Source organism: Cupressus sempervirens, chromosome 3 (assembly GCF_028749045.1).
Source record: "Cupressus sempervirens isolate cs-2001-9-10 chromosome 3, ASM2874904v1, whole genome shotgun sequence".
Classification (NCBI taxonomy): Eukaryota; Viridiplantae; Streptophyta; class Pinopsida; order Cupressales; family Cupressaceae; genus Cupressus; species Cupressus sempervirens.
Window position 1 is genome coordinate 1,046,425,988 of NC_143120.1, and position 144,179 is coordinate 1,046,570,166.

At 34.0% G+C, this 144,179-nt stretch overlaps 1 pseudogene; it reads left to right on the forward strand.

Moving 5' to 3' along the window:
- The first annotated feature begins 3,612 nt into the window (after positions 1–3,612).
- LOC149570320 (protein XAP5 CIRCADIAN TIMEKEEPER-like) lies at positions 3,613–101,945 on the forward strand (annotated as a pseudogene).
- Positions 101,946–144,179: the final 42,234 nt, after the last annotated feature.

Below are 144,179 nucleotides of genomic sequence, written 5' to 3' on the forward strand. Positions count from 1 at the left end.
AGGTAACTAAATAGAATAAGAAAGCCATGGAAGACAAAGCCATAATTGAAGAAGACAAAAGAATTTTTAGCAACATATTGGAGGAAAAATCATTAGAGCTAACCAAGATTTCCAATGTGCAATTGGATACTTTGATTCAAATGATGAATGCTAACTATGAATTGAATGTCAAGGACATTGAGATAACAACATTGAAATTGCAAAATGAGCAATTTCAAAGTGACCTAAAAAGGGAAAAGAAATTTTCTAAAAGTTTCAATAAATCTAATGAAGCCATCAAATACTTTGAGAAATTATTGAGATCCCCTAGATCCAATAATGACATGTCTAGACTGGGATACACAAGTACTGAAGAAGGAGAGTCATCCAAAAGTGTTGAAGAAAGGAGCAACAAATGTAAGAATTCCAAACTTACTTGTCATAATTGTGGTAAGAAAGGACATATTGCTAATGTGTGTAGGAGTAGAACTACAAATTGGAATGTCAAGCATAAGAACATGGTTCACTATCTTAAGTGCAACAAACAAGGCCATCAGGCACACAAATGTAGAACTAGGACCATGCACATACAAAGATTTGAAGGATATTGTTATAACTATCAGAAGTATGGACATGGATCTTTTGAGTGCATATCCAAACCCATGTGGTCATCAAATGAGCAAACAAAGGTAAGGATCCATGGCAACTCTTATAACTAGGATTACAATGCAAGGTATAGTTGTCATAATTGTTAAGAATATGGACATGTTCCTGAGAATTATATTAGGGCACACTTCAGAGGTGACTACAAAATGTGGTTGAGTCAAAACACATGTTTTAGTTGTTTGAAGACTGGTCACATCAGTCGGTATTTTCCAACAAAGTCAAAGGCACCAAGTTGTGAGTTTGATAAAGGCAAAGGCAAGGCAGATGCTAAAAATGTTAGAAACAAAATGAACAAGATATGGAAGAAAAAGGATGATTCTAGTATATCAAATGGAGAAGAGATCATTTCACCCAATGGTTTAGGTGATCACACCTCATCAAACTAAAGCAATCAAGAGGTATGTCAAACTAATATTCATAAGTTATATCATACATTAGTTCCAAAGGATTTAGTACTAAAAAGATTACATAAGCATGAATAAAGATTCAAGATGTTATTTGGAATCCAAGAAAAATCTTTAATTTTTTCATGTTACTGTCGAGCATGAAAAGTTTCCTATATGTGTGGAGTGAAATGCTAGAGTATGCCAAGCTAATGAACTGGCTAGTTGATGGAAAGCTTGTAATGGTTGTTGAGTAAATGAAATGTTAATGGATGTCAAGTGAGCCTGAAATTGGTTAATGTCAAGATTACAACTATGTAAGCACCCAACATTAATTGTAGTACTTCAAAGAGTATTTGATCAATTTCAACTCATTTTACATCATTTCAAAATCAAGAAAGAGCAAGAGGTGATTAGGAAATTCATCCAAAGCAATTGCAAAAGATTTGAGCAATGATTCAAATCATTTTGTCAAATCTTGCAAGGTATTTATCAAGTGCTAAGCTATGCTATTTATATTTTCATAAACCTTAGTTTTTCATAATGGAATCTAGTTCAAAGGGTGTAGAGGATAAGGAGGTTTTGAATGATCAACTAGTTAGTAAGGAGGTTAAGCAACCGATATTCAAAGCCATTGCAAACATTTCTTGCAAACAAGACCCCTCCAATGCATTATCCATGATACCACCAATTGTTTTAATGGTTCAAGATGTTAGGAAATGTTAAAATTGCAAAATTGGTAGTATTGGAGATTTGGAGATTAGGAAAGCATATGATAGACTTTGTGAGAATGGTGTACTTAGGGAAGAATTTAAAATTTTAGAGAAGAAAGGGTTAACACAAGCTCTAGATTTACCGAATGTGTTCAAAGATGAATGGATAAGAATTGTATTAAGCAGAATTCATGATAGTTTACTATGGTTAGAAAATGGGCCTATCAAAATAATCAAGAGGATAATCTAGAGAGTAATAGGGTATCCAACCCTAGATCGGCCTAAGACTCTAAGGAGCAACTCAAAAGAAGTTATTGAGAAAAACACAGGAGCCATGTGGAATAAGAGAGGAATGACTATTGATACCATCACATATCCATTAATATACTTTTCTATTAGGGTAATTGCACATAATTTCTGCCAATCTAGCAGATTAAATAGTGTGCCCTATATTGTAGTAGATGTGGGTTATAAGATTTTCAAGAAAATCACATATATGATATTGTAGAACTAAAACTATAGCAACTAATTAAGAACCTTGGAGCTATAAGAAAGACTAAGAGTGCTTAATGTAAATTTGGTTCTATTTTGATATGCATTTTCTTTTATGTTCAAAAAACATTTCCCACATTTGGCATAGTTGCATGGAAAAAAAATAGGTTAGTGGCAGTATAGATTGGTGAGTTCATTGAACAATTGGGTGAGAACTTTGAGTTAGTTATGACTAGATATTTTGAAGACTTTAAGCAGTCTATGAAAAAAAGATTGAGAATTCTATTATCACTAGTAGAGAAGCATTATGATGATATTTGTTTCCTAGTGGATATTGACTATACATTTGTTCAAGAAACAACTCCAAGGGTAAGATGGTTGAGACCATTAGGATATGAAATAAATGTAGATGAGGTCTTTGTAGCTATTATATCTTTACTAATAGAATAGATAGACAAAAATGCCAAGGCATTTGGAAATTATGAGATGGATAAATCCAAAATTATCATGGAATTGTACATTGCCTCTATTATAAAGAAGAAGGATAAGTTGGTGAAGAAATTGAAAGCTAATTTGATGAAGGTACCGAGCAAGAAAAGGAAGAAGAAGAAGACACCCAAACACAAGCACCACTTGTACTTACACAAGGAATGGGAGACAATCAGCTAGATGAGGAGACAAAAGTTGTTAAAGGTGTCGAGGGAGAAGAGGTTGAGGAAGAACCTACTCCCACTGATCAAGAGAAGAGAAAGGCCAAGGCACAACCTATAACAAGGGCTAAGAAAATTGCTAAATAAAGCCAACCCAAACCTGGGGCTAGTGTACATGTTACTACACAAAAGGCCAAGTAGAAAGCCAAACCAGCAGAGAAGGAAGGAGGAGCTTAGAAAAATTTGAGGAGGAAATACATTGCACAAGCTAAATCTGATGAAGAAATAACTGAATTGGATGACAATATCCAATTCAAAGTGGTGAGTCACAATCCAGAATCAGATCTTGAAAACCTATGTGAAAATGTTAAGAATAGTGCAGATTTGTTAGGATTTACTCATGTTGATTTTGATAATCTTGGTAAATTAGAAAAGAATCAAGTGGAGGATGATATATATGCCATGATGGAAAATTTTAAGAAAGCCCCACTAGAGATTGCTAACTCTATGCCAAAAAGCTTATATGAGAGAGTTAAGCAAAAATGGCATTATTGCTTGAACTTGGAAAGATAGATAAGGGAGACTTCACTTGCACAAGTCATGCCTAAACTTAGTAAGGCACAAATTGCTAAGGCTATGAAGAAATAGGATATTAGATTTGTTCCAAAATATAGAGCCTCTAGCATACTACAAAATAATATTAAAGATGTTGTGAAGAAGTCCACACAGATGTGGAAGATAACTTATGGGCTTGCTACAGTAAAAGAAGGTGAACAAGAGCCTATTGAGGTGAAAGATGATGAGGAATATAATAACAATGAAGATACTATTGATGAAGGTATAGAAGTGAATGTGGATGACCAAGAAATAGCTAAGGCAAAGCTACAACAAGAACAAAGTGTACAAGATACACAATTGCCTAATGTCAGTCCTCAACATGTAATAAGTGAGAATAATAAAACAATCATAGTAAAGGATTTTTCTAATCTAACTACTCATAATATCAATCCCCTTATAGATGAAGATCTCAAAAAGATACTAGAACAGTCTACACTACTGGCAAAACTATGTGATGATCTTGTATTGGTGAGTGTAGATGAAATGTAGAAACAAGTGACTTACACAACAAGGGAAGAGGTGAATACACAAGAACCATCTACCATCACCCCTTAAGTCACTAATGTACAACCTTTGGATAAAGTACTAGAGGCTACATCAAAAAATATTGATACAGTTGGAAAGGATACAGTGGAAACCTGAGCCACTACTAATACATAGAGTGAAATAGGTTAGATAGAAATATCTACATCTCTAGCACAAATACAAGATGAAAGTCAAAGCATTGTGGAACACAAGGATATGCCTAAAGATAATGAGTTAACACCATAGGTGAAGAAGAAAGTAGCAATTCAAGCCCTGGTAACTTTACCAAAATCTGGCACTCCTTCAAGTCATACTCTCCAAAATTTGAGCACAAATGCAACACCATTATAGATCTTAGTGTTGAGTCCAAGCTCATCAAAGGCTAAAGAAGTGATACAATATGGAGATGTAAGCCTTGATGAAAAGATTGTTCCCAAAGTATGATTATGACATAATGACAATTGATCATATGGGCATAGTCCAAGAAGCCCTAGCTAGAAAGAAGCATCAAGAACTATTCAAGAGGGAGCATAGATAGAAGTAGGCATTGCTTGATATTAAAGACATCTTTCTAGATGCATTTAGTATTCCTACTCTAGATGAGACCAAGCTACTCATTGAACAACTGACAACTATAGTGGAAAAGGTTAGTGATGCAAGCCTTGACACAAATGTTAAATTGTTAGAATGGTCTGAAATGAAATTTTAGAATAAAGTGAATGAGAAAATATTAGGTGACATAGCACTCACACAAGTTTCATTGGAAACAAAAGTAGAAAGTGTGAAGAAGGTACTTGAGAACATTTTCTCATTGTACACTAACTTGTGCAATCCAACACTCTTCACACAAGAGACAAGAAGTCACATTTTGAGTTTGGAAAATCAAATAAATACATCAATGGAAAGATTTCCTCTAACTCCATCTCAAAGTGAGAAGCACTTCAAAAATTTGCTACAAACTCAAAGTCAATTAGTTACATTATTAGTAGAAGAAGCCAACATAAGGGAAAAACTTATTAGCATCCAAACAACATTGACTCCACACATGAAAATTTTTCACAGGGACTTAAGCTACATAGAAACTCTTATGAAGAAAGACCCCAATCTTTCAACATTAGATAGCCTAGTCCACCTTGTTGTTGAGTTGGCCATCCAAATTAAGTCTTTGGATGTAGCATGTGAAAATTGGGATGCAGCTCTCAAGATTATACTGGAGGTCCATAAATCTTTCTTGGAAAAACACACTATAAGTGTATAGCCCATTGACATCACTTCCAAAAGGGGGAAATTGAGAAAAAGGGGGAGATAGAGAGGAGATAGAGAAAAAATGGGAGAATAAGAAATGGGGGAGCAAGCAAAAAATAGGACAAACAGCATGAAGTACACCATGAAGTCAAAGAGTATCAATTGAAGCATATCTACTCAGTAGGAATATAGAATTTTGAATAAAGAATAGACTTATCAACTCAAGGAGAGTTGTAAAATTTTGAGGTATAAGTTGTTACCTAATTTGAAATTTCAAAATTTTGTACATAAGCCAAATAAGAGATATGCTATGCTTGTAAGGATAAGGATATTAATGCATGACCAAGTTTTTTTGACACTCATGTGTTATTTACTTAGTTCATGTCGAACAAGTAGTACGATGAGCACAACATGTATACAATAAAGCATGTTGAGTCCATAGTGAGTGTTGAGCCACTCATGTGTCCAATCACTCAAGTGTCAAGAAGATAATGTATGCTGAGTGATTTAGGAGCTGAGGAAGAAGAACATGTTGAGTGATATAGATGTTGAGTCATAGTATACAAAATAGTATATGTCAAGCATCAGAGACTTCAGATGCAGAGTAGGATAGTTTTGACATAGTGTTTTGTAATGACACAAACTAATATTTAAACCATTTTTAAGTTGTCTTAAATATTGGATTACAATATTTTATAGATAAGGACAAATCTTAAGTTGGATTCTCAATGCAATTACATGCAGCCAATTAGTAAAGAGAGGGTTTAAGAAGAAAAATGAATGAATTACAATTGTCAATTTGTACCTAACCCTAAGTCACCTATGTCTTCTTAAGGAGGACAAACCCTAAAGTTTCTAAGGTGTATGAAGGAGTGAAGAGAAGAGTTTGTATGCACAAATAGAGCATTCATGGTGGCTAAGGAATTATGATCTAAGATTGCATTGCATAATCAATTAAAGGAGAGTAGAGGAAGAGAAGAGCATATAGTAGTGAGACATCTGATCAAGAAGGATTGAGAATATATCATTTTAGAGGTGATATGTCATCAAGAAACCAAGTGTTAACCGCAAGATCATTGTTGAATCATTCTAGTAGGTGAGTCAGTCAAATCTCTTAACAGAGTAGTTCTAATAGGTTGTATTGAAATCCTCTAATAAGGTACTTACTTAATTGTGATTTGAAGTCCTTTAGCAAGGCACCCTTCTAATAGGGTGTTAAAATCCTTTAATAGGGTGAGACCTAAAAATCTTTGTAAGCCTTTAATAGGGTAGACCTTTCATAGGGTAGATCATGTCTCATGATCAAAACATTGTAACCTTCATTAGATACATTTTATTATTGTAGTGGTGAAGATTTTTGGGTGTCATCCCCACCCCAGTTTTACCTTCTCATTGGAGGGTTTCTGAGTAATCATATCTGGTGTCATACATGTGTGAATGTTTACTTGTTTATGTGATTTAGATGTATATGTTTTACATGGTATTTTAGTTTACTTATTGAATGTATGAGATGGATGTGTGGTGAAATTTTTTATGGGTCAAAGTTTAAACTACTCATTCACCCCCCCTTAGAAGTTTACCTTTCCTAATTGCAATTCCAACAATCTCTTGACTTGTACTTGACAAAAGCTTCTTAAAGGCCTATGATCTATCAAGAAAAGAATAGGGATAGATTTTAAATATCATCAAGTTCTCATTTGTGAGCATAAGAATTTTGGAATGAGGATGGGGATTGTTGTGTTGTTATGGAAGTTCTTGTTCCGCCTTTATGGGATACATCTTTCTTCCTTTGTTTCAACTATTTCCTGATATGCCATGTTGGTGCACTTTCAAATGCTACAAGCTTCGATCATCTTTTTTTTTCATCGTGAGAGTAGATCACTCAATGTTTCCCTAAGTTTTGAGTTTTAGCTTTGGCCAATGTTGATGCCATTAAGAAGCATAGTGATCCTTGCAAGAGGTTTATAGTTTGATCTTCAAGATGCTCATAGGAATGAAAGGGGCTATAATCTATGGCAAGCATCAAGGCTTCTTATCATTCATGATGCATACAATAGGAAGTAAGTTTTCATCCATGAAAAAAAGAAAAGGGATGACTTAATGAAGAAGGATGCCTCCCTTCACCGCGACTTTTGAGTTTCAATTAGCATCAAAAGACCTAACTAAAGAACATCCACCATAATTTCTAATATATCAAAGTCTTCTATGAATATTTAAAAGGGAAGAGTAGAAATTGATGAGGATGAATCACTTTGATAGCTTATATAGTGATCCTAATTCTTACCACAAGCACAAGATTGATTTTATGGGTGGCTTTAGAGGAGGTGTTGACATCATGGTTGAAGGCACAGAGTAGAGGGAAAAGAATGAAAGACTTTAATCCCACATTCAACATGTGAAAAGGCTTACAACTATTTTTATGTGTAATCACTTAATATTATAGTGTCTTGAGTAGTCCACTTTTAGACAAAGCGGAAACTCTCACACACACGATCCCACCTAGCCAACTAGAAGGGAAGAGTAAAGACATTTTAAACTAACTTGCAGATGTGGCACAATGACATGGATCTGAGTGAAAATGCAAAAGATGCCATGTGGCAACCAAGGACCATATAGATAATCACAAGTGGTAGCTTGGAAACCATTCATAGAGTGACACATGGTGAATAGCTCAGAACTTGACACACTTCCTAAGGTAGTGACATGGTAAAGCAGGATGCATGGCAACTTCTTTCATTCCCACATTGATGTGGTAGTCTACTAACTAGGAATGTGTGAAAGTACCTTGCCACTATGTGGAGGTCGATAGTGACATGGTAGATTCTAGAAGTAGTTCATCAGATTGTGTCATGTGTCAAATTAGATAGCTAGCACATTCCTACATTATAAAGATGCATGGAAGTTAGAGAATGTGGGAAAGCACCTTTTTACCACATGGTAATGGGCCCCAATGGTAGATGAAATGGCAAGGGTAGACTTCCAAAAAATTAGAGGATGCCATGTGGTGATGAAGTGCTAGGGTGCCCAGTAGGTGATGATGTGGTGGTGACCGAATAGCAAGAGAGCCAATGAAATAGTGACATATGGAAACATTAGATGACAAGTGGAAGAATTGATGAACCAATTAAAGGGTGCTACATGGCACCCATGTGGAAGTGATCGATCATAACCCAACCAATCACGTGGTGACACATGTCACAGGTTAGTCAATAGAAGTTCGACCCAGATGTAGAATTGGAGGGAAAACAAAAGGCTATAAAATCAAATTTTAAAAAGCTTATTTTTCTTTCCACATACAAGGTCATTTAAATCAAAGATGATTATATTGTATAGTTTTCACGTTAGGAAAAACAAAATATTTGCAAGAAGATGTAGACCTGAAAGCCAATCTAGGAGCTTGATTTTCAAACTAATATTCTAGGCATCTTTAATAATAAAATATATGACTATCATATACTATCAGAACTGAGAGAAGATGAAATTTCCAATTTTGAAAAAAAAAATTGCACAAGGGGCACTATGTTGGAGTTATTTAGGGTTTTGTCCCAGTTACTAATTTTTCAACCACATTCAAGTATAATAGTTCAGAGTTGGTTTTTGGCAAAATGATGAACTAGGTGTGTGCTAGAGGTAATAAGGATGAAATTAGTGATGTTTTTTCAATCTCTCAATTAGCTTAGTAAATTATTTATCAACATTTCATATGCTAATCTGATATTTTATTAGAACAAGGGTTTTTCATCATTAGGAAGAGATATTTCCAAGTTTATTAAACATGTAATGATGAGATTCATATCAAATTTTGGTTGTAGAGACAAGAGAGATGCTTTGCAGCAGTAGGGGATGGAGATTCAAGTGGACACATATCATTTCTACATCAAATCTAGCTTCTTCTTCCTTTCCTATATCTTTCTCTTTCTCTCTCATTATAAGGGTTCTAGTTTTGGAGAAAAAAAATCATTGATGTAATACTAGGGTTGGTTCTAGTTTGTCTGTGATGCCATAAGGTTGGATCTAGAACTATGATTCCACCATTTCTTCAGCATTTTTTCTCTGTTATGAACAACATTGTTGTAGTTTCTTGTAAGAAACTAGTTAATACAGTCATTTTTTGTGTATATTCTAACTTTTGGCATATACTATGATGTATTGATTTCAAGGAAATTAATAAGAAAGCCTCAAAGTTTTAGTCTAAAATTTGTCTCCAGCTTCATGGGTTTGTAATTCTCTATTGATATATGCATAAGGTGAATATTATCTAGTTGTAGCTTGGCTTTGAAGTTGTATGCCATTTTATGTTTTGCTAGTGGGTAAAGGACTTGAGTAAATTGCTTGATATACATTGATAGAATTGTAAGGATCGTGGGAGGATGTGATAAGCATGAATTTCATTTTGAAGATAGATGTCTATTTACAAGGTGAATGGATAGATCAGATATCTGAATATATGAGTATATCTCAGATATTCATGTATATGTTTTGACTTAGCTTGTGCCCAATGGATAGGGGACTAATCAACTTAGGGAATGCATGTTTGTATTGTTCATACTTGGTTTATGCTAATATTCAACATCATTTATCAAGTCTCTTCCCTTTCATATTGAAGAGCTAAAAAGGAGTTACCCTCACTTGTCTTATCTAGTCCATAGGTTGTGTTATTAGCTATTCTATGCCTGTGTTGTATGTATAAGCATTAGAAGAAATAAGGGTTTTATCTTCTTTGTTTAGATTTAGTTGTATGCTTTTAACATTGGTACCATATGAAGAATCGATAGGTCCACCCACTTAGGTTTTGTGAAGCCTAAAGTAGAAGAAGGGTCTAGCCTTATAGTTGGCCTAGTGTCTGAAAGGGTATGTTGTAGATGGGAAGTAGTTGCCCCTAAATGTATCTTTTTCTCATTGGGATATTTGAAATATGATGTTTTAAAAGACCAACATACATATCAATGAAAATCCAATGGATGAGAAGGTTATATACAAAGTGAACCACAAAGAATGGAACAGATCATACTAAGGGTGGCCCTAGAGCTTATACTTTATAAGTGGAATTGGATAAACTACCCACTTGACCTTAAAAAAACAACTGCATGGAGAGATATTTCAAAATAAGATCAAACTATTTCCTTAGAGCATTTCATCCAAGACATAATAGCCTTAATCATGTGCAAAGATTGTGTTAGTGTCAAAGATGACTATTTGAGGAACAAACCTGAGATGAATGACCATGGGTATGCTTATGCAAAGGAAGATTTTTTTAGGGGTCTCCTATGACCCTTTGTAATGCCTACCCCTTACTTTCTTTTCATGTTGGATTGCCAAAATCTTTTAGGCTAGTTTTATGATTATGTTTTATGATTAGTGGTACTTGGTTACCAAATTTGATTGGATATTATTTCATACTTAGTTGATATATTTGATGAGCTACTTAATACTCAGTTATCTCATGTGTTCATAATTATTTCAATGTTGATATATGTATATTCATATAGTGATTTTAGATATTTCATGATGATTAGTTAGATGCATGATTTATATGAAGTTTCTATGGATACTTACCCCATACTTGCATGTGTATGGTGTGCATGTATGTTTTACTTTATTTATGAAATTAATGATGTGGTTGATGGAGGGATTCATAGTCACCTACTAGTCAGGATCTACACAATGCACCTCTCCCTACCATTGCTTGTTTAGTTTAGATTACATGTATATGTATATGCTCAGATTTTATGCAGATTGCTAGTACTAGGCATCGACTTCGCTGAATTTTCAGGATGAGCATACCCTATCATAGTATCTCAATGGTAAAGGAGGGGAGATAATTCTTGAGTCCAAATCTTAATCTTAAGCCAATTATCCTAGAAGGTAGGACAAGTATCTGAGTTTTACCCTTTTGAATTCGTCAATTGTTATGAATTTGTGATTTTGACCCTTGAGTTTGATCTAGTACCATGTTCTTTATAATGAGTTTTTGTATTTAGTTTTGTGGGTCTATTGTGATTTTCAATTATAATTAAATCAAATTAAAAGATAATTTAATGATTTAATTTAATAAAAATTTTATTTTAAAAAATCAATATTTAATTATATTTAATTAATTGAGAAATAAATAAAATGAAAGAATTAAAATTTAAAAAATTTAATTAAGTTCTAATTTTGACATTATTATATTTATTTAATTTAATAATAATTTACTTAGGAGTTTCATTTTTATAATAAACTCTAAATATTATTATTATTAGTTAAATTAATAAATATTTTATTAAAGGCATCTTGTGATTTAATAAAAGAAAGGAAGAATAAATTTAGTAAAATTTATTTTAATTAAAATGAAAAATTGCACATGAAATTAAAATATAATAAAATAATTAAGAAAAAGGGTTCACGTGATTGCAAAACTGAAACCCTAGAGGGAGAAACTCTTTATTAAGAAAGTAAAGCTCATTTCTCCACACACAGTTTTGGAGGAACCAATTTTTGAGAAGAGGGTTTTCAAAAGAAAGGGAATTTGCTTGCGAGCTCCATGCATCTATTTGTTTAGGATCAGATCTAGGTAGGATCTTGTGGGTTGTGCACAGTAGATTCTTTTTTTGAAATCTGTCTTGTTTGTGTCTGAATAGAATTATTTTTTAGAATTTAATTGGGTTGAAACCCTTGTTTGTGAATTTATTGTTCTTCATTTTGAAAACATCTATAAATGAATTGAAGATTGGAAACCCTTGTTTTGTAAATTATAGAAATTCATATCTTGATTGATTATATTAAAAATTATATGTATGTATGTATGTATGTATGTATGTATGTATATGTATATGTATATGTATATGTATATGTATATGTATATGTATATGTATATATTAAAAAAATGAGAGGAGGAGTTGTGACCTCCCCCCTTGGCTATAATGGTAGGTCTTGTTGCCATAGCAACGGACGTTACCAAGACAACAAGTATTGTCGAGACAACGGACACTGCTAAGGCAACAGGCTGCCAAAGTAGTTAAGTGATACTTTCACCTCCTCAATTATGGGGTATGCAATATAATTGCATTTAGATTTATTTTTTAATTTGTTAATTTTTTTTTTTTAAATATGTAAATATTAATATTGTTCAAAATATTATTATTATTATTATCATTATTGTTATTTTTTATTTTATTTGATAATTATTATATTATTTAGTGTAATTATTATTAATATTAATAAATTAATATAAATATAAATATTTTATTTTATTGATATTTTGATAATTATTATTATTAATGATTTAATAATAGTTAATAAAAAATTAATAATACTATTTAATTATAAGGTTGTGGTAAATATATTTTATAAAATTAAATTGATTTAATAGATTTTTTCATAATTATATTTTAGAGAAAATTTTTCCTATTGAAATTTGTTGAGTAATGGAGCTTCTTTTGGACTTGAAGCCCTTATTTGAAACCTAAATAAACATAAAAGTGAACCCTGTTTGTCAATCAAAATCATATAATTTCAAAACCAAACAAAATCTATGAAACTACACTACTATGATATATGTTTTCTTTTGTGTTGGGGTTCGGGTTTGACTTAGTATGTTGACCAATCAGGATGTTTACCAAAGGCTTGGGAGTTTTTTTTTGTGATGATGTTATGGTTATATTTTGGTCACAATCTTTTATACTCAACTATGGTGATGTATTCACATATTTCTATGATGAGTTTTGATTAGATGTTTATTAGTTCTTTCTAATTTCTTATGTAGAATTGAGGTGAATGGTTTGATTTTCTTGGTGTAACCACTGAGTTTTGATCAGTTATCTTTTGATGATTTCTAGTTTCTTGTATAGAACTAAGGTGATTATTTTGATTTCTTGCAATAACCTTTGAGTTTTTGATCGGTTATCTTTTGGTGCTTTCCAATTTCTTGTATAGGACTGAGGTGATTATTATGATTGGTCCTGAGGTGCTTTCTAGATGATTGTAAAGGACTGAGGTGAATATTGTGTTTTATCTATAGATTCTTTCTAGTTGCTTGTAAAGGACTGAGGTAAAAATTGTGATCTTAAGAGTTGCACTTTTCATGAGCTTACCGTAGGTAATCTATGTGTATGTTGAGAAGTGACTTGCAATGGAGGTTGGAGCCCTAAAGATGCTATCTGGGTAACCCATTATAAATTGTTTTAATAAGTGATAACATTTCATTAAATGAGAGTAAAATTAATTAATAAGAGTCCTTTTTTTTCCTCACCCATGCCTTGAGTGTTAGTACAAGCTAGGATGGGAGTAGAGAGGATGTTTGGTTGTGACTAGCTAGTCAGATTGATACCTCAATAATAAAGGATTGGAAATTCTTTCACATTGACTCCATGATTAGACAAAATCATGTATTTTCCTAATAATAACATATTGACTTCATTTTATTTTGTCAACCTAGGAGTGTAAGCTTGAGAGGGTGGCTACAAAATATATACTCTAATTCCTCTTTAAGTCATTACAACTATAAAAAAAAGGAATGCTAAAGGAGACTAAAGCTAAAAACTGAAATGACATCTTATCTTAAAGCTTAGAGTAATGTTGCAAACAGTAAATCTATCTATGAACCTATGTTGCAAGAATAGTTCAATGACTCTGTTATCAATGGCTACAAGAACAAAAAAAAGTTTACCTTGCAAATAAACAAACAAGGAAATGAAATCTATTCTAATAGAACAGTTTACTCACCAAGTGGGCCCCCTTGGATGAGTGAACAGAGAAGACAATCAAGACAGAAGATGAAAACTTGAACCGTTTATTCTATTCATTCATAGTAAGAGATTACATTTGATTAAAAACAAGATCACACACTATTGTTATGAACAATCAATCTATTCTATCTTTCTCTTGGTAAAAAATTCTTCCAAAGCTACAGCAGGCATTATTTAAAGGAAAACTACAACAACTTCCTACTTCTACAATCACTCCAGCAATGAGTATCAATTATAGATTCATAAAATTTACAACAAAAATATCATTAACCATGATTTAACTCCTCCAAGAGTATAGCAGGTTGAGGGAACTATATTTGTACGCTACCATAACAGAGATCGCACAATAATCTTCTTGTTTTAGTGATTCATGAATCTGGTTAGCTTTGACTTAGCATTGAAATGTTAATTTTGAATATGCATAGCAAGTACCTACAAAAAAATTAATGCATGCAACGTCCACATATATATTTATTTCATCATCAATGTTAGAAAAGGTATAATGTTCAAACTATCACTCTTTGCAAATCCTATGGCTACAGGAAGGAATCTACCCAAACATAGCATGGATGAGGAACCATTTATCAACACATAATATTCCTTCATTATACCATAGAAGTCCATGGATTCAAGAAAACATAGCATATCTGAACTATATATACTTCAATCTTCATGTCTTAACATATAGATAATATATTCATAAAAACATAAATTCATTTGCTTAAACTATAGAATCATAAAATGTTTCTAAAAGATAATTGTCTAAAAAAAAGATAAAAGGTTCTCAAAATAATGGCCTTTTAGAGGCTCATCATTCCCCCCAACAAATCTATTGCTAGTCCCCAGTAATCATGAAGTTCATGATCCGATCCCACACTTTCCAGTCACTAGGTGTCCTTTCTCCCAGCTCATTCTTCATATAATTGAAGTAACCATTATTTATCTTGAGCCTCTTCTAGTACTGAACTTCAACACTCATGTCATGATCTTCTACATTATTGTTTGTTGCTAGTAGTGGCTATAGAGAATTAGGGGTTGATACCTTAATGGCAACCAATGTTTGCACTGATTTCTCCCCAAGTCAATATATCAAGGAATCCTAACTATAGCAAGAGTTAAGTTTTATAGAGAGTGGAGTTCTCTTATTTTTAGATCATGTGGCATTCTAATTTATCATTGGCTTGAGGCAATAATTGTTGTCTCAACATCTTGAGATAAGTTTTTTTCCTAAACTATAAAGGCTCATTCTCTAACTAAACACACCTTACCAAGTCCTACAAGATTGCCCAAAATAGAAATCCAATCTAGATATGTTCATCTAGAATGTTGAACTTCTGGTCTCATGAACAATGGTTTTGTCATTTCACTCTCCCTGTAAGGTGTAGCTTGATGTTCTCTACTTATTTCATTTTGTATCTATGATATTACTGATATTGACTACACATCCCCTACATATAGAGCTGGGTTCCACTCTATGTCATTAGATACTACCAAATTATGAAGATACAATTCACATAGTAAATTTTTCAAAGCCATGGGAATAGATTGAAATGCATCATAAAACTCATGTGGGGTAGAGATAGAGGGGTTAAGACCTTCCAAAATTCTATTCAATTTATAATTTACAAATTGTACTTTAAGAAATAAGGCATATACTGGTGATGGTGACCTATAGTCCATTAATTCAGGAATCAGTCTTATGATCTACTCAATTCTTCTCTTCAGGACTTCATTTGGATCTAAACTCTATTTCAACTAGTAACTCTACTCATTATAACATGCTTTAATTTTTATTTCTCCAATTTCCATTGAGCTCTCTCCCATAACAACTATTCAAACAAATTAATTCCTATAGACAAAGGTGTGGATAGATTGGGTGGTAGTAATGGCTCTTGATTAAAGAGGTCTATCCATTCAAGTGCCAAATGGGGATTTTTTTTGACACTCTATGGTGTGGATAATTTTCCTTTTCTTATGATAGCTATTGTCACTGCATTTTCTTCCCTATGGGATTCAATGACTACTATAGCTAATGTGTCTAACCCTTCTTGATCTAGTTTTTCTATTATTTCCTTAACAATTTTGGGTCTAAATTTTGGATAATCCTCTAAAGGTAACCCTATAGAATTTTCACCAAAATATTGCATATTAGGGTTTTCCTAAAACTCCTTAGATATTTCAAGCTCACCAAACTCCTTATCACTATCAATAAGCACATAATCAACACTACAATTAGCTTTTGATTGTAGATTCTGGGTTTTTCTCTCATTTTTACTAACTTCATTTTGCTGCAATTTTTGCTTCAGAGAGGAATCCTTTTCACATTTAGAAAGCTTAGGGTTAACTATGGGAATAGAGGCTTCATGAACCCTAATCTTGGAGAGTCTCATACTTTACCTTGTGGGTGGTGTTGACAAGCATGGAGGATTCTTTTGTTTCCTCTTGCTTACAGGTATTTCCACCGTGGGTACTTTAGGAGGTTTTTGTAGATCTTCCTCCTCTTGAGAGTGTAGGGTTTCATCAAGTTTATTCTCCTCATCTGGTTGTTGTTCTAATCTTTCTAATTTAGGTTTCCAAATTTTACCTTTGTCTTTCTCAATGGGAGACATATTCTTAGCAAATGATGGGGCCTTAGGGGCACTAGCAAGTTCTACATTTTTTCTTCTCTTTTTGCTAGCAATGATTGGATTGGCTCTGCAAATCCTCTTCTTAGTCAATTTGGAACTAGAGGGAGAGGCTTTAGGGGCATTTTCAGCTTTGGGAACAACTTTACAAAAACTAGTGGATGTTCTTTCCCTACATCCAACACCTTGGCCTCTATGGCCAAACAACCTAGGCTCTACCTCTTTTAACTACAAGAACTCCTCCCATGACCCAATTGCTTGCTTATTCAATTCCATTTCTATGATTAATTTTATCAAGCAATGGTGAGAGACACACTAATCTTTTCCTAACTACACTAAAGAAGCTTGCTTCTTATCAATGTTAAACAAGAAATTTGGAAGGTCTATCTATTTGTAATCATATCGTAGGTGAGCCAACATCTTGAAATGTAGGGCATGTAAGTATGTGTAATGTCCTCCATAGGTGAAGTACTGGATGATAAACATTTTTGGAAATATAAATGGAGTAACTGAGAGGGGAGGCGAATCAGTTACCACAAAAACAAATCCACAGATCCCTTAGATATCTTAAATAACTAGTTACTATTGTCACTCGGTAGCCACACAAAGAAATGTTGTAACTTGGTAGATTAACTTGTTACTAATCTTTAAGAATTCATGATTATTAACATGCATGCAAAAGTAAATAACATGAACACAAGAGACACTAGATTTAACATGGAAACCCAATATGGGAAAAACCACCAAGTAACTAGCTACCAATTTTCACTCTTCTAAAGTGAGCCCTGTTAAGAGCCAACCCTGTTAAAGGTTACAAAACACACTGTTAGGTGTGACCTTGTTAGAGGATTTAATCACCCTATTAGGAGTGGCCTTGTTAAAGGTCTTTAGAAAAATTCAATTGAACTATCACCTTGTTAGAGGATTTGCAAAATGGTTGCTAAACCAACTCTATTAAGAGATTTTGGAATCACTGCTACAATGGTTAGAAAGTAATAATGAAATGACCTGAATAAGATGTAACTAAATTTTTTGATTACAGATCTCTATTCTACACCATTAGATCCTCCTTGATCAAACATAGCTTTGTTGCTCGTTAATGATCTCTGATCATCCTTCAAAATTTACTTTCGCAATAATTAGTCCACCTTCACATTCATATCACATCAAATTCATCACACTTAAAATTTGCAACTTGACCTCTCATATATACCATTTATATTATTAAGTTAGCTCAATTACAAGTTACAATCACCTATAGTCATTACCATAGTCAGCTAAAAATAATACTTAAAACAATTAAGCATTAATCATAAATTAACAAATTCTTTTATTGGCTGACTCTACTCAGTAAACACTACATTAGAAATAATTTCCTAAGTTAACCATCTCAACTCGATTAACACTATAAATTCTATGAAATCCTTTGGTTGCTAAGTGAACTCAGTAAGAACTGAATTTCCTTAACTGACCATGAGAGCTCGGCAAGAACGATTTTTTGCCACATTTTCTTTTGATGATCGAGTAGGCTTGGTAGACACTGACATTCCTTTACTAACCTTGAAAGCTTGATAACAATTGTCTACAGAAGGTAAAGTCTGAGAATGCTCGGTAGACACTATAAATCTTCTTGCAAACCAACTGAGCTCGACAAGTGCTAACAAATGACTTGTATGATATTTGTGTAACATCAAAGATAACACACAATTGGATAGTTGTATCCAACAATCTCTCTCTTTGGCATTGATGGCAACATGAGATGTCATAGCATAATGAAATTTAAGAACAAGACTTTCTCTAGTGGAAGGTTTTCTCCCTCTAGAATTTTACACCTCAAACTTCAGTTATCTACAGGAAAACTCTCCCTCTTTCATAATAATCTATCCCTCTTGTATAAACTCTCTTTCTTGTAAATTTCAAAAAGATATGACAGTAAAATCTCCCTCTTTGAAAACACATGCCAAAGACAACACATACCAAATGAGTATCAATGTACCTTGAGTACTAATTATATGCAATGTTCTCTTGATTATGCTGCATCAACTAATAGATCTTCAACTTGGTTCTTGTTGATGCATCCCTAAACTTCATTTTAGTGAACTTTAGATAAGGGAATGACCCCTAATTTACCTCTTAGATACAAGAATGCATCCTTAGGTAAAGGCTTTGTGAATATGTCAGCAATTTGTTCCTTTGTATGGACATATTCTAATCTGATCTCCTTATCATGCACCAATTCTCTAACAAAGTGATACTTTATAGCAATATGCTTGGTTTTGGAATGCATCACTAGATTTTTTGAAATTTTAATTGCAAACATGACAATGGTTCTTCAATCTCTACCTTCATGCCTTCCAATAATTGTTTAAACCAAACAATGTTTGAATAGTTTACTGCTGCTGCAACATATTTTGCCTCTGCTGTGGATTGGGATGTACAATTTTTCTTTTTACTTGTCTAAGAAACCAACCTCTTTCCAAGAAAGAAAGCTCCTCCACTTGTACTCTTTTTTTCATCAATGTTTCTTGCCCAATTTGCATCAGTAAATACTTTTAAATCCAAATTTCCTCCAAGTTTATACCATAATCCATAATCTTTAGTGCCTTTCAAATATCTCATGATCCTTTTGATTGCCATCATGTGATTTTCTCTTGGTTTTGCTGAAAATCTTGCTACAATACCCACTACAAGGGAAATATCAGGTCTTGTATGCACTACATTCTGCAACTTTCCAATCATAAATCTATATAATGTTTGATCCACTTCCTTTGATTCATCATCCTTGGTAAGTTTCAATCTAGTACACATAGGAGTCCCAACTGGTTTTTAGTCTTCCATACCAAACTTTTTTAGTATCTCCTTGATGTATTTTGATTGAGTGATGTAGATACCATTCTTATTCTGCTAAATTTGAAGACCAACAAAGAAGTTGATCTCACCAAACATTGACATTTCAAATTCCTTGTTCATTTTCTCTGAGAATTCTTTACATTGATTATCATTTCCTGTAAACAAAGTATCATCCACAAATATTTTTGCCAAAACAATCTTATTATCTGGTCCTTCCTTGATATACAAGCTACTATTATCATTAGTTCTTTGAAAACCAATCTAAATAAGATACTTATGCAATCTCTCATACCATGCTCTAGGGGCTTGCTTCAAACCATATAATGTTTTATGTAATTTGTAGACCATGTCCTTCTTGTCTAGATCAACAAAACCTGTAGGATGTTCAATGTAAACCTCTTCATCCAGTATACCATTGAAAAATTTTGACTTGACATCCATCCGATAAACTTTGAATCCTTTGTATGCATCATATGCAAGTAAGGTCCTGACACCTTCCAATCTTGCAATAGGAGCAAAAGTTTCTCCATAGTATATTCCTTCTTCTTGAGAGTATCCTTTTCATACTAGTCTAGCTTTGTTTATTAACATCTTACCATCTTCATTTAACTTGTTTCTAAATACCCACTTAGTTCCAATCACATTTTTGTCTTTAGGCCTAGGTACAAGAGTCCATATTTTGTTTTTCTCTATCAACTCTATCTCTTCATTCATAGCCTCAATCCAACTTTCATTTTCTAATTCATGTTTGACACTTCTAGGTTTAAAACTAGCAAGTAAACAAGTACCTTTCAACTTACTTATTGTCATAGTTCCTTCAGATTTATCTCCAATGATCTAATCTAGTGCATGATGTCTCCTAACATACTTAGCTAATACAGGTTCCTTTCCTTTTGAATGCTTTTCATTTTCAGCCTCTTGTACTTCAAATTTTGGCTATTATGTCTGTTACTCAGGTCCTTCAAACTAGATAGGCATTAGCTCAGTAGCTTTAGAATGTGACTCAGGTTTTTGTAGCTTAGTTTGAACTTCCTGCAACTCGGTTACTGAGGACTCAAGAGTAGAAGATTCTTGATTGATAGGTGTATCTGGAACTGTATCAACTTCAACAAAAACAAATCTCTTGTAGTCTTCTAGTTCCCTTTTGCTTTCTTCTTTAGTTCTTTCTACAAACTCATCAACTTTCACATGTGCGCTTTCTATGAGTTTGTGAGTAGACAAATTCAAATATCTATATGCTTTACTCTTGCATGAATATCCCAAAAATATTCCTTCATCACCCTTCACATCAAACTTACCTTTTCTAGATTCTTTCAAAATGTAACATTTACTTCCAAATACTTTAAAGCAGCTTACATTAGGTTTATATCCATACCATAACTTATAGGGGGTTTTGAATGAGTCCTTCTTCAGTTGTACTTAGTTCAAGGTATGAATTGCAGTGTCGATAGCTTCCTTTTAGTCTTTGATAACAATGCTCTTTTCAATCATCAAAGTCCTTGCACATTCCATGATTGATCTATTCCTCCTTTCAGCTATTCCATTCTGCTCAGGAGTTCCAAGTGCTAAAACCTCCCTTTTGATTCCTCTTTTAATAAAAAAGTTATTGAACTCATGTGAAATGAATTCACCACCTATGTCTAACCTCAAGCATTTCAATCTTTTGCCTGTTTCCTTCTCTACTCTGGCCAAATACCATTTGAACTTCTCAAATGCTTTTGATTTCTCTCTTAGGTAAATGATAGCAATCATTCTTGAGTAATCATCAACAAAAAGAATGAATAATTTTTCACTAGTATAGCTTTCAATTCCAATAGGTCCACACAAATTAGTATGCACAATTTCTAAAACTTCTCCGGACTGATAGTTCTTACTTTTAAAACTAGTCTTTTCATCTTGCCAATTTGACAATTCTTACATAGACCAACCTTAGGTTTTTTAATGTTAGGAATGCCTCTTACTTTTCCAAATTTACTTATTTTCACCAAGTTATCAAAGTTTACATGACATAACCTCCTATTCCATAACCAACTTTCTTCAACTTGAGCAATAAAGCATGAATATTCACCAAGTTCAAGTTAAAACAAGTTACCTTTTGTTTTAGTGCCTGATCCAATCAGTTTTCCTTTGCTATCTAGTAGTCTTTCTTTTCCATGCATGAATTTCACTTTGAATCCATTATTGAGTAGTTATGCCACACTCAATAGATTGTGTTTTAGTCCTTCTACCCAATATGCATTATCACATACAAGTTCTTTGGTTAGTAAAATTCTTCCTCTTTCTTTTATGTAACAAGGTTCATTATTACCAAACCTCACACTGCCACCATCATAGTCTTCAAAATGTTCAAACTTAGTTTTATCACCAGTCATGTGATGAGAACAACCACTATCTATAATCCATGTATCATTTTTTCTCACATGAAAAATAAGTGCCATTTCCTCATCATTATTAGACTCATCCTTCACAACAATTTAAACAATTTCATCTTCTTCTTTATTATCAGAATCATTAAAATCCTTAGACATGAAGCATATTTTCTTACCTTTGTCCTTGAATGATTTGAAGTCTTTCTTGCCATTGCACTTGTGACCTTTCATCTCATCCTTGTTCTGCTTTTTTGGGCACCTAGCAGCAATATGTCCAATTTCTTCACATGAAAAAATATATTAGAGGAACCTTACCTTTGTATTTTCCTTTGCCCCTTGAGTATTTCCTTGCTAGTAGAGCCTCAACCACCTCAAGATCACTGTCAGAACTTTGTCCTAATTCTTCTTCACTTTTTGACTAAGAATCTTTTGTCTTCTTGTTTTTCTCCTTGATTGAAAGCTTGACTTCAAATGTAGATTTAATGTTTTTGGTAGCTGGAACATAGTTATCATAGTTATCTACCTCAAATTTAGTCAATCTTCCAACTATGGCCTCTAGATTTATTTTATGATTTGCTTCACATCTTCTTTCTTGAATTGCAGAAAGTCTGATTGCATAAATGGGAAGTAACATTCTAAGAACTTTACTTATAAATGTTTCCTCCTTGATATCTCCTCTAGAAGCTTTGATTGCACTAACACTTGCTTTGACTTTTTCAACATATTTTGCAATGTTTTCATCTTCTCTCATCCTCATCTGATCAAATTGACCTCTTAAACTTTTTGTTTTGGCTCTTCTCACATTATCATCTCCTCCATATATTTTCTTTAGCTTGTTCCACATTTCAAAGGTAGTTTTGCAATCCTTGATATCATCAAATTCTTCATAGCTTAGGGTAGATGCAATGTCTATCATCATGATGTTATGAGTCTTCTTTTCAGCAATGTCATTTGTAGATAATGTACTAGAAGGAGTTACATATGCTTCACCCACATATTTCAGTCTTGTATCTTTAATGGAAGCTAGATGGAGTCTCATGAGACCTTGCCATACTAAAAAGTTATCCCTATTAAGCCTTGGAATTTCCCTCTTGTAAGGCATCCTAATCTTTAACTTAGACCCTTGAAATCCTTCTTGCAAGCACCAAAAGCTCTGATACCAATTGTTGGAAATATAAATGGAGTAACTGAGAGGGGGGGGTGAATCACTTACCACAAAAACAAATCCATAGATCCCTTAGATATCTTAAATAACTAGTTACTGTTATCACTCGGTAACCACATAGAGAAATGTTGTAACTCGGTAGATTAACTTGTTACTAATCTTTAAGAATTCACAATTATTAACATGCATGCAAAAGTAAATAACATGAACACAAGAGACACTAGATTTAACATGGAAACCCAATATGGGAAAAACCACTAAGTAACTAGCTACCAATTTTCACTCTTCTGAAGTGAGCCCTATTAATAGCCAACCCTATTAAAGGTTTAACAATTATTAACATGCATGCAAAAGTAAATAACATGAACACAAGAGACACTAGATTTAACATGGAAACCCAATATGGGAAAAACCACTAAGTAACTAGCTACCAATTTTCACTCTTCTGAAGTGAGCCCTATTAATAGCCAACCCTATTTAAGAATTCACAATTATTAACATGCATGCAAAAGTAAATAACATGAACACAAGAGACACTAGATTTAACATGGAAACCCAATATGGGAAAAACCACTAAGTAACTAGCTACCAATTTTCACTCTTCTGAAGTGAGCCCTATTAATAGCCAACCCTATTAAAACACACTATTAGGTTTGACCTTGTTAAAGGATTTAATCACCTTGTTAGGAGTGGCCTTGTTAGAGGTCTTTAGAAAAATTCAACTGAACTATCACCTTATTAGAGGATTTGCAAAATGGTTGTTAAACCAACTCTGTTAATAGATTTTGGAATCATTGCTACAATGGTTAGAAAGTAATAATGAAATGACCTAAATAAGATGCAACTAAATTTTTTGATTACAGATCTCTATTCTGCACCGTTAGATCCTCCTTGATCAAATATAGCTTTGCTTCTCCTTAATAATCTCTGATCATCTTTCAAAATTTACTTTCACAATAATCAATCCACCTTCACATTCATATCACATCAAATTCATCACACTTAAAATTTGCAACTTGACCTCTCATATATACCATTTAGATTATCAAGTCAGCTCAATTACAAGTTACAATCACCTATAGTCATTACCATGGTTGGTTGGAAATAATACTTAAAAAAATTAAGCATTAAATCATAAATTAACAAATTCCTTTACTAGCCGACTCTACTCGGTAAACACTACTTCAGAAATAATTTCCTAAGTTAACCATCTCAACTCAATTAACACCGCAAATTCTATGAAATCCTTTGGCTACCAAGTGAACTCGATAAGAACTGAATTTCCTTCACTGACCATGAGAGCTCGGTAAGAACTATTTTTTGCCACATTTTTTTTTTTATGATTGAGTATGGTCGGTAGACACTGAATTTCCTTTGCTAACCTTGAAAGCTTAGTAACAACTATTTGCACAAGGTAAAGTCTAAGAATGCTCAGTAGACACTGTAAATCTTCTTGCAAACCAACTAAGCTCAGTAAGTGCTAACAGATGACTTGTATGACATTTGTGCAACATCAAAGACAACACATAATTGGATAATTGTATCCAACAAAACATTGCTAGCTAAATAAATTTTATTGGCAGGAATAGTCTAGAAGTGCCTTATTTCTTATCAATGTTCAGTGGGGGATCCTAGTGTATACTAAATTGTGCCCTAGATGTCCTTAGGTCAAACTCTTTCTCCCAATTTTCATCTTCCTAGGGGAACCCAATGACCTTGGCTACCACCTTCGTTGTGAACTCAATTCTCAAGCCTCTAACTACTACAACTCCATCATTTAAGGTGCTCATGAATTGAAGAGTGACCTCTTCATTAAATCATTTTAAACTAAGACAATAATCCAACCATCCACTTCTTCTAAACATTTCATAGCTGACTACATCACCCAAAAGAACCTGATGAGCAACTGGCTCATTCCTCTACAGACCTCCACCCATGGTTAATTCTAGCTAAATGGTGGGAAAATTGTGATGATTCAAAGCTTGGTGAATCAAAGTTTGCAATATTACAACACTAGCCCTAGTTAATTCAAAAAAATAGTGTGTACTTAGATAATTTAATTTACAATATCTCATGATATCCTTCTTGCATGAAATTTCATAATTTCCACTTGTACAAATCATCATTAAAAGTTAAGTAGCTACTTTTAATGTCCTTCATTTCATAATGATGCAATCACACAAGGACAAATCATCAAAATGTGACATTAAGCATGTAATTATTTCTTGTCATCTCAATGAGCTATTGAAGTTACATGTGATTTGAAATTGATTTGAAAGCAAATATTAATTATTTCCCTCCACTCAACTAGAAAAAGGCATGGGTCCCACTAGGCTAGGATATGAAAGAGTGAATAATTATAAACAATACCAAATCCTAACAAAGCATGAACAAAATTTAAAAAATGCATGCAAAGTTATGCAATAGGTACCTAGCAACTATTGCAAGAAAGATGTTCTAGAAAAGGTCATCAGAATTGATAGAGTGATGGGATGGAATGGTAAGATGGGATAGAGAGAGAGAGAGAAGCTGAAGTGGAGTGGGTGTGAAAAAAGTGTTTATTATGAATACCTTGAATAAAGTCAAGAAGTATTAGGAGTCAAAGTAGGAGACCTAGACTCCTTGGCTATAGGAAAGAAAATATCCTCATTGTGCTAGAATTGATGTAGGAATTCTTCACAGCTAACTGGTTTATTGTAAATCTTGAGATGATGCCCATTGACAAGTAACTTGAATTGAACATAATCAATGGTAGATAGCTAAACTACACCATTTAGAAATATGACAATAATATCATATAGTCCTCACTAGTGTGTTTGGAACTTCCCTAGATTATGCTAGTACTTTGAGTCATAAAGGAGTGCCCAATCTCCTACAAAAAACATTTTTTATTTGATAAACCTGTCATGCCACTATTTTCTCTGGTGTTGAATGAGCTTATTATTGTTCAATGCAAATTTCTTCCATTCATCAAGACCATTTAAACTTAGGATTTGGTCCTATTGGGAAATATTGAGCTCTATCCTAAGCTTTAAGGTGGTCCTTGGTGTTTTATTTTTGAATTCTATAGGCATTACTACTAACTTATCATAAACAAGCTCAAAGGGAGTAAATGGTGTAGAAGCACCTAAGCTATAGGAGATTAAATGTCCAAGTGTGAGAAATTGGATTTTTTTTTCATTTATGATCTATAAGGTCATTTTATTAAGTTTTGAGCCCATTTCAATCATGATGTAAGGCCATGTGAAGCCAAATTGTAAAAGTTGTTCAAATTATCCTATTATGGTCTTGATTGAGTAAAATTCATGAAAATGTAATAATATATGGTGAATCAGATGTAAAATGTCATAGTTAGTCTATTTTAGAGTGTCTATAATGTTCATGTATTGTTTTGAGAAGTTTGGAGTTAAAATGCACAAATTGCCAAAAGTGCATAAAAAGTTGTAAAAGGGAAGTAAAATGGTTATGAGAGGTAGTTTTATGGTCTCAAATACCAATGAGTCTATAAATATTATTTCATGGTTGAGCCAAATAATATTGGAATAGATTGGAAGGAAGGAGAACATTTTGAGACATTTTTTGGTGCAATATGTTGTTGTTGTTTTGTTTTGTTTTTCAGTTTTAGTGTTGGTTCTAGGCCTTGTACAACCATGTACAGCCTGGAAACCTTGTAAATATATATTGGTTAAATATTTTGATGAATTATCTTCTTTTTTCTTTTATTTCGGAATCATTTCAATCTATTTTGAGAAAGTTATGCATATTTTGGTGAAAGTTATCATTTGCAGATTTGGAGATTCCACGGAATAGTAATATTGAAGCATATGGTACGGAAACATATGGATGTTTTAGAATTCCTAAATAGATTAAATGGAAATATATATGAAGTAGATTTCATTTTCCTTTGGTTTTTATTAATTTTCATGAAGAATTGTGCAAGTTATAAACCTTTTAGTGAAAACTAGTTTTCAACAATCTTCAATGGAATGGCAGTCAATGATTTCTTTTTATCTCATAAATTAATCAATGGAAAAATATGTATCTTATGATTTTGTAAAATATATTAATTTAGGTTAATATGGTTTTAGTTTCATTTCAGATGGATATGTACTTAGAAAGTTATATGATGCCCAAGGCATATTGAGGAAATGGAGTTTCAGTTTTATGATAGTAAAATGGGTCTTGGTACAGAGACCATATCTTTTGATTGAGAGTTTGGATTTGGATAATTTTGGGATATGTTTTATAAAACCTAATTATGAAAAACTTCACCAAAGTATATTTAAAATTAATGTGTTTCCTGAAATTTATGGGGTACATAGTATGGGTCTATAAATCTGAAACTGTTATTTGTGATAATGGAATCAAAGCATATAACAATGTGTTCATGTTTGGTGATGGAATATGCCTCTTATACATTTTCAAAGAAATAATAAGATTATTGGATCAACATGATCTTATTTGATTGATTCTTTTTTTTGAATGATGCTCTTCATTAACTAGAACCTTAAGTCAAAGTTCTACATTTGAACCTTAAGTTGAGTCTATTTCCTTGAGTTGATTCAAGGGCATTTGTTGAATCTTCAAGTTGAAATTGATTCCTTAAGGGGATATTTTAAGGATTTGCATCAAGTGGTATCAGATCTTGAAGATCTTGAGTGTGTGGGTAGACTTTCGAATGAGGCAATCCACACCAGGACCTTGGAGATTTGGTCATTGATTTTTGTTAATGAGTTTTGGTTGTAGGTGCTTATCTACTAACTGAAAAATGGAGATGGTTTTGTGTATGTATAGACACTGGAAGTCTATAAAGGAAAAAGATAAGATCCATGGCTAAGGAGAGGCCTATTTGGTTTCCAAGAGACTAGAGAAAGAGGAAGGATGGGACTCCTAGGTGAGGCAAGAGGTGAGTGGGTTTGGGAAGAGGTGATAGTGGATTGCTGACTGATAGCACCATGGAATTTGTAGCCATTAATGCTCCACTAATAGGAGTACTAGAGGAGAAGATGGAAAGGAAAATCCTGTGTCCTTGAAAGAAAAGTTTATGAGAAGAGGAATGAAAAGGCAAAGGAAAATGAAGAAGGTTTTGGTCAATTTTGTTTCCTTGCAGGTTATTGGTTCCATGTTTCCAAGGGACTTGGAAACTTTTGAAGGCTCAAAGTATGGTGCAAAAACACCTAAAGTATAGGAGATTAAATGTCCAAGTCTGAGAAATTGGATTTTTTTTTGTTTCATTTATGATCTATAAGGTCATTTTATTAAGTTTTGAGCCCATTTGAATCATGGTGTAAGGCTATGTGAAGCCAAATTGTAAAAGTTGTTCAAGTTATCCTATTATGGTCTTGGCTGAGTAAAAGTCATGAAAATGTAATAAGATATGGTGAATCAGATGTAAAATATCATATTTAGTCTATTTTAGAGTGTCTATAATGTCCATGTAATGTTTTGAGAAGTTTGGAGTTAAAATGCACAAATTGCCAAAAGTGCATAAAAAGTTGTAAAAGGGAAGTGAAATGGTTATGAGAGGTAGTTTTATGGTCTCAACTACCAATGAGTATATAAATATCATTTTATGGTTGAACCAAATCAGATTGGAATAGATTGGAAGGAAGGAGAGCATTTTGAGACATTTTTTGGTGCAATATATTGTTGTTGTTTTGATTGGTTTTTCAATTTTAGTGTTGGTTCCAAGCCTTGTATAGCCATGTACAGTTTGGAAATCTTGTAAATAGATATTGGTTAAATATTGTGATGAATTATATTCTTCTTCTTTTTTTTTTGGAATCATTTCAATATATTTTGAGAAAGTTATGCATATTTTGGTGAAAGTTATCATTTGCAGATTTGGGGATTCCAGGGAACAGTAATATTGAAGCATGTGGTACAGAAACATATGGATGTTTTAGAATGCCTAAATAGATTAAATGGAAATATATATGAAGTAACTTTCATTTCCATTTTGTTTTATTAATTTTCATGAATAATTGTGCAAGTTATAAACCTTTTAGTGAAAACTAATTTTCAACAATCTTCAATGGAGTGACAGTCAATGATTTCTTTTTATCTAATTAATTAATAACTAGAAAAATATGTATTATATGGTATTGGAAAATAGATTAATAGAGGTTAATATTTTTTTAGTTTCAGTTTAGATGGATATGTACTCAGAAAGTTATATGATGCCCTAGGCAGATTCAGGAAATGGAGTTTCAATTTTATGATAGTAAAATGGGTGTTGGTAAAGAGACCGTATCTTTTGATTTAGAAGTTGGATTTGGATAATTTTGGGATATGTTTGAGAAAACCCAATGAAAAAAAAAAATTCACCAAAGGATATTGAAAATTAATATGTTTCCTGAAAGTTATGGGGTACATAGTACAGGTCTATAAATCTGAAACAGTTATTTGTGATAATGGAATCAAAGCATATAACAACGTGTTGATGTTTGGTGATGGAATATGCCTCTTATGCATTGTAAAAGAAATGAGAAGATGATTGGATCAACATGATCCTATTTGGTTGATTTTTTTTTTTTTTTAATGATGCTCTTCATCAATTAGAACCTTAAGTTAGAGTTCTACATTTGAACCTTAAGTTAAGTCTAGTTCCTTGAGTTGATTCCAAGGCATTTGTTGAATCTTCAAATTGAATTGGATTCCTTAAGGGGATATTAGAAGGATCTGCATCAATAAAACTAGTTCTGGACTTCCAAGTGGTTCTATAGGCCTAGAGAGCTTCAAGAAGGCATGTGGCCCAATCCTTATTCCTATGGAGTGCTACAGTCTTGGTGAGAATGGATTCTAGCTCCCTATTAGTAACTTCTACTTGACCATTAGCCTAGGGATAATAAGGTGATGATTTACCATGCCTGATACTATACTCCTTCATAAGAGTAGTTATCAAATTTGATGTAAACTAAGTCCCCTAATTAGATGTTAATTCCCTAGGAATGTCAAACTGTGTAAAAATGGATTCATACAAAAACTTTTCCATGTTAATATTCCTTAGGTGTTTCACGAGTTTAGCCTCTGCCCATTTGGTTAAGTGCACACTAGAATGTAGGATTTTCCTTGTGAAGTAGGTTCAATAGGTCCTACAAAGTCAATCCCCCATTTTTCAAAGGGTGTGACAACTACTTGAGGTTTTAGGGGCATTTCATCTAATTTAGTGGGTCTTCCCGTTCATTGACACTTGTCACATTTCTTTGTATATCTAGCTGCATCCTTGTGCAAGCTTGGCCAATAATACCTAGTTGTCAAGATTTTGAAGGCTATTCTTTTGGCTACAAAGTGACCTCCACAAGGCTCATCATGACATGCCCTCAAGACATCATATGTTTCATCCTCTCTTAGACACCTACGCATGACTTGATGAGGTCTAGTATAAAACATAGATCCAACAACTTATGAATGATTAAAGCTCTTCTTTGCTTGTAACTTTCTTGCTTGGGTAGAGAAGTGAACTAGCATTTTACCTATGGTGAGGTAGTTAGTAATATTTGCATACCATGGGTTTTTTGTGGTAAACTAAAAAAGGTATTCATCTAGAAAACTATTATCAATGGCTACAAGATCATTAGGGACATGTAATCAAGAGAGAAATTTGGCTACCACATTAGCCTTACTAGGTTTATCAACTATGGTGATGTCAAATTATTACATGAGTAACAACCAATGAGTCAATCTTCCTAAGATTGTAGGTTTTTTCACCAAATATTTTATAGTAGAATGGTTAGTGTGATTCATATCCAGTAATGTAGTGCCTAAACTTATTGTAGGCATAGATGATTGCAAGTAATTCCTTTTAAGATATTATGTAATTAAATTATGTACCTTGTAAATTTTTACTGATGAAATAAATTGCATGTTCAACTGAGTCTACTTTTTGTCCTAGTACAACACCAATAGCATAGTCTAAGGAATTTGTATGAATGTAAAAAAGTAGGCCCCAATTGGGTCCTCTCAAAATAGGCGTTGTCCTCCCAAAATAGGCATTGTAGCAAGAACTTCCTTAAGTTGTAGGAAGCATGTTGCACAATCAGAGTCCCAAGAAAAATCAAAATCCTTTTTGAGTAGGTTGTAGAGAGTTGTTGCAAGTTGACTAAAGTTTTAATAAATCTTCTATAATATCAAACATGTCCCAATAAACTACATACATCCTTCTACTTCTCTGGCATAGGCAAGGTATTAATGACTTCAATCTTTACTACATCTACTTGGATGCCCTTAGATGAAATGAAATGGCCTAGCACTATCCTTTCCTCCACCATCATAAAACATTTCTCACTATTTAGGGAAATATTATAGTTCTGACATCTTTTGAGTACGATTTCTAAATTTCCATTTTCTTCTTCAAAAGTAGCACCATAAATAGTAAAATCATCCATGTAGATCTTCATACAGTTATTATAAATATTTGAAAATATATTGATGATAGCTCATTGAAATGGTTGGGGTATTGCACAAGCCGAAAGGTAAGACTAAGTAGGAAAACATTCCTAATGGGTAGGTGAAAGTTTTTTTTTCTTGATCTTCTAGGGATATTTGTATCTAATTGTAACCACTAAAGCCATCCAAAAAATAAAAATACTTTTTGTCAACCAGGTTGTCAAGGACTTGGTCTATAAATGGCAAGGGAAAATGATCCTTTTTGGTGGCTGAATTGAGCTCCCTATAATCTACCTAAACTTGTCATTTTCCTCTATTCTTGGGTACTATAACCATGGGTGAGACCCACTAGCTATTAGAGATGTGGTATATAAAATGAGCACTTAATATTTTCTACAATTTATTCTTAACTATATTTCTTAAGACAGGATTAACTCTCCTCTAAGGTTTTCAAATAGATTTGAAGTTAGGGTTGATATAAATCTTGTGAGTGTAGAGCATAGGGTCTAATCCTTTGATGTCCATGTAATCCCATGAAAATACACTTTGATTCTCTTACAGTAACTGCAACATAACCTTTTGTTGAGAGAGTGATAAGGCATTGTTTACATTTAGTTCTTTGTCTGGACCAAGTTCCATCTTAATAACCTTATTTACCATGAATAATTGGGCAACAGGAAAAAAATCCATCTCATGAGATAATAATGAGTGAAGAAACTATGAAGCTTCTAAATGATGTAGTGAATTCAAGGATTATAAAATGGTCACTAAGATACATTCAGCTTGAGGACACACTTGAGATTCTTTTCTGCATTCATTCAAAATAATGGATGAAGTTATTGCATCTTCTTCTCAAGTAGCTATAAATTATTCTCTACCTATCATCATCAACTAATGGATGGAATTGACTTCTAGATCATCATCGCCCAAGTTTGGCTAGATTACTTGGTCATCTAGTAACAATGGTTAAGCAGGGGAGTATAAAGTCAGGTTCTTGGTATGAATACCATTGGATATTGTCATCTTTCTAGATCGGCAAGCTATATAGGCATTTGCAGTGGCCAACCATGGTCTTCCTAAAATTAAAGGATATCCTCCCATATTAGCCTTTGGGGAGAGAACAAAAAAATCAACTAGATACTCCTAGGAATTTAAGGTGACTATAACATCTTCTATCATCCCATCTAGTTTAATAGTAGAGTTATCAGCAAGTTGAAGTATGGTGGGTGTCTCTCTAAGGCAAATGATATGTAGCCGAGATAATACCTCCTTTTTCATAACATTAATAGATGCTCCTAGATCAACCAAAGCATTTTGAACTTGGATCCCATGAATAGTGACAGTAACTATAGGATTCCTAGGGTCAAAGTATTCAGGTATAGTTAATTTCTCTAGCATTAAGTTTGACAACTATCCTAGGACATGAATGATTTTTGGATCTTTCTTCTTCCTTCCTGGCTACTTAATGCATGCTTCCTTAATAGCTTTAGTATAGGTAGGGACTTCCTTAATAGCATCCAGTAATGGTATTTTTACTATCATCTACTTTAGTTGATTAAGCAAACTAATAACTGCATGGTTCTCCATGGGTTGGCTTTGTTCTATCAACCTATGGGGAAATGGAGGTTCTTTGGCTACATGAGAGGTATACTAATTTGACTCATCTGTATGCTCATTTGGAGGATCTTCAACTTCAATTACTATAGGGTTTCAAGGTGTAGGAAGAGTGGTGTATGACCTTAAGTGAATATCATTCAATGAGATGGCATAGATTTTTTGTTGAGCCTGTTGTTTAGTATTGTTCAGATTAGGATTAGGTTGAACTAGTAGTTGGGTCTGATTGGGTGGATTATTAGTGTCTATAGGAGGATGCATTAGAGCTTGTTGTTGAGGTGGTGGTAATAGTGTTTGCTAACTAGATTGGGTATTACAATTTTGAGTTTTTTGCCAACCCTACTAAGGTTGTTGCCAACCTTTCTGAGGTTGCTGCCAAACTTGTTGAGGTTGTTGCCAACTATTATTTTGAAAAATTTTCCATTGATTATTATTATTATAACTTTGAAGAGGATCTTGTGACATACCTTGCCTTTGAGCCCATGGCCTTCTTTGAGCGACATAAAGTACCTCTCCATTTTCATCAATGGCTATGAACTCAGTTGACATCGGTTGTGTCTCCATACTTGCAACAGACTTACATCTATAATTCCTTTTCTTTTCACTACAATGTGGATAGTATTCAATCAACATGGCATCAGCTTCATCTTTCTTTCTTCTAGCTTTCATGGTGTCTAACTAAGTGGCTACATCATTAATGATGTCTTGCTTGAAATCTAATAGCAAACTAGATAATTCCATCTTGGATACTCCTAAACTGCCATTGGACTTATGTGGTAGATCTTTAAGTCCCCCACCTTTCTTCATAGTAGCTCTGGAATAATTAAAGCATATACTCTATTTATTAGTCTAATTCTTTTGAGCGATGTCTCCTCCTATCATAAGTTCTAGAGCTTCAATGCTTCCATCATTAACACCTCTTAGAAAAATATGTTTCTTTGATTGCTCATTCAATTGATGTTGTGTATTACATTCATGGTTGAACATGAACCTGGAAACATAATCTTCCAAGGTTTTATCATCCTTTTGGGACATTTTGAAAATGTTATCCCCTTTCAAATCTTCACCCCTACAGTATTTGTTATACTTTGTGAGAAATAAATTTCTCATTACAAGCCAATCTACCACAACATCGACACCCAACCCCATGAACCATCTCAAATCAGCTTATTTGAGGGTAGAAGGAAACAACCTCAATTTGTGGGCATCAATTTTATATTCATAACTTCTACATAGTATCTCAAGCTCAAAGAGAAAGGTTTTAGGTTCTTCAATGATCAAGACATAAAACTTGGGAAGTGTAGGAGCAGGTATGTTCTTCAAATTTGGGTTACCTTGCTAAGGAGGGATAGGAAAAAGAAATGTTGGTTGAGGCTAAGGCTGAGCCATTCTTGGAGGGGGTACTAGCAGTGGTTCTTGATAGATGACAAGGGCAAGTGGATTATCTTGGTATTTAGGTTTAGCAAAGAGGTCATTCAAATGCAAGGATTTGTCAGAGGATGAGGGTATTCATTCTTAAGCAGTAGCGAATGGATTTTCAAAACATTCTTCTTTGTTCTTGACACAGTGCAAGTCTAGAGAATTCCCAAAGGAGATGTTCTAGCCCCCAACAAATAATCACACAATGAAAAAACAATAACAATGTAATACAAATGCAAAATCTTATACCAAATCACAAGTCTTTATTTATAAAATAACTATGCAATATGCCTAGTTGTAAGGCCTTTCGAGTTAGGGCCAAAGACAACAAAAATTACAAAAATAGTTTTACAAGATCCCTCAAGATCCAATGTAATCCTAGCTAGCCCAAATATGTAACATAATAGAAATCTATTAGAAACCTCCAAGATCTCAACTAGTGCTCGCAGGCCACTAAGAAACCTACTTGTTTCTAAACTATAGCCACTAGCTCTTCTCACAAATGTGTAACTCCACCATAATCCTACTATAAACTACCTTACATTCGGTGCTTTGTCCACAGACTTAGGAAAACTTTCCCTTTAGCTACTCCACACTGAACTCATCATCCACTCCCTCTAAATGAATGAATCACTCCATCAAATGAATCACTTAAGACTCCACAAGACCCCCAACTTATACCCAACTAAGCCACAAGTCAGCCTAGAAATTACAAAATTAAATAAACCCCTTGCATTAAATTCATATAAAAGCTATAAGCTAGCTCACTACAAACATTAAATACAAAATTTTAACCCTTATTTTAACTCGTAGTTAACATGTGATAACTACACAAAGTAATTAGGACAAGCCCCAAGTTTGCAACCAAGATTAAATGCACATAGGAGAGATAACTAAGACCACAAATAGGTCCACATAAACTCCCAAATTGATCCATGTCATGACCACATGCTACATGCATTAAATAAACCAAGGACTCTAGTCAGCACTAACACATTATTGAGTGTTAGCAAACCCCCAAGCAATTTCAAAATCCCAATACATGTCGAGCACAACAGACCATACTAAGCTCCAAGACTTTGTCAAGCTCCCAGAGCATGCCAAGATCTAAGACCATGCCGAGCTCCCAAAGCATGCCAAGCACTAGCCCTTTTTTCACCAAGTACTAGTCCAAGAACCCTTCAAAGTAACTACTGAGCCTCCTCCCATGAACTCCAAAGTAGTCACCAAGAAAACCCAAGATGCTCCTACATCAGTTCTCACTATGAGGTTCTTCAAGTTTTGGATTTAAAATGTCTTCCTAAATATTATGGGGTAGAAATCTCCCAAGGAGGTCTCTTCTTCTATGCATGCAAAATAATGTGAAACCTAAACTAACATAATGACTTTAGGGTTGAATTAGATTGACACCTTCCCTAACAATAGTGCCAAAAATGGTTGATCAACTTAATACCTCAGTAATAAAGGATTGGATGTCTTTTCACATTGACTCCATGGTTAGATATATTCATGTGTTTTTAAGAGCGTAAGCTTGAGAGGGTGGCTGCAAAGTATATGCTTTGATTCCTCTTTAAGTCATTACAACTAAAATAGAAAAGAAATGTTGAAGGAGAGTAAAGCTAGGAACTAAAACAACATCCTATCTTAAAGCTTAGAGTAATGTTGCAAATATTATATCTATCTATGCACCTATGCTGCAGGATCAGTTCAATGATTCTGTTATCAATGGCTACAGAAATAGCAAAAGTCTACCTTACAAAGAAACAAACAAGGAAATGAAAGCTATTCTAATAAAGCAGTTCACTCACCAATTGGGCCCCCTTGGATGAGTTAATAGAAAAGGCAATCAACACAAAAGATGGAAACTTGAACTTCATATTCTATTCATTCATAGTAAGAGATTACATATGATTAAAAACAAGATCACAAAGTATTGTTATGAACAATCAATCTATTCTATCTTTCTCCTACAAAAAACTTTTTTCAAAGCTATAGTGAGTGTTATTTAAAGGAAAACTACAACAACTTCCTACTTTTGTGATCACTCCATCAAGGAGGATCAATTACAAAATCATAAAATTTGCAATAGAAATATCATTAACCACGATATAACTCCTCCAAGAATATATCAGGTTGAGGGATCTATATGTGTGAGTTACCATAACAAAAAGCACACAATAATTTGCTTGTTGTGATGATTCATTAGTCTGGTTGGTTTTGACTTAGCATTGAAATTTTGACTTTGAATATGCGTAGCAAGTACCTACAAAACATTGAATGCATACACCTTCCACATACATATATATTTATTTCATCATCAATGTTAGAAAAGATATCATGTTCAAAATATCACTCTTTGCAAATCCTATGGCTACAAGAAAGAATCTAACCATGGATGAGGAAACATTTTCAACATGTAATATTCTTTCATCATACCATAGAAGTCCATAGATTCAAGCAAACATAGCATATATGAACTATCTATACTTCAATCTCCATGTCTTAACATATAGATAATATATACATAAAAACATAAGTTCCTTTGCTTAAACCATAGCATCATAAAATGTTTCTACAAGATAATTGTCTAAAAATAAGATAAAAGGTTCTCAAAATAATGGCCTTTTTGAGGCTCATCAATGACCTTGGCTTGTTAGTATGCCTTGTCTATACAAAACGATACTAATGTCACATAGAGACACTAGGGGGTCAATTTCCAAAGAGGCTACCAGGGAAACCTTAGATTTGGCTCATGTGATGACACTTTTCCACTTACATAGTAGATTTCCTATGTGTCTTTGTTGCATCTAGGTTTAGATGTTACTTGTGTCTTGATATATTTGAGATAGATTGATATTAGGATTTACTTGACCTAAATGCTGGTTATGTCTTGGGATTGATACATGTATGAAACTTGAGATTATCTCCTTAGCATGGTAGGAGTGGACCATTTAGGTTCCACGAGGTCAGGTGGTAGTTCTTTTTACTTATACCATTGAGATCCGACAATTGGATGTCGATGTTGGATGTCCTTATGCAATTATTAGAATCTTTGTGATCATGTGTTTTGATGTATGGTTATATTTTTTTGTATTGTATCTGATTTTCAGAGTTACTATGAGATGATATATTTTATCCTTGATGTATATTCTTGAATATTTTCATACCCTATGACTTGTACAGTGGATGATTATGCATATTGGTTATGCCAAGTGGTATACTATGTAATTGTATATTATTGGAATTGTACTTGTAATAATTCTTTGATGTGGATTTATTTTATTTTAGACTTAGTATTATTAATACTTATTTATATATGTGATTCAATTTCATGGGACCCTTAAGAGATTTAATATGTTTATGATTATTGTATTTATGTGAGTTATTGCTTCCACTATTTTATATCATGTTTTTGTTATCTTTAAAATAAAATAAAATGTTTGGCAAACTTAGTGAAACTTTAGGTTAATTTATTTTGAGTTCCCTAGTGGAGCATTACATTTGGTATTAGAGCCTAAGTTTCTACATTGAGAGTTCTAGGTATATTTGAATGCCACTAGTAACAAATAGTCAAACTAAAATGAAACTTGAATAGTTATGTGTATCTATTATAACTTGAACACTTTAAACATTGGACTTGTTTTCTTAAAACATAGAAAAAGGAAAAACTTGAATAACTCTTGTGTTGGATTTCAGGCGTATTTTCTTATGATTGTGCTTTATGGTGGTATGCCTTTTCTGACTTTGTGAGTGTTTTGTTGTTTTTCTTGGGTGTTATAGGAGGATGGTGTTTAAGATTAGATCTACTATTAGAGGCCAAAGTGCAGGCAGAGGTAGAGGTCATGGGAGAGGTAGACATGATAGTCCTCTTCTAACTCCTAGAGAGAGTCTTGTTGAAGAGGAGAATAGAGAGGAGATCCATAGAGAAGAGCATGCTAACTCAGAGAGATTAATATGAGATAGATGATGAGGATGATCTTAGAGTTTCTACCTCCTCCAAGGGGTGTTGATCAGGAGGGATCACATCGTATTGGGAATGAGGAGAGGTAAAAATCCAAGAGTCCTTGGGGATACCTCCATGGTGATAGACAGAGGTCAACTAAGTTTTCTTAGATGAAGGACCTATAGAGGTCTATGATCAGCCTTTCAATGGGGTTGGTACAGGTATATGGCAGAGTAGTGGCTAATTACATTAGATAGATGTTTTTTGATGTAGGACTTTGACTCTAATGTCAAAGTGAGGTATGCCATCACCCACTTAGAGCTCTTTAGGGCTACATGGTGGAATATTGAGGAGAAGAAACTGGGTGTAAACACAAACATCATTACATGGGAGTTATTCCTAGAGAACTTATGTGAATGCTTCTTACCAGAGGAATAGCACCAACAAAGGACAGATGAGTTCCATAGTCTATGGTAGTATACTATGATTGTGGTAGGATATGAATGGAAATTCTATGAGCTCATTCCTTATGCAAGAACCAGTGATATTTCACTACAAATAGTTCAGCATTTCATTCAGGGTCTAAACAATCGTCTCATTAGGGGTTTAAAGGTTTTTCAACCTAAAACCCTCAAGGATGTGGTACATCAGGCTATCCTTATAGAGAAAAATGTCACTTTGGGACATGGTGGTTTTGTGGGAGCACCTGCAACATTAGGGTCCAAAGGTAATAAGGGAACAAGTAGTAGTAGGAAGTCTTATTCTTCTAGAGGCAATCAGCAACAATAGGAGAGAGGATCTTATCCTCTAGCGCGGAGTGGTGATGGTGGTTCACACTTTAGGGATTAATAGTACTCTCAGTGCAATAAGCACAATAGTATGATCACCCATCACAAAGTACTCATTCATTTGCTAGTGGGGTTAGTTTTCAGCAACCCAGAGCACCTAGAGTGCAGAGGAGTTTTGATGGAGAATTTTTTTCATGTGGAAAATGCAGGCATAAGTCATCCCATTGTCCTCAATGGAAACCATAATTCTTGGATTAGAGACCTATAGCTTCAGAACCCAAGATTGGAGATATGGGTAGATTGCAGAGGGTGTTTCCAGTGGAGTCTTATCCTCCTACAGGGGGAAAGGGTCCAATGGGACCCGCACAGTAAGTGTTTGAGTATTATCTTTCTTTCGGGCTTCTAAGAGTAAGCCTAATCATTAGCAATACTTGGTTACCAGATTTAATTGGATGTTATTTCATACTTAGTTGATATATTTGATGAGCTACTTAATACACAATTATCTCATATGTTCATGATTATTTTGACGATGATATATGTATTTTCATATAGTGATTTCAGTTATTTCACAATGATTAGTTAGATGGATGATTTATATGAAGTTTCTATGGATACTTACCCCATACTTGCATGTGTATGGTGTACATGTGTGTTTTACTTTGTGTATGACATTTCTAATGTGGTTGAGGGAGGGAGTCATATTCACCTACTAGTCAAGATCTACACAATGCACCACTCCCCGCCATTGCCTATTTAGTTTAGATCATATATATATATATGTACATGCTCAAATTTTATGTAGATTCTAGGTATCAGGCATCAACTTTTCTGAATCATTAGGATGAGCATGCCCTATCACAGTATCTCAATGGTAAGAGAGGGGAGATCATTCTTGAGTCCAAATCCTAACCTTGAGCCAATTGTCCTAGAAAGTAGGGCAAGTATCTGAGTTTTACCCTTTTGAATTGTCAAGTGATGTGAATTCATAATTTTGACCCTTGAATTTGATCTAGTACTCTGTTCTTTATAATGAGTTTTTGTATTTAGTTTTGTGGGTCTGTTGTGATTTTCAGTTATAATTAAATCAAATTAAAAGATAATTTAATGAAAATTGTATAAAGAAAAATCAATATTTAATTATATTTAATTAATTAAGAAATTAATTAAATAAGAATTAAATTTAAAATATTTAATTAAGTTCTAATTTTGGCATAATTATATTTATTTAATTTAATAATAATTTATTTAGGATTTTCATTTTTATAATAAACTCTAAATATTATTATTAGTTAATTTAATAAATATTTTATTAAAGGCATCTTATGATTTAACAAAAGAAAGGAAGAATAAATTTAATAAAGTTTATTTTAATTAAAATGCTAAAGGTTGCACATGAAATTAAAATATAATAAAATAATTAAGAAAAAGGGTTCGTGTGATTGTAAAACTAAAACCCTAGAGCAAGAAAGTTCTTTATTAAGAAATTAGAGCTCATTTCTCCACACATAGTTTTGGAGGGGCCAATTTTTGAGAAGAGGGTTTTCAAAAGAAAGGAAATTTGCTTGCGAACTTCGTGCATATGTTTGTTTAGCATTGGATCCAAGTAGGATCTTGTGGGTTTTGCATTGCAGTTTCTTTCTTTGAAATATATGTCTTCTCTATGTTTGAATGAAAATGTTTTTCAGAATTTAATTGAGTTGAAACCCTTGTTTGTGGATTTATTGTTCTTCGTTTCAAAAATATCTATAAATGAATTAAAGATTGGAAACCCTTATTTTGTAAATTTTAGAGATTTGCATCCTAATTGATTACAGTTTAGGTAGGGTTTGGAAGAGAGATCTAAATTTGATATACAAAATTTGATTTTTTGTTTGTGTTTTTCCTATTAGATCTATTATGTAATTTATTTAAAAATATATATATATATTATATAAAATTACCATAGTAAAAATAATTACTATGATATATATATATATATATATATATATATATATATATATATAAATAGTTTTTCGAAACTATCAATTAAAAAATTGGATTCAATGATTTTAATAGAAGGGACAATTGTTTTATGTTTTAATAAAATATATTTAAAAAATGAGAGGAGGGCTTGTGACCTCCCCTCTCGACTACAATGGTAGGTCTCACTGTCATGGCAGGGGATGTTGTCAAGGCAATAAGTGTTGCTGAAGTAGCAAACACTACTAAGGCAGCAGGCTACCAAAGCAACCAAGCCATACTTTGGCCTCCCCAATTATGGGGTATACAATATAATCGGATTTAGATTTTTTTAGAAATTTTATTAATTAATGTCTTTTTTACATGTAAATATTAATATTATTAAAAATATTAATATTATTATTATTATCATTATTATTATTTGATTTAATAATTATTATATTATTTAGTGGAATGAATATTAATATTAATGTACTATTTTATTAATATTTTGATAATTATTATTATTGATTTAATAATAGTTAATAAAAACTTTAAAATAATATTTAATTATTGGTAAATATATTTTTGTAAAATTAAATAGATTTAATAGTTTTTTCATAATTATATTTTAGAGAAAATGTTTCCTATTGAAATTTGTTGAGTAATTGAGCTTCTTTTGGACTCGAGGACCTTAGTAAATCTGAGACCTAAATTTTAAAAAAAAAAGTAAAACCTGTTTGTAAATCAAAATCATATGATTTCAAAACCAAACAAAAAATATGAAACTACACTATTATGATGTATGTTTTCTGTTGTGTTGGGGTTTGGGGTTGACTTAGTACATTGACAAATTAGGATGCTTACTAGAGGCTTGGAGGTTTTGTTCTATGATGATGTTATGGATATATTTTGGTCATGATCTTTTATACCTAACCATGGTGATGTATTCTCATATTTCTATGATGAGTTTTAATAAGATGTTTATTAGTGCTTTCCAATTTCTTATGTAGAACTAAGGTGAATGGTGTGATAATCCTAGCGTAACCACTAAGTTTTGATCAGTTATCTTTTGATGCTTTCCAATTCCTTGTATAGAACTGAGTTGATTATTGTGACTACTTGCAGTAACCTTTGAGTTTTTTATCGATTATCTTTTGGTCCTTTCCAATTGCTTTATATACTAAGGTGATTATTGTGATTGGTCTTTAAGTGCTTTCTAGTTGCTTGTAAAGGACTAAGGTGAATATTATATTTTATCTATAGGTGTTTTTTAGCTACTTGTAAAGGACTTAGGTGGAAATTGTGATCTTAACAATTGGAATTTTTATGAGCTTAGGGAAGGTAATCTATATATACGTTGGGAAGTGGCTTGAAATGGAGGTCAGAGCCCTAAAGAGGTTGCCTGGGTAACCCATTGTAAGTTATTTTAATAAGTGATAACATTTCATTAAATGAGAGTAAAATGAATTAATAAGAGTCAATTTTTTTCCTTGCCCATGCCTTGAGTGCTAGTACAGGATAGGATGGGAGTAGAGAAGATGTTTGGTTGTGACCTTGCCTTGTTAGTATGACTTGTGTGTACAAAAGGATACTAATGTCTCATAAAGACACTAGGGTGCCAGAGTCCAGAGGGGCTTCCAAGGTAATTATTGACATTTTTTGTCACCATTTATTCCATTGCAAATCACCAATCTGAGATATCTTAAATGGAATAGGTTCTAAAAAAAATTGGCCACAATTTCAGGCATCCTCAGGTACACGAAAACATAGTGTAGTATTAGGTGCATGAAACTAAATAGTGTAGTTTCATGCATCATGGAAGCTATATCAAATGATTCTACTATTGAATGAACACATTTTTGCTCATTTGACATTCGCATGTCAAAATTTGTGGTGTATTTTCCTTCCCACTCAGGCTTGCCAAGCAATTTTGTAGATCAAGAAAAAAAATCATGCTATCACTATAGGCTATAGCAATCTTGGTTATCACTTTGAGTAGAAGGTAGAAACTTGATATAGCAATGCGCAATGTCAAGGCTTATTTCTATAGGGTATAGTGATCTACAATAGCATTCAAGCTTAAGTTGTGAGCATGTGATGGTAGTAAGATGAATTGTTATCATCATTTTATAGTAGTCAATGAAATGAAACAACAAATGGTCGTGATAGTGCAATTCATAGTTAAGGTTTTCTTCATGGCCTCGTGCGATCAAATTATGAGCAAGGATTTTAAGTTGCAATGGTGCAAAGGGAATTAAAACAGTAATCCATTTCAATGTTTCATGTAGTGGCAAGAAGTTAAGTTTAACCTGCGATTAGGGATGCGATGAAGCAAAAAAATTTATTTACATCTTCATAGGGTTAGAAGATGAGTTAATGAAAGAAGTTGAAAAGTTGTGATGAAGGTAGTATGGTGGTTATCGTTGGGTCGTAACAGTTAGAAAAGTAAGCATTCTATGGTTGCAAAGTTGTGAAGGGCATCAAATAGTCAAAGGAAGTGATCTTCACATTGTCACAAGTATCTAAGCTACACTAAAATATTAAGTTGTGAAGGGGCCAATAGTGACCAAGATAGTTAAAGTGAATGTAGTCACAAGTTTGCAGGTAGTTAAGGGTAACCCATGGTTAAGGTTGTGAATTTGCAAACAAAGAAATGGTAATATAGTTGGGAGCTAGGTGCAACATGGCAAGGAGGCAACACAGTTAAGATAGGGGCACTCTAGCATCGTGTGGCTAAAGAAATGTTAGGTCCTAGCAGTTGCAAGCGTGTAAAGTGGTCAGTTTGTGAATCATTTTTGGGTCGTAGCAATTAATGAACTAAAATGATTTCAAGCTATGAAGCAGTGATAAGGTATAAATGAAGGTGTCATAGTTTTGTAAGGCCAAATAGTCAATGAACAAAAAGAGTTGTAAAGCAGAGAACAAGAGAAAGATCCAATGTCATGTTGGTGTTTTAAAACTATTAAACAACAAAGGCTGAATACCAAATTGATAGTACTCACATAACCTAAGGATTAGCCAATTCCTATCAGCAATTACATGTGTAAACCATTTAGACCTAACTTCAACAAAACCAAGGGTGGTTTTCTGCTCTTTAGGCTCTGCAAAACCAGGGTGGGTATACCCAAGGATGATTCAAGATTGGGAGGTATTGTATGATAAATATTTGAGTTTCATTCTGATTTTCATCTCAAATCCTCAAATACATGCATGATTCTAGCATTTTGAACAAACACATCCCATATAACAAACTTGGCCAAATTTCTTCTATAGATTTACAAGTGTACCCAGCAACAGTGGCTAGCTAAGGCTAAAATATTCCATGCAAACAAGTGATGGCCATCATTTAAGATCTTCAAGAAATGTAATGTAAAGATGATTGTGATTTTAGAATTAATGCTCCTTAATAATGTATCTATTCTACATACTGGGTAAAATTTGATTAGTGCCTATTCCATTAGGATTTAGAGTCTACTTCAATTTGTGATCTAATCTGTTGCTTTACAAAAATAATTATTAGCAATTCTTCTTGAATTTGATTCTTACGGACACCCTTTCTATTACCATGAGAACCCCATCAAATTCATCACAAGCATTTACTTAATTCATTGAATTAATAGTAGTAATGAATTGAAATACAACCTAAATGAATTGCATTCAACTAAGCAAGCTTTACTCACACAATCTCAAAATAACTAGGTAATAGTTAAGGAGACAAGATTCAATAAAAACTAATATGGGGACAGCTCATAACTTGTATTAATTTTCTTTGAAAATTGTATACAATTGTTGTAAAATCAGAATGGTCTCAAGAAAAGACACAAAGATCAATCCATATTAACATATTCTTAGAAAACATGCAGAGAAAATGCATCATAAAGTTCTGCTCAAAGATTGGACCAAAAACATCCTAAGTTTAATACTAAAATGCATTAGAAATTGGACCCTTCTCTTGCCCTAGGATCTCACTTATATACTGTGAGATGCAACAATCTTTAGGCATAAAGAACTGACAACTATCCTTTACAAGAAATATTTATAAACACCTATCACAAAATGATAAAAATGTGAGTAACAAAAAGTTTTCTAGAGTTAACATTCCTTTTGGTGGGTCCCGTTCTGTTACATCCTCTGATATTGTTGATTTTGCTACTATTATGATTCCTCTGTGTATGCAACTACCAAGCTAGCCAATGATGAAGTTTGTTATGATGATTGCAGGTTAATCTCCACCTATGGGTTTTCACCATCTTCATCCTGTGGGTCTAGGCCTACAACTAAAATTGACTGATCATTCTTGTCTTCTTCTTCCTGTTGGCCTTGTGTAATGATAGTGCCAATGATTTGGATCTCATCATCCTACACCTCATCACTATCAGTTTCAACTTCCTCAAACTATCCATCAAGAGCTATTTCTGCCATCCACTTGTCAAATAGTATGTCATATGGCCAATGAAACTGTAGAATATCATGTTGCTTCTTGATAACAAACTCTACCTTATTATCAATATTAACAAATTATTGTTTCAAAGAATCAAAGAATAGTTGAACCTTTACCATTTCTTTAGTAGTTGTAGCCCACCATGCATGCCATTTTTCATTGATAACTTTATTCACTCTGAAACAAAATAAATCACCTAACTGCTTGGTCCATTCATCTTTACTTTTCAATTTATTTTTTCTATCTAGGGCATGAGGAAATAAGCTAAACCTTTGGCTCTTATATTTATCTAAGTAGCCAACAATTATTCTCAGTAAATAAATTATCTTTTCATCAAACTCTAGGAGATCAACAACCATGTCAAAGGTTCTCTCAATTTGATCATGTGATGACCTTATAATAGAGTAACACAAAAAGGTCACCTCTCTCTTCCTCTGTTTCTTTCCCCATTTGTTCACAATAGGCTTTAAAGCCTCATCATTTTCTTTCATTTCATTCTATATGTTTACCACCCTAGCCAATTGGTCATAGACTAGTGACCATTCAATTTTTTCCCCCAAATATGTGAAAGCCTTTCTTAATTTATCTTCATATTTTGCCTCCAACTCCACATGTAATGCCCACAGCTTTCTTTTTTCTTCTTCAAAGTCTTCTACTGTGTAGTATTCTAATCTTTGGGGTGTATCTAGTACTTCTATGAGGGGGTGGATTTGAAAGGTTCAACTAGGGGGTTGAGGGTATGTTATTCTTGGCCTTGTGAATCTCCCCAATTACTTGTTTTTAAATTCAATTCTCCTCTTTATTGTAGGCATCCACAACTACCTCATACTTGCTCTACAACTCAATCATTTCTTTTTCCTCCCTTTCTATAGTAGCCAAGGAAAATTGAGAATAATCCACATTCATATGGGCTGCTTGTACACTTGAGGTGTCAGCAACTCTCCTTACAATGATATTCCCTGTTAGTCCTTAATCATCAAGCTATGATAAAACAGACATGGATCCTCTTCTCAGTGACCACATGACAAGAGCAGCTTGGTCATTACTAAATGTAGTTCCCAAGAACTCCTTTTTATTTGGATCTTGCAATCCCAAATTATTTGACACGAAATTGAAAATTAATGCATCAGCAATGTCTCAATTGGGCAATAATAAAATATTTGCAACTTTTACCATCTGTCTTCCTCTTCAGGGGTTATACTTTGGAGCTCTTTAATCATCTATTCCTTTATTTGATTTTTAATGGAGACTTCATCCATTTTTGGATGCTTTATTTTTAAATTCTTACATCTTTCCTCAAAATTGTTCATGTTTTCCCTCCAAACAAACTAGTGGAAAGCCCTAAACTTTACAAAACTATCATTAGACAAAAATTGTTGATTGGCTTGTTCTAAAATAGGATCCAATTCCTTTCCCCTATAATCTACTATAGTCAACTCAAAACTTTGCACAAGAGGCTCTTGGGGTTCTCCTTCATTTATTTCTAATTGTGTGATGAAAACTTCCCCTTGTGATCCCAACTGCTCAATTTGCTCTTCAATGAGTTGTTCCTCTTCAATTCTCAAGGGGGTCTATAAGGGTGAGTATTCCTCAACATGAGGATCCTCTTCCCTTATTATCTTTCTCCTCTTTAGAGAGGGTTCAGAGGGCCTCTTTTCCACAATAGTGCTAGTGGATGCCATTATTTTCTTTACCTTATCTACATTGGCCCCTTTATTATGAATAAGAGTGTACCCTAGCCTTTTCTAGACAATTGATTGACCTGGCCCTATATTGGGAGTAAAACCCAATCTTCTCATTACTTCCCTGGCCTTATCCAGGTAAAATCTAATAAAGAACTTTTTCTTTTCATTCATTGTCTCTATTATTTTAAGAAAAGTATTCATAATTTTTCTTATCTTATCTACATTTGTGACTGCATCATCCAAAGGACTATAATTTGGATCAAAACAATGAATGAAATCCAAAATTTTAGAGAAGACTCTCCACTTTTCTTTCCTAGTCTCTTGTTCCTACAAGGAGTACTCATTCCTTATTATATATTTTGGGAAATAAAATTCATGCTCAATTTGTCCAAGTTTTATTCTATGCCTCAAGGCCAAATTGAAAAATCTCTTAGAATCACAAAAATGAGGGTGAGAAGTAGCCATCTTGTAGGGATCCAAAATTTTGTGCAAAGAGATCCAACCCCCTTTTGTGATTACAAAATGATGGGCTAATATGTAAGTGGGGAAAATTGACCCTGTTGATCTTTTTAGCAAAAATGTTTCCTCTACTCTTCCCAACTACCACAAAAAACTCAGCTACTCCTACCTTCAAGCGCACTTGGTAGGGTAATACATGAGGACTTCCCTTAAAACCATAGATTTTGAAAAGTAGTAGAAACAGAGTATGGGATGATATCCCCCCAATTATGTGAAACTTTCAAGTTATAGGGGTTATCCATAGGCCTAATGAGACCCATTGATGCCTCAGGGATTCTAGGATTGTCTCTCAATAAAAGGCATCTCAATTTGGAAGCGAAATAACTGTCAAATCTAACAAAACTAGCATTCCCTGCATCACAAGTCATATCTACACTCCATAATTGGATTGGAAGTGCTTCCCCATTCTCTTCTCTATTTAACTTCATTTCTTTCCCAAAATATTAAGCTCCTTTAAACAAAAACATATGCATCAACAATGAATAATGACCAAAGGTTTTTTCTACCTTGCTCTTGGCAATCCCAATTAATCCATTGTGAATTTCCTTAGCCAAATAAGACAAAAAATCAAAAATGATGTCCACACCAAAAGATGAGATCTAAAAAATCATATACATAAAATTTACAGGCATAAATTCTTCTTTGTCTCTCCCAAAAACTCTACACAGGGTCCTATATATCTCTATAGCCATGGAATTGAAAAATGCCCTTTTGAAAGGTTCCCTGGAGGCTACTGTTATTGCTGGCAAGATTCCAATTTTACCTATATGTGCCTTCAATGCACCTTGCCTGATGGTGTCTTTCTTAATTTTGTATTCCTTTTCTAATCCTTCTAAATCAATGGGCACATGGTAATCTGTGATAGGCCCTAAACCAAAAACTTCCCTAATCTCATCTTGGTTGACTATAATTAGGATCTGGCCATCAGTTCTTGTCACAACCCTAATGGCTTGGTCATAATTTTTGGCCACAGCTTCAAGAAGATCATAATCCATGAAAACACTAGGAACCACCAATTTCCCTAGCTCAAAATTCTAGATATTGGCATGTCGGGCAAAGAGGTTCCTCTCTAAAAACCATTTTTTAAACAATTCGAAACTAGTTTGAGAGGTACTAGCATCACAAACCCAATTACCCTTGTCATATAATCTATCTGCTATTTTCAACCTAGGTTTTAATGTAGTGAGCTTTTTTATTTGCACAGTTTCAATAGTGGAATTGGGAAGCAGCTCAAGTAAATCATCATGGACATTCCTATCCAAGTAGTTCTCCTGACCTAAAAATCCTTTCTTTGGAGGCATTTTGAACATTAATTTGTAGAATTAAGACACTACAGAGGTCATATTGTAAATACTTATTTGATGCTTTGCGTATTTCTCTTTGTAACTCTAAAATGTCTTTGCAAACACTAGAGATTTGCTTCACGTTCTTGTTTATCTCACAAGCTTTTCAGTAATGGCTTTTGCTCAGGGAAAAGCTTGAAATTTTTGTTCTTATGGGATGAGACTAAGAAAATCTTCTATATTATACTCTATTTTCTTTTGCATGTGAAGCTCTCAAGCTTCATAAATGCACAGAGTGGCACCACCTTCTACTTTCAAACTTACACCGTAGATTTTTGAAAAATCCTATGATCCAAGGATACGAAAAAAAATGACTCATGTTCAACTTGACATGTTCATATTCAACCCAATGAAACTTAGCCATGTGTTTAATTCCTTCCTTATTGGAATTTTAGACTGGACCCACTGATGACCAGGGACATGTGTCATCTAGTCGCTACCTTGCTATACATATCTTTCGAGCATCTTGCTATAGCAAAGTAGTGACAACCACTGATCCTTCTTGATCATGTGGGAGAAATTTGATACAACTCATAAGAAAATATGGTGGGTCCCATATTTTCTACCTTGCTATACATAAACTTCATACAACTCCTTATAGCGAGATAGCAATGGCCATAGATTTGAACTTGATCTGATGGCATGGAAACTGCATGAACTTCTTAAGATGTGGTAGGTTCCACATTTGCTATGTCACATAGAGTAAATAGTGCACATCTTTCTATAGTGAGATAGCAAGAATCATTGATGCCATCTTGATCTGACAATCAGAAAACCTCATGGGTTTTATGAATGGGGCATGGGTCCAAGATACTGATGATGTGAGAAATCCTGCACAACTGGCATAACAAAACCATACTTTTAATCCTAGTCACCTTTCTACATTGCTTGAGGTCCCACCAAATGTTCATTCCATGGCAACTCACTATGTCGCTAACAGCGAGATGCCTAAATTTTTTATAGCATAGTAGCGAACTCTAGTGTCCTAGCAAAACTCGGTGCCAAAAGAATAAAGGCAAGTCAAGTCACCATCACTCTTATTAAATGCTCCTGAAAATAACACTTATTACACACCATGCCACTTGGAAAATTTTATGGTCACTAGGAAGTTAAGAGAGCATTGTGAAATATATTTTCTAGCTATTCGCTATATCGCTAACTATGAGATCCTTACTTTTTCCAATAGTGAAGTAGCGAATCATTAGAAAAATCATTATTCTGGCAATTTCTTCTACCTGCCTTTTACTGGGTTCCTTTTCCTAATCTAACAACTCTGAAAAAATTCATGTGATTGAAACTTTGGCCACAACATATTTTTTGACTACTGCATCTCCATTTTAAGGCATCGTTCTTTAGTTTCACAGCATTCACTACCTCACTATATATAAGAAGTGCGCAACTCACCATAGTGAAGTAGCAATTATCGTAGATCTCATCAGAATTGGATGGTGAGAGACATAAGGGAACAAGACCACTCAAGGCTGTGCAAAATTTAAAATAAAAATAGAATATTCGCAAAAGTTCAAAAATATTTTGCGCCCAAGTCTTTTAAAAGGAATGAGACATAAGGTTTAACAAGATTTTTCAAAGGCAAACAAAGTTTGGAAGACTAAACAAGAAACCCTATTCACCAATGATGGATTCAATCTTTTTTTTTTGTACCTAGGCTAGGGAAATTTCAACATGCAAAAAATTAGACCAACATGTCATAGGTCAACATAGAGATAGAGGTTGGGTGAGGTGACCAAGTGCTTAAAAGATATAAGGCCACGTGGTGAGTTTGATGGTCAATTCTAGTTGACCTGATAGCATTGCTGATCTGGCATGGTTGTGAACATGAAATAAAAGCTCTTTGATGGTGAATATATCCTTTTGATTTCTTATAACCACCCCTTAGTGTTCTCCATGCCTAGTAAATGTAGATTTCCTCCTACCACCACCATGATTATCCATCTACCAGCCAAAGTAGTTATGGTTGTTATTTTTGTCTCTTCAAGGCTAGATTTGCATGTAAAGATTAGATTTTTTGCATATAGATGTGTACCTCAATCAAATCTTTCGAGGATTGGTAGTGATTTCTCTTATGTAGCTTGAACTCAGTGTTTGAGTTTAGAGTTTCAATGTAAACATTAGAGTTATGCCTGAACTCTATAAAGGCAGTTGTAAATATGTTTTAGGGGTTCTTCTTTGTTATGTTATGTTTATTTATAGTAGCCTTATGCTTTGTAACTTTATTCCTTTCCTTCAATTAATGAAATAGCTCTCTTCTTTACATCTTCTTTCTATTCATTATTTGTGCATATATCTTGCCTAGTTTTGAATGTTTCTTTCCTAGTTTCTAAAGGTTGTATGTTGTGTTCAAACTAAAGATGTCTTTCCTTTTAGCATTTGATCAATTTCAAAATTGCATGTGGTTCCTGAGAAGGTATAATAGAGTCAAGGCTTGTGTATTTGGGTGTTTCATCAATGTGTTGTACATCCCTAAGCAGAGTTGAAACCATTTCAATTACATGCATCACCCCCTTTCCCTTTTAGCAATTTACTTTCCTGCATCTCCTTCTCCCTTTTCACCCTCAAGTAGTAGTTAGGTGCATCCTAATTGTAAGGATTTCAACCTTCTCTGAAGACTCAATCTCACAATTCAAGTCCCAAAACTTGGAGATTGTTTCCATGTTACACAAGATTGCTTGAGGGTCATGCCTAGTGGGACAGTTTTAGATTAATAAGTTCATTGGTTAGCTGGTTTGAAGATCCATTCACTATGAAATTGGGTGTTTTTCTCAATTCCATCAGCCTTTGGAGGTATTTATCTAACACCATGATGAATCTATGCATCTATTAGTTTCAATAGACCAAGTACTGGTATGATTTTTAGTTTTTTATATTTCCTCAGTATCTCTATGAAGTTTTTTTCCTAAATGATTTATCATGGATCCCCTTCATAGAGATGCTTGCCACTTTCCCCCATATCATGAAGAGGCTATTCCTCATCCCTCCCATGCCCTATATCATTCATAGCTTGGTAGTGACCAGCCTAATTACCCAACCCTCAACTTGAGGCTTTTTGAGCTTCAAGATGGTTCAAATAGTTTGGGATCTGGGTTTGCTGAATTTTCCAAGTTTTTCAACTATGTTGAAAATCCATACCCAGATATAGATTATGGGAACTTTTCCTATGTTGAGCTCATTATGACTTCTTGTCTTATGGAGTTGAATGATGACAAGGAGATGTAGGAGAATGATCCTTATGTCTGCACCATGGTATTGAGGGCATTCGATATTTTGAACAAAGCTCAAAAGACTCTCCTCCATTTACGAAAGGAGGAAGAATTAAGACAAAAGAAATTTGAGGAGGAGGCAAGACTCAAGCTTGCCTAAATGTAGAGAACTAAAGTGTGTCATCCTCCAAGGAGGAAATTTACTAGCTTCAAACAGGGCACCCCTCCCCATATTTCTACTTCAAGCTTCCTTAAACCTTAACCTACAGTTCAAACATCTCTACATATCAATGATGGTGAGCCCCAATATGATTATTGTCCCTTCTTTATAGTTTCTAAAGAAGTGGATATGTCTTCATTCAGATCAAAGATAGAAAATGAGTAGTCACTAATTAAAGAACATGTGTTGCAGCAAGAGGTTGGAAAGAAAGAATATTAGGGGGAAATCCTTGTCCTCAAGGATGAACACATTAATGTGCATGTGATCACTATTTAGCCCACATGCAATGTAACAATAGAGAAGATAATCTTGGAAGAAAAGTTCTTCTCAAGCCATCATAGAGACTATTGTGACATGGGGACATCATAGTGGATGGGGGAGCTTGGTTTCTATGAACTTAAAGCCTCATGCCTATCTAATAAGTCATTCCTTTATATGAGGAAAAATTTTTGTAGTAGACTATCTTTCATGTTATGCAAGATGGAAGGGAGGATCCCAAGGATAGCTTTGTCCTTGAGGTGGAACATGCTAATATGCATGAGGTTTCCCCTCAACCTATGCATCTTATTATAGCTATAATGGAGGAGATTGATGATGAGGATGATCTTTTGGATGAGTTTGATGCTATTTTCTCTTCCATAGATATTGAGTCACTATCTCTTGTATATGAATAAGAGCATGTTCTACATTAGCAACAAGTGGAGAGCCACACCATACCAATAGCTCCCAAGGAGATGTCTTATGAACACAATGAAGACAAGGTGGAGATTTTTTCATCACAAGAAGAGGAGCCACTTCTAAATTAGTTGGTTTCTACCATTACAGAGCACATCAATGTGGTCAAGGTTGATTTCTTAGACCAAGTGTTGTCAAGAGGATGTCATATCAAACATCTAACTCTACAAAAAAATTGCATGTTGCCCATGGTCATACTTACTCTAGGGCATGAGGGAGAGTTCCATAAGGAAGAGCAAGCATGTTTTTCTCAGGATCAAGGCATCCTAGTGTTTGAGAGCAGCTTCATTTTTTTCAAATTTGGGAAGAAGGTATTCCACACAGTAGTATGCTTGTCATGTCTACTAATTTTTTTAGCTATGCATTTGCATAGAAGAAAAAATCAACTTGTAAGGAAGGGAAGCTACTTCAACAAACCAATTAATAGGTTTGTTTGATATTTTGTTTGCAATTTTTTGTAAATAGTAGATTAGGTGTTTTCTATTTTCCAAGAAGTGCATGAGCATAGGCTATTTCTCTATGAAATAGTAGGCTTTGAAATTTTTCTAGTTGTAGAGGTTACATTTTTTCTAGTTTTTTGTAGAGCGGGTCTCATTTTTAGTGACTCTATAGCCCAATGGATTTCTTAAGGCCATTGATCAATGCTTAGCAAGCAAGTATTCCCTCTAACTCACCAAGAAATGTTAACATTTTTTGTGACCGTTTATTCCATCATATATAACTAATTTGGGATATCCTAAATGGAATAGGTTCTACATTTTTTGGTCATAGTTTTGGTCATCATCGAGTATATGAAAACATAATATAATTTTAGGTGCACAAAACTAAATAGTGTACTTTCATGCATTATAGAAGCTATATTGAATGAGTCTACTATCAAAACAACACATTTTTTCTCGTTTGACATTCACAAGTCAAAAATTGTGGTGCAATTTCATTCTTGCTTAGGCTAGCCATGCAATTTTTCAAATCGAGCAAGAAAATTGCCCTATCACTATAGGCTATAGTGATCCTGGTTATCACTACATGCAGAAGGCATAATGTAGATATAGCAATGGGTGATGTCAAGGCTTATCTCCATAGGGTACAGTAATCTATAGGAATAGTCAATTTTAAGTTGCAAGGGTTAGAAGATGAGTTAATGAAAGTAGTTGCAAAGTTGTGATGAAGGCAGTCAAGTGGTTATCATCGAGTCATAGAAATTAGCAAAAAGTAAGCAGTCTGTGGTTGTGAAGCTGTGAGGGGCATCAAACTATCAAAGGAAGTAATCTTTGCATCATTGCAAGTGTCTAAGTTGCAATGATATATTAAGTTGCAAAGGTGCAAATAGTGACAAGGATTGTTAAAGAGAATGCAGTCAAATATTTGCATGCATTTAAGGTTAACCCATGGTTAAGGTTGTGAAGTTGTGAACAAAGAAATGGAAATACAATTGGCGACTAGGTGCAACATTACGAGGAGGTGATACAGTTAAGATGGGGGCATTGTAGAATCACACAACTAAAGAAATGTTAGGTCCTAGTTGTTGTGAGGGTGTGAAGCGATCAGTTTGTAGGTCATCATTGGGTTGCAGTAGTTAATGAAAAAATGATTTCAAGCTACAAAGCAGTGATAAGGCATAAATAAAGGTGTTGTAGATTTGCAAGGCCAAATAGTCAATGAATAAAAAGAGATGCAAAGCAACAAACAAGAGAAAGGTGCAACATTGCATATCAATATAGAGATAGAGGTTGAGTGAGGTGGTTGATTACTTAAAAGATATAGGACCATATGGCAAGTTTGACAGTTGATTCTAGTTGGCCTGATGACATTATTGATCTAGCATGGTTGTGAACATGAAATAGTAGCTCTTTAATGACAAATAGGTCTTTTTGATTACCTGTAACCACCCTTTAGTGTTCTCCATGCCTGGTAAATGTATGTTTCATCCTACTTCCACCATGGTTATCCATCTACCAGCCAGAGCAGTTATGACTATTGTTTTTGTCTCTTCAAGGCCAGATTTACATGTAAAAATTAGATTTTATACATATGGATGTGTACCTCAATCAAATCATCTTGGGATTGGTAATGATTGCTTTTCTATAGCTTGAACTCAATGGTTGAGTTTAGAGTTTTTATGTAAACATCAGAGTTAGGCTTGAACTCTATAAAAGGTAGTTGTAAATATGTTTTAGGGGTTCTTCTTTGCTCTATTATGTCTACTTGCAGTAGCCTTATGCTTTGTAACTATATTCCTTACCTTCCATTAATGAAATAGATCTCTTGTTTACCTCTTCTTGCCATTCATTATTTGTGCATATATCTTGCCTTGTTTTGAATGTTTATTTCCTAGTTTCTAAAGCTTGTATGTTATGTTCAAACTATTGATGATTGTTGCACTATGAAGATGTCTTTCCCCTTGGCATTTGATCAGTTCCAAACTTGCATGTGGTTCTTGAGAAGGTAGAATAGAGTCAAGACTTTTGTATTTGGGTGTTTCATCAATGTGTTTTGTATCCCTAAGTAGAGTTGAAACCATTTCAATTAGGTGCATCACCCCCTTTCCCTTTTAGCAATCTACTTTCCTGCATCTCCTTCTCCCTTTTCCTCTCAAGTAGTAGTTAGGTGCATCCTGATTGTAAGGACACCAGCCTTCTCCAAGACTCAATCTCACAATTCAAGTCTCATAGCTTCGATATTTTTTCCATGTTACACAAGGTTGCTTGAGGCTCATACCTCAAGCAAGGGTGTAGACTATTTTGTCAACAATTTTTGGCACGCCTGGTGGGATAGCTTCAAATTCATAAGTCCACTAGTTCGCCATTTTGAAGATCCATTCACTAAGAAATTGGGTGTTTTTCTCAGTGCCATTAGCCTTTGGAGGCATTCATCTAACACCATGGTGACTCTATGCATCTACTAGTTTTGACAAACAAAGTGTTGGAATGATTTTTAGTTTTTATGTTTCCTCAGTATTTTTGTAAAGTTATTTTCCTAAATGCTTTATCATGGATCCCCTTCATAGAGATGCTTCCCACTTTCCCCCATATCATAAAGAGGTTATTCCTCAACCCCCCCATCCCCTATATCATTCATAGTCTGGTATTGACCAACCTAATTACTCAGGCCTCAACTCAAGGCTCTTTGAGCTTCAAGACCATTCAAATAGTTTGGGATCCGAGTTTGCTGAATTTTCCAAGTATTTCAGCTATGTTGAAAATCCATACCCAAATACAGTTTGTGGGAACTTTTCCTATGTTAATCTCATTATGAATTCTTGGCTAATGGAGTTAAATGATGACAAGGATATGTGAAAGAATGATCCTTGTGTCCACACCATGGTATCGAGGGCATTTGATATTTTGAACAAAGCTCAGAAGACTCTCCTCCATTTGTAGTAGGAGGAAGAATTAACACAAAAGATATTTGAGGAGGAGGCAAGACTCAAGCTTTCCCAAATGTAGAGAGCTGAAGTGTAAGAGCCTCCAAGGAGGAAATTTTCTAGCTTCAAACAAAGCAACCCTACCCAGATTTCTACTTCAAGTTGCCTTGAACCTCAACCTATAGTTCAGACATCTCTACATTGCAATGATGGTGAGACCCAATATGATTATTGTCCCTTCTTTATAGTTACTAAAGACATGGATATGCCTTTTCCCACATTAGAGATAGCTAATGATCAGCCACCAATTTAAAGAACATGTGTTGCAGCAAGAGGTTGGAAAGAAAGAATGTCAGGGGGAATCCTTGTCCTCGAGGAAGAACACATTATTGTGCATAAGGCCACTCCTTAGCCCACATACAATGTCATGACAGAGAAGATGATCCCAGAACAAGAGTTCTTCTCTTCTTCAAGCCATCATAGAGACTATTGAGACATGGGGACATCACAGTGGATGGGGGAGATTGATTTCTATGAACTTGAGACCTCATGCCTATCTAACATCGAAGTTTTGCTTGAATTCTATAAAATGAAGTTGTAAATATGTTTTAGAGGTTCTTCTCTATTATGTTATGTCTACTTGTAGTAGCCTTGTGTTCTGTAACTATATTCCTTGCCTTCCATTAATGAAATAGTTATTTTCTTTACCTCTTCTTTCCATTCATTATTTGCACATATATCTTGCCATATTTCGAATGTTTCTTCCCTAGTTTCTAAAGGTTGTATGTTGTGTTCAAAATATTCATGATTACTGCACTACAAAGATGTCTTTCCTTTCAGTATTTCATCAATTCCAAACCTACATGTGGTTCCTAAGAAGGTAGAATAGGGTCAAGGCTTGTGTATTTGGGTGTTTCATCAATGTGTTGTACATCCCTAAGCGGAGTTGTAACCATTTCAATTAGGTGTATCACCCCCTTTCCCTTTTAGCAATGTACTTTCCTTCATCTCCTTCTCCCTTTTTCCCTCAAGTAGTAGTTAAGTGCATCCTAATTGTAAGGAAGTCCTCCTATCTATAGACTCAATCTCATAGTTTAAGTCCTATAGCTTGGATATTGTTTCCATGTTACACAAGGTTGCTTGAGGGCCATACCTCAAGCAAGAGTGTAGAATTTTTTATCAACAATAACCTTAGAGTTGGTTCATGCAATGATACTTTCCCACATAAATAGTAGTTTTACTATGTGCCTTTATTGCCTCCAGCTTTAGATGTTACTTGTGTCTTGGTACTTTGAGATAGATTATTATCATGATTTCCTTCACCTAGATGTTGGTTATGTCTTGGGATTGATACTTGTATGGGACTTTAGATTATCTCCTTAGTATGGTGGGAGTGGGCCATTTAGGTTCCATGAGGTTGGGTGGTAGTGATTTATACTTATTCTATTGAGATCTAACAACTGGATGTCATTGTTGGATGTCCTTAAATAGTTATTACTATCTTTGTGATCATGTGTTATGATGTATGGTTATATTTTGTTGTATTGTATCTGACTTTTAGAGTTACTATGAGATGATGTATTTTATCCTTGATGTATATTCTTTGAGCTTTTCATACCCTGTAACTTGTACAGTGGATAATTATGCATTCTGGTTATGCCAAGTCGTATATTATTGGAATTGTACTTGTAATAATTATTTGATGTGGATTTGTGGACTTAGTATTCTTAATACTTATTTACATATGTGATTCAATGTCATGGGACTCTTAAGAGATGTAATCTATTTATGATGATTATATATATGTGACTTATTGCTTCTACTATTTTATCTCTTGTTGTTGTTATCTTTAAAATAAAATAAAATGTTTGGAAAACTTAGTGAAACTTTAGGTTAATTTCTATTTGGTTCCCTAGTGAGGCATTACACCCTTCATTGAATAATGGTGGTATATTAGGTGATGAAATAGATTGGTCAGATCTGTAAAGAATTTCAATTTAGATGCATTTTCGCCATGCAAACATTGGAGACCCTTGTCTTTTGATTGAGGAACAATTTGTTTCCCTCCCCAAGATGCATATACAAAAGAACATATATGAATTTCTTAAGGAGTTACAACTTTTCTTTTAAGTACCAAATTGAATTTGATGAATGGACATTGCACACGAACAGATTCAAAATCAACTAATTTGAAATATCTCCTACTTTTAAGGCTTAGAAAACTAATGCAAACCTATTGATTCAAAGGATACCAGCATCAAACATTGAGTGTTGAGGCATTGGAAACCACTAATCAATAGATAGAAAATGCATAGCAATAGATCAATTATTGGTTAACCTTTTCTTACAATCCAAGAGTAGGTGCTTAGGGTGACAAAAGACTCAACTACTTGCAGGTACTTAGGCACAATAACAAGGCTTGGTTACTTGGATCTTGTTTGCAAGCTAATGTAGGTAGCGTTCACAATTTGAAAATTTCCTAGCTAGCAAAAGCATGAGAAGACAAAATATATTTGTTTCAGCTTTTTTATGTATTGCCTAGAGGAAATGATGCTTGAAGGAATATTGTTGGAAGAAATAAATGGATGGATTCCATTACTAGTTAAAGTATGAATTGTTGCAACATTCAGTCAACAAAAGTATGTGTTCATAGGAATAGAAATTAAGTGGTTGGTTTAGATGTCCCCCATCAAAAATGTAACTTGGTCTGGTTAATCCCCATTCCACATGATAGCATCTACTACAAATATGACTTCCTAGAGATGTGTTTTTACTCTTTATATGGAAAATAATCATTTACGAAGATATAAATAATAGGGATCCATTACCATTCAAGGAATCCAAAGACTACTCAGATACACTTAAGTATATGATGCATAGAAGGTAGAGGGGATCTATCCCACATTACTTATGTTGTAGACTCAAAAGTTCTTTTTATATTTTTGTTCACACACTAAATGTCTTAAAGGCATGTTCTTTTAGACATGAAGAATGACTACATGCATGTGGGCCCCAATTGGATGACAACTAGTGAGATGAGGTACAATTTTGTTAGGCATGTAGATTGAGAAGAAGGTTTGGTAGATCATCAACCAATCAAAAGTTGACAATTGGCATGTACTCCAAGACCGATGACTTGACCAACTAGACAATTGAATGCACACCAATTGGCATGAACTTTGAGGTCTTGATTGGGTAAATAGTAACACTTGGTAAAATATCACAAAATTTTAGATGATGTGGTGATGGGCTCACTCAGAAGTGATATGGCACAGATGATGTGGCATGCAAATCAAGTTGTTGAGGTGGATTGAGGTGCCACTTATTGCAATGTCACATTGTTGTGATGACATGGAAAGATATTGACTAGACATGCAAAAATGTGACATCATGACATGTGGTGGTGGATGCTAACATGGGAGATTCTAAATTGATGCACTAGATTTTCCATGTGGTAGTGAATCAATAGTCATTGCTTAGTCAGGATGGGAACATGCACACCAAATAAGGAATGTGACACGATGATGACAAATAATCAAAGGCCACCACATGGTGGCATGTTAGATACAATGTGGTAACCTATGGGTGAATCAAAAGATGTCACGTAGAACCTAGTTGGCAAGGTGTTTAGAGGAATGCTGACAAGATAGGTGATTGTGAAAAATCTAACCTATAAGGTATTGCTATGTATCATCAATTGGTCAACCAAAGTTTTGACCCAAATCTGGAGGGAGAGTTAATTTGAAAAGTTTTAAAATAATATTAATTTTCCTTAGTTAAAAATGAATGTACAAAATTTTTAAATAAATTTGGGTTTTATTAATAAAGTTCAAACTTGATTTAGAGAAAAACATTTGCAAAATTAAAAGGCTTCTGAATCAATTTTCAAGTTGGAGTTTCAAATAGATAGCCTAGGTATGTGTTTAAGGCAAATATAGGACTATTATATATTGTCAAAAAACTCTCAGAGTCTACTTTCCAATTTTTTTTTTTTTTTTTGCACAAGTATTAGTGTGTAGTAGATATTCTTAGTTTTTTTCCAAGGTACTCCATATTCAACTACTTTCTGGTATGGGCAGTTTAGATTGAGTTTGTGGCAAAATGATGAAAAGGGTATGCCCCAAATTTGGAGAGGGTCTTATCTCATGTTTTTGTTGTTTGAAATCTTTTGTAGTTTATAGTAAAAGAACATAGATCTAGTTGCATCTCACTTTGGGTTGTATGTCTTGATATGTTTTTCCTTTGATTCAAATAATTATGTAAATACTTCATATATCTTGGTCGGGTTGCAAATTTCATGAGAAGGATAGTATGAGTATGGGCTTTAGTTTTAAACATAGATGTTTGATTCACAAAGTGAAGAAATAGATCTAATATCTGATATATGTTGTGTTTGTGGAATACCCAATTTATAGGGCACTAATCATGCTTAGGATCTACATGTTTCTTGTTGTTGCATATGTGGGTTTTTTTGATATCAACCAATTAATCAAAATCATTTTCCATTTCATATTGTAGAGTTGAAAAGGATATGCACGAATCTCATAGATCATTTTATTAGCTATTTCATGTCTTTCCATTGTATGAGAATAGAAGGATTCAGTGTTTTCATCTGCTTAATATAGATTCAAATTTATGTTTTAGGAACTGGTACCATATAGATGAATCTGAGGTCTACACGCCTAGGTTTTGCAAAGCCTAGATTGAAGGAGTTTATCCTTATAGTTGGTATAGGTTCTAGAAAAGTTTTGTCCATCACAAGAGATAGTTTCCCTTAGATGCAATCTTGTCTTGGCTACCTGGTAGTTAAAATCAATGTTAAATCAGGAGCCAACAAGTCATTAGTTTGGTTGATAGTAGAGGAGAGGGATATCACCACTGGCTTCTTTTTAATTCCTTTAGCCTTCTTCCTAGGTGGTGTGACAACAATTAGGGCTTTATCCTTGACTCCTTCTTCTTCCTCCTCCTCATTGCCACTACCTTTGTCTTCATGTTCTCCAAGACCTTATGTAAGCTATAGTGGTTTTTTTCTCTTTCCTTGGGTGCCTAGCTTTTCCTCTAGGTCTTCAATCATTTTCTTTCTTTTATTCTCCTTAGAAGCTATTTTAATATCTATAGTGGTTCTTTCCTTAGCTTCTTCATATTTTTCAAAATATTTCACTTTAGTATCAATCTCTTCTTTTAATAATTCAGCAATATTGAATTTACAATCTCACTATCAATTTCATAGTCAAATGTTGTTAGCCATGCCTTCTTCAACTTTACTACCGAGACAAATGTGTTATCTATGTCCACTAAAAAACATACATGATTGTAATTTTTTATTACCAACTCTCCTAGTATTCTCATCCTCATCTTCATTCTTTGTTTGAATTCTTCAAAATATGTATCCATGAAATTTTCAAAATTCTCTCCTAACTGAGTTATGTATTCATTGATTTGTCTTGTCACTTATTTTCCTTGTTCCCAAACATTATTGTCAATACTAGGGAAATAATTCTAAATATAAAAGAAAATATGCGTAACGAATGATCCCAACTTATACATTGAGTTCTTTTCCTGCCTGATGGATATCATATTTTTTGCTAGTTGCAGTTTTTGTAACTCGGTGAGGTCATATTCATGATCCTTAATGATAATCTTCCATGCTTGATTCACTACCATACATAGTACATTTTTTAATCTACTTGATCAATAGAATTTGTGAGAAATTATTCTCATAACAAATTCAATCAATGTATTAGAAATGTTTAAGATAGGCAATCCTCATCCATTCCACTTAGCTCTTATGTTAGCTTCAACTTACTCATGACTCAAACATCACATACTCTTCTTCTTATCATGATTGTTTTAGGTGCAACCTTTGAGTCACCTTTCATTGTTATCTTAGGAATAGCATGAAACTTAGGTAGAGTACAATGTCACTCCTCACCAATTGAATGTTACTAAGATCTACTCCTTGACTATTTCCTATGAATGATGAAGCTGCCATTTTTCTCTATTAGGGTTCAAAACTTCTTCTTTCTGGATAACTTGACACCACTCAAATCTTCACTCAATCAAGCTTTTGATACAAATTTGTTCTTAAATTTCCTTAGGATCTCTTTTGCAAATCACTCAAATCTATCTATGATATTGTAATTTTTATGCAAGTTATGAAATAATGTCTTCAAATCTTGATATATACTCTCTTTTTCTTGATTTAGGGTCTCCATAAATGTTGTGTACTTAGGTAGGTGGAAGCCAATTGTCTTGGTCAATATTGTGCCTTATGAACAAGTTATCTACTATATAGTTCAGTCTCTTCCATCTAACTTGGCCTATACATCAACTTAGCTTCTAAGGTACTTGGTCAATATAGACATTTTACTAATGTTTGGCACTAACTGTGTAACTAATTATTTTGTACTAGTTCTTTCATGAATTTATTCTTATGCATCTTTACTTATGAAAATTTGAACTTTGGCTCATTTATGTTAGGAATTGATGTATGATATATCATTTAAATATATAGTTCTTTACATACCTTTCTTGCTTAGTTTGAAGTGATAAGATCACCTTCTCCATTTGTTTAATTGTTTCCATCTTTTTCCTTTTTCTTCCATGTTTAATTCATCTCCTTCCTTGTTTGATCAATGTCCACTCTACCTTTACCCTTGAAATGATTATGATTTTCCAATGGTACTTGAGTTTTGTAGTATTGTCTTCAATGTCCAAGTTTGTGACATTAGGAACATGCATTGTTAGGTGTATAATTCTGCCTTTTATTGTCCAATCGAGTTTTATCTTTGTTCTGTATTCATATGCTCTATGTCCATACTTTTGACAATTGTAAAAATAGCCTTCAAATCTAGGTGTAGTAGATGCATTCTTCTTTCTTGGTCTATACTCATGTATTTGATGTCCTTGCTTCTTATAGTAAAAATAATAACTAGTCAACTTAGGTTTAGGATTTTGCATGCCATTTTTGCTTCTACAAATGACTAGTACATTTGACCCCATTTTTAGACCAAAATTTTTGACCATCTATTAAAATGTTTTAGATTGGTTCGAATATGGAAGGAAAAATATCTTTTTTTTGAATCCATGCTCGTGTTGGCAAAAATTTTGACCAACATGAGCTAAACATGTTAAAATGAAAAAGGGTTTTGACCTATTTCATTGTTTTTTTTAACACAGAGCACACATGGGAGCTGCACAAGCAATCTAGGAGAAGAGGCAAGAATCGAGGAAGAGGTGAGGAATCAAGGTACTTATCACATTTTTATGACATTTTTTCTCCTCCATCTTTTTCTTGTGTTTCTTTCATCTAATTTTTGCCGGAGTTTTCAATCTCAATGAGGACAAACAAAATGAGATTGGTATTGAATAGAATAAACTTAAACTAGGAGTGGATTATGGAAAGTGTTCATCTCTCTTTGGGTTGAGCCATTTGGTAAATCCACTTTTCCTAATATAGACAATATTTTAGAGCCTATCAAAGGGTTGTTTTCTATTTTGATAGCTGATTCTATCATCGACCACTCAATCTTGGCCATGGCTCTAACTCTTGTTGGAAAATTTGTTCATTCTTAACTGAATATTGATATGGTTAGAAGCTTCATTAAGAAAAATTGATATTGAAAGGGACAGGTGGAGGTTGTGGCAATGGCCAGAGGTTTCTTCTCATTTGATTTTTAGAATGATGAGGACCAATCTAATGTTCTTTGCAGCCATCCATCAATGATGGATAAGGTCTCCATTGCCTTGCAAAAATGTTCTATGAACATGGGCCTATATGAATCTTATTTCTTCTTTATTCCTATTTGGGCTAGACTTGCTAGACTTCATCTAAAGTATTGAAATGAATATCTTTTCAAGGGCATGGAAAGATAATTTTGGGGAGCTCCTTTCTATAGACAAATCTAGGATTGTATCTATGCCAAATTATGTTAATTTTTATCTAGAAACTAATCTACCTCTGAGCATATTTCTTCACTCCAAACTTGGTAAATGGCCTCAAGTTGTTGAGTATGAATCACTTCCATTTTCTTGCTTAATCTAAAATAAAATTAGGCCTCTGGGCAAAGCATTGCCCCCATGAACAACTGAAGTATAAACTTAAGAGACGGATTAGTCAAAGAACCCAAAATTGTCAAAGAACCCAAAAATGTTTGGAAGGAGAAATATCTAGTAGAAGTTAGCAAAAACCTAAATAAGGATGAAGTAGAATGCTCTAAAACTAAGGAAATTTTAGATCCTTAAGTGAAGGAGAAGACTATACAAAGATACACAAATAGGTCTTTTAAAGAGAATAAAGCTGATACACAAATTAGTCCTTTAAAGAAATAAAGGTAACTTAAGAAGGAACTCAATAGAAAAGAAGAAGGAGCTTAGTAGAAAAAATAAATGGGGTGAGGGATTTTTCCACTAGAAAGATAAGGAATCTAATCAGGTGGAAGATGGAGAAATAACAATGATAATAGCTTTAGATAATAATCTAGAGAAACAAAAGTCAAATGATATTCTAGAACTCAACCTATGGTCAATGGGTGATTAATTAGGAGCTAGGCCAACCTATAGAGCTAGGAGATAACTTATTTGTCCAACTTCATGGATGCAAATCAAAGATGGTGATATGGACCAAGGGAGATAAGACTTATAAAGAAAAAGGATAAAATGATTGGAATATAGCCAATAATAAGAAGAATGGAGGAATGAACCCAATAGTTAAAAAGGGAGAAATATTGATGGAAACACCTCCATCATAGGGGCGAATAATGACAAGCTAGATGAAGGAAGATGTGGGATCACAAAATCTAGGACCATGGATGATCTCAGCCAAAAAGGAAAGGTATTGCATTTACTATGTGATCATCCCATATTTCCCTACCTATATCTTCCAGTTCCTAAAAGATAAAAAATGAGGAATTATAAAAGAAGTATTGACCTGCCTCACAATAGGTGTATCATAGTCATGCACTAGGCCTTACTTAGGAATAATATATTCAAACTAAGGACTATTTCTCCCACTATGAGGTGCATTTAATCTTATCAACCCAAGGACCTATACTTGAAATGGTTGATACAGTATGTGCACTAGGTCTCTTAATGAGTCACTAAGCTTATGCTACAGGAAAGTAAAAAAGCCAAGAAAAAGAACTTGCACTGTCACTGCAAGAAACTAACACACTTAACTTTATGAATACTAGAAATACAATGAAAAGAAAACAAATATTCCAACTTGGCTCATCCACTAAATTTTTTCTCACATATGTTGTAGGAACATTCACAAAGTACAATGCTATAGGAAGGAACTCACAACTTCTAATTAAGAAACTAAGAATGCTTGGAAATAAATCTATTCTATCCTAATCTAATCCACCTTCCAAGTGGGCCCCCTTGGTTGGCTTCTCTAGACTACTAACACAAGATAAAAGCTAAAAACTATTTCATTAGATTTTAGAAATTCATTACATAACACAAAACTGTAAAAACACAACTATAAAAATTAACAGTCTATTCTCTTAAACTATTTCTTCTAACTAGTTCTAAAACTTAACACACTTGGGTCGATTCCTATATATATATAGGAAATCACCATTTATTCCATAACAGAAAAGTAAATGACCTAGCTCAAAATCTACAAGAGAGAAAATAGGAAGATAACAACTGAAGGCAGGAAGAAGGAATAACAGCTTAAGGTGAGAATAATAAAGTCTGAACATTCGCTTTCCATAGAGTAAATGTAGAGAAGGTAATAAATCTTCATAGTTCCTCCTTACTCATTGTTGTGTCTTCTAGAACCATTACAACTTCCTCCACCATGGTTGCTCCTTGGCATTCTCTTCTCCTTAAATGTTGTTGATGCTTATCTTTTGAATTCATCTAATCATCTTTTAGTCTTCATTAATAGGTTAGTTATAACACAAAACATGTTTGCAAATAAAAATTTATCAAATTAAATTCAAATATAAGAATGCACATTGTGATAACTATATGAAATAATGGATACTATGTATAATATTAGCAAAAGATGGCATAGTTTCTACCCCATAGGTTTATCATAGGTTTGGTAAACATAGGTCCAAAAATGTTTAACAAATATAAATAGAGAATCAACAAAGTAACTTAAACATCATAAAATAAAGGTAAATTTTGGTCTCATCACATACTCAGGAATTTTATTACCTTGCCAAAATCATTACCTTGCATTAAATAGAAAAGAGTGCATCATTGGCTGTGTTGTTAATTTTGGGCCTTTCATTTGCTAGAATTTACCTTGTTCTATTGTTGCTAAAACAAAAATAAGATATAAATTAGTGAATTGAATGCTAATGAGTGAAAGCTAATCAACTAAGAAAAGAAGTTGACTGGCAATCAGAGAGCTCAAACCTGGAAAATAGGAATGATGTTGGGGACTTCTTTGGTTTTTTAGGGTCAGTGTGCCTTACTCATTCTACTGCTACTTTTGTAGAACAAAGGAAAGTTAGACAAATTACTGGTGTAAGGCACCTAATGAGGCAGTCTTTAGATAACAAGAAAAGTAGCCAACATATTTTGCATATTATATTTATTATACACTGAATTATGTTGTTGTTCATCACGAAGAAGCTTTTATGCTTCACTTTTGCACTTCTTTTAGACAATGAAATTCAAAGTCATTAGGAGGTTAGCTCTAGTCCTTTAAGGAACTTATGCAAAAACAAGATTACACAACCTGGAGAACTACCTGTAGGCATGCTTCCTTTGTAGCCTCATATTTATCATTGTATCATTTCTTCTCTTCTGCATTCAAAACCTTCCACTTTTCTCCCATAATTGTTCCCATGTCTTTAAATGAGATATTTTCATTCTCTAATTTCATCTGTACAAAAAATAACAAAACATTATTGGAATAGTAACATGATTAAACACTACTCATGAAACATGGTCAATAAAGATTGACTCTAAAATCACACAGTTGAATGCATATAAAATTTCATATTAATGTTAGATTGCAAACACTCCACTTCATGTAAACAAATAAGGGAATAATCCAAGGAGCTATATAACGTATAACTATAAGGCAAAACACTTGCCAAGGTTTTGAATACAATGTGGTAAGTTAAGCTTGATTGAATAGCCTTTAATTCAGTGTATTATTAAGATGGATTAACTTTCATCCTATGAGCACTATTAAGATATAATAAGTATTGAGTGAACCATTCATTCTCATGACTAATGGGTTCTTATCTACTAATGAAGAACATCATATAAATCTAATGGTCAAAATAAATATTATCCATGTTGAACAAAGTAGGTTGAGCAAGAAATAGTGCTTTGAGTTTCCATTGAGAAGGAAAATGTTGTAGGTTGGAGAGGAGGAGGATGAAAATGAAAGGGTGGTGAAGTCAACTAGTTGAGTAGAAGTAGGGGGTGATTGGTGTAGCCTCTTAATGAGGAGGAAGAAGAAAATCTATTTGCATAATGGTTGGAGGATTGATAAGCAAAGGTTGCTCACCTTGTTTCTAAGCCTAATGTCTCAAGTGATCCTATTGCAGATGGAGGTCTTTCATTGTCAATAGAATGGGATAGGTCTTATAGATAGACTTCTCCCTTCCATGAGTTGTACTATAAGATGCATTATAGCATATGCACATAGGAGATGTCTTGGCTCTATCAACCTATACAATTGTTGAGGTTGTGTTCACTTTGGTTGAGCTTCCCCTCCTTCCTCTTCTATGAAGGTAGAGATGGAGCTTATTCCTCATTGTACTTATCACATTTTTATGCCATTGTATCTCAATTTGATGCACCCTAGAAAACTTGATTAGCTTTTATGGCTTGTTCATGTAATCTAATAGAGAAACAACTTTGTACTCGGCTCTTGCTATGCCATTTTGGGCCAAAAATTTTCAAGGTTCTAAAGCTCCATGGTCATATATGTAAGCTTCCACACTGCTCATTCATTTTTCATTTTTAATAGATTCAAATGTGATTTCTCTTGATGACATTAAATTGGTATGTTTAGTTTTCGTCCTTGTCTAGGGCTTAAAGCTCTCATTTTCCCAAGGTGATTTTTTATCAGGTTTTCATTTTGCACCTACTCATGAATATTATTAGCTTTGGTTTATTCTCTCAACTAGTTGTGCATGACATTTAAAAACTAGTATAATGCCTAACCACAGCCTATGCACCTCTCATTGGGAACCATATCAAGTCAGTTGTTCACAAAGCTTGCACATTAGTAGGTCATTAAGTTGGCTTTTTTCTTCAAAGTGCCTAAGGAATTTCCAAAGGATTGATGATCTTACGTCAATGTCACCTTGAACTATACCTTTCCTCATTCAGTCATGAGAAGAATTTGACACAACCTTTCTCTCCAGGGCTTGGAATTTTTTCATTTCTGATGTTTACCTGTCAACTCTACATCATTTTACAACTATATAATCTATATGCATGTAGCTTTTTGAAAATAAATAAATTATTTTATTGCTAAGTTTAAATATTATTTTCATATATAGTTTAGATTGAATTCATCATTATTTCCTTCGAAAGTGTGCTTTCTCATTCTAGCTCATATTAACTACAAAATTATAATAAATGTGAGTTTCCTTGTAAATTTTGAAATTTAAATAATTTATACTTTTTTTAATAGTTATATGAATGATTTCAACATGTTTAAATGGTGACTACAAGGGGGAAGCCAAGGAACTACTAGGATAGAAAACAAGGAGGCTAGGAGGAAGCTAGTAAAAAGGTGTGAGTAGTAGGAGAGTTATTTTTATGTTGATTTTGTTTGTTCTCATTTTCTTGATTGTCAATAGTATCAAATTATTGCATAGGTGCACACACATACCACAGCATAATTATATTACATTTGAAATATTGGTTTCTAAATTTCTAAGTTTATGACTATAAATATTGTTTAATCTCATTATAATAACTTTGAGAAGGAACCTCACATTCTATCATAAGGCCTTGTAAGATTTATGATGTTATTGAGCTATGTGAAATTTTATGATGTTACTCAGTTGTATGGGATTTCATGAGATTACATGTATTTTAGGAATAGGGCACGACCACTCATTTACTTATGGCTTCACTCATGACTATTATAAGAATTTTGATTATGCTATTCACTAGTCTTGAATTTCCTTTCTAGTCATTGTCTTCCAAGTTTTCCAATCTCACTTTTTGCATATTGTGCATTACCCATTGTTCACACTTCCATTATGATTTCACATTATTTGTTGTTTGGTTGACTTTAGTATCAACTTTATCATCTCTAAACTCTTTTCTAGTTGTGACCTATGTTAGAAATGCTTTAGAATAACTAAGAGGGGGGTGAATCAATTATTCAAGGTCCAAATGTCTAATTAAAAATGTTTTACCAAGTAAAGTGAATCAATCAAACTATTCATTCATCCAAGCTTAAAATTTCCTACTTAGCAAGTTATTATAAATCAACATGCAATCATAACACATAAAAAAATCAACACACAACACAATGATTTACATGGAAACCCAATTTGGGGAAAACCACCAATAACATGCTACTCAATTCTTACTCTTCTGAATTGATGCCCTATGAAAGGCCTACCTTGTTAAAGGCTACAACACACTATTAAATGTGATATGGTTAAAAGATTTAACCACCCTGTTAGAAGTGGGCCCAGTTAGAGGACTTTAGAACATTCACTTGGAATGTCACCCCATAAAAGGATTTACAAATGGTTGTTAAACCAACCTAAGTCCATAGGAACTTTACCCTAACGGATACAATTGCTATAGAGTAACAATAAGGGGTTTTGACCTGATTACAATTTACAACTTATCTCACAAATTTTAGATCCCAATTTAGCTCTTCACAATTTTCCTGGCTTATAGTCTCTATAGCTCTTGATAACTTGGCCTCCTTTCAAGCTTTGTCTCCTTGAGTCTCCATGCTTGATGTACCAGTGTAATCTTCCTTCTAACCACTAATCAAATTAGATTCTATGTGCTATATTCTTTCTTCTCCTTGACACCTTTCAACCACTTCACAATTTTGGCACACCAACAACTCTTCCTTCTTGGCTTGTGACTCCTTAAATAGAAGTCTAGAATTGCTTTTCCCACTCAATTCTTCCCTCCTTTAATTTTAGTTTGAATGGATTAGGTAGGATTCATTAAATCTAACCCATATCTTGTTCCTTCTAGAAACATCATGAAGAATCCTCTTGAATTTTCTAAAAAATGGTTTACATAAAATTATGTGCTTCTAGCTCATCATCCTTATCCTCCATCTAGTTCACAAAATTTAAGGTAACCAACTTGTCAGCTCAGATTTGGTGAATCTTTGACTTTTCCAATAATGCACTAGCTTAGCACTATTGAAATTCTAGTGCTTGGCACATACTGTGTTACTCGGCATCAACTACTTTTACTAATGCTCAGCACCTACTATGGATTTACTTGGCATCCACTAAGTTTATCTAATGCTTGACACCTATTACTTTCCTCGACACTTGAACACACTCGGCTCCTTCTGTATCACTCGGCACACACTAGATTTTTCATTTTCTTGGCACTAATTGAAAATTTTCTTGGCTTGAACTAGCTTTCTCGGCACTCATTAATGAACTTAGTTAAGCTTTGCAGTCAACCTTGTTGCATCTTATTCCTCCAGTGTTTCTAAGTGTGTCCAACCTCTATATCTTCAAGTGTATTATCAATACATCATTTTACCATTGTCTTAACTGATTATTGCACTTCATTACAAAACCATAACTCAACCTTTCCCTTAGGTGCTCTTGTTACATCTTGTTGATTAAATCTCCTTCATCAATCAACTAAGTGATAGTACTTGGATCTTATAAGCAATTGTCATTCCAACAAATAGTTGGTTTGACATCAATGACAAAACAATGATTAAAAATATTCTTTAACAGCAATCTCCCTCTTTGCAAAAATCTTCTTCTTTGTAATCAATCTTCTTCTTAAAATGAACTTTTCAATCAGATTTCCAAAAATCTCCCTCTTTGGCATTGATGGCAAACCAAAATGATTGACCAAGTTATCAAAATGCTAACTAGGTTAAAACAGTAAATCAAACACCAAAAATGAAACTTTACAAAACTATTCATTTTATTAGTAGCATAAGTTAACTTATGACTCCCTCTGAATTCTTTTGTTGATAAACTGTCTTCCTCTAATTGATTCTTGTATGTACTAATTTCTCCCTCTGAGTTGCTATTTCCTTTTGCATTTGAACATTTTTTTGCTTTCTATTGTTCCTGATTCCTTCTTACATTATTTCTCCCTCTATCCATTTGATCCTGTAGATTTGATCAGTTCTTGCTACTTCTTCCTCCATCTAATTGAATGCTCTTTGATCAGTTTCTTCATTCTTCTCCCTCAACGGTTGATTTTTTTCTTCATTCTTCTCCTTCTTTGACCATAATGCCAAAGACATCCTATTTCAGCATCTTAACATGCAAGTGTAGTATTTGCAGGTACTCCAATTTCTCCCTCTATCACCTTGCTTGTGACTGATTTGGAACTTCAGCACTTTGATTACTTCAAGTGTGATCCTAAAGTAAACATCCTCTGCATCTATTTGTAATTATGCCAACAATCAACTCATTTGATGTAGGGCAGTCTCGCTTTATCTTAAGTAGCTTTGGTTAGGGGTATCACCCCTAACTTACCTCTAAGATACTCAAAAGCATCTTTAGGTAGTGCTTTTGTAAAGATATCAGCAATTTGTTCCTTTGAACTAACATATTCCATCCTTATTTTCTTGTCTTCCACTAATTCTCTTACATAATGATACTTAATTGCAATATGCTTTGTTTTGGTATGCATTATAGGATTCTTTGATATGTTGATGGCACTTGTATTATCACAATAAAGTATCACAGGTTCATTTACCTCTTCTTTCATTCCTTGCAACAGATGTTTGATCCATATAATATTAGTGCAATTGATGGCAGCAGCAACATATTCAGCTTTTGCTATGGACTGTAAGGTACAACTTTTCTTTTTACTAGTCCAATTAATCAATCTCTTACCTAAGAAAAGTGCTCCTCCATTGGTGTTTTTTCTGTCATCAATATTACCTCCCTAGTCTGCATCAATGTAGGCTCTCAACTCAAACTTTTCACTTCTCTTGTAGTATAAACCAAAGTCATCAATTCCTTTTAGGTACCTTAGTAATCTCTTTACTACCATCAGATGATTTTCTCTTGGATTTGTAGAAAATCTTGCCACTATTCCAACAACTAATGCAATGTCTAGTCTACTATGTACAACATACTAGAGTGTTCCAATCATTGATCTATACATAGTCTAATTCACTTCAGCTGACTCATCATTCTTGGATAACTTATGTCCCGTTACTATTAATGTATTGATTGGTATTGAATCTTCTAATCCAAATGTCTTGAGTATCTCCTTGATGTATTTTGATTGGGTCACAAATATGACATGCTTCAATTGATGTACTTGTAGTCCAACAAAGAATTTGATTTCTCCAAACATTGACATCTCAAACTCATGTTTCATTTGACCAAAAAAATCTTTGCATAGGGCATCTTTTCCTCAAAATATTATATCATCAACAAAGATTTCAGATATCAAAATGTCTTTACCTTTTTCTACCTTGATTTATAGGTTGTTGTTGTCATCTATTCTTTCAAATCCAATCTTCATAAGATATTTGTGTAGTCTCTCATACCATGCTCTAGGTGCTTGCTTCAAACCATAGAGTGCTTTATGCAATTTGAAAAATATATCCTTGTTGTCATCATCAACAAATCCCTCTATTTTTTCTATGTAGACTTTCTCTTCTAGTATACCATTCAGAAAAGAAGACTTCACATCCATTTGCTAGAATTTGAAGCCTTTGTAAGTAACATATGCAAGTAGTGTTCTCCTTGTTGTCATCATCAACAAATCCCTCTAGTTGTTCTATGTAGACTTCCTCTTCTAGTATACCATTCAGAAAAGAAGACTTCACATCCATTTGGTAGAATTTGAAGCCTTTGTAAGTAGCATATGCAAGTAGTGTTCTTACTCCTTCCATTCTTGCAACAAGGGAAAATTTTCCCCCATAGTCTAGTCCTTCTTGTGCATAACCTTTGCAGACTAATCTAGCCTTATTTCTTGTTATCTCACCATTCTCATCAAGTTTTTTTCTAAAGATCCATTTTGTACCAATTACATTTTTATTAGTCAATCTTGGAACTAGGGTCCAAGTATTGTTCTTCTCAATCTTATCTATCTCCTCTTCGATAGCTTTATGCCAATTATCATCTTGTAGTGCATCTTTCACTATTTTGGTTTTAATTTTTCTGAGCATGATTCATTCCTTAGTCTATTCCTTGTCATTGGTCTTGCATCCTTGTCACCAATGATTTTTTCTATAGGGTGATGTCTTCTCACATACTTTCCTAGTCTTGTTTCTATCCTTCTTTCCATATTTGTTTCTCCAGCTTCAGAGTCATTTTCTCTTCTTCTTCTGGTATTTCATTATCTCTTCCATGTGTACTAATTTCATAATCAAAATGTGCATTTTCTTCATTCTACAACTCGGCTTCTGAATGCAACTCAACATACTCAGCTAATACTGAAATTTTTTGATGATTCCCAACTTGATTGTCAACTTCATCTTCAGTTGGTATTCCTTCATAAAATTATACAAAAGATCTATAATCTTATGGTTTCTTGGATTCATCAACTTGGACTTCTGCATGCTCATCAAAAATCTACATTTGCACTCTCCACAATCTTGTTAGTGTTAGTGTTCAAACACTTATATGCCTTACTTCTAGTGGAGTATCAAAGGAATATGCCTTCATCACTCTTTGCATCAAACTTTCCATTCCCAGTATCCTTAAGAATATAGCATTTACAACCAAATACTTTGAAATGTTTTACATTAGGTGAGTGACCATATCATAGTTCAAAAGGTGTTGCATTTGTTTCTTTCTTGACTTGTACTCGATTTGGGGTGTAAAAAGTAGTACTTGCAGCTTCTCTCTAGTACTTTAGAGCAACATTTTTCTCCATCATTAATGTTCTGGCATAGTCTATTACTAATCTATTCCTTCTTTCTACAATCTCATTTTGTGGGGGAGTTCTTGGTGCTAATGTTTTCCTTTTGATAACTTTATCATTACAAAATATCTCAAATTCTTCTGATGTAAACTCTCCTCCTCTACCTGATCTTAGTCACTTCAGACTCTTTCCTATTTCCTTCTCAACCTTGGCCAAATATCACTTAAACATTTGAAATGCATCATACTTTTGCTTCAAGAACATGGCAGTCACCATCCTAGAGTAGTCATCCACAAATAGCATTATGTATATGTCTCCTTGGTAGCTTTGTACTTCTATTGGACCACATAAGTTTGTATGGACTAATTCTAGCACTTCTTTGGAAGTGTAGGCTTTGCTTTTGAAACTTGATTTGGTCATCTTTCCTAGTTGACATTGTTTGCACATTGTATTTTCAAGTTTCTTCAGCATCGGCAAACCTCTAACTTTCTTCTTTTTGTTGATGCTAATTAGATTGTCAAAGTTAACATGACACAGCCTTTTGTGCCATAACCACACATTATCAAGTTTGACAATAAGACAAGTTGCATCTTCCATATCTAGGTAAAAAAAGTTACTCCTAGTTTGTTCACCTTTTCCTATCAGATTTCCATCCATGTCATATATTTTAGCAATTTTGTTTCCAAATTCTACTTTGCAACCTACATTGCCTAACTATGATACACTCAGTAAATTGTAGTTTAGTCCTTCAACATAGTATGCATTATCACATGAAATTTTCTCTATAAGTTTGATAGAACCTTTTCCTTTGATTTGATATGGAGCATCATTACCAAATCTAACACTATTTCCATCATACTGGGTAAAGGTAATAAACTTCCTTTTGTCTCCTGTCATGTGATGTGAGCATCCACTATTTATGATCCATTTGTCATTCTTGTTCACACAGGTTACCAGTGTTGTTGCATCATCTTCATTTGATTCATCCTTTACTGCTACATAGACTACTTCATCATCATTCTCATCAAAATCTTCTTCAACAATGTAGCATCTTTTGCCTTTTTCCTTGTAATCTTTGCTATCATCTTCACTTTTGTTCTTGTACTTGTTTCCTTCTTTGTAGTTTTTCTTCCATGTACACCTTGCAACAATATGTCCTACTTCATTACAATTGAAACAAATGATAGGAAACTTACCTTTGAATTTACCTTTGCCTCTATGAAATCTTCTAGCTAGGAGTGCTTCCAATTGTTCCACATCCTCTTCATCTTTGTTGCTATCACTAGATGCATGTTTTCCTTTTCTACTCTTCTTATTTGATTTCACCTCTTTAGTATCTTTCAATAATAGCTTTTCTTTAAAAGTAGATTCAAGATTCTCAGGTCTATAGTTATCATAATTTGAAAACTCAAAAGAAGCAAGTCTTCCTACTATTCCTTCAAAGGTTAGTGTGTTTCCTGGTACACACCTTAGCTCTTGGATGGCTGAAACTCTACTAGCATAGATGGGGAGCAAAGTTCTTACGTATTTTCTATTAACAGTGTTATCTTCCAAATACCCACCCAGACTCCTTATTGCACTTACCACTTCATTTATTCTAGATGCATATTGTGTAGCATTTTCACCTTCCTCCATTTTCATGTCATCAAAATTTTCTCTGAGGCTTTCTCTCTTTGCTCTTTGAACATTCTAATCTCCTCCATAGATATCTAACAAGGCTTTCACATCTTGAATGTAGAATCACATCCTTTGATCTCATCAAATTTAGCATAGTTGAGTGCAGAGGCAATCTCCAACATTGCTTGATTATGCTCCTTCCTCTTTTTCAAATCTTCTGTAGAAAGGGGTCCAATTGGATCTACATGTTCCACTCCAATTGAGGTTTTTGCATAATCACCTATTGATCCAAGGTATAGTTTCATCAAACTTTTCCATGCAGTGAAGTTATCTTTATTGAGCTTGGAAACTTCTCTCTTGCACATCTTGATCTTCCTACTTCTAGTACCTTTAAACTAAATCAGCAGATGGCTCTGATAGCAATTGTTAGAAATGCTTTAGACTAATTGAGAGGGGGGGGCTGAATCAGTTATTCAAGGTCCAAATGTCCAAATAAAATTTTTCACCAAGTAAAGTGAATCAATCAAACTATTCATTCATCAAAGCTTAAACTTTCCTACTTAGCAAGTTACTATAAATCAACATGCAACCATAACACATAAAAAGATCAACACACAACACATTGATTTATGTGAAAACCCAATTCGGGAAAAACTACCAATAACATGCTACTCAATTCTCACTCTTCTTAAGTGATGCCATGTGTAAGGCCTGCCCTGTTAAAGGCTACAACACACTATTAAATGTGACCTAGTTAAAAGATTTAACCACCTTGTTAGAAGTGGGCCTGGTTAGAGGACTTTAGAACATTCACTTGGAATGCCACCCTATTAAAGGATTTACAAATGGTTGTTAAACCAACCTAAGTCCATAGGATTTTTACCCTAACTGATACAATTTCTAGAGAGTAACAATAAGGGGTTTTGACCTGATTACAATTCAAAACTTATCTTGCAAATTTTAGATCACAATTTAGCTCTTCACAATTTCCCTGGCTTATAGTCTCTGTAGCTCTTGACAGCTTGCCCTCCTTTCAAGCTTTATCTCCTTGAGTCTCCATACTCGATGTACCAATGCAATCTTCCTTCTGACCACTAATTGAAGCAGAGTCTTTGTACTCTATTCTTTCTTCTCCTTGATGTCTTCTCCTTGACACCTTTCAACCACTTCACAATTTTGTCACACCAACAACTCTTGCTTCTTGGCTTGTGCCTCCTTAAATAAAAGTTTGGAATTACTTTTCCTACTCGATTCTTCCTTCCTTTAATTTTAGTTCAAATGGATTAGGTAGGATTCATTGAATCTAACCCATATCTTGTTCCTTCTAGAAACATCATGAAGAATCCTCTTGAACTCGCTCAAAAATAGTTTACATAAAATTTTGTTCTTCCGTCTCATCATCCTTATCCTCCATTTGGTTCACAAAATTTAAGGTAAAAAACTTGTCAGCTCAGGTTTGGTGAATCTTTAACTTTTCCAATAATATAGTAGCTTGGCACTATTGAAATTTTGGTGCTCAGCACCTACTGTGGATTTACTCAACATCAACTAAGTTTATTTGATGCTCACCACCTATTACTTTGCTCAACACTTAAACATGCTTGGCTGCTTCTGTATCACTCAACAACACACACTAGATTTTTCATTTTCTCGGCACTAACTAAAAATTTGCTCAGCTCAAACAAGCTTGATTGGCACTCACTAATGAACTTAGTTAAGCTTTGCAGTCAACCTTGTTGCACCTTATTCCTCTATGTTTCTAAGTGTGGCCAACCTCTGTATCTTCAAGTATATTATCAATACATCATTTTACCATTGTCTTAACTGATCCTTGCACTTCATTACAAAACCATAACTCAACCTTTCCCTTAGGTGCTCTTGTTACATCTTGTTGATTAAATTTTCTTCATCAATCAACTAAGTGATAGTACTTGGATCTTATAAGAAATTGTCATTCTAGCAAATAGCTAGTTTGACATCAATGAAAAACAATGATTGAAAACATTTTTTAATAGCAATCTCCCTCTTTGCAAAAATATTCATCTTTGCAATCGATCTTCTTCTTACAATGAAATTTTCAATCAAATTTCCAACAACCTATATTATCTTTCCTATCCATGTTCCACATGTCTATCATTGTGTGTTTTGAGCCAAGAATATAGGGATTAGAATAGACAACTACTTACAAACATTCCTTGCCCTCCACAATTAAGATTTGGATATGATTTTTTGGAATGTGAACAACTTTGCCAATAAAAATATCCTTTTAGGTGGATATGTCAGCTTTGTGAATCAATTTACTTGTCTCTTCATTTTTTGGATATTTGTTAAACTATAGGATAGGTGAAGTTTTGGACTTGTGTACATAGTCATGTTGATCCAATTATAAGTTCAACTTTTTCTATTTGCCAAACCTATATTTATGCACTGGCTTCTACTTGTTTAGTTTTGTAGTCTCTTTCTTAACACATTTCTTATATAGTCTTTGTTCAAATCATATATGAAACCAACATTTGTGGTCTAGAAGAACTTATCCTTTACTCTATATGAAAAGCAATATTTTAGAGCTTTTGCAACATAACCATTGAGAATAAGGAAATTAGAGAAAATTTTGACATTTTCCTATCAGTTTTGGAATTTTGGGAATGTGAGAATTTTTACAACAATATCAGGGATCACAAATTCTAGGTTTGGGAATTGCTTTGTCACCTCCTCTCTACATTTACTGTGGTTGAAAATTGCATATACATAGCATCTTCTACCTTTGTTTCTCAAAATAGCATGGTATTGATACAAATTTTAAACTTATGCTAGCTATTTGATACAAATTTTTGTTTCTCAAAGTTCATGTGTCTTGCTATTTGATGGTACATTTCTTCAACAAATCTTGTGTAAGTTTTTTTATCTTGCTTAGAAAATCCATCAAAGAGAAGTGTGGTTCCTAAGTTAAAGGGCCTTAAAACAAGTATTACAATATGTATAGTAAGATTTAATGCACACCATGGTCATTCTTGATTATATGAATTGCAGGATTGTATGCCTTCTTTGCAACCAAATCATTTGATGAAAACCAATGTGTATATGGGAAAACCTAATCTATCAGGAGCACATGTAAACAAGAAAATGTTAGTAGCATATACATTCAAGATTCAAATAAGATTGATAAAACCACTAACTCTACTTAAGTTTTAAAACAACTATGCAATGAACAAATAAAGTCCTCACATAACCTTAAAGAAGCTTAACAAAGGCACCCATAAGAGGCCTTGTTGGTGTGCTCAAGTGTGATGGATGTAGATGTTCTCTTCCAAAACACAACTATTGCATCCCTTGAATGATAAAATGATGTGCAAAATTATATGATCCTAAGACTAAATGAGTGGATAAAACCTTCAAGAAATGGCTATGAGAGAGCCAATCCTCAAAGGATTCTAAGATATGAGATGGAAGTGCAATGCAAGAAAAAAATATATATCATACTACCATGAAAACTAAATGCAAGCTAGAAATCTAAATAATGCAAAGAACTACCAAGGGTTAGCTCTAAGCATGAAAATATTTGAAAAGCTCTAGAATCACACTAGCATGATAACAATGAAAATGAAGGAGATGGAAAATGCTTGAGATAAGGGCTCTATTTATAGGCTTGAGAGAGGCCTTGGTGAGGTGGCATCTATGTGGCATCCACATAGGTTCCACGAGGGAGATATGGAGACAAGTCATGCAAAGGTCAACATTCAAAGTTTTCTCAAACATGTATGAGCAAACTCAAAGGAAGGAGTGGGGGGAGAAAGGTGTAAGAGGTGTGGAAGGTGTGAGAGGTGTGAGAATTGTGAAGGGTTTCTCACACATGTGTGAGCACACACTTAGGAGCAAAAATGATTTTAGCAAGGTGTTTAGGATAAATAAGTGGGATTAAGTAGTGGGTAGGCTTAGAAGGATGAGAGTGATGGGTGTAGACTATGTTTTAGGATAGGTTTAAGACTAAATTAAATAAGATTTAATTTAATCATAGGTTTTAGAAAATTTAATGGAATGGAGGGAATTAAATAAATAAGATTTATTAAAAAAGGGATTTATAGAACACTGTGCATTAAATAAATTTAATACATTAGGGATGGAAGTATTTAAACTAAATATAAATATATTAAGAAAGTGAACCTATTTAATTAAGTAAATTTAATTAAATAAGTAGAAGAATATGAAAAATATAATTAGTTAGTAAATAATTAATTATAATGTCAAGGGAAATATTAAATAAATTAATATAATGTTTAGGCTAATTTTAAGTGTCTACACAATGAAATAAATGTTCTAACTAGTAGCAAACTATAGGATCCATGTGCTATGAAGATGCATGCCATTGAGGCTCATGGCTATTTGAAAAGGAAACTACCAAAGGGCTCACCTAGATTAGTTAGATCATGGCCCTTGTCATACCAGCTAAGATTTCCATAAGATAGAATGTATGCATTTGAACTCCCAAAAGATTTTGGAGTATCATGTGTCCGGTTGTGAGATAGATCTATTAGATGACACTCTTGTTATGTTTATGGTTGCAAGACAGAACCATTTCCATGATATAATTTATGTTTGAGGCCCTCACATCCAAAATATTTTGGCAAATCATGTTTACAATTACAAGGTAGAACCACTGGATGACACTTCAGTTATAATTGCACATATTGTTTCATCACACAATCGCATATTTTGTTTGGAGTATCATGCTTATAGTTTAGTTTCAATTAGAAACCTCATGCTTATAGTTGATTGTTAGCATTAACAAATATGTATTCTCTGGGATTGATTTCACATTGGCATTCTATTTTTAAATAGATTCTCATTTAGCAATATTAGATTTCCACAATTCATATCAATGAATTATTTTTTCTAGGTTTGATTGTACAATGGTAATGTTTTAGATGACACTATCTAATCCAAAATATGACACTATATCACAATAAATTGATGTATGTAAATGCCAAGCAAATTGAATTATCTCATTCCAAAAACATGCCCACAAAATGTTCCTAGAGCAGTTCCTATTCCTAGCTAGCCTCCCAGGATTGTTAAACCATAGACAATGAAATATCTAATTACACTTAGTTTGTAGTCCTTAGGATAATAATCTTCAGCAACAATGATAACTATCTCTTACTCCAGTCTAAAACTGTACAAACCTCTTAATAAATTGATGAAAATATGATGCGCCTATTGAATAATTTTCAAAAAGTAATATCCATCTACCTAGAGCACACATAGATCACATCTTATTCATATTTCCTTTTAAATCTTATTGAAGAGCATATATTTCCTTGAGAAAAACATTGCTATACATTAATATGTTTCGATCTTTTAGTCATCTTCTTTAGTTGATGCATTAACCACATTAGTCATTGCTATCAGGATTAGTCAAGGCATGCTACTAATAGCACCTAAGTAACTTTCACCTTGTGACATCTCTTTGAGGCATTTTGCAAATAATTAAGATACTTTCCCTATAACACCATATTTTGCAAACATCTAGGCCTTCTAGAAATTATAGGATCATTTTAGTTACATTTGAAAATATTAATCAACAATTTCCATATGTGCAAATATAAACATTAACTACAACATGTCCAATTTATTTGCAAATATATTTTCTTATGAAGAAAGACCGCACCTGACAATATGGACCTAGAACAAAATAATGAGACAATGGCTGCATTCTAGTCTCAATTCTGAAAAAAATCTAATAAATGTTATTGTCCTTGCAAAAAGTGTGAGGGCTTAAAGAATCAAAGAATTCTAATCACAACAGCCTAGAGTCATTGTAGACAACATGGTCACTTTGAAGGGGGCCATGATTTTTTTCCATTGTTGAATGTGGATTTCCTACTAGAGGAACATGGAGGTGTGAATATCCAAGTTGAGGATAACACTTCCATGGAAGAAGATGATAATGTGCCAGAGGACATGATTGAAGAAGATGGTATTGGGGTAGGTGATGAAGAGGCTCATAATGATGGTACTAGAAAATCTAATAATGATGATAAAGATAGTCTTGATATACCTTTACTTGAGAAGGCACATGAGCCCTTATACGAAGGCTCCCAAACAACTCTACTCTCAACTATAGTGTTGTTGGTGAACTTAAAGGTTATGAATAGTATATCCAATGTAGCAATGTCACGTATGCTAAGGTATGCCATTTTTGTCATCTTGAATGTTAGCATACAATTACTATTCATTATATTAACAATGCATATTTGTTGTTGTACGTTGATAGGTGAGTTTTTGTTACCACCATCAAACATTTTGCCTCATTCGTACTGAGAATTATCTACCATTATGATTTAGTTGGAATGAAGTATCAAACAATACATGCATGTACTAATGATTACATTCTATATCATAAACAATGTGAATCTATAGTAGAATGCCCTGATTATCATATTAGTAGATATTGGTTAGATCAAATAACAAAAAATGTGTCTCACAAGGTTCTTCAATACGTTCCCATTATTCTATGTCTTCAATGATTATTCAGGTGCACTAGCTTGGCACAATTTATGGATTACCATACACACAATAGAAGTCAAGATGACATTATGTGAATGCCTATCAATGGTTCTACAATTAAAGAGATATAAAAAACATGGTCACACTTTAAAGAAGAACATTATAATCTAAATATTTCATTGGCAGGATAGTGTCAATCCATATGGAGATATGAGATTTGTTTACTCAGTGTGGCCAATTTTTGTTATTAACAATAACATTCCTTCTTAGATGTCCATAAAAGGGGAGCACATAATGTTGTCAATGATTGTGCCACCTATTTTTTCATTTTATAGTTATCTAAACTAATTTATAAATAGTGCATGAAAATGGTCATAATAATTATATAATGTTTATGTTCATTAATTACTAGCTAAGTACCAAGTTAAAGGTATGAACATGTATATTGAGCCCCTAATTGATGAGTTGTTGAAGTTATGGAATGGCATCACTATGTATGACATTTCTAGACTGATAGGACACTGACAATTTCAATTCCATGTAATGCTTGTATGGACAATACATGATACTCTTGGGCTAACTCATTTTTGTAGTATGTTATATTGTTAAGATCACATAATTTTGGTCTATTATAGTGCTTACACATTACTATCATATGCTTAAGTTGTGCATGATAATTGTACATGATCCAATTATACATGATCTTTTAGATCTTCAAACAAAGAGAAAATTTGCATGTCCGATTTGTGGTTCGAAGATGAAATCTCATCATTCGAGAAGCTTAGGAAAGTAGGTGTTCAATGAGTTTAGGCACTTTATCCACAATAATAATAGGTATCAAATTGTCAAAAAACATATTTTTAATGGGAAAGAAGAGATATCATCAAGGCCACGAAGAATGACACCTCATCTATGGAAGTTGGAATATGATCGACTAAATAGCTAAGGTAATGTCCAATTTGTCATCCGAAGTTTAAAATTTGTATTTTAATATTGTCTTATATTTACTAATGCTATAATTGATGCTTTTGAAAGTCATCAAGGAATCAATGACTAACTTCTTAGAGGAATGAAAAGTTATCCTACTCGATTTAGTAGGTTACCATACTACAAGGATCTCTCAATCATATTTTTGTTTGATTCTATACATATTAGAAAAAATGTAATTGAGACACTATGGAAAATGTTGGATAGAAGGTGTGATAGAAAACAAATTTGCAAAATTTTTAGTAACATTCATGAATCCAATCATACCCTAAAAGATTTCATTGAATCAAATAGCAAAGGAGACCGCATAAATACATGTGTCATTCCTTGGTTATTAATGGAGCAACAAAGTGATGTATTAAAAGAAGTCATAGAAAAATAAAAATTTCCAACAAAATTTGCTGCAAATATAAGTAGTCTTCTATTAAAGAACGGTGATTTTGGGGCAGGGTTGAAAATACATGATTGGCATACCTTCATCAAGGTAAGTCATGTTCTTTGTTTACAGTATATTTGTAAAATTGAATGTACTACCTATTGCATTATTTAATAATATATTAAAATGATCATTTTTTGATGATTGTAATACATCCTACCTCTATTCCTTCCACACTAGTTTGAAAATAGTATTAAAAAAGTTATATATGATCTTGAAAAATACATGAGATTAGAAGTGTTTTTTCTTAGATTTGTAGCTTTTTATTTGAAATCTATTGTATAATTTTATTTGAAATTTTGTTTATGTGTTTTTGCATGTTGAATCTCTTTTAGGTGATTATCATCTAAAGAAATTGATAAAAAAGATATAAAATATTGGAAGAGAAAAAATTCCACAGCTTATGTGTGAAATGCAAAAGTGTTTACCTCCAACCTTTTTCAGTGCTTAAGAACACTACCTCATACATCAAGTTGAGGAGATTGAATTGTGTGGACCTATACAAACTAGTTCAATGTTGATGGTTGAGAATCACTTGAAATTTATGAAGGGCTTGGTTCAACAAAGAGCATGTCCTAAGGGTTCTATGGTAGAGATATATATGATATACTAGACCACAGTGTACATTAGTGAATATATTCTAAAGTTTGTAGTAAATATCCATGTAGATCGCATTTGGGATCCCAACTCTAATGACAAATTCGAAGGGGAGTACCTAATGGGGAAAGGTAGATTGAGGAGAGTGAGAGGTAGTTATAAGTTTTTTTTTTTAGTTTAATAATTCTTATTCATTAGCAATATATATAAGTTGTTTCTAATTGGTGTAATTGTCTTCTTTGCAGTTGGTCATGAGTGGGATGCACTACATTTTTATATTGCAAACAATCTTTTGATTGGATGATAGTATGGATTGAACAGTCTCAAGAAAATGCTCGCTCATTAACATGGGATGGTGTTGCATCGCTGGTTAAAGAAGTTCATCGTAATGGAGATCCCAATGTTATGCCAATGGTACTTGATCTAGTATATGGCTTAAGAGATACAAAGGTATGCATAAGATTACTAATCATGAGACATAAGTTTAATATCAACTCACAGATCGATGCAAATAATCTTGAAATGTTTGAATAATTGTAGGTCAAACACCACAAAGCTATGTACTACCATGACTATAAATTTTGCACAAAAAATTCATATGAAATGAAGAAAAAGTGTGATTCTGGGATAAGTGTTGTCTTTGCAGTCACCAATATTTTGTCTAGAATTAACATACATCCTCAACAATCTGAAAAATTGATACTATGACATTTTGGATGATATACTTGAGTACAACTTTAATTCATTCAAAATAGTTCTATTTGTCATTAAATGGTTCAGGCTACGGCTGAATCAAAATGATCTTGATAGGACTATTATTGAACATGATAGTGGATTTACTATGATTAATACAAGGTCATTTGAACTAGTTGGAGATGAGCCCTATGTTCTTCCAAGCCAATGCATACATGTGTTTTACTTTGATGTTTGACACAAACCAGGTTGGTCATTTGTTGTTAGACATGACCCAAGAGGAAGGCCGATAAAGTATAATGTGATGGAAGAAGAAGATATTGAAGAAGCACAAGATGGAGTAAATGATTATCATGAATGATAGTTACCCAGTGATGAAGAAGAAGAAGATGGTGATGATTTTGGTCATGCTAATGATAACGGTGATAATGATGATGATGATGTTGATGACAATCATGATCATGGTTATGAAGATGGTGATGACCATGGCGATGATGGTCATGATGATGATTGTGATGAAGATGATGATAATGGCAATGAAGATGGTGGTCATGAAAATGATGATCAAAGTGATAAGTACAATGATGGTGATGGTGATGATGATGATGATGGCATGCATGAAGATCATGATGATCAATCAAATGTCTAGGTATGATCAATGTCAACTATGATGGGGTCATGTACGACCAATTTTTTCTTTCCAAACCATATGTACAGATATAAACATTAAGTAGAACATGTCAAATATTTTTTTAGATATACACATTAGTTACACCAAATTTTTGGCTAACTTAAGATAAATGATTTACATATACAATCTACTTTATTATTAATATTATTTTTTGGTAAGTCTATTACTTTAATTTCGCTATTTATTTCTAAGACTTACTAATCTTTTTCATAGGGTGATATGGATGCACCATCTCACACACCTTCAGTGGAGGTAAACATTAATTATTGTAATTTTTAATGTTAATATAGAAACAAATGTCATATTATTATGTTCTTTTCTTTATGGCTTTGGAGTTATTTTGATGAAATTTTACTGATATTTGATTGACAAATGATAGGAAAAAGCTAGAATAACCGCTGCTCAAATGTGATCTAAAATATGAGCATCATTTATACATGACATCACCCTTAGTGGTGATCTTATGTTCATGGCCCAGCAACTCAAACAAAGATACATTGATGAAATTGTTAACATTATCATCGAGGGTGACACAAGTGAGGAGAAAGAGGCACTAAGAAAAGAATTGGACTATAGTGTCCAATCTTTGAAGGTAAGCAGTAATTCGACTAAAGCAATAATAGAAGTTCAATAGATGTTAATATTTTATAGTATCTTATGGCTCATAATCTCTAATTTTATGTTTTATTGTATAGAAATATGTGATATTTGTGACATCACATGGTGAACATGGTGAGGATTATAGCGCACAACCTTCGTGTAAGTAACTCTTTCTTTGTTTATTTTCATCAACATTATAACACTTACCTTTTTTTTTGTGGACGCTTCTAGCTAGTATCCCATTTGATCTTTACCCCTTGCAAATGCCTTTGCTAACAATATTTTATTCTTAAGCTCATGATGAAGTGTGGATGCCTCCTCCGATCAGTAGTCTAGTATTGCCTTATGCATTGTTGGCAACAAGGTCCACGCAACCATCCTTGTCTATGCCCACTACAACTAGTAAAACCTTGTTTTGCTATATTTTGTAATGTGATAATCATGATTTTTTTTTTTTGGGTGGATTTTGTACTCATGTACCTATCATACATATCCAAATTGTCATTATTCAAATACAAGATGACCAGCAAAACTCTTGTAATCATTTAGGCGTATATGTTGGCTTACAAGCTTTGGAAACTCTAAAATGCATATGTTTGGGAAGAGATGTATTCTAATATTTATTTTTTGAGCTTTTTATTTAAGGTCTTTTTTGATAGATCTACACTCTATTTTGAAGTAAAACAATTCATATGGCAACAATTTCAATACTGTGATTGGTGGTAGTACTTTCATATGTTTTTATGTACACATTTACGAATGAAGAAAGTGTAACTAGTGATGTCTCTCTATCTTTCATTTCATTTGGTGCGTGCTTTAATTGTCATGATATTTCATTTACATTTAATAAAATTCATATTTTGATCCTTCTGCATCAATGTTTGTGTATGTGTTTTCTTGGAAGGATTAAATGTGTTTCCAAGATAACATAATTAGGCAGTCTTAACCAGAAGGTTCATTAATTTTACCAAACTAAACTAATGCATCTTAAAATTGCATTGTATCACCTTTGGGACACATTTTTGCAGTTCTCTCCATAGATAAATATGTGATCCTAAAAAAGAGCAGATAAACATTCAATGATTTTATTGATACATTATGGGGAAAATTTATAGGCAAAAGGTAGTTACAAATGCAAATTATTTGTAGGTAGTTAACAGTTACCAAATGGTAGTATTACCAAACAATGTAATAAAAACACACCAACATTCCCCCCCTTATTACATTGATCCTAAAAACATTAATTTCCCATGTAGGGACCCCCCTTTAATGGTTACATAAAATAGGCTGATGACATAATTTGAATGCATAGTTTAAAAAAATGTTATCTGAAGTAGCATTCCCTGAACCAACCAGGATCCATCAAGTTGTCTTGTGACCCTCAGTAAGGTGTAGCTTTGAGTTGTGTTCTTAAATCACAAATTCAAATTATTTAACAATGATTCCTAAGAGATGTGATAGATCTCTATAATTGTCTAATGACTACGAAGGGTATAATTCTCAATTACATACTTTGAACCTTACTTGACAGCAATCTATATTGAGCACAATATCAAGTCCAAAACTTGTCTCCTAAATGAAACTTCACAAAACATATCTTATTCACATTTGTCAACATCAAAAAGAAAAGTAAAGCAGCAAATCAAAAATGTCAAAAATGTTTCTTGTACAAAGCACCATTCCAAAGTGAGAAGCTGACTTGAGGTAAGCACCATCCACAACATTACTATATTGGGAAAATAAACTATTTAACATAATGCCCTTTGCTTCATCATCACCAATAGGAGCCTTAACTTTTTGCAAGTTGTGCATGAGAGACCTTAGGTTGACACTATAATACCATTCTACATTTTGAAGCTAAACAATTGAAGTTTTAAGGAAAACTTTGCGTTAACAACTTTTTCTCCAAATAGCTTGTTTAAACAATCACAAATATCTGAGACAATTTATCTAAATCTACATGATGAAGTTAAGAGTCTGCAAGGCAAAGACCAATGATAGCCTTGGTTCTATCATCTCTACTACTCCACTCTAACAATTTACTCAACTTTTCCCTTCCTGATGATGGATCAACTCTACCTCTACCTATATCACTACTCTGACCACTCATGCTAAAATATTCAATTCTACTATAATGTTGCAAATCAAAACACAACTTAACTGATCGCTCCAAAGTTCAACTATCAACTAACATAAAAGCTCTTTACCAAGGGCTTTCCAGAGGAAATTACATGCTATGCTACCACGATGTGTAGCTCAATGCTGACCACTCTAATAGAAAAATGAAACTCAGGGAAGCCACATATTACATAATAAATAATCATAATTATGTATTAATATGAAAAAATTCAGTTTGTAAAAACCACAAAGTAGTGATTTCTGAATCATTTCCACCATAAAAATGAATTTGCAAACAACATACTCATTGGATAGCCCACGTTTAGCCTACATCCATATTTAGCTAGTCTCGTAACTCCCACTCACCTAGACTGCTAATAAAACATAGACTTAAGCTAATTCATCAAGTTGCTCTGATCTCCTCATAGATTAAATTATTCCACTATTGTCAACTTTTTTTAATTCACAATACTAGTAATGAAACTTTCTTTAATTCACAATACTAGTAATGAACAGATAACTTGAGACTTGGATAACTTTTTAATTTCAAAATTAATTCACAAATTGGTCACTAATTTGTTTGCCTCAAGGGTTACTTCGCATTTGAAACTTACATTTGCTGGTCACATGTCAGATTCCTTGCAAAACAGCAATGCGAGGCAACTTTCCACTCAATGGAACATATTTTCAACATAATGAACATTTGCTGGTCACATGTCAAATTCCTTGCAGAACAGCAATGTGAGGCAACTTTCCACTCAATAGAACATATTTTCAACATAATGAGGTTTTCTCCACTTCTACTCAAGAAAATTTTCTTTTCCATAATATATTTGTTGACAAGTAATAGCATTATTCTGTTTCAACACAAGGAGAATGAGTAGTGATAGCAAATATTAATCACCCTACAAATTTTACTTAACTAATTGGAAAAATTAAATGTCAAAATAGAATAGAAGATTCATTAAACATTCCAACCTTTTGTTTGTTTGATTTGAGTGGGCTAGAAGGGGTGTTTAATCAATATTAGTACTTATTTACCACTACTACTAAATAAGTTCACCAATGTTTATCTGAAAGGGATGTAACGATATAGCCTACAAAAGGTTTCCCAAATTCTGATGAGCTAACTAGTAGGAGGAGCTATTAAATTAATGTAAACAAATTAAAAGCTAGGGGCAAAAATATCAATGCAAGTAAAATGTTGGTTAGAATGTGTTTTTTAGTTAGAATATGTTTTTCACATGTTGTTTTAGCTACAAAACCATGCATTTTATCTTTTAAGATCTCATTTTAGCTACAAAACCATGTCATTCAATTCCACTTTAAGGGTCATTGGATGTCGATGAAGTAAAATATTTTAAATCTTCAAACTCGTCATGAGGAATGGTACTAAAAGAATAGTATGGTCTGTAAATGTTTGCTCTAATTCATCAGCGGATGTAACTAGTGATAAAAGTTATGCCAAATAGATCTCATTGCATTCTTATTTTGTGCACTAATAGATAGACCTTCAATTGATAGAGCAACAGAGAGTAGTACTACTGAAGCTAATCCATTTTCTGGAGCAGTCAGTGTGATTAGTAATGGTTCATATGCAGGGACATTATTTTTTAACAAGAAAACTATGTTTTTGTTAAAAGAACAAAAGCTTCCAAGTGCTTTAAAATTGTTATTATTTAAAGTGTAAATTTAGTTTACTTTTATATTACTCATTTTGGACTAATAATCCCTTTATGTTTTTGTAGGTAATAATGCTTTCTTTGATCATCTTTTTGATATGACATTGAGACTATTTGGACCCACCATATGTAAAAGGTACGTAGTTTCATATCATTCCTACATAATTTTTCTTTTCTTCTATTTATTGTACTATATTAAAGTTATTGATCTAACAATATAAATTGTTTTTTAAAGGTGGAATTTATAAGCTATGGAATTAAAAAATTAGTTGATATCATCTTTTGAGGAGAATTTTGGAAAAACCATTTTTGACACTGGCCTACTTCTCAAAAGAGCATGAAAGCATATAAAGACTATGAGGGATCAATATAGAAGGGGTCTTAAGGAGAATGCAAAGTACAACCATCCTCCTATGATTCCACTGATGGAGTGGAATGAAATAATAGAAGATGCAAAGGAGAAAAGGCTATGTGAAAATAGAGTAAATGAAGTAGCACAAGGAAAAAAAGGTATGTCATGATAGTATTAAGTACATTGTAATCATGCACTAATTAGTGATATTTGCAAATATATAATCTAAGATGTTTGAAATTTTTTATAGATTGCAAGACACATCTATGACTACAAAAGTGAGACTACAAAAGGTTGGCCAACACAAACTTGGCTTTGGTGGCTATATGAATCTCTAGTCTTGACTTGTAAGTAGAAGTAATGAAATTTCATATTTATTTTTTTATATAATGTTGCAAACAATTTTGTTTAATGAAACCATACATGGAAAACTGATGATATTAAGCAAAAATTTAGGGCACAGAATTCAATGTGGAGCTCACAGATGAAGATAGAAAAATTGCCTTGAAGGAAGGCTATAAAGTCGTGGCTACACACCTACGCAAAGAATGTGAAAGCCTTGCCCAAGAATTCAGTGCACCAAATGATATCTCATAGGTAAATTGGTTTGATGAAAAGTAAATGAAATTGAATAGTTGAGATGATTCTTTTTTTGTTTTAGTTTTGAACGTAAATTGGCTGCATAACAATGTGCATAACATTTTACTACAGCCTCCATTTCCTATCACAAAACCTGCTCATGACGAAGGCCATGATGTGCATTATAGTGGTGGAGGTATTAATTTGCTATTGGAAATTAATTACGCAATTATGAATACAATTTAACATCTTCAATTGCAATTTGATGTGTATCCTTTTATTGAATATTTCAGAGCATGTTCCAAGTGTTCAACATGTTGATGTGGTGACAGATCAAAATGTTAAAGTACATGATGTGGCATTGTCAAGTAAGAAAAATGCATGTTATTTTGTACTAGTGCTTAATTACAAACTTATAACAGTTAAAAAATGAAAAAGAGTATGCCAATTTATCCCACTTACTTGTTCTTGCAATAGAGACCCCTTTAGTGAAGCAACCTCCTCCTCCTCCAAAGAGAAGGAGCCATCATAATTTGACATTACACATGCTAGAAGAGGAGGAAGATATGGATGCTCCTATGAGCATTTTTCTTAGGAAAGCTAAGAAAAGCAAAAAGAAGAAATGATGTTTTAAAAATGCTCTTTGATAAACCTTGTTGGTTAATGAAAGAACTTTGTTTTAAGTAATTATCTATGAATGATGCGTATTAATATTGATTTTTATTTTATGTTAATGAATATTGTTATGTGTTAATGAAGTCTTAATTGGTATTGTGTATTAATGAATTTTATATCATATTAATGAATGTTATGTGATTGTATTGATTGAATGTTATAGTTCATAAATGGATGAATGAAGTATGTAATTAGATGATAATGGGTAATTTAGATTGATGCTAGGGAGAGGGGGGTGAGTTCAAATGAGCTTCCACCTTCACGTGGTTGACCTTGCTAAGTAGAGAATATTATAGTATTCTTGAAACCAAGTGAAGCTCAAAATAACATACCAAGGAATCACAAAACCCAAATCCATCTACCTCTCATCTTCTCATCCCAATAACTCATCTTTTCTGCCACTTTTATTTGGAAGGGTCTAAAGCTTGATCAATTCATCATCTACTTATCCTAAAATCATAATGCTCCAAAGAAAAGAATGATATGCTTGAATAATGTACACTATTTCTTTCACCCACTTTATTTGGATACCAATTTCTTGCATCACCAAGTTGAGGTAGTGTAACTTGTAAGGTGCCCAAAATATGTGTTCAGATCTTGCCTCAACTGATGCAGAGTCTACATCCCTAATCCACCAAAATCTTCTTAAGGGCCTAGTAGCACCCAACCCACTACAAGATGTCAAGCAAGGTTACCAACCTTTACATAATTTTGACCTCTGTCTCTCCAAGTGGACTCCACTTCTCTAAGGTCTTACCCCTCAAGGGCTCTTAGAAAACTTGGGTAAAATTAAGGCTTTAGGGACACTAGCCCTCAACTAGGCCAAATATGGAAAATTAGGCAAAATGCTTTCAAGGCTTCAAACAAAGACTACTTTTGTCATTCCTAGTCCTATATACCTTAGTTTTTATTGAATACAAATACAAGAACTCCACCACTTAACCTTTGATTCAAATATGACCCCATATTCCAACAAGATTATCTAATATGAATCCTAAAATCTCTTCCCATGATAGTGGTTGGCTTTGACATGATTTTTGCTAAGTTCATTTTTGTGTATATAGGTTGGAATGGATCATTAGGCTCACTGGGTTCACCAAAAAATTTGGCATGGTGCTCTCTAGAATATCCACGAGGTATGAAATTAATGCCATTATAGTTTGAGCTAAAGTGGATGAAAAATGATCTTCAACCCTAAAATTCCACTATAACAAAAAAAAAAAGGTTTACTTACTCTATTCTAATCAAACATTCACTTGGTTTTCCAATATCATCACAAGCCTAGCGATGGACCTTTTGAAATGAACAATATATTTACCATCCTCAATTCCATCCCTACCAATGTCTTACTAACATATGAACTCTACTGCAAAGGCCTTGTACCAAGTCTTTTTTTTGGTGTTGTAGGATTGCCCCTTACCTTGTCTTCTATATTTTTATGAATTCAATCTTGGAAAATGGTGCAATAATGTTAAGGATCCTGAGCTGATATAGCATCTGCTCATATAGGCCAAGGATCGATTGCCACTTACTAGATGTTAACAGTTAGGATGTACTTATGTACTAGCTAATACTTATTTAACAACTCATCTAGCATACATTTAATGGTTTTAGCCCAATGTTATAAACATGACATATTGCTTCCTTCAACATCATCCATGATGTTTTCTTTATATTTTTCATATCGTGTCCAAGTATTATGAAGAAATAATGTCAGAAAACCAAGATAGGGTGATAAAAATTATAGACCAATGGTATTTTACTCTTCATCACATGTATTTTTAGTACACAATAGTAAGTGAAACCATGTGTACATAGATGCCTACCAAGATTTCCTTTAGAGATATAATCATTGGTTGTTGTTCCATGTTTGCATGAAGGCAGATAATTGTTGCTACAAATCTAAAAATCAGAATTTAACCTTACCATGTTTGCAACATTTTCTTAGTCATCGTGTGTCCTAAATACACAAATAAGACTTCACCTCTTATTCCCAAAAGACTAACAATCCTAGAGGAAAACTCCACACTAGCATTTGGTGGAAATTTTGTTGTCCCAATACAAGAAATCTGAGGAGCTATTACACCTATCAAACATATCCCTCCAACTTGTAGGATTAATTACATTATCCCCCTCAATCTTCATCATCTTTCCTCTTGGGAGAGGATGGATATCAATAAGTGCAAATTTAAGGGGTGAATCAAGTTGAGTACCAAACTGATTTGGACTCACATGGGTACAAGTTAGGTGTTCATCTGAACTACTATCTTCTAGTACCATGACCTCAATTCCTTGATCTTCCACATAGCCCCAATCAAGGCCTTGAATTGGGAGGCTTGATGAGTACTCACATCTCTTTGCAATGCCTCATTCCACATAGTATATCTAACTCTTCTTATATAGTGGATGCTACCATATCATGGAGCAAGTAAACATGATAGCTATTGCAAAAATAGAAAAGGTTATCATACCCTTTTGTCATGTTGTCATCCTTATCAATTTTACCCATGTTATCATTATTGAAGATTCCATATGCTTCACTTGCACTTTGATTGCCTACAGTTGTATACTCTTATTCATTCGTCCCTCCATGCGTAAGGGTTCTAGTCTCATGAGAATGAGAAGGTACATTAATGTTGTCTGAAATTAGATTTTTGGGATCGACTTCTATGCTTTCTTTAGAGTCCATAAATATCATCAATCAGTGATCTAGGATGGTTGTACCCATAGTAACACTGGGATGCATCCCCCTACTTTTTGCCCCATGTCTCAGAGACGGGGATGCACTGGGGACTTGGGACTTTGTTCTCGCAAATCCATCGACGCCACCTTATTCTACCACCTCTTCTGAGGATGGGGGACATCTCAATGTTGACCATTTCTTGATTTGACTATTAATGTTCAATGTTCCAATTCACATGCAATGTTTAGTATTTACTCTTCAATATCTTTATAGCATATATTGCAATACATATTTTCATCTTTACAAGATAGACCCTAGTAAAATAGACACTTTGCATGTGGTAGGTCTAAAATGATCCAGGACCAGTGTTTCCCATAACATGAATTTTTGAAATACATTTTTATATCACCAATTTCAACACTCTATTCGAAGCATAGGAGTGGCCTATAGTCTTAGCATGAATTTTGAGTAATGCCTCAGTCTAGATTACCTCAGAAGTGGCTAGAAGAAGCCTCCACGAGTCTAAAACTATGAAGTCTCCCTACCTTGGCCAAGAAGAACTTTCCAACTCTCTAGTATTAGGGCAAACCACAGAGTGGTGTGGCTAGTCTGCAACCAACCAATAAGTTTACAATTAAAGGAATGAGCCTTCGTTCACCAAGGATTGCCAAGAAGTAATCTCAAGTGTACCAATTTGATCAATGCTCCAATCCTTATTGAGAATCTTGTCCCAATCAATCTCTAGATGAAACAGGGACACAAAGTGACTGGTAAAATGGTGAATAACACCTAAACATCTAAATCTTTCATCCTTACATCTTCCAAGGTCACTCCAATGAATCCCAACCAGTTCCATTACTTGTTATTGAGAAATCCCAACATTGACACCCAAGTGAGATTGATCCCCAAAACCAATGCATCACATGAAGAAACTACATTCCCAAGCACCATAACAAGTGTGATGCACTCTTATTCTACCTCTTCATTTTCATATATCACAAGTGGTGGTGTCCTTGGAGAGTAACTAATCATCCCATGATGTGAAATGGTATCACCCTAAAGTTTGCATTCATGTTTCAACTAGTGGCCTAACTCATCTATCCAAGCTAATACCATGTATTCTCTTTTAAGTGCAATGCTAGAACCAAGTGATATTCCACCTATCTCATATAATGGTATGATTACTCAACTTCCATCTCAAGCAATGGGTTATTGAAGGATTCCTAGCTCTAATTTTGTAGAGAAGGAGTAATGCTATGGTAAGGCTATAAACCAAAGTTATCATCCATGTCATAAGCAACTCACCCTCACTTTCATTGGTGTATAGTGGATTAAAAGAAACTCATAGAGCTCTCTACTGGTCTCCTAGAAGATAGGCTCACTACTAAGAGTGTAGGTGGGGGAGGTGGGGGGGATTGTGGAGGAGGGTTAATTAGTAGTGAACAAACTTTATAATCAAATTCAAGCTTCTTCACTTTAATTAGTTTTTTACTCTAGAGCACTAACCATAACAATAGAAGACACTATGAAATCAATACGCATAAAATGCAATAATGTGATGTGGAAATCCAATGAGGGAGAAAATAATGATGATAATAGCTACTATGATCTACTATCCTAATCTAGTCTCACAAATCTTCAATCCAATTACAACTTTTAAGGGCTTCAACCCTAAGGAGTGACAACCCCTCTCTTTGAGAACTCTAGCTCTTATACACCACAAATATGAGCTTACATAATCTTACATGAGTACCAACTCAAACAACTCCAGCAACAAGTTTGCAATGTTCAGGGCTCCAACCCTACTTAGCTTTATGCAAGAACCAACTTTGGTTTACATGAACAATGATACTAAGATTCAATATTAGGATATTTAAAATGGAATATTCAAAATGATTTAATATGCATACAGGTTGTTAATCTGATAATTAACTCAAAAGATATACTGATGATAACCAAAGTCTTTGTGATATTCTTTCTCAAACTAGACTGAACTAAAGTTTCAATACTTCTACTAGTATTTTTATAAAGATATATTCAATATGAAATGCTTAGTATACTTCTAAAAAAAAACCTTATATGGAAAACATGTTTATTATCTTTTAATTAGAACTTTTTCGATCAGAATCTATATCATTCAGGAAACCAATATCTGTAGATTTATATATTAAGGCCAAATTAAGACTTGTAAAAATATTTCACAATGTTATCTAAAGATAAATCTATACCTTCCCAATCCAAGAGCTTGCCATCATCAAACCTGTCGCAAGCCTATGCTCATTCTGCATCACACCTTTTGTATAAGCCCATCTCAATACATAGTGTGTAGAAGCATTCCAATATCTATTCCATGTATTAATCATCTTTATTATACCCAGACATTAGGCTTCATATCAATGTCTCACACACAACTCTAAGTGTTGTGATATAGAATGAGACATATATAGACATCTCATATTGTCAACAGTTCTTGGGAGTTAATTAGTTCATATTAGCTAATATCATATTTATTCAAACAATAATTTATTTTTACAAATGTGAGTCTGACTAATTTTTTATTGTAGCCACTTTTAATAGGGATTGTTGACAACATATAAAATATTTAGCAAAACTATAATCACTTGTCTTAACAATTTTATAATAGTCTTCTCTTTATATGTGGGTGCCTATCTAGAACAATTTTTCATCACAAAGACTTATTTCTTAATTAGATGTGTCTTTTAGTGGGCTGACCAGAAGTCAAATAGCTATTTGTCACTTACCAAATCTGCCCTACTCTAAATAATTTTTCTTCAGTACGTGACTTATTATCAATGGCCTTCATGATAAAAACTTCAAATCATATATATGTGAGACTTTCTTCCTAGTTTATTGTCATCTCTACAACCGACATCTCTAGATTAGACCATATGCACCACTCAAGCCAACGAAGCACACACAACCTAACAGAGAGACCTCCTTAGTTGCTTGTATGCTAGAGTCAATGTTTCACCTATATGCTTCCTTATGTTCCTGGTATCCTCTAAATTTTTAATTCAAAAAATAATGACTGACCTATATGCTTCCTTGTGTGCCTGACATCCTATAACTTTTTAATTCAAAAAATCTTCTCTCTTGTGTCTATATATAGGCATCATGAAGATTAATTTGGATCAACTTGTTCTAGATATTAAGTTCCACTTACATATAAAAATTCATTTCATTGCTTATTATTTTTTGTAGAAATACATACCATGAGTGGTATTTAATTTAAAATCTCTTTTACCACTGTATTGTTTTGCAAGAAGAAGTGGCAATGATTCAGAAGAATTTTTGAAGATGAAAGTGACAAGGACTTGAATCAAATGACACTCATGGTATAATGATGGATTGGAAGGTTTCCATTTGGAAAGGTATTATTCTATTTTTTTATTCTAGCTTATAGCTCATTTAAGACCTTCTTGATGAAAGGTTGAGACTGCTAGCAAGAAGAGGACTTTGTTGGAGTCATCTACAAAACCTAAAATTACTACTGATAAAAAGACAAAGACAATAGTAACTAGTGAAGCACAAAAGTCATGTCAGTGCTTAAATACTTTCTCATTAACAATGTGTTGATATTTTGAAAACTAATTTGATATTAAAACTTGTCTTAAATTATGAAATTGGTAACATGACTAGAGGGAAGTTTCAATTATTTGAAATCAAATGGCTTACACTCAATTAATAATAAATCTAAGTGAAGATGAAGTTATTTTAGACTAAATTATATTGATATGGGTGATAAACTTTATTTTTGTGTACTTGGTTACCTTCTAGATCTCTATTCTCTAGCAGATTTTATTTTCATGGAGCATTTAAGGAATTTTTTAGATTTCTCCAATGTTTATGACTGAGTAAGTAGTTATAATTCCAATTGAATTATATTATAGGTTTTAGCATTTTTAAACAATCTTATTTATTCCATATGGATGATGGCTTTTCCTTTGTGCTTGGTTCAAACACAAGGAATACACTACTGGTTTTTCTATCTATAATTGATATGAAATAGAAAAATGAGGATTTGTGTGTTTATTTTTGTTCCTATTATGTTTAGTTTTTATGATGACCAAGAATTTCAAACAAGGAGGGACCCATAGTGGATACATTTACATCTTTTTTTTCCTTAGTCACTGATTAATTCTTTTTAAACATATATGCACTTGAAGTACATTGTAAACAAAATAGGAAATTCTTTTTGAAACTAGGGTTGTAAATGAAATGCTCTCAATAGCTAACCATTCTATCAAACTTGATTGATTTGTCTTTTGATTTAAAAAAATGTAGTTAGCCTGACACTAGAAATTGAAATTATAGACCCCTGATGGATCTTTTTGAGCTGTCCAAAATTGCTAAAATCTCAAAAAATCCTTGATTTGTGCCACTTAAAGAAAAATTATGAAATCATTAAGTTTTTTTAATTCAAATTATTAATCATAAAAACTTGATTAGGATTGCAGCTTCCTTATATAGTCCTCCAACTTTAATAAGAATCTTGCTGAAAAATTCACAGTCATCTAGAAATTATAGGGAAATCTTTAAAAACTAGAGTTTACATCCACTTTTGCCCAAATCATAGCTCTGATACCACTGGATATGATCCACACATAATATGAAAATAATGAATGATATAATTCAAATGATAGATCTCAAGTAGCATAGTAGAGGTTTGTGTGTCAAAATACCCTATTAATCGATATATGTAAAATAGAGTAAACCCTTGAGGTAGGGTAGCACCATATAATACTCCTTATGGAAGAAGCCACTCAATCCAATCATACTTCACACATATCTCTTATAATGATAACCAACTTCCTTTATATATACCTTCTCTTAATAGTAGAATGGATCAGTAAATCATAATGAAGGCCTATGCTACTCTTGGTATGATTAATTAAACAAATTATTCACATGACCCTATATAACTAACTAAAGGAATGTGTGCCATGCAAACATCTCCAACCCCTAAATAACTTATAATTTCATATCCCTATAAACCTTTTCTATTTTCTTATTCTCTTTTCAAGTTTTCTCATCCTCATGATGGATCGTGGAGCATGATTTGAAATGGTGATGATAGAAATTGTTAACACATAAATCAAGAAGTTATCAAGACACATTATTATGGATCATGGAAATTTAATGCACCTAACAACTTTTTATATATTTTTATTAGCATAGCTAGTGATTAGGCTACTACTTTCTAGTATACAAACTAGAAATAGTTACTAAAATATTTTATTAGATTTACAAGGAGAATCCTTAACTGTTTCAAATTCATTTTAAAATAGAAAATTTATTCATCAAGTGTCTTAAATTATTTGTTTTATGTCAACTAGGCATAGATGAGGCTACATTAGGGATGTAAATGATGCTAATATTTTCTTTATTGGCCTGATGAACAGGCCTTGTAAATGAATAAATATTGGAATGAGTTTCCAAGTAGTTTTTCTGACTAGTTATTGTAGAAAAACCTAAAAGTTCAACCTACTCTTTGCAAGGGGGGAATGTTTCTTTCCGCAAGATTCATTAGGACTTATGAAGTATTTGGGTGAGATAAATCATAAAGCCTTTAAGTGCATAAGGTTGTAGAAGGTTATTTTAAGGTATTGCATACTTCATCACGACTGACTTTCCACTTCCCTAAAAATCATCTATTTCATCAAGTTATAAATATTTGCATATGCACAATATTGTATGGAGATTTCTATTGGTGAACGAAGCATGTGCAAGCATGATTTAGCTTTTGATTCATTCTATGGTTGTTATGCTTGGTTCAAGTTATTTTATGTCCAGTTTCTTTTGGTTTCATGATACTAGAAACCTTTTTTTCTGTTAAGCTATGATGAATTCATTTGCAAAAAACATGGGTGACTAGGTTTTTGTTGCTAGGTCCACTGCCTCTTCTTGTTGCCTCAATGCTTTAGGGGCTAGATATAGATAACTTTTTGACAATATTTCTTGTAGAATAGTTGTTTTATTTGATTCTCAACTTTGGCATTCTCATTTACACATTCAGAAAGGAGATACAATAGATGAATTTCTACAAGCTATTCAATAGCAACTTGCATCTAAGTTTAGAGAGATCCAAACTACCTCGGTAGAAAACTTACTATATGTGAAGGAGGATATAATTCTACCTCATGTATGCTTGCTTTTCCTTTACCATCAATATGGTTCCACTGAATCAAATTGTCACTTTGGTATTGAGTATTAATCAACTAGAGTATAATGTCACCTATGAGACCCTCACAAAACTTGTAGAGTGTTAAATCTACTACAAGGCTTCTGTTGGTGATATATGCTCTATTGATTACAAATATAAATTTTGGTTCTTACATTTTGGTTTCTTTGATGTACCACTAATGGTAAGCAACTAGAGCATTTTTTTAACTTCAAAATTAGTTTTATTATGCTAATATATTTATATTGTGGAATGCAGCAACACAGCTTTTATGAACTAATAATTAATAAAGCAAGAGGCAAAAGTGGACCGGTAATTTTCCTACTATATTTTTCTTATTTTCTTACACTAGTTGATGATTTACATTGTGTGTTATGCTCTCATGATGCCCTACTCTATTTGCTTGTATTCTAAAATTGTTTGGCATGTACTTCCTCTAAAGAAGCTATAGATAATGAATGGTTTTATAATAGATATTATGACCAATTGACTTTTGCAGCTTTTCCACTTTGATGTTCATGAAGATATTCAGACTATTGTTGATGCTACAATAGAGAAGGACGAGGTATTTTCTTTCATATCTATAGATATTCTTTCTGTTCAAATGTTTATGGGAAATTTTTCTTTACTAGCTGAAGGTATATTTTATTGTATTCCCATGCTAGTAAGGTCATTGAATGGCATTGGTATGAAAAGAACAAGCACATTTTTCCTACCTCTAGATGGGAGGCATGCTTCTATCCCATACCCTCACAATTTTTGTGCCTAGTTATTTCACCCTAATTTTATGATAGAGACTTGATTATCTATAGTGAGACACTCATATGATCAATTTGGTTTATTGTTTAGATATACAATCCAACCAAAAAGTGGGAGCAGTACACTATCCATGGGGATTGAATACAAGCTTTATTGAACACAATGGTAGAATTGTAGTTTTTCATAGCTTGCTTTTCTCAAGGTGAGAAAATATTTACAGTTATGGACATCTTCAATTCCATATGTTTAGTACTTTTCTAAATTAGCAACTTGGAAGTAACTTATTTTACTTACCATTAAAGGTTGCAACCCTTATTGCTAGGCACTAACCTGTGTAGAGGTATAAATAAAAGAATAAGACTAGATATGGGCTATATAATGAGACTTTTCATCTTGAAAATAAATTTGTTTGGGGATTTTGTAACAATATTCCTTTAACTATATTTTATTCCCATAAAGGTGCATGGTTGAAAGGCCATTTACCCCAAAAAATGGGGGACGCAGCTGAGATATTGAAATATAGTGAAACATCATTCTCAAGAATTGAGATTCTAATATTATTTTCCTTTAGGAACACTAAAATTTACATTAATGCCCCTTTCCTTAGTGCAATTACATGTGACATATTGCAAACATTGCAAATGTCACTAGTACATTTGACCACAATTTTTGACCATATTGTGTGATCAACAAATATGAAGTGCCTCACACCCTTGTAAGTATTTCAATTTTCTTAGCTTCTTTGAGGCATTCTATAAAATATTTCACATGCCTTACCTATGATTTGACATTTTGCATGCATCCTACACTCTCCCATTTGGCTGATGATGGATTACAGAGAGTGATCTAAAATGATGATGCTAAAAAACACACACAATCAAATCCAAAACGAACTTGCATTACAAATGGATTGTGAAAATTTGATATTGTTAATTTTGAATGCATGTCTACCAGGACATTCACAACTTAAACATATATATATATATATATATATATATATATATATATATATATATATATATATATATATATATATATATATATATATATATATATATATATATATATATATATATATATATATATATATATATATATATATATATATATATATATATATATATATATATATATATATATATATATATATATATATATATATATATATATATATATATATATATATATATATATATGTTTAAGTTGTGAATGTCCTGGTAGACATGCATTCAAAATTAACAATATCAAATTTTCACAATCCATTTGTAATGCAAGTTCGTTTTGGATTTGATTGTGTGTGTATTTAGCATCACTGTTTCAAATCACTCTCTATAATCCATCATCAAGATGAGAGAGTGAAGGATGCATGCAAAATGTCAAATCATAGGCAAGGCATTTGAACTATTTTATAGAATGCCTCAAAAAAAATTTGACCAACCATTGGTCAAAATTTTGACCAATGGTTGGCAGTTTCCTACCAAGCAGTGGTCAAAATTTTGACCAATGCTTGGTAGTTTCCTACCAAGCATTGGTCAAAATTTTGACCAATACCTAGAAGTTCTCAACCAAGCATTGGTCAAACTTTTCAGCAAATCTTGGAAGTTTTTGACCAAGCATTGGTCAAAATGTTGACCAATGCCCATAAGTTTTCTACCAAGAATTGGTCAAAATTTTGACCAATGCCTAGTAGCTTTTGACCAATCATTGGTCAAAATTTCAAACAATTCCTGATAGAAATTGTACCAGGGCTTTGGAAAGTTTTTGACCAAGAAATTTCAACAAGAAAAACTTCAACCAATTGGTTGGTCCAAATTTTGTCCAACCTGAGTCAAAATTTTGACCAATATTGGTCAAAAAAAGGGTCAAATGTACTATTGGATGTTTGCAATATGACAAAGTTTTCCACAATGATAACATATTGGTTTTCCTTTTGACTTTGCATTTCTTAGTTCTCCACTCTTGGATGATTCTCCTCGCTCAGTAGATGAGTGTCATGAACCAATAGTGTTGTTATATGACCTCATAAGTTCTTCAAAGTATTTAGATGTTTCATTAGGCTTGTTGAATATTTCTACAAGCTCTTTTTTCTTAATATTTAGTTTATTTTTCAACTTGTCTTTCTGTGATCTCAAATCTACTATTTCCACATCCTTCCTATTCAACTCCTAATTTGCAAGCATCAATTGATTAATTATGTCAATTTGACTATTGGTAAGCTTTTGTACATCAGATATTCTTTCTTTAAGTTTGTTTTTCATTTTCCTTTTATATTCCTTAGTGACAATGTTGTCTTCCTTAGCTTTCTTCTTTTTCTCAATTACTTCACATAGCCTTACTAACTAAATCTCATGTTCTCTTTTTAGTCCTCTAACTTTTTCATTTAGGATTCTATTCTTCTCTAATAGATCTATAGTTGATGTGTCATTCTCACTTGAACTTCCAGTTCCAAATAGTCCTTGATATTCAACTTCTTCAAAATTAAAATCATTTTGTAGAATGGCCAACTCCTTCCTCCTTTTTAGGATTTCTTCAGTTCTTGTGTTGTTGTTTCAAGTTGTTGCAGCATGAGTTGGATGTCAATTGTCTTATTGTTAATAACTTTGTCCAATTTATAAGCCTTCATCTCCAAGATATAAACTCCAAGTTGTTAAACTTCTCCAAGAGAACTAGGCTCTGATACCAATTGTTGGAAGTCTTAATTAGAAACCAAGATAATAAGGGGGCGTGAATCACGATATGTAACACTTTTAACCTTTTAACAATTCATAGTGCATTCACCACATTTACCATCTCATATATAATTCATGCATAACTTATAAAATCAAATTGTAATAACATATAGATCTAGTTTATCAATCACATGCATGAAAAGTAATCATATGACACAAAGATTTTCTTACCTAGAAACCCTCCAAGGTGAAGGTAAAATAGGGGTGGGGATGACAACTACAAATCTTCACTACTATAGTAATAAAGTTGACATGTTAGGGTTACAATGTTTGACCATATCCAATGATCTACCCTATGAGGGGTCTTCCATGTTAAGGTGTTTGAGACTATTAGATCTCACTCTATGAAAGGATTTTACACTTACAACAAAGTAAGGACTCTATTAGGAGATTTACAAAGATCTATTAAGACCACTCTGTTAATAGATTATCCCTAACTCAATCTATCAAAATTGATTTAGTACATAATCCTTGGTTTTCTATAAGATGATGTTGGACCTCCTCTCTTCAATTTGATTTGATAAAACTTTATTGTCCGTCACTTCTTAATTAGGTCACTTCTCTTACTCTGTAATAACTAACCTCTTTACCTCTTCTAAAATTCTCATACTATCACACTTAGTCTGCTCTGTGATCAGACAAATATCTTGTTCGCTCCTTCTCATCACCATACTATATTTCAAACTAGGTTAGATATTCTCTAATTAAATATTTCATTAAGATTTTTCTAGATACTTCTTGATTTTGACTCTTCATCTAATTGGTTCGTCACAAAACATAGGGATTTGTGATCCACTTCATAAAATGTGTAATGACCTTTGTAACAACCTCTACAAAATTAAATATCTTGTCCATGTCATCTTGAAATGGTTTACTTTAAATTTTGTATCATTCCTAACTTGATTGTCAATTTTGCATTGCTCAAAACTTACTATCTCTGATATTTGGCACTCATTGTGTATGTTGTTGATGCTCAGTCTTTGCTATGCTTGGAATTTTCTATGTAATTCAATATCAATGTATTCAAACTTGTTAGTAAACATTAGACTTAGCTTATATTGAAAATGCTTAGTGACCAAAGACTTGCTCGACACCTATAGAGCTTGGTATATATATTTATATACAAGTCTTTACATGACTTCGCCTAAATAGAGTAGCTTGGACTCATTGATGACCTTCTAACTATACCTAGTATATGACTAAGTGTTTGACATTAATAGATAACAATAGTTAGAGATACCGACAATCTCTTCTTCACTCAATGTCAACTAACTTCTAACATGCTTGACATACACTGTTACTCAATCCAAACTATAATGCTTAGAAATCAAAAACTTGCTTGACTTATACTTGAATATAAACAAGTCTACCATGTATTACTCGAACCTTATTGGATGGCTTAGTCGTAGTGATTGTTAGAGATTTTTTCTGTGCTCCCCTCAAGATTCGTGACAAGGGATTAACTACCTCATGTATATTATAAGTTGAGTGGTTGTATTGGGCATTGATAGATCAGTCTTTTGGTGTAACAGCAACCCTACTCTAACAAGTGGTATCAGAGCTTGGTCACAAGTTTGAATCCTTAGACCCTTAGGTAACACTGAGGGGGAGATTGTTAGAAATTTGTATCGTACTCCCCTCGAGATTCATGAAAAGTGCTTAACTGCTTCTTGTGTACTATAAGTTGAGTGGTTGTATCACATATTGATAGATCAGTCTTTTGGTGCAATAGCAAGGGCAACTAACCAACTTTTCCTAGGAAATGACTAAGTGTTTAACACTTATAAGCAACATGGCTTAGAGATCAACAATATCCCCTTTGACAATAGTGGAAAAAACACTTTGTCATGACTTATCCTTTCATGCAAAATTACAAAATATCACTCCCCCTTAGACTATAACTTGGTGTATGTACACCATATATACATATCTCCAAAAATGTATCTCCATGATTTATTATATCCCCCTTGTTCTGATCTCTGATCTATATTTATTTCTCCTTTTTACTTCATTCCCCCTTATTTTTGTCACTCATGGTTTTGGGGGTGTAGGGGTCAAGTTATACTTGTCCAAAAATGTCTCATGACTCTACAAAATCATTACAAATGTATGATCCCAACTTGATCTAACTGAGTCTAAAACCTTTATTTTGACCTCAAGTTGTGCAATGAGATCAACCAAATTATCTGTCGTAGAGAGTTGTCAATATCTCTTAACTAGATCTTTGGTAGCTCAAAATTATTTTTGCATTACCCCCAAATGAAATAGAAACATGGATTGAATGGAGATAAATTTAGCTCTTATGTTATAGTATTTAGCCTATAACTTGACTAATCTTCCTTCTGCAGAAGTTAATTTGTTGTAATGCATAGAGCTTGAACTTGCATCCCTATTCAAAGAATGCCTTGAGAACTTCAATTCTTCTTGAAGTTTATCAATAAATTGTTGATTCTCCAATGTGAAGAAATCAACATCACAAAGCTCTCTATACAAAGAATAAATAATCTAGAAAACTCCTTCTACAATATTTACAAGATTGGAAAGTTTGGCCTACTTGATTGTTATCTTTGTTGAAACTTTCTCCAAAACTTTATGCTCAAATTTCTTCTTAGACCATTTCAACAATTTTTCATTGGCTTGAATATCATCATTATTGAATTCATCAATAATATGAACTAACTAGTCTATTATTGGGTTTTGGTTTTTAACATCATGAATATCAAATGCATCTAGAAAAATATCTTTGATTTCATGCAATACCTATCATTTTGATGTTCTCTTCTTAACTCTTCTTGTTTTGTCTTTCTTTTCAGTGGGTCTTGCAAAGTTTGCATTTGCTCAAGGGTTATCTTTTAAGGGTCATATTTTGAATGACAATAGCCTCATCCAATGTCATTGGCTTCCTAGGTGACTTAACCTTTTTCTTTACCTTATTTGATCTAAGAGTATTGACACGCAGTAGTGAGATTTTCAAAGGTGTTGCATCAATACTTAGTGTATATGCAAAAACCTAACATGTTGGAAGCACGCATAAACAAGAAAAAATTAGTAGCATGTGCATTCAAGATAACAAATAAAATTGAAAAACTACTAATTCCACTTGAGTTTTAAACAACTATGCAACAAACATATTAGAGTCCTCACACAACCTCAAAGCAGCTCAACAAGGGTTCCCATAAGAGGCCTTGTTGGTGTGCTTAAGTGTGAGGGATGTAGATGTGCTCTCCCAAAACACAACTACTGAATCCCTTGATGATGAAAATGCAATATGAAATGAATCTATGCTAAGAATGTGTGTGAAATACTTCAAGAAATGGCTATGAGTAAGCCACCCCCAAATAATTCCATGGATATGGAGGTGAATGAAATGGAATGAAGAAAGAAACCTACAAAATCATACTACCATGAAGCTCATGCAAAAACTATAAATCTAAGTAATGCAAACAACTACCAAAGGTTAGTTCTAAGCACAAAATCTCTAAAAAGCTCTAGAACTATACTAGCATGATAACAATGCATATGGAGGAGATGGAGAAATGCTTGAGACAAGGGTTCTATTTATAGGTTTGAGAGAGGCCTTGGGGAGGTAGCATCTATGTGGTGTCACAAGGGAGACACATAGGCTAAAGGACAAGCCATGAAAAAGTCAAAAAGAGCCTTTATGGTTGAGAGGCTCAAGGTGTGCTCACACATGTGTGAGCAACCTTGGGGGAAGGAGTGGGGGGACAAAGGTGTAAGAGGTGTAAGAGGTATAAATGAAGTGGAAGGTTTATTGGATCAAGAGCTTCTCACACATTTGTGAGCAAACACGTAGGAGCTAAAAGGTGTTTAAGGTAAATAAGTGGGATTAAGTGGTGGGTAGGCTTAGAAGGATGAGAGTGATGGGTGTAGACTAGGTTTTAGGATAGTATTAGGATTAAGTTAAATAAGATTTGACTGAATCATAGAATTAAATAATTTAATAAAGTGGAGGGGATTAAATAAATTGAATTTATTTAAAAGGGGATTTATGGAGTACTATGTATTAAATAAATTTAATAAATTAGAGGGGTTGTATTGAAATTAAATTTAAATACATTATGGAAATGAACTTATTTAATTAAATAAGTAGAAGAATATAACAAAATATAATTAATTAATTAACAATTAATTATAAAGTCACAAAAAATATTAATATAGCATTTAGGACAATTTTAAGTGTCTATATTTTGCCCCTCTTTGATGTGATGTTGGGATGACATTATATCAAGGAAAAGAAAATATAGGTTGCCCCAGAAAGGATAGGAGTCCTAGGAGTGGTGTAGAGGCAATGATAGGGGAGGAGGGTGCCCCCTTGCAAAAATAGTGCAAAAAATAAATTGTGGGCAATTTTTGCAAAAATGTCTTTAGAAGAAAAGAAAGGGTAGGAAAAAGGCATAGACAAACATTTTGCATGACTTGGGGATAAACAGGGGTTGACATAGCCTAGGAAAGGGTACATGCTTGAAAAGGGGCCTTGGAGGGCCTATATAAGCCTCCAAGGGGCTCAAGGAAGAGTCATTTTTCCACCTAGAGAGCAGAGAACTAGAGTGAAAGATGGATCCGATTGACAAATTATAGCTTTGAGAGTGCATTCAAGAGCACCAAAGACCAACTAAGATGGGCCCACTAGTGAGTCAACTATCCCACTTTGTCAAATTTTAATTATGCCTTTAAATTTAGCATTTATTGTGCATCTAATAGGGGAAAACTTGGTCAAGGTGAAGATGACAGTCTTCGCCCTGTCATCTATGCAAAAAATAAATACAGGATCAGGGGCTATGCAAAGATGACAGGATGTGTCATGTCATCTGTACAGATGCCAAAAGGGGGAAAATGGGGCTAGATCCATGGTGGAGATGACAATCTTCATGTTTTCATCTTTGTAGATAATAGTTAGGCAGCCACCGACAGGATTCTAGCATCTGCACAGCCGCTGGAGATGCCAAATCAGTGTCTGTAATTTGTCATCTCTATTGATCCACATCTGCATGGATCAGTGTCTCCACTAACTAGCATCTTCACCAACTAGCATCTCCTCCATTTGGGAAAAATCTATAAAATGAAGGTATGGGGATGACTGGGGGTGAATAGAGTAGGATGCCCCATGCTGAGGTAAGCAAAAGGATCATAAGATAGAGGATATACTAACCATTTGCATGTCTATGCTACAAATGGAGATGGTGATATTTTGATTATGGGAGCACTATCCAGTAACTATGGTGCTAAGGGATACATTGATGGAGTCAAAGTGGGGGGATGTGAGACTGTGTGGGTTAGAGCATGTCTAGGAGTGGCCAGATTTGAGAGCTCATTCAATGCAACTTTTAGCATTGATAGAGTGGTGGTATACACTGACTTCTAGTTTCCATCTTCTTACTGGAGAGGTGATAGTTATGTTGCTTGATGTGTGGAAAATTCTATGAGTGTCAATCTATGGGATGTACCCAGAGTATGTTCTAGAGGGTGTTGATCCCTATCTTCGAAAGTTCTCTGAGCACCGACGACAGAGGCTACCCATACAGAGATCATGGCTAACATGAAGGGAGGCATTGGAGTAGAGATTTCCATGACTTACCCTTTACCTTGCCTCACTCATATGGAGGATGGTACCAGACCATGTTGGGCATGGGTTCCCAATTGGGTGGACATGGGTGCTAAGCACATTACTATAGGATGATGGCACGGTCTTCTGCTAGGGTCAGACCATCTTGGCTGAGTTGTACCATGACCTACATATGTGCACCTATAGGACACAGCAAGCTATAGGTCCAAGGTTGACATTACTAATGGTATGGTCATGGGAGCACATAGGTGTGACACACCCCATCACCAAAGGAGAAACCCAATAGCCTAGCAAGCCATATGCATGCCGATGCAGGCTGCTGATCCAGTATACCTCCACTGAGTGTGTCAAATTTTGGAGGACATGCCTAGATGAGATTATCATGTTCAACTATATTTTGTATGATGGCATGGAGCAATGGGGGAGTGTTTTACCAGTAGGGGGAGAGGATGACAGTAAGGATTAGTTGTACCTCTGATACACATAGATAGACTATTGGCTGATCGGGTGGACCATGCATGTAATGATGAGATATATGCCCTCTAGGGTACAACCATAGTTTGAGAGGATCCATGATGTGGTGCTAGATAGATTTTTATATCCATTGGTATTCTAGGAGTATGGAAAATTATGGGGTCGTGGGACCAACCTAAGGTTAGCTAGGATATCATGGCGCAGTTTGCAACTAGTACCTTGGGTGTATGAACAAGATTAAGGAGACATAGGGATGACACCAACATACACATAGTGGTGGGTGGTTTATTAGCCAGTACGAATTATAGTACCTAGAGCACCACCACTAGTAGAGTACGTATAGGGTGAGGGAAATGGAGCAGGGGATGTAGGTAGGCAGTAGTGGTGCCACCACTAGAATAGGGGGCACAGTAGGGTCCTTGGGGTCACAAAGCCTGCCAAATGAAGGTACCAGCACTAGTGGGGCCATCACAAGAGCCATAGGTACAAGGGCCACCTCATCCAAATGATATAGATATGGTCAGGGTGGAGCGATGAATAGAGGTTTCCCATCTTCAAGGTGAGACACAAGTGGAGCGGGCATAGGAAGATAGTGCCCAGCAGGCCTTGGCAGCCCTACAGGCAAAGGTATAGGCATAGTGAGTGAAGGTGAATAGTGCCTAGGAGGCCTTGGCTGCACTACAGGCTAGGATAGATGCAGGAGAGTTCAACAATTTTGGTATGGAGGCTGAGGTAGAGGAGTTGGCAAAGATAGACACTCTGCAGAAGGAGGTGGCTACTCTATAGGTAGATTGACAGATGCACCAGAGATAGGTGGATGTGATGTAGGAGGCCATGGCAGCCTACCGATAAGAGACACAGGTCATCTTAGATGTGACCTACTATAGGTCCTTATATCATGATGTCGTGCTTGTCAATCTGCAGCAGCCAGATTTTTGTGAGACATCCAGTTCATGGATCACATGGGGCCGTGAGAGATCAGAGTAGTCAATGGGACAAGGTAGGCCTTCATGAGGAGGAGGGGGTATAGGAGGGGTTGGGCCCTCTCAACCAGCTTCATGATTACTACAATGGGAAATTTTGACACTATGATGTAGATGCAGTGAGCTTTTTGATGATGCATGATGCATGATATACTACATGATTCTTTTGTATACAGATTGTACACAGACACTAATTATTTTTTGATATATATTTGATATGATTCGAGGAGCCTATATTTGTGTGGATGATTGTTTCTTATGCATGTGATTTCTATGATGTGGTTACTAACATTATAATGCAAGATAATGTGTGATGTTATATTTCCTATGATTTATATATGATGACTAATGTGTGAATGATGCAGGTTCTATGGCAATATATGAGATGTATCCATTGTGTTATATTACATGTATGGATTTACTATATGCTTTGTGAGATGGATGATGATGTATATGTCACTAACTTTAATGATTATAATCTATGCACCTAATGGAATAATGTAATGAATCAATGATGAAATCTAATAATGAATAAAATGCCTAATGCAATGAATATCTAAATGAAAAATGTCAGTAACAGAAAAAGACACTAATGAATGCAAAGTGAAATGATTGAAATATGAAAATGTAATATGAATGGATGTGTCAAAACTCCTCACTCATAGGAACCCAATAGTGTAGCATAGGAGGGGGGAAATAAACAGAACCCTTGTCTCAAGTAGGGCACAATGAAGCCCTATACTACATGAATCCTAACTACATAACATTGAGGGATTTAGTTGTGTTTATATGGGAGAGCACACCCTAGTTTGATTTTGCAAAAGGAGTGATGCACTATGTGCTATAGAAGCATAGATGACAAGTTTCCTTTGCATGGACTAGACTCTCAACACAATAGATACTTTAGGACAATAGATGTAGTCAACATAGTCATGATGGAACAAATGACATATACGCATTTGGAGAGGTCTACACACACCCAAAGCCTTTTTAGGGGTCTTTGGTGGAAAGTGTGCTAACCCATTGCCCCCAGTGAGTAATGCATAATCATAACTCAAAACTGACATACATGTACTAAAGCATCAAAAACATCATACCACAATTGACACGTGTAGTCAATTGAAGCCATTCAAGTGATGCCAAAATATGGAAGATCAAGGCACACCATAAAAGGCTACCACTAACACACAAAATGAAATCAACCAAAAGAGACCTCATGACCAAGTAGTCAATAAGTCCACAATTCCTGCCAAGAATATTAAGTCTTAGAATGTGAAAATTGTTGTACCATGTGTAGGAAGAATTCATCTTATGTGTTTGTCTAATTTTTTTGAAAAATTTTGGCAAGGCTATGAAAAGAACAATTTTTTGAATCATTAAGTCTGAAGCAGCGATTTTGTTTATGTTCTATTGTAGTCATTACCGTGGGAAAAAGCTCAGTGTAAAGGGTTTTAGGATCAACACTCGACAAGAAAAATGCCTCGCAAACTAGAGGTCTTTTGAAAGATGGAAGTGAATGGATGCCTCATAGACAAGAGGTCTTTTATTAGGTGCATGAAAAGTGCAAGTAAAATAGGATTTCTACACAAAGATGGGATGAAACAGTGGAAAGGAGTGAAGTGAGATGAGCCTTATAGATAATGGATCAAAATACTTATCTCAAGAACTTTTTCTTCTTTTTAGTCTTTTCTTCAAGAACATTTTATGAATGTTTTTGGAGTTTTCTAATTTTCTAATTTTTTTGGATTATGTGGAACTATAACAACACTGTACAAGAACTGTAAGACTCAAGCATAGAACTACTTGAGGTGTATGATGTTTAGAGGTTTGGGGAGTGGATCTCCCTTTGAAGTGGCAATTTGATATGCCCTAGAGTCATATTTAGCTATAATGATAAACAGACCAAGCCAATTAGGTTCAAATTTTCCTTTCTTCTTAGGGTTCTGGAGGTTCTTCATGTTATGCTACAAAACTAAGTCACCCACCTCAAATTTTTGAGGCCTGAACTTTTTGTGAAATTGGAGATGAAGGTAGTTTTGATATATTCAAAGGTGATTCAAGGCATTGAGACATCTCTCATTAAGGAGTTGTAGCTCTTACAAGTGGGGAACTCGATATTCTTCTTCAAACATCAGATTCTTGAGAGAGATTCTAAGGGAAGGGAGCCCAATCTTGATGGGTAAGACAACTTTATAACCATAAATAAGGGAGAATGGAGTGGCTCTTGTGGGGGTAGGGATGGAGGTGTGGTAGGCCCAAAGGGAAAAAGCAATTTGGAGGTGCCAGTCATGGCAAGCTGCATTAACAGTTTTCTTTAGGATTTTCAAAATGGTTTTATTGGTAGCTTCATCTTGGCCATTGCCTTGAGGGTAGTATTTGGTGGAAAAATGCTAGGTGATTCCAAATTTCCTACACAATGTGGTAACTTCGTAATTTTTGAAAAGATTTTCATTATTAGTCATGATGTCTTTAGTTATAGTGTAGTTCAAAATGAACTTCAAAACCTATTTTCCAGTACTATAGGTTAATGGTATAGCCTCAACCCACTTTTTGAAGTACTTAGTGGCGGAAATAATATACTTGTGGCCATTTGCAAAATTTGGATATACTTGACCAACAAGATTGAATCCCCAATGAGAAAAGGGCCATGGTGTGATGGTGGGCTGAAGGTCTTGGGTGGAAGCGTGTATCAAATTGTCATGTTATTTACAAGGGACACACCATTTCACAAAATGATAGGCATCCACTTCCATTGTAGGCCAATAATAACCTATTCTAAGGATTTTTTTGCTAATGCAAGGCCACTAGAATGGACACCACAAATTCCTTGGTGGACCTCTTCTAACACCATTCTAGCTTTGTTTGACCTTAGAAATCGAAGGAGGGTTCCATCAAAGTGTTTTTGGAAAAGTGTATCACCTAGGATAGTATATTGAGTAGTGTGATAGATGAGCATTTTGCTTTGATTTAGGGAGAGGGTGATGGGGATCATTTTGTGATGAAGATAGGAAAAAATGTTGGCATACCATGGAGACTCAAGTATGACAATCTCACACACCAGCTATGAATCAGGTTGCTCATAAGCAAGAAAAAAATGATTCTCAACAAGAAACTCACACTTAGGACTGTATTCAGGCAATGGTGGCCATGCCATCTACTACTTTGTTATTAGTCCTTGGTATCTGTTGAGAAAACTAGCTCAGTGAAGTGTTGTTTAAGATCTTTAACTGTCTGGCGATATGGTGACAAATTTTCATCCTTTGTTTGGTATTCATCTATGATGTGTTTAATGACCAATTAAGAGCCTCCAAAGACAAGAAGGCTTTTGGTATTCCATCTGATAGCTTGATGAATCCTTGTGACTAATCCTTCATACTTAACTATATTATTTGTGCAAAGGAATGAAATTTTATAAGACTTAGGAATGAGGTCTCCTTATGGTGTAACAAACAAAATTCCTACCCTTAATCCCTTTTGTGTGAAGGAACCATCAAAAAATAGCTTCCATTGTGTATTAGGGATAATAGTCATAATTGTGTCATCTGGAAAATCTACTACAATGAGATGGTCTTGTTGAAGAAGAGCTTCAGCAAGCTGGTCTACAATTACTTATCCCTTAATGGCCTTGTGATCCTTATAGACAATGTCAAATTCACTTAAAACAAGACACATTTTGTAGCTCGATTAGTGAGGGAACCTTTTGATAGCAAATATTTGAGTGGATATATCTTGGCAATGAGATGTGTAGTGTGATTAAGCATATAATGGCATAGTTTTTGTGTGCAAAAGACTATTGCCAAACAAGCTCGCTCAATAGCAGTGTAGTCCAACTCATAGCCCACTAATGTTTAACTAAGATAGTATATAGCTTGCTCATTACCATTGTCATCTAGTTGTGCCAAAAGGGCACCTAAGGCAACTGAAGTGGCTGAAATGTATAGAATCAATGGTCATCCTGCAATTGGAGGGACTAGACCTATGGATTAGACAAGTATACCCTAACTTGTTCAAATGTTTTCTAACATAGGCAATCCCATTGAAACTTAATGTCTTTTCAAAGAAAATTTTGAAGTGGATGGACCTTATCTACTAACTGGGACACAAACCATCTGATAGACTGTAACTTTCCCTAAAAACTATAGAGTTGTTTCAATGTGGTAGATGAAGGAATTTTCGTGATGGCTTTCACTTTGGTGGGATCTACCTTAATGCCTCTTCTTGACACTATGTAGCCTAACAACTTGCTTCATTTGACCCCAAAAACCCACTTTTTTGGATTAAGGTGCACTTTATATTTCTCCAACCTTTCAAAAATGGTGGTGAACACATCAATGTGGGAATCATGTGTCTTAAATTTTCCTAAAATATCATCAACATAGTCCTCCATTATGACAGGTAGAATATCATGGAAGATTGTACTCATTATGCATTGATAGGTGGTGTTGGCATTCTTCAAGCCAAAAGGCATGATTTGGTAACAAAAGATCCCCCATGGGGTAGTAAATGTTGTTTTATATTGATCTTCTTCTGCAATTTTGATTTGATTGTAACCGAAGAAACCATCCATTAAAGAAAACATTTCATGTTTGGCAGTCAAATCCACTATGATGTCTATGTTAGGAAGTGGAAAATCATCCTTAAGACATGTGAGATTTAAATCTCAAAAATTTGAACAGATGCATATGCTCCCAAATGCTTTTCCTATAGGAACAATGTTGGAAACCCACTTAGGATAATCAATAGGGTGGATAAACTTTTCCTCTAGCATTTTTTGTAGTTCTGCTTTGACTAAAAGTGCTACCTTAGGATGCATCTTGCACAAATTTTGTTTCACAGGTTTAATCTTTAGATCTACTACTAAGTGATGCACAACCAAATTTGTGTCTAAACCAGGCATGTCTTTGTATGTCCATGCAAAATTGATTTTGTGTTTTTGTAGGAACTCATTCATTTCTTTTTGTTCTTCAAGACTTAAGGTGGCAACAATGTAGGTGATATATGGATTATCTACCATGCCCAAATTAACTAGAATTGTGTCCTCGTTCAGTATAGATGACTTTTTTGGTGGTAAATATCTAAATGGCAAGTCAACCTCTCCCTCTTCTAGCACCTCTAGAATGTTTTCACCAAAAGATGCATCCTTTATTTTATCTTTTACTTCATCCAAAAGCACTCCAAAAGAGTTTTCACTAGAGGATGTTTCTTGTACCTTTTTTTTTCACTTTTGCAACTAAGAGAGTTGACTTAGCTACCAAAGTAGGCTTCCTCATTGTATTAGATCTCATGTTTGTAATATTGGAGATTCTTAAGGCCAAAGAGTGTCATCACTACTTTGTTAGAGTTACAGATATCGAGAGCTGGTGGTGTGTTCTGAAGGTCCCAATCTATCATGTCAGGTTTGGTGAGAGGTAGGTCGGGGGATGAAAGGTTGGCTATGATAATGGTATGGACATGGTTATCTAAGTCATCATCAATGTATTGGAAGGGTACTCTGAAGAATTCCTCCTCTTCAGTCTTAGAATTAGGTTCAACCATACAATAGTTGTCAGCAAAGGAAACCTTGAGTTTAATGGGGCCCAAACTACATCCTTTAGGATAGCTATTAGCCTCAAGGGCTTGTCTAATTCCATCTTCTTTAGGCCCAAGGCCGGTACCATGATATCCCATGTTTTTAATGATGGGAGGGGCCGTAACATACTTAACTTTAGGGAATTCCATAGGTTCATCTTTTCCATCAAAATATAGCTAATATAGGATATTAGATTCCATGTGTTCATCACTAAGTGAACCCCAATGTTCAAATGTTGTCTTGTTAACATGCATACTATCCTTATTTATAGAAGGTGGTATTTGTGAAGGTTTTCCAAAGGACCGAGGGGAGAGTGGTAGTTGTCCAACACACAAGGCATTTTCAAACTTATACTCTCCCATTCCTAGGTCAGCAAAAGTAACCTTCTTCCCTGTAGTATTGACCTTAATATCCTCGACCTTCTCTTTTCCTTTATGGGAACTGCAATAATTGCTGGAAAACTCTAGCATTTTTGTGGAAGGCGATTCCATTATGGTGAAAGATTTAGGTATAACCTTAGCAAACTCACTGATTGGACAAAAATTTGTTGGTGCACCTTCCAATCTCTTACAAAAAGCAAAAGGCAAAGGATCACCTAGGATTGTGAACTCTCTTCCTTGGTAGGGAAATTTCAAGCATTGATGATATGTAGATGGAACCACCTTGAGTGTGTGTATCCAAGATCGACCAAGCAAGATATTATATGGAAAATCCAAATCTAGGACATCACATTCAGTGTTTATGATAGTCGGTCCAACCTTTAGTGGTAGCATGATAACCCCTTTTGATTCTCTTTCTCTTTCATCATATGTTTTGATTGTTATCCTTTTATTGATATTTAGGAGGTCTTCTGGAAGCCCCAAGAAATGGATCATCATCAATGTACAAAGATTCAAACTGGATCCATTATCTATAAGGACTCTTTTTATCTTATGTCATTGTATAAGGACTTCAGTGTGGAGCCACAAATTGTGGTGTTGGTTAAGAACTTGGAAATATTTGTTTGTGAAGACAAGGTGTTGTTGTGTGGCAAGATTTTCAATCATGGAAGTGAATTGGGATGCATTAATGTTTTTAGGAACATGAGACTCTAAAAGAGTAGTCTCCAAAATCTCTTTGTGGATGGGTGAGGTGGTGAGGAGCTCTAGAATGGATATTTGTGTAGGATTATTCCCTAACTAGGATAATAGATCATAGCAAGAAGCAGGTCTTTGTGAAGTGGATGGTGCAGCAGGTGCATGTGGAACTGATGGATGAGTGGGATTGGAAGTGGTAACTTGCAAAGTGATTCTTCCTCGTCGAGTGGTTGCATCACAATTAGTTGCTTGTAGGATAAGGGTATTCACATGAGTGTCTGCCTCTTCAATATTACCACACATGGAGTCAAAACCACAGTTATCATTTGTTTCTATTTTACTACTCAAGGAGTCAAATCTTGATATGTGGTTAGTAGAATAGTCATAGTGTAATAAATTTGATGTGGAAGCTCAATTTACATTGTTTGTATTGTTGTTTTCATTGTTGTTATTGTTATTGTTGTGGTCAAGAAATGGCTTTTGAAATATCTTTAGTTTAGCATTTTTAGAGGGTAGTCCCCCTTCTACTTCAATTTTTCCATCGTAAACAAGATTTTGAATGAAGACCTTGAGTTTTTCACACTTGTTTGTGTCATGTCCTTTAATGTGAAGGTATTTTCAATATTCATTTTCTATATACCATTTTGATTTGGGTTGATTTTCATCAAAGGGTTGTGTGTTGGGAAACACCATCAAATTATGAACCACTAGTTTTTGGAATATGGCATCTAAGGGTTCATGAAAGTTAGTGAACTTCCTATTTTGATCATAGTCATGGTTGTAATTATTGTTGGTATTGTTGTTGTTGTGAGGAAAAAATTGCATTTGATCATGAGATTACTTATTGTTTTGATTCTGATTGTCATGGTTTGAATTGTTGTTGTTTCAATTACGATAGTTGTTGTTGTTGTTCCCACCTTAGAGGTTTTGTACACTTTTAACATCAGTGACAATATCATGGGTAACACCTTTGTTTTTGGACCAAAATTTGCGTTTTTTGTTGTTGTTCATGTCATTATTTGAGAATGAAGAGCTATAATGTTTCATGGAACCCTTGTATAGGAGTCTATTTTCAATGTTCTTTCCTTTCTTGACCAAGGCAAAAAAGTCTTCAGGACTATCCATCTTCATGTGGAAAGACATCTCCAGTATCAAGTTTTTGATTAATATATCCAAAAGGTGGGAATCCTCAATTTTGTATGGCATGTGATTAGCAAGATGCCTCCACTATCGTAGAAAGTTGGCAAATTTTTCACTGTTTCATTGTTTTGTGTTGCACAAATCACCTAATGAGGCATGATGTTCAATGTTGTAAGTGTATTGTGCTACAAATTTCCCTGTTAAATCATTGAAGGAAGCAATGGAACCCTTGGGTACATTCATTAGCCACTGTAGTGCAAGGTATCCAAGACTTCATGTGAAGAGCCTCTTAAGATAATCCTCACTATAGGCTACTTCTTGATGCAAAACAAAAATTCCTTGAGATGTGTGGCAGGACATGTTTCTCCCATGTATTTGTCAAATTTAGGAATCTTAAAGTTTGGTGGAAATGGTATCATGTTAATGGATCTATCAAATGGAAAGAGGCAAATTTCCTCAAAAGAGAATTCCTTCACCCCTTTGTTGCTCATGGAATGGACCAAATTTCAAAGCTCATGCTACTGCTAGGCTAGATCCTGGTTTGGTTGCATTTGTGATTGTTGGGAATTGATAAACCCACCTCCCAAGTTGTATGGAGTCCCAAACATATTGTGAGGTGGTGGAAGTGCTCCACTTTGACCAATGTATTGATATGTAGTCATTGGACTTGGCATAGATGTTTTCACCATACTTGTTGGCATTTGCAAATAAGAGGAATATATCAGTTACGTTGGAATTGTCATATGTTGTGTAGGTACTTGTCCAATGTGTAAGCATCCTAAAATTGGAGATGTCAAGGTTGACTATGGAATACTAGCATTAGTAGTGTTGGGCATAGCACTAATGATTTTTTGGATATGTTATGCACTTAATTGGAATGTTGGTTGTGTTGAAACACTTGATGTAGGTATGGAACTAGTTCTCACCATAGGTTCCTTCTCTTTACCAGATGTTTGGGCTATGTTTGAAGTTGGTAATATGGGAGCACCACCTTTGGTAATATATCTAAACAAAGTGCTCTCATCAAAACTCATAGGGACATTAACACAATCTTTAACCAAGTTTAGGAAGATCTCAATCTTGTTTGCCCAAATAAACTTTTCCATCATTTCCAAATTGTATGGATTTGCAAGAAATGTTTGGACATCACTAGGGATATCGTTGTTTTCAATAGGATCTTCATCTTAGTATACTTTTTCATCATCATATGAATTACTTACTAGAGTTGTGTTGTGAAAAGGATCCTCTAGTTCTTGTGTGGGTGTTGAGCTAGGCATGCCAAAGTTTGTACTAGGGGGAAATGTGCTCCCCAATGAGGGTAATTGTGGAGGAAAAGGATTCTTTGTCTCTTGTTGCCATAATGATTCTGACAAATGGGACATGGAATTAAAAGTGAATCTTTCAAATCATGTATGTACCATACAATAGTGACCAAACCAATGGGTGGAAGATTGTGCAAGAAAGAGAAGAATGTGCAGGAGAGCAACTGAACCTTATATGATAAAAGGGAAATCAACCTAAATATAAACAAAAGACCTTTTTGATTTAGCAAACCAAGTGTGATATAAGATAAAAGTATCTTTCTCCTACCAAATATGGTCAAGTGATCTTTAGGCGGGATAAGACACTGAATTAATTACCCACTATTTGGAGATGGACTTGTGATCCCAAATGAGTGAGTGTAACTATGATAAATTTTTGCTTATGGATAAAGGTCTAGTGTTGTAATCTCAAAAATTTTGTAACTAAGATGTCCTTATGATCAAAAGATTAAGGTTCAAATGATCAAGCTCTCTAGAGAAAATTTTGCAAATGTAAGACTAGAAATTTGGAAATGGAGTTGATGTCAAAAATGAAGGAGTTATGGTCAATATGCGGTTAACTCAATCTTCTCTCACTGGGAACAAAAATCTTGGGTTCATTCCAGGGAAAGTAGACCAATTTCAAAGTTTAGAATTGTATTTGATTCTACCATAATAGTCTTGTTTAGCTTCTTCTTTTTTTATTTCTTTGATAGTGTATCAAAATTTTTTATCACCATGTGCTACATTTTTCCTTTCCTTGTGAGGAAATGGTTTGGACAATTTCACCTTCTTAGATTTGAATTTTTTGGTCATGGCAAGAACAAAAAAAACCTAGTTTCAAAAAGTTTTACAAATAAGTTTGTGACTAAACGACCTAATGACTTCCACATGGTAGACCAAAAACAAGAAATCCTGAAAAATAATTGTAAGTCAAGAGGACCACTTACAACTATTTCACTCACTGAAAGTTTAGCTCACCATTTCACTTGTTTTTGAACTTGTTTGATGTTTGGTATTAGTTTTGGATGTTTAAACAATCAAGCACATTGAACACATCAACAATCCTAATAAGGCTAACACTAGGATGTACAAAGATTATCTAAAGGGAGTCCTTGATATATGCAAGGTACATGAGGCCCAAATCTGTAGATGAAAGAAAATAGTTCCACATAGTCAAGGGGAGAGGGTAACTCAAATCTTCGCCTTCACTTCCCAAAGGTATAAATTTCTTTGAGGCTTAAACAAGAGTGACAAAATTTTTCTTCAAAGAGAGGTTTCTTTCAATTCACCTCCTGATTCTTATACTCCACCAAAACACTGGAGTTGAGGTTGTCCCAAGGGGTGATGAAATCCCCAAGCAGGCCTCCTAAAAAATATAAACAAGACCACTTATTTGTTGTGCACTCAAGATCACCCAAAGGCATGAGAGGAGAGAATACGTAAGTGGCCTTGGGGTTAAAAGGCACTTGTTCTTTCCCAATGGAGCTTTAGGTGTTGTAATCTACTCTTGAAGACACTTGTGTTTAAGCATGCATTGTTCTTTCCAACTTGACAACGTCATCAACATAATAAAAAGTGAGGATTCATCAACATAAAGTAAATTGATTATCTTCAACATAAGCAAAATGTTGAAAATAAACCAATTCTCTTAAGTCATTCAAGATTGAGTGAATTCATTTTAAGCACCAAATCCAAATATTTCATAGCAAGCTTCATCGAGCTTAGGCATTCAAGAGTGCATTTTCTATCTAAACATTTGTTCCAATGAAAGCATGTCAATTTCCTTAAGGCATTCAAGATTGGGTGTGACTAGTCTACACATGCATTCTAATGAAAAACTTGTTCATTCATTAATGGAATTCAAGAGTGTGTTTGAGTATCATCCATTCCAATGAAATGTGTTTAATTTTCCTAAGGCACTCAAGAGCTTGTAATGGTTTACCTTAGGGCATTCAAGAGTGTGTTTGACATATATATATAAATTGCAACATGCATTTCAAGGAAAGTGATTAATTCATACAAGTTCATTTACCATTTGCATCCCATAGTGATTAAAATCACTACAAATTCCCAAGTGGTTAAAACCACTATAAAGTATCTAAGTGATAAAAATCACTACAAATTTTTAAGTGATTAAAATCACTAAAAGAAAGTTTTCCAAAGCTTATCTCCTGCAATATAAATTGATTAAAAATCCCTGTCAATCAACCAATCAATGAGTTAAGTGTTAAAAAATTGATTCAATCTACCAAAATGTGGAGATGACAGAAACGAGGCGTAGATGATAGAACTGCATAGATGCCAAAAAATGCAGACAAAAAAAATAGTAGGATGTATAGTTAACTTTTCACTGATAGGTTTTTCAGTCATAGATTATAGAACAGGGTCACAGATACCAAAACTCGGAGATGCTAGAATATGCATATTACAGTCTAAAGATTGGAGATGATAGAACTCAGTAAAAATCACAGACGATAGTATAGTTAAACGGATGGTTTTAATAGTCACCTATAATGTAGACGATAGTACGAGAAATCTATGGAGCTGAGAAAATAAACTTCAAAGATGCTAAAATTCAAGTAGAGATGAGAAAACTCAAATTTAATGCAAGATTAGGTCGATTTAAAAAATTAGCAGTGGCAAAGATGCAAATCTATGGAGACGTTGATCTATAGAGATGACAAACCATCTTCATAGATGACACTACGTCCTAGCAGAGATGACAGTACATAGGTTTCAACGGGAAGTTACTAGTTTTGACAATTTTTTGAAGGTGGAATAGGGACGTGGGTCCCATCGGGCATGCCAAAATGTATTTGCAAAAACCTAACCTGTCAGGAGCACGCGTAAACAATCAAACATTAGTAGCATGTGCATTCAAGATAACAAATCAGATTGAAAAACTACTAATTCTACTTGAGTTTTAAATAACTATGCAATAAACATATTAGAATCCTCACACAACCTCAAAGAAACTCAACAAGGGCACCCATAAGAGGCCTTTTTTGTGTGCTTAAGTGTGAGGGATGTAGATGTACTCTCCCAAAACACAACTACTAAATCCCTTGATGATGAAAATGCAATATGAAATGAATCTATTCTAAGAATGTGTGTGAAATACTTCAAGCAATGGATATGAGTAAGCCACCCTCAAAGGATTCCATGGATATGGAGGTGAATGAAATGCAATGGAGAAAGAAACCTACAACATCATACTACCATGAAGCTAATGAAAAAATTATAAATCTAAGTAATGCAAACAACTACCAAAGGTTAGTTCGAAGCATAAAATCTCTAAAAAGCTCTAGAACTATACTAGCATGATAACAATGCATATGGAGGAGATGGAGAAATGCTTGAGACAAGGGCTCTATTTATAAGTTAGAGAGAAGCCTTGGGGAGGTGGCATCTATGTGGCATCCACATAGGTGCCACAAGGGAGATACATGGGCTAAAGGACAAGCCATACAAAAGTCAAAAAGAGCCTTTATGATTGAGAGGCTCAAGGTGTGCTCACACGTGTGAGAAACCTTGGGGGAAGGAGTGGGGGGGAAAAGGTGTAAGAGGTGTAAGAGGTATAAATGAAGTGGAAGTTTTATTGGATCAAGAGCTTCTCACACATGTGTGAGCAAACACTTAGGAGCTAAAAGGTGTTTAAGGTAAATAAGTGGGATTAAGTGGTGAGTAGGCTTAGAAGGATGAGAGAGTTGGGTGTAGACTAGGTTTTAGGATAGGATTAAGTTAAATAAGATTTGACTTAATCATAGGATTAAAAAATTTAATAAAGTGGAGGGGACTAAATAAAATGAATTTATTTAAAAGGGGATTTATGGAGCACTCTGTATTAAATAAATTTAATACATTAGAGGGGTTGTATTCAAATTAAATTTAAATACATTAGGGAAATGAACTTATTTAATTAAATATATTTAATTAAATAAGTAGAAGAATATTATAAAATATAATTAATTAATTATAATGTCATAGGAAATATTAATATAGCATTTAGGACAATTTTAAGTGTCTACACTCGGTCCATGTATATGCTGACTGGTTGAAGCAATTGATGGTTCAATAGATACTGCCACAACATTTGACAATTGAACTAATTCTTGATTTGCCTCTGTTTGCTTCTAAGATTCCTCAGTATTTTGCTCGACCTCCCTTTCTCCCTTAGTATGAGGTCTAATCATGTGCAGATGTATATGCTTGATCTTTCTCTACTTCATCTTCCTTATCAATGTTAGTTGTGGCCTTGGTAGGAGAATACTAAATTGGAATTATTAGATTCCCTTCCTTCTCTTTCCTCTTAGCTATGAATGTAGGCATGGTGGAATTGTCTGATATAATGCTCATAGTTTAAAAACTCTCTTCCTTTAGATATTCTTGAATTTGAATAAGTACATGATGAGTGCATGGAAGAGGTGAATCAAAGGTTACCTTAGTGAGTGCTTCACTTTTAAGCTCTTCCTCTATCAGAATATTGACATTTTGTTGATTACCTTCTGGTATATCCTCAATGGTGACAACATCTTTTCATTCACCCTCCTCAACTTTCTTTCTTATTGCCTCTTCCAAAATTTTAGGCTCATTAATGTCTTATGTATTGTCCAGCTCTATCTAGAATGGTGTATCTTCATCATTGTTAGTATACTTTTCTGGCATTAGTCCAAAAATCACTTTCCATATCAAAGTTCTTTAGTGTACAACTTATAAAATACTATTTTTCAATATAGAGAATGCTCTATATTTGGGAACAAATGTGTTTCTATGTCATTCTATGAACTTTTCCCTTTGCTTTTGTGTCAGTTTAGGCATTACTTGGACTAAAGTTCCTTCCCTTATTTGTTTCTCAGTAGTTATGGAAGATTACCATCATTCATTAACTTTGTTATACAACTCCTCAAGTATGAGATTTCCAATTTATATTGGAGTCATCTTGAAAGTTCCCATCATATCTATGATTGCTTCTTGTATCTATATTTTATCACTTTCGGTTAGTTTTTCATACTTTATGAATTTGAACCCTGACAAACCTATGTTGCTTTTAATATTCTGGAAAATTTCATCCACATTAATTGGATGCTTGTGTATAGCCACTTTAAATTTCCTAACATCATTAGAGTCAGCTTTCCTTCATCTTCTTCCTCATTTTTCAAAACTAACCTCCTCTTTAGTCTCTTGTTGGGGTGACTCAACTTAGTCTTTGTTTGAGCTTGCTTCCTTTTTCCTGAGCTAGTCCCTTTTGCCTATTGTTTCTTCTTTTGTGGCTTGCCTAAAAATACATTCATTGTAACTCTTGTTCTTGGTCTTGTAATAGGAAGGGTAGTCTTCTTCAAGCTCTCCTTTACTGATGGCTCGACAATAGTAATAAGTTTTGGTTTCTTTTCCTTTTTCTCAGCCACTACTATCTCTTTACCTTTATTCTTTGCAACTTCTTCTTCATCCTCACTCTCCTCCTCATCACTAGATTAGTCCTCAATTTGACCTTGTGCAATTTGCAGTGGTGCACTCTTCTCTTCACCTTGACCTACGATCTTTTCAATATTTTCTTCATTTTCTTCTTTTTCCTCTCTAGGGTGGCAGTCTTCAAACCAATTGTAATCTTTGTTCTAGCTTCTTCATAATTACCAAATGCTTTGGCTTTCCCACCTACCTCTTCTACCAATAATGTTGTAATAGTTTTAGATGTTTCATCAATTTTCACTTCATAGGGAAAGGTCCTTAACCATTGTACCATCAGTATTACAACTTTCACATAAGTATAATTAGTCTCAACAAGAAAACAAACATCATCATAATATTGCTTAGTGAGAGACACAAGGATTCTACTTTTCTTCTTCATCTTTTTCTTGAATTCATCAAAATGACTACTCATTATACTATCAAATTTTTCTCCAAGTTGTTGAACATAATCACCTATCTATTGTGTCATAGGTCGGTCTGTGCTCCAGACAAGATCTCCAAAAGTAGGAAAAAAAATTTGCACATAGAAGAATACACACAGAAGAAGTGAGAAAAGCTTACATGAATTATTTTTTTCTTCTTAATTTCTCCAAGATTCTTAACTAATTGCATCAATTACAACTCAGCAAAGTCATAGTTGTGGTCTTTCTTTACAATCTTGTAACCTAGGTCCACTTTTATATAGGGCACACTATTTAGTTGGCTTGACTGGTATAATTTGTGAGCTATCACACAAGCCACAAATTTAATAGCAAGATCTTCAATGTCATCAATTGACATTCCTTGACCATTTCACTTAGTCTTTTTTTTTTCTTCAATGAGGTTTTTGGTTGCAAAATGCATGGTCTTCACCCAATCTAGGGTAGGATAACATTTGACTTGATGGATGATCTCCTTGATAATTTTAATTGCTCCATTTTCTAACCATAGTTACATGTGATGAATTTGGCTCAAATTTTTCTTTAACCATTAAATTTTGAAATCACAAGGAAAATCTAGGATACAAACTAACCCTTCATCAATGACAATTTTGTATTCATCCTTGAATGCTCCATTTTTGCACAACTTGTTATATGCTTCCCTCAACTCACAATCTCCAATTTTACCAAATTTTCAAGTAAAACATGATCTTACATCATGAATCATAAGTACCTTTGATGGAGTCAATGATAAGGCACCTGATGGATCTCCCTTCAATGCAATTTCTGGTATATCTTTAAATTTTAGGGGTGGACAGGCTTCATTACTCACCAATTGAATGTTCTTGATTTCCTTTCATGTCTTCTTCATCTCAACATATGTTCTTTCTACCATATCTTCTTGCTAGGGTTTGAAAAAACAAATTTCAAGTAGCTCAAAAACAACAATAATACCTTTAGTACTTCAATGAATTAGTTAAAGAAATGCTAATGAATCTTTACACTTCTTTACACAAACCACTCTGGTTAATCACCTAAATTGCTTCTAAGTTATCTAATTGTTTATTTAGAAAAAATAGACTTCAAAATTTGATATATACCCTCAAAAGGTCAAAATAGGTTTTTAATAAACTCTTTGTACATGGCTAGGTGCATTATAACTAGATTGGTCGACACATAAACTTTGTTCACAACAACTTCTTATCATCACTTGATCATAACCACCACTTAGTCTCCATTACCATTTCCATGCTTAACATATCAATTTGGTCCATATAGGAGCTTAGTCCATATAGTTATACTCACTCACTATAAGTATTAATATTGATACCTAACATTGGTCATGCATATGATTCCTTTTCTTAATTATTTTCTCAAATATGTCCTAATAAATCTTAATTCATGCAGATATGAACTTTAACTTATCTTATGTGAAGAACTAGTATGAGATGTAGAAATTTAATTTATAGTTCCTTAAATATCTTCTTTTCTTAGTTACAAATGGTGTGATCACATGATCCATTAGATTGGGTGACCTTTCCTTCACTTGTCCCACAATTTCTAGTTGCTACCTTTTGTCTCCATGTTTGATTCATCTCATTCCTTGTCTACTCTATATCAATTTTTTCTTTTCCTTTGTTATGCTCATTGCTTGGTGTTGGTGCTTAGGTCCTCAAATTCTTACTTACATGCCCAGCCTTGTGACAACTAAAACAAACTAGATTTCCATTCAACCAACTCTTATATTTCCCTCTAAAATTTATGATACAATTTTTTGGAATATGACCATATTCGCTACAATATTGACAGCTATACCATGTGTTGTAATCCTAGCTATAAGAATTACATCCGTATGCTTTCCTTTTAGTTGTGCAATTAGATTTTTCTTTGGATCTACATTCCTGAGATCTATGTCCATATTTTTATAGTTTTAGCAATGACCTTCAAAACTAGGTGCAACTTGTGTATTGCAAGCCTTTGACCGACATTTATGAGCTTTTTTTCATTATTTCTTGCAATTAAAATAGTGTCCATTAAATTTAGGCTTATGATTTTTCTTACCATTCTTGCTTTTGTAGATATTGGTTGTGTGTCCAAGCTTCCCATGGTGATGACATGTAGGTTTGTTGTTCTTTAGCTCTAGCTTTACATTCCTTTGTTCTCCACTCTTTGATGACTATCCCTCTTCAGTGGATGATAGGTGATTGGAATATCCTAGTCCAGACATGCCACTCGGTATTCTTGGTGATCTCATCAATTCTTCAAAGTATCTTATAGATTCATTAGGTGTTTTCCTACTTTCCACTAGTTCCTTCTTAGATCTTAATGCATTCCTTAGTTGATCATTTTGTGATCTCATATTTGCAATCTCCATATCCTTTATGTTCAATTCTTGATTTGCAAGTAGCAGTTGATTCACCATGTCCAACTAATTTTTTGTGAGCTTTTTCACATCATATATTCTTTCATCAAGTCTGGCAAACATTTGTCTCTTTTCTTCTTCTTCCATGATTTTGTCTTCCTTAACTTTGTTTTTCTATTTAGTCACTTCACATAGCCTTACTGATTGGATTTCATGTTCTCTCTTTCATCCTCTAGTTTCTTCATTCAGTCTATTGTTATTCTCTAATAGATTTTCTATTTCTACATCACTTTCACTAGAATTTCCATCTTCAAGTAGTCCATCAGTGTCTTCTACATATAAAGTATCATTCTTTTGAACAACCAACTCTTTCCTTTTCTTCAAGGATCTCTTTAAATCCCCTCTTGTTGCTTCAAGCTAGAACAGTTTGATCTAGATATCAAGTTTATGTTGTTATGTGGAGCCTAATCAGACTCATAGGTTTATCCAGTGTGATTTCTCCCCGAATAATTTCTATGAGGTTTAGAGGCAATGCCCCCACAAGGGTTTTTCAGGGGAAATGCCCTTGAAGACAAAAATGACCTTATATTATAAAAGGCATTGGCTATTTTTTCTATTGGATGACTTATTTAAGCCCTAATTTTGTCAGTGGAAAAAGCTTGTATAAAATGGCTTAGGGTTAGGGATTTCATAATGTATAGTGATATTGTAGCTTCTTGCAATAGTATTGAGTTATAAGGGATTGCAGATTGTAATCAATGGATAATAATAATATTGGACTTGTTGTTAGTAAATCTAGCCTAGGGATTAGGTGAATCATGTTAAATCTCTATGTCTTGTGTTCTCTTCTGTGTGATCTTTTTTTTTTTCATATTGGTTATATTTGCATGTAACTATTATTTCTGTTTGAGGTTAATCCTAATAGTTTATGATTCTCAATGATCTTTCCCAAGTTCTAAATCTCCATCTCCAAGATCTTAACTCTCAAGTTGTTAAACTTCTTCTAAGAAAACAAGGCTCTAATACAAATTGTTGGAAGTCTTAATTGGAAGAAAGATATTGAGAGGAGGGTGAATAAAGATCTATAAAACTTTTCACTTCTTGAAACAAATAGTAAATAAAGTGCATTCACCACTAACCCATCTCATCTATATATCATCAACTATATAACCATAAACTATAATGTTGAAATAGATATAAGTATGCATCACATCCATAAACATGAAAGTAAATGTAAACACATAACACACAAGATTTGGTTACCCAAAAACCCTCCAAGGTGAAGGTAAAACTGGAGTGGGGAGAACACCTACAAATCTTCACTACTACGGTAATAAATTGTGCCTATTAAGGCTACAATGTTTGATCACTTCTAATGATCTACCCTATGAGGGGTTTTCCCTATTAGAAGCATACATAACTTATCCATTCTACCTTGATTAAATGATTTAAACTTACAACTAAGTAAGCACTATGTTAGGAGATTTCAATAGGCATGTTAAAACCACTCTGCTTAGAAATTTACCCTGATACAATGGTTAGAATGTTTCGGTACCTAATCCTTTGGTTAGCACTCTATTGCTAGGTTAAAAATCTTCTCTTTCCAATTCTAATTTGATATCCTTATTAGATGTTCTTTATTATGCTCTTTCACTACTAGGGTTGTTATGTCTTATCTCTCTACTTCCAACACACAAACATAGCCTTCCTTCAATATCACTTCATCTCTATTTGCATCCTTCTTACATCACTCTAATTTAGGATTTGGGTCCCTCTTTAAATAACCAATTTATGAACCTTCTAGATCAAGATCAATGATCTAGATTCATCCCTTTTATCATTTAGTCCTTTTATTTTTCTAATTGGTTGATTACCTTACATAAGAATCAATGATCTCTAAAAAATGTGGAATTACCTCCTTAGTTGTCTTTACGATCCATAAATTAAGTGTAGAAGTCAGCTCAAAATTTTTTACATAAGTGTTTGTGTCATCATAAACACTTATGTCAAAACTAGTTTACTCACTTGAATATCTAGATGCTCTATCCATGTTGATATTCATGATGTTCCTTGGCATTTGAATGCTCAACACATATTGTGTCACTCAACATAAACTATATCTTCTTCACTCAGTGTCAACTAACTTCTCACATGCTTGACATACATTATCACTCAGTCCAAATTGGAGTGCTCAACTTGTACTTGAATATAAAAAAGTTTGTCATGTATTGCTTGACCCTGATTAGATGGCTTGGTCACAGTGATGACCAACCAACTCTGCCTAGGAAATGACTAAGTGTTTAACACTAATAGGAAACATGGATTAGATATCAACAAAATGTTCTATATAATGTCCTAATTTAGTGGTTAAGAGACCATGCAAATAGTGAGATTGGTGATAGATATTCAAGATTTACAAAATATAGTTTACAAACAGAGTTCTTGAGAACGGTTTCTACTAATCATATTATATCTCCAAACAAGGATAGAATTTGGTTGATCATAGTTAGATAGAGATAGAAGATATCCTAGTGATGATGTCAACAAGTGTGAAAAGTTTGAGGTTGCAGATGTGGAAAGTTGTAAATACTGTGAGTAGATAATATTATGTAATCATGAAAAGATGTAATGTAGCATGTTATTTTAATGAGGCCCTATTGTGATTGTAATTGGGAAAGCCTCAAGGTTGACTCAATGAATTATTTTGAGGACTCAGTTTAAAGAGAAGTTATTTTCCTTGTGATGAAGTGTGTAAGTAAAATGATCAATTGATTGTTTGGATGCAAAGTATAATGCGAGTAAGAAATAAAATGGATTATTCTAATGCAAAGTTGGAGATCTAGTATTGAGATCAAAGAAGTATTTGGTGCAAAAAAGGCATGGTAAAAGGACAAAGCAAGAGTTTGATTTACTGAGGCTAGTTACATGTCTATTATTTTGAAAGGAATAATATAGAGGCCAGTTGGGCAATGAGTTCATTGGCCTTTCCCCTAAATCTATTTGGATAGTGGGTCCTTCTACCTCCTACAACTCCTAGCATGGTTGGCACAACTCCTAACAGGGTTAGAATCTCTTTGTAGGGATTCAAAGTCTCTTAATAAGGACTAATATGTACTGAATGTATTTCATTGGCTCCTAATAGAGTCTTTCCTCTTACAAGGAAATTATATATTAGTGCAATTTTTGGGGGCTATCACCCACACTAAGGTTTTCCCTCTTATCAAGGGTTTCCCTAAGTAATAAATCTAGTTTTATTGGGTATGTGTATCTTCTTATGGTTGTTGTTTATATTTATTACATTTTTGAGGTTTAATCTGGTTAATAAAATTTGTATTGATCTAATAAATAATTCATCCCCCCCCCCCCACCAAATATCTTGGTAGACTTTACTGTCTAGCATGTTGTTGGTCCAATGAAGAGAAAAGTAGACACAAAAGAGTTAAGGAGATCCTATTGGGAAGATAAGAGGTCTGAGTTGGAGCCAAATAATGAGTTGAGTATGTTGGCCAGTAAGTGAGTAGGGATATTGAGTAGAATGGAGATCTAAATAGGAAAAGTGAGCTGCATTTTTATCAAATTATTTGACTATTAATTTCTAACCATTATAATATAAAATCTCCTAACATGGTGGACTTAACAATCTTTATTTGTAAATCCATTTGTATGGTGACATTTCATTGAATGTTTTTAGTTCCTTTTGACATACCACTCATTAAAGGGTGATAAGGTCTAAATGATCTTTGGTGAAAATCCCCTAATAGGGTCACACCTAGTAATATGTTTGTAACCTTTAATAGGGTTGTCCCCTAACTGAACTCACTTCTGAGGAGTGAGAATATTATGGGTGACTAGTCCCTAGTGGTTTTTACCCTAATCAAGTTCCCACATTAAAAATCATGGTCTTAACATGTGTATAGATGTTTTTCATGTTATTTACTTTTACATGTTGACTATTTTTGTAAGTCAATTGAAGTTATTGATATTCAGCACTACAAGTGGAATTTGTTTGATGCATATGAAAGATTAAGTTTGAGTTGGTTATCCCATAAGTTAATATTGTTACAAGTGTGGTGAATTTTACGAAAGGGCTTGAGGATAATTGATTCACCCCTCCTCCATTTAACTTATAATTGGCATCACAGCTCAGTGCTTGGAGGAACAAGTTTGAAAGACTTAAGCTAAAGATCTAAATATGTATAAGGGAGAAGTACCAAAGATGAATAAGGAATGCTTGCCATAATGGAAAAGACGAATGAGGCTACACTTACAGGTATTATTGCAAACTATGCATTGTATGAAAGATTGAGTTTTTATGATTACTGAGTTGGTTATCTCATAAGTTAATATTATTACAAGTGTTGGTTCTATGAACTTCACCCTTTGTTCCACATCTTCCATGTAGGTGTTATCAGTCTCCACCATGAAGCATATATCATCCTTATATATGTGTACCATGGAGGGAGGTATAATGTACCTTTGTTTCATACAGTCTGGAAGTCCTTCATCATTCTATCAATGTCACTATCTCTGACACTTTCTAGTCTTGACCTGTCGCATTGACTTACCAACTTCATTGCACACTTATTGCTTTCCCAATTAGTCATAACTAGGAACTTCCTTCTTACATAGAAAGAGTAATGATTCACTAGGGACTCAAATGTGAAGATTGTGCTCTTGGTCTTTTGCAATTTGGCAATGGTTTCTAACAATTGTAATCTGATGATTTCACACAAATTCACTTTTCTTCCTTGAACTACCATTAAATATGTGACATGCAAAAAACTAATTGGTATTGAGTTTGTTGGAGTATTCAAATGGGAAGAGTACTTCTGAGAGGGGGGCTGAATCAGAAGTACCAATTGTTATCCTTTCAAACTGAAATTAACATATAACTGAAATTAACATGCATGCAAGTAAATAAACATAAAATGAGAGCATGCATCAACACATAACACAAGAGATTTTGGTTACCCAGAAACCCTCTAGGAATAAGAAGGTAAAATTGGGGTGGGGATGACACCCACAAAATTACTCGAGCAATGAATTCAACCACTTTTGATGGTTTTCCCTGTTAAAGGCTTTACACTATGTCAATAGTGACATGTTGAAAGGATTTACAAACACTTTACATGAAGTGTCACCCTATTAAAGGATTTATCTAAAGGTCGTTAAACCTACCTAATACATAGGATTTTCTTGTCCTTCTCCAAAGACTTTCCTATATAGTTGTTAAGCTAACCTATCACCATAGGATTTCAACATCTAATACAATTGTGAGAGAGTATTAGAAATTTTGACCTAATTGAATGCAATCTCAAATTTTTGGGTTTAGGAACTTGATCTACTCTTTCTCTTTTGATCCTTGCTTGATCTAATCTCTGAATATGTCTCCTGTTCTACTATGGTCAACTGGATATAAAAATGCTATGCCTTTCACTAAGTCTTTTCTCTTTATACTAAAATTTTACTATAATCTCCCCTTATGCAACGTTTCTTCCATATATAGTGGTGCATTTATCTTCCTTATAAAGAATGAGAAGACTTAGGGTTAGGTATGGATCTATGATCCAAATTAAATCTCAAATTCTCGTTCATATTTTGCATTTTTCTCATTGGTTGCATGCCTTCACCATTTTTCTGATTGGTTGCATGCAGATTTCATAGGGAATACAAATGACTCATCCTTATCCTCTTTCTCATTCAAAATTTCTCTAAGTTAGCTCCAAAAATGGTTTACATCTTAGTTTATGCAAGCACAAACTCTTATGTTGATCCTGTGTTACTCGGCACATGAAGTATTACTGATTCTTGGCACATACTATTTCTGGATTGCTTGGCATCTACTACGTTTCTTGGTTTGCTTGGCACCTATTCTATCCTAGATCACTTGGCATCTATTGTTCTAAGTTGCTCAAAATCTAAATGATTACGTTATTGAGCACATGAACAATTCTTGTATTGCTCGGCACATACTGTGACTTGGCACCTATTGAAATTTTGGCTCAGCATCTATTATGTACTCGACATGTATGGTGAAAATGGTTGAGTGTGTTGACACTCATTTGTCAATACTATTTATTTGACCAACAATCTCCCCCTTTGACATGAGTGTCAAAAACACTTAACTAAGCATTGATGATCCTAACCTTATTGAGTACATTCTTTACTCACTCAACTTTCATGCAAAAAATTGTAAAAATTTCAAAAATCGTGGGTAGTGATATACCTTATAGCTCCCCCTAAGTTGATTATGCCTTTGAATTTTGAAATTTTGTACCAATATGTCTGATCCTTTCTGTCCTTTGATCTGTTTCTACATTCTGACCCTGAATGTTGTATTTGATCTATGTGATGTACCCGTATTCCATGTGATTACCAAAAGTTTACATCTCTTCTTGACTCCTTTATTCCTTGTCTCCCCTTTTTGGCTATATACAATCATTCAACTTTATTTTCAAAATGAAAGAATGATCAAAATTTGTTAAAGTTTGGTAATTACATATCTCCTTCTTTTCTTATTACTCCCCTATAATATATATCTCCCTTTGTTCATTCTCCCCCCTTTTGACACTAATTTCAAAGGGTTCTATGGAGTAATACCATATTTAGCCAAATAATTGGTATTTACCTCCATTATTATTTTCAAAGCTGCATCCCAATTCTCTAAAGCAATGTCCAATGACTTGTGTGGATGGCAGTCTCTACAACAAGGTGTACAAGTCCATCAAGAGTAGAAAGATTGGGATCTTTCTTTAATACTGTCTCAGCATAAACTTGTTCCTTGTGGAGGACTTCTAAATGAGGGGTTATGGAGGACTGGATCTACATCAATTTAGCCTTTATATTTGCCTCCTCTACTGTTAGCATAGCTAACTCCCTTTGTGTGTGAAGCGTCTGTGCAAAATGCTTCTCACTTTGAGCTAGATCTCTAGATAATTGCATACTAGAGATTTTCAAGTTCCTTTCCAACCTCATCATTCATTGATTAGTTTCTTGTGTGAAATTTGAAAAATCACACAACTTCCTATATAATGAAAAAATATTTTCAAGAACAATTTTGGCCTTATCAATTGTCTTGGCCAACTCTATCTGTTTAAGTGCAATGCCACTTGATATCTTTTCATTAACCTTACCTTGAAACTTTCTTTCTGACCATTCCATTAGTTTAACATCGGTGTCTTGATCTTCATTTGTCACCTGATCAACTATGTCTAATAGTTACTCAATTATTGGTTTTCTTACATCTAGTGAGTACAAGCGGAAGGCATCCATGAAGATGTCCTTGATATCATCAAGTGCTTTCTTTTGTTTAAACTCTTTTCTCAGAATTTCCTATCTCATCCTTCTATCCAATGCATTTTCTATTTCAGTCATTTGTGCCATTGTGATAGTTTTGGAATCATAGGAGGGTATCTCAATTTCTTCATCTAGTTTAGGGTCTCCATAGTGAAGTACCCTAGCCACTCTTGTTAAACTCGAGCCTGGCATGGAAAATTGCAATGGAATAGCTTTAGTGCTCAGCTCCTGAATAGTCTTAGTAGGAGTGTCAATCTTTGGTAATTCTACCAATGTTTGAATGGTGGTATACTCCTTTTCTTTTGCTACATCATCCTTCTCATCTGATTTCCTCTCCTCTGTACTCGGCATCTGAACACTATTTGTATTTGCACTTGGTGGAGGTAGTCATGGTAGCATCAAAACTTTAGCTTTAGTGTATGTAAAAGGTTGTACTTTTGGCTTCACCTTTTGTCTTTCTGGTGCTGCTACTACCCTTTGTATTTCATCTACACTCACCAATACAGCATTTGTGCATAATTGTGCCTGTAGAGTAGATTGGTGAAGGCTCTTTGAGAGATCCTCTTTAGTGAGTGGGATGATGTTTTGAGCTATTTTTTTAGTAACATCCTTTATAATGACTATCTCTATAGGTGTAGTAGTTGAGTGAGGAGGGTTGGGAGGTGCAATTGTGTATCTTGCACACTCTATTCATGTTGCTCACCTATCCCCTTTTCTTCTTCTTTACTTATTTACTCCTCCTTTTCTTCTTCATACTTCTTTTCTTCCTCCTCTTTCTTCTCTTCTACTTTCTTCTCTTCTACATTTTTTCTTCTTGCTTCTTTTATTTCCTTTGTTTTGGCACTTGCTTATGCCTTGTATTCTTCATCAAATACATCATCAATTTTCTTGTAGATAATTTTCCACACTTTTATGGTTTTGCTCACAACCTCTTCAAATTATTTTGTAGAATACCAAATGACCTGTATTTGGGAGTAAATCTACTATTGTGCCTTTTAACTGCATTTTTTATTTGACTTTTAGTCAAATCGGGCAACATCCTTGCTAAGGTAGACTCCCTTATTTATTTCTCAGTTTGCAGACAAAAATTCCATTTTTCCTCTACAATCTTGTATAATTCCTTTGGCAATGAACTATCTAGTTCAAGAGGTGTATGTTTCTATTCTGCCATCATATTATAGACTGATGTCTCTATTTTATTTTGCTTATCTTTTGTGAGCTTATTAAAATTTACTTTCTTCAAATCTTTTAAGTCTCCATTCCTAATCTTAGCACATAATTTATCAACAGAAGACTTTGGTGGATGACTTACCACTTTAAATTGACTTATATCTTCATATTTTGTCCTTTCATCATCTATGTTTGGTTGAGCCACATATCTTCTTCTTTTCTTGTGTTCTTCTACTAGCTGTGCAGTGGCTTTCTCCTTTTCTTTTACTACCTCTTTGGCCTTTTGAGTTGACGCTCTTGGTGTGACCCTTGTTTTTGTTGGCCTAGTTGGAGGTGGCTTGGTTGGCGCTGATTTTGTTACCTTCTTGGGCTTTGACTGAGTTGCAAGATGTGTTTTTTCTTTTCTCTTCTTCTGCTCGATAGGTGTAGGTGCTTCCTTGGCTTCTTCATCCTCAGCACCTTCCTCTTTGTCTTCTTCTTGCTCTTGTGTCATCTCTTCTATTTCTTTCCCTTGCTCTTCTTCTTCTTCTTCACTGTCTCCTTCCATTTCTTCTACTTCACCTTCAATATTTGCTTCAAATGTCTTCTTTATTTTCCTCACCATTTTATCCTTCTTCTTAACAACTAAAGAAATTTTTAGTTATGTCTCAATTTTGGACTTAACAACATGATAAGTTCCAAAGTGAGGAGTTGCTTTATCAATTTCTTCTGCTAACAATGTTGTGATTACTGCTAAAGCTTCATCAATATCTAGTTCATATTCTAATGGCCTTAGCCATCTTACCTTTGGTATTGTAGCTTGAATGTATGTGAACTCAATATCAACCAAGAAACATATGTCACTGACATGTTTCTCCACTAGTGAGACTGGTATCCTCATCCTTTGGATCATAGACTTCTTAAAGTCTTCAAAATAGCTAGTCATCTGGGCTTCAAAACTGTCTGCCATTTGATCAATGAACTCATTAATTTGAGTGATTGTTGGCTTGTTAGAATTCCAGTTTACCTTTCCAAATGAAGAGAATTGTTCCATCACATAAAAGAATATGCACATGAGAATTGAGCCAAATTTACACTGTGCACCTTTTGATCTCCTTATGGCTCCTAAGTTCTCATTGATTTGTTGCAACATGAGTTCAGCCAGATCATAGGTGTGATCTTTCTTTACTAACTTGTATGCCACATCAATAGCTATGCAGGGAACACTATTTAATCTACTGGATTGATAAAATTTATGTGAAATTATCCTCACAGCAATGTCAAGTAGAGGGTCATTCATAGTATCAATAGGCATTCCCCTATTGTTCCATTTTGCACCTATTTTCTTCTCAATTACCTCCTTTCTATCACTTCTCAATGTTTTTGGTCAATCTAGGGTTGGAAGACCTTTAACCCTATGCACAATCTTCTTAGTAATCTTGACCGGTCTTAACTCTAGCCATAGACATCCATCATGAATTTGGCTCAGAACAAGGTGAATCCATTCTATTTTAAATACTATGAGAAAAACTAGGGTTTTAGTTAAACCCTTCTTCTCAACGATTGAAAACTCGTCCTTCAATATCTTATTCGCACATAACTTATCATAGGCATTGAAGATTTCTAGGTCACCTGTAGCACCAATTTTACAATTGTAGCATTTCCTTATGTCTTGAACCATGATGACTTTGGGTGGAATGACAGATAGTGTGCCAGCTGTGTCATTTTTATAGGTTACTTTGGGTATTGGTCTGAATTCAAGTTGTTTAACTTCATTTCTAACCATTTGAATCTCATGATCTCCCTTAGCCTTAGGGTTTCTTGAGCTAGAAGCCATATTACCAAACTAGGGCTTTAAAATGTATTAAAAATTGAAACTCTACGTAGCTTGGTACTTAATAAATACCTTCAGATTGATGAATTCGTGATGAATCTCTGTTGTATTTGATGTGAGTGACTGTAAGGTAGCTACTTGATTACCTCTTAGCTCTTCTAATTTTTGCTCTTCGTTTGAATGATGTGAAAATGAACAATTTTCACTTTTATTAGGCTTGAAACCTAGAATTTATTACTTTCATGCTTTACAGTTGTACACTTGGCTTCCAAAGGATTTTCCAACTTGGCATCAACTATATTTCACTCACTTGGTAGCTATAATTATCTCTTTACTCAGCATCCACTAGACTGTTTAACTCGACCTGTATTGGAGTCTTACTCGGCAACCAACGATAGCTTGGCATCATCTTCCAACTTTTATCCTAGCATTTTAACTTATGCAGATTTCTTCTTTGCACTATTCCTATGTTATTTTTGGGCTGATGTATGATACATCTTTATATGTATCAGCCCTATGTGCCTTTCTAGTGCTTAATTTGATGAGGTGTGATCACTTGACCTCTTGGGTAAAGTGATCTCTCCATTTGATGTGTTGCATTCACCTTTCTTCTATCATGTCTTCTTCATATCTTCCCTAATGTGTTCCTCATTAACTTATTCTTTGCCCTTATTAACTTTAGTCTTAGGTGCTTTGACTTTTGTTGGACAGCTTCTGCTAATATGACCAGTCTTTAAGCATCTAAAACAAGTAGTTTGATTTAACTATCTACTATATTTTTTCTTAAAGTGTGTTCTTATGCAATTTTCAAGAATGTGTCCATACTCTTGGCAATAGTGACAACTATACCTGGTGTTGTAATCCCAATTCTAGTGATGTACATTATTGGTTCTTCTTGCAGGCTGATTAGGTGTCCACATAGGCTTTGATCTACACTCAAAAGCTCTATGTCCATATTTTTGTAGTTGTAGCAGTGAGCTTCAAATCTTAGTGTCCTTATAATCTTTGTTCTGCATTCATGTGCTTAATGTGGGCTTAACATGATGATGACTATTCTTGCTTCTGCACATATTAGAGGTATGTCCCTTTTTACCACAACAATGACAACTAAGTTTAGTGTTCTTACCTTTGTTTATTCTTTCTTCTGCAGTCTTAGATGATTCTCCTTGTTTAGTGTTGATGTAGCCAAGTCCTGAAGTATCATTACTAGCCCTTGGTGATTTCAGCAATTGCTCAAAATACTTGATGGCCTCATTGGGTTTGTTGTAGCTTTCTGCTATTTCCTTTTCTCTCTTCGATTCATTCTACAGTTGTTCATTCTACATCTTCAAGGTGGAGATCTCAATGTCCTTCATGTTTAGCTCATGATGAGCATTCATCATCTGGCTCACTGTGTCTAGCTGCATATTTGAAATCTTTTCAAATTCAATTGTCTTCTCTTCCAATTTATTGATAAGATTTCTCTTGTCATCTTCTACCATGACCTTGTCTTCAATAGCTCTTTTCTTTTGTTCAATTACTTCACAAAGCAGTGTGGCTTGTGATTCTTGTTCAAGCTTGACTAATCTAATTTCTTTAGCTTGTGCTCTACTTTTCTCCATTAATTTTTATATTGCTACATCAAATTCATTGGAATCTCCATTGGAAAATATGTGTGTGCTATCAATCTCCTTGTAATGTATGTCATTTTCAACTATGGCTATCTCCTTCCTTCTTTTCAAAGATTTTCTCAGTTCCTCCCTGGCTTCCTCTACTTTGTGTAGAGCTAGTTGCACATCAATCACCTGATTGTCAATGATCTTCCCAAGTTTGAAGACTTCCATCTTATGACCTTTTTCTCCAAGCTGTTAGGCTTCTCCTTATGAGAACCAGAGCTCTGATACCAATTGTTGGAGTATTCAAATGGGAAGAGTACTTCTGAGAGGGAGGGTGAATCAGAAGCACCAATTGTTATCCTTTCAAACTGAAATTAATATATAACTGAAATTAACATGCATGCAAGTAAATAAATATAAAATAAGAGCATGCATCAACACATAACACAAGAGATTTTGGTTACCCAAAAACCCTCCAAGAATAAGAAGGTAGAACTGGGGTGGGGATGAACCCACAAAATTACTGCAGTAATGAATTCAACCACTTCTGATGGTTTGGCCTGTTAAAGGCCTGCCCTATTAAAGGCTTTACACTATGTCAATAGTGACCTATTGAAAGGATTTACAAACACTTTACATGAAGTGTTACCCTGTTAAAGGATTTACATAAAGGTTGTTAAACCTACCTAATACATAGGATTTTCTTGTCCTTCTCCAAAGACTTTCCTATATAGCTGTTAAGCTAACCTATCACCATAGGATTTCAACTTCTAATACAATTGTGAGAGAATATTAGAAATTTTGACCTGATTGAATGCAATCTTGAATTGTTGGGTTCAAGCACTTGATCTACTCTTTCTCTTTTGATCCTTGCTTGATCTGATCTCTGAATATGTCTTATGTTTTGCTATGGTCAACTAGATATAAAAATGTTATCCCTTTCACTAAGTCTTTTCTCTTTATACTAAAATTTTACTATAATCTCCCCTTATACAACTTTTCTTCCATATACAGTGGTGCATTTATCTTCCTTATAAAGAATGCGAAGACTTAGGGTTAGGTATGGATCTACGATCCAAATTAAATCTCAAATTCCCGCTCATATTTTGCATTTTTCTCATTGGTTGCATGCCTTCACCATTTTTCTAATTGGTTGCATGCAAATTTCATAGGGAATACAAATGACTCATCCTTATCCTCTTTCTCCTTTGACATTTCTCTAATTCAGCTCCAAAAATAGTTTACATCTTAGTTTTTGCAGGCACAAACTCTTATGTTGATCCTGTGTTGCTCGGTGCATGAAGTATTACTGATGCTCGACACATACTATTTCTGGTTTGCTCGGCATCTACTACATTTCTTGGTTTGCTCACCACCTATTGTATCATGTATTACTCGGCATCTGTTGTTTTGAGTTTCTCAGCATCTGAATGATTCTATTACTCGACACATGAACAATTCTTGCATTGCTCAACACATACTATGACTCGGTACCTATTGAAATTTTAGCTCGGCATCTATTGTGTACTCGACATGTATGGTGAAAATGGTTAAGTGTGTTGACTCTTATTTGTTAATACTATTTATTTGACCAATAGAGTTAACCCTTGAGCCATAGTTAAACATGTACCCTAATATCTTACTCAAAACTTTTACTCCTCTATCTTGAATCATATCTACTTTCATGTTCCTTCCACCAAATTTCATGAACAAGTTAGTCTCAACAATTTTCCTCACATTCTTGTCATTAATAGGATTATATCCCTCATTACTTAAACCTATAACCTTATGAATTAGTTCATTGTCAATTTCTATATGCATATCACCTAACCAAAACATATCATCATGGACTATACTTAGAATGATTCTATTCGTAGTTGTCAAACTTAGTATAGAACATATGCCTCACAAGATTCAAATCATCTAGGTGCACATACTCAAACATCAAATTTAGGTCATTATTACACATGACTCCTAAGTCCTTGTGTATATCTTCATCACCTATACTCTATATCTTGCAATGGATGTAGCTTTTGATATCTTTGACATGAAGCACATGCTCTAAAACTTGTGAAAATGCATCTAATGGATCATCCATCAGTGAAATAAATGATTTTTTATTGAATACATATCTCATCCTTTCACTCATGTCATAAACGGTTTGACTAGCCATTTTAACTATAATTGTATGCACTGAAAAAATGAATTCAAACTTCGTAAAATACATTAACAATCATGTTTGAGGGCTTTTGCAACTTTGGGCTTCAAGAACTTCTTTTCACACTTCAAATTGATGTCAAATTGCTCTTCAATTTTCTCAAGACACTTCACATGAACAAATGGTACTCACAATCTTGTTCGCGATTCTTAAATCATTTCAAATTGTGGTACACATTAAATGTGTATCTACCATAGATTTAAAAACTGTCTCTATTTACTAGTAAACTTATTTTCATTCTCAAATCTTCCTGAGAACATATCTTTGTTTGCACACTCGACCATAGCTTCCTTTCTACGTTGTTTACCTCCTGTTAACTGTGCAACTTCCAACTCACTCTCTAACATCATTTTTGACCAACTAATGCTCTACCTCTTTTGTAACTACTTAATTTAGGTAAGATGAATCACAAGCAATTACTCACTTCAATGTCTCATCAACTGCATCAAAATATTGTTCCTCCAATAATGTATAAGAACTTTCTAGATCCTTAGCTTTCATAAATGATTCCTTAAATTCATCAACATGTTCTTTGATTGCTTCCTTCAAACTATTATCACTATCATTTCCATTTCTTCTTGTCATTTCTATTGTTGTTCCTTCTATAGTTAGGATTCATATTGAAGTTTCTTCTATCCATTCTATAGTATCTTGTTGTGTCTCCAAAGTTATTGCATAACTAACATATAGGTCCATTCCTTCTCTAACTATTTCCATTATGACTTTCAGGTTCTCTACAATTTATTGCAATATTTCTAGGATTGTTACACTTGTAACATACAAATTATTTATTTTCTCCATCAGATCTTCCTCCATCATTAGATATGCTCTATGATCTCCCTCTTTCATTATCTATAGGGTTAGTATTCTTAAACATTTTACTATTTACATTATTACCATCAAACTTATGTTTCTTACCATCTACTATTTTATGTCCATAAGCATAACAATTATAAAAATAGAAATTAGTAATAGGTTTAAAAGACTTACTTATGCAATCTCTTTTCATATGACCAACTTCGTTTCATATGAAACATATACATCTGAACTCATGTCTTACTTCATTGGGTGGTTTATCTTGCTTAGTTTTATCAACTTGCTCTATTTTATTGGGTTCATCGTGTTTTGTGTATAAATCAACTAATTCAATCTCTTTTGATACCTCAGTAGCTGTGCT